The sequence below is a fragment of the Dromaius novaehollandiae genome, chromosome 9, assembly GCF_036370855.1.
Source record: "Dromaius novaehollandiae isolate bDroNov1 chromosome 9, bDroNov1.hap1, whole genome shotgun sequence".
NCBI lineage: Eukaryota > Metazoa > Chordata > Aves > Casuariiformes > Dromaiidae > Dromaius > Dromaius novaehollandiae.
The window spans coordinates 23,501,219-23,622,589 of NC_088106.1; the positions used below are offsets into that span (position 1 = coordinate 23,501,219).

General features: G+C 40.0%; 1 protein-coding gene and 1 long non-coding RNA gene across 2 annotated transcripts; one reads left to right on the top strand and one right to left on the bottom strand.

Moving 5' to 3' along the window:
• Positions 1-18,970: 18,970 nt before the first annotated feature.
• LOC135329179 (uncharacterized) lies at positions 18,971-51,677 on the bottom strand. Its single transcript, XR_010390518.1, has 4 exons — positions 51,499-51,677; positions 50,008-50,093; positions 21,415-21,456; positions 18,971-19,057 (listed from the first exon to the last, which is right to left on the bottom strand). It is a non-coding gene; the product is annotated as an uncharacterized LOC135329179 (long non-coding RNA).
• A 300-nt stretch (positions 51,678-51,977) lies between these two features.
• On the top strand, positions 51,978-89,719 carry SLC25A36 (solute carrier family 25 member 36). Its single transcript, XM_064516934.1, has 7 exons — positions 51,978-52,163; positions 62,273-62,443; positions 67,886-67,963; positions 72,021-72,121; positions 79,804-79,870; positions 83,579-83,868; positions 84,661-89,719. The coding sequence occupies exons 1-7, from the start codon at positions 52,123-52,125 to the stop codon at positions 84,852-84,854; spliced, it is 942 nt and encodes a 313-aa protein (XP_064373004.1). The 5' UTR covers positions 51,978-52,122; the 3' UTR covers positions 84,855-89,719.
• Positions 89,720-121,371: the final 31,652 nt, after the last annotated feature.

Below are 121,371 nucleotides of genomic sequence, written 5' to 3' on the forward strand. Positions count from 1 at the left end.
CTGCAGTCTGAAGATGCATGTTTCAAACCACAGTCTCCTTCACTATTAATAAACAGAAGGCATCTCCCCAGAGCTGTAGGCATAAAGAAACTGAGGTAGAGCACAGAAAGAAAATGTTACGCTACTCATTCACTAATAGTGAGAAAGGAAGTGGCAGAGTGTGGTTAAGCTGGACTTTGTTTCTATTCCCATATAGGGTGAACATTTTTAATATTAACTTCCTCCTCACTGCTTTTTTGAGGGGGCTAGCCAAATAAACAAATCCAGTAACCTTAGGGGCTGTTTGAATCCTAAGAGAACTTGCTTTCAAACAAGGAAGAGTAAAAACATTTTGGTATCCCATCCAACCTGGATGAGCCTAGTGTTAACACCAGTGATGAGCAGGCAAGAGACAGTATGCCAGGCAGTTCAAGACAAGGAAAAAGCAATTACAGCACTGCCCAATTCCTTTCGGGTCATTTCAGCCTCTCCTGTTCCCTTAGGAATCCTCACACAGTACATTCTGGGAAGAATCCTATCCATAAGGATTCTGTAGCCAGCCAATTCCTAATCCTTTCCTTTTTTCCACAAGGCTAGAGTACTGGCTTTTCCACATATGCTTTTCAGATACTGCACAGCTGAAGTCTCAGGGATCCAAGCCAGAGCTTCATCACAATTAGGTTTTGACAATTTAACTGAAATAGAACAAAGATTGTTAAATAAATAGGAAGTGAAAATAAACATGCACACATTCAGACACACAGACTTTTAGGAAATAGTTCCACAGTAAGCTTAAATTTAGAGGTGATGGATCTGATCCTAGACCTTCTATATAGCTGTTTTGCATTGCTTAAGCAGCTCAGAGCAGCTGGGACACTGTCAAGCAAGGCCTTCTCCCAGAGTAAAATTCCTAAGGCTATTCCTAACATCATTTTTCCTAGTAGAGAAAGTAGTGCACTCCTAGCTAGTAAAGCCTTAGGTAGGCCTTTTTTTGGCCAGAATATGAACCAGGTAAGTACAAGGACCATGATTTGGAAAGGTGTTTACAATTTCCATTCAGATTTTGATAAGAACTTAGTAACATATTACTAGATCCTCATGTCATAAGTGTCCTTACTTTCCTGAAATCTAAAGCCACCGCTTAAAGCTGCCCCCATATCCCTTGCTTAAGGCTCCCCTTCTTTATTCTCAGAATACCATTTAGCATCACTTCTCACATACAGGGACAATTCTACTACCTTCAGTACTACTACTGTTGATGATAGCATAACCAAGATCAGAAAGACATGTACTTACCTCAGGCTTTTGAAATCTAGTCAGACCCTCTAAAATCAGTGACTGTTTGGTGCCCACCCCATTCACCATGCTCTTACACTGCAGCTGCAGACTGCCAGGGCACAGCAGGGCCAGCTGGCCCCTAGGGAACACAGGGCAGAGAGCAACATCCCAGCCAGCAGGGCAGAGCCTTGCCAGGCAGCACCCCATCCCACTGGCCCCAAGCAGGGCAGGGCAAGTAATGGCAGCCAGGTTCAGCCAAGGGCCCAGGTCATCAGGAAAGCTCATGATGTTGAAGCAGGTCTGAGGTCAAGCCAGGAAGCTAATCCACAAGTCAGGCCTGGTACTACCACCAGGGAGGTCCACAGTAGACCAGCCTGGTACCACCAGAGCAGTCTACAGTAGACCAGCACCTCCCCCTACACAGCTGAGGTAGAGAGTGAAAGCCCTGGGCTGAGCTTAAATGGGCTTCTGGGCCCATAAGCAGGGAGGCCCCAGGAGAGGCTGGTCAGGGCCATTAGGGCCTCTGAGTGCCCTCAGGGCCCTGACACATACTTCTTTCCCATGTGAACCTCTGGCAATATTTCTTGTTTATAGCAATGTCCAATGGCTTCTTCCTCAGTGAATTGTGCTGCATATTAATCAGTTCTTTTAATATTCTCCAAAAAGCATCACTGGCTCTCAACAAGCAGCTCTTAAGAGATTTCCACCATCAGTTCAAATACGTGTGAAGAGTGCAAACAAAGCAAAAAAGGCGAAGCACCAGGATACGAAGTTGAAATGCTTCACTATGTCAGGAGAATGATGCCTTCCCACAGACGAGGAGCCAGTACATGCAAGGGGATGGCAACAAAATCTGCTTTGATGCAGCTGACAATTGCTTGAAAAAAACTGTAACTTTTGAAGTGCTCTATAAAATCATAGATGCTAAGTAGGCTACTTGGAGATTGCCTTTTATTGCATATGTCATAAGGGGAAATATAATACTTTTATTTTTAGTATGTTAAGGACAGCATAACTTTTCAGCTAAAAGAACTAATAACAGGCCAAATGATGGTGGTAGAAGTCACCAACGTCTAGCATGAATATAGAGTGTGTCAGCAGTCAATGTCCATGAAGAGTGCCTGCCAGTATAAATCATTTGTCATTGTCATTCAGAGAACTCACATTTTTTCCAGAAAAATGTGACTTCTTTGTTTTGTTAGTTTTTACATACAGCTAACTAGCATGATTCAAGGGCAGGACAAGATCAAGAAAAGATGGGAGGGTATCGAGGCAGGAATGTGAGAGAGAGAAATGAATTATGCAGTGTGTGTCGATAAAAGAAAGACTATTTAATAACAGTCACCACAGAGAATAGCTAAATAACACAAATTGTATGCATGAGCATCATATCACCCATAATGAAAAGAATCAACCAAGCAATTGCCCAAATGCTTATTAGCTCAAGTACGTGTCTGAAAACAAACATATTCATATGAATGGAGCTGTCAGTAAGAAACTGATTAATCCCACAATCTCAAATGAAGAGTGACCCAGCTGCAGCAGCCGTAATAGATTTGTTTTCAGATATAGAAGAGAGAGAGAGAGGGAGAATGTCATTGCTGCTATGCAGAAAAAATCTGCAGGCCCCTTTAAATATGAATTAGGGCTCATACCTGAGCTGTCACAACACCTGCCCAGGGATCAAGGCCTAAGGGATCCATCAAACTGCTTGTCTCGGTGTGGCAGGATAAGCAGTACACGCCATGGACCTTCCCAGCCCAACAGACAGGCAGAGCATGTGCGCTCTTCTTTCAGGCTGCCACTGCCAAGTTCAAAGGTCTACAAACATCTCCTAATTTGGAACCTCCTCCCCACATCTGCGCTACAGAAAAGCTGGAGTTTGGGTCTGTGTCCCAGCGCTACACATTTATACACACTGTGAGCTACAGCCCAGGTGCAGAGAAACTGGAGCTGCTTGCCTCTATCTCACTGACAGTCATTAAAGTGAGCTCCCAGTGCTTGCACAGCTGTGGGAAACCAGGGGGCTATTTTCCTGACAGCATTGAAGAGAATAAAGTTTTCTATTTTGAGACTTTCATTACCATTCTCCATTTCCAATAGCTTGATATTCCTCTCCAGAAGCTGGAAAATAAGATTAGCCACTGAAGTTTGCCCTTCATTTTTGTCAAAGACTGATGTTCTAAAATTAAAATTGAAATTGAAACAGCATATGAATGTATTTTTGCCTGTATGCAATGTCAGTCTTAGTAGATTCTTTGAGCTTTTAAAGTAGCATGTACTGGTTGTGCTTATTTTGTAGACTGATTTCAGATACACAGACAGGACTCTGCCATGCCGCCAGTGACCTCAGCGGGGCTATATCAGGTTTACATCAGCAAGGCTAAGAGCAGGAGAAGGAGCCCTCCTTTTAAAAGACAGCGAGCAATGAATGCCTCCCATAGCCATGTACAAATTCTGACTGAGGAAAGCGTTTGTACATTTAAATACATATTTGAGTTCCACTGAACTGCTACCATTAGGTACATGTTTAAAGGTTATTTGAAAAACAGATTTTCTCTCAATTGGCACGAACATAAAGTAAGTTGGCTCTCAAGTGCAAAGCCAAATGGGAATTATAAAGATGATCTGAGGTGTCTCAAAGGAAGTCAAAACCAGAGAGCCCAACTGTGTCAGGTATCTCAGGTAAATTCTGGTAAAGCTTTATGGCCTTCGAGGGAGGAACTATGTGCAATTGCAAAAAATAACAACTAAAATCAGAGCTACACAGGGTGTGCTATGAAACTTAAATGCTTTTTTCTGGCTGCCTATACTTAAAAAAGTAAAACCATTGTCTAGGCCTTAGCCCTGCTTGTGCATTAAACCTTCTGTGAGTAAAGTGAGATTGCATTATTTGTAGGTGTCTGTTGGATATTTTGCATGTGAGGAACAAATGCTTGTCTTTTAATAGATTATGAGACAAAATGTGTTTCTCCAAGGGTATTGCATCTAACTTTTAGAAGCCCCTATTTATAATGCATTAAAAATACTTTTTCTTCTAGATTGTTCTACTCTAATAAATTAGAAAAGCCCTAAGGGGCGGGGGATATTTAATAGCAGACTTTTAGTAAGTCTTCAAAATCCTACACTGATTAATTTGTTGATTAAATGTAGAAGCTTTCAGCCTCTTAACAGCTTCCTCATTTAAAATGGTAACTAGGCAGCAGAATCAATAAAATATATCTTCACCCCAAAAAAGCAGCACCAGCAGTCTTGGGCAGTAGTAAACAGATGTTTTCCCTTCTCTCATGTACATAATTACTTCTTCTCAGAATAAATGTGCAATTCATAATCCAGTCACTGTAGAGTTTGGTAGACTTTAGGCCCTTGTGATACTGGCTCTCATTATATGATGTTTGAAGATCTAATTTATCACAGCACTTGTCACAGCAGACAATGTTGCGTTCAGGCCTGTTTTGTTCTAAGCCAATAGGTGGATGGGGTCGTACACAACATGTAAGTGAGAAAGCTAATTTAACACTCCAATTGCTCAAATAAAGGCTAAATAAGGAATAGTCAGAGATTTTGTGTGTCTTTCCTACAGCTGATAAACGCAAAATGACAATTTTCCTCTCTGTTTTTAAAGTCAAACATTTCAGTTCTGAACAGAAGGAGGTGGGAAAGCAAGTGGCTTTGAGGACAGGAGGAAAACTTTGCTATTCTTTACAATGAATGTCCCAAAGACTGAAAGCAGAATACTTTGCATTGTATCTATGATACTGCTGTCTCGCTAATAAACAAAGGGATGGCACATGGGCTCGTACAACTCTGACTGCGGCAAAGTAGCAGGGATCCCAGTGATGTTCCCATGGAGCCTGCATTAGAAATGGAGACTCATGGTGTGTTTAATCTGATCCCCTGAAAGACTTTACTATGTGTCAGTTGACAGCAGCACATAAAGATTAGAATAGCAGTCTGGCAAAGCAGGTCTAAACTTGCACAGTCTAGATAAACCAGCACAAAAAAAAAAAAAAAAAAAAATCCTAAGAGAAATGGAAGAAGGATCAGACTTCAATCCTCTAAACATAAAAAGAGTCAGAATTACAATGCCTCTGCCTTTCCTCAGCACACACCATTGATATCACAGGACCAGCTCCTGTTGGGGATCGCAGCCTATACGGCACATGTGATTAAGCCCTGTGCTCGCCCCCAAAGTCAACAGAACACAGACACAAAGGCACTTGTAACTCAGCACCCTGCTAAAACAGGGATGAGACCTGAGGCTCAAACGAGCTAAAACTGTGGCTGTATGCTGAGGAATTTACTTGCCCAAAGGGAATGAGACAATGTCATTGCTTGCCTGCTTTAAAAAATCTCAAAATGTTCAGGTTAGACAGATTTGTCCACAAGGTGATTTTATCTTATATGATCCCAGGTAATGCCTCTGAAACATACACCCAACAAAGTTTCTTTCCAAAAATGCAGCATAACAAAAGAATGCACTTAGTATCTCAGCCTTGTCTCTAATTACTTCAGTTTCTTTTGCATGTTCCTCTCCTCTGACACAGCTTACATGTGTAGCTGAGAAATTAGTATGTCAACCCAGAATTGCTCAGGGGTTTGCAGACTCCTCACCTATGGCCTCTTGCACAGCTCTAGCTTCAGGCCATTTATGAGCAGATGAAGAACAGAAATACTAGTTAACACATGGTCCATCAGCTGTTGCTTTATTTACCCACATCTTTAAGTTAAATTATAAGGAAAGAATTTATAAGGAAAGAATTTAACTTTATCTTTATTCCTGCACATTTTAAACGCCTTTTAACACATTGCCTTGTCTCTTTCCCCTGGTGGTGCAATGAAGACTTTTAACTTGAAGGCATTTCAAATGATGGCAAACATGTTTCAGCTCTATAATTGCTTCTCTTTTTTTGCCAAACTAATGACAGAACACTAGTCCCATATCTAATCATGCTTATATTCAAATACAGTGCCAAAATAACTTTTTTTAGGCTAGTGATTCTTCTTACTCTGGCTAGCAAATATTTCAGCATCAGCGAGTTATTCTGGCTGTGAGAATAACTCTGAAAAGTTACACAAAGGTCCAGAATTATATGATATACTCTGCTTTCAGTTTTGCTTCTTGCTTTTTGTCATTTGGTTTCCTTCATGAGACAATCTTATAAAGGATCATTTAGTATCACTGATTATAAAAATATTTTGTTTTCAGCCCACTGCTGTTTTTTATTTTGATGGCCTTTCCAATTATCTGCAGATGGAGTCTTTTAAAATGCTTTTAATTGTATCCATTTTGGTTGAAAAAATATGAATATGTGGAGTATTATCATTATTGGAAAGCATTCAATATCTTTTTCTTCTTGGTATTTTTTTCACTCTTCAATATAACAGATTAACTGCCCTGTTTGTTTGTTTGTTTGCTTAATGTAACAGTTCCTGCTGAAATATCCTCTTCCTTCTATCTGTGTGGAATGGGTGAAGAGCCCTACCAAACCTGTAAGTGCAAAACTGTTCCAGGAAGTCTCTATGCAAAGGATTGCACTTACCGTAAGCAAAGAATAGAGGACAATATAATTTGGTAGTGGCTTTTTTTTCCTAACATAAAGATTTGACTGGAGCTTTAGCAACAACTAACCACTCTGCTTTGGTTTCTCTTCACCTAGTTTTGACAGTAGTCTGTAAAACTTAATGGTTAATATTTAAGGAAGCAGAGCCTTCTTACAGAGCCAATAATACCACGTTGCTTCAAACATGAAATTACATCTGCTGTGGGCTTAGCTTCACTATGCAGCACAGTGACTACTAAGTTTGTTCCAGTCCTAGCACATCTAACTGGGCAGAATATATTTCTAAGGCAGCTCATTTGCTTCTGGGACACCAGCCACCACCTCTCCATGATGCTGTAATGCTCCCCCTTCAAGGTTTTGCCAGGTTTGCTAGGTCTATGCTATTGTAATTTCTACATATCTAACAATGAAACTAGTGCCAGTTTGTTTTCATGTTCGTACCACTGCAGGTAACGCCAGCTGGGCGCTGCCACTTTTGCCGCTGAGCAATCTCTGTGGGATGTATCTCTTCAAGCATCAAAAGTTGAGTTGCATATTCACAAAAATTGGCAGGAAGCTAACTTTGGAAATGAAAAGCAGGTCAAGTCCTGTAGTGAAATACAGGGAAGAAGAGATTCTCCTGAGGGCAAAGTAGAGAAAGCCGTAATAATTTTGTTAAAAGCCAAGGCTTGACTGTCATGTAAACTGTGAGATGACATGCTACCAGGAACAGCATTAGCTTCTGCATGGACATTACCGCACAGGCTGCCTTCTGGTCATTCTGTCAAAATGGCAAAACCTTCATGGCACTGCACAGGCATATTCTTGAAGTAGGCAGAGGAGATGTAAAGAGGTGTAAGGCAATTGGGGCCAGCAAACGACACGCCAAACTTTGGATGCAGTAACAAAGAACCTAGTATTTAGATCATGATGAAAGATGCATGTTCCCCAGGAACAAGGTACCACTAGTACTGCTAGAGGTAGGGTAGTACAGGGAGTTAAGTTCTTCAGTCTTAGCCAATGTTCTGGGTTTCCAACATACTTAAACTGCATTGCATAATCTGAATGGTGTTCCCAGAAACTTTGCACCTAGACTAAGCTCCACCGTGGAAATTACTAGTAAAGTAATCAGCACTTTTTACAGACCATATCTGTCTTATCCATTGGTCATCTTGTTACAAGTCTGAATAAGATATATGAATCTCTCTCATATCTGCTGGCTTCTGGTGTGTCTGCAGAGAAATCATAAGAGCTGAGTAACATCTGAGGTAAGAAAATGAACTGCTTCATGTCATGAATAAGTGACGTGTATGACAGAATTTGTGCTCACAACTTGAAACAAGCAGATCAAAAACACAACCATGGCAAAGATCCTTTCCACACCTGGAGGTGATTGATTTTGTTTGTTTTCTGCTGATTGATTTAAGCATCTTGGACTATCAACCTTTATGCCATTATTAAAAGAAATGGGTAACTTCATCAGCAGCTGTCAAGTTTCAGTACACATTATGTTTAGGATTTTATTTCTAGGACAGGTAGAGGAAACCGATGTGTCCTACATTATTATGCATTAGACCTTCTTTGAGCATGGGGTTGGACTAGATGACCTCTGGAGGTCCCTTCCAACCCAGATTATCCTCTGATGCTATAATTCCCAGATATAGAAAAAAATGCTACAGGGAACTGTTGACAGCTAACCTGCATAGAGCTGGAGAATAAGAGAAAGAAAAGCAATCTGAGCAGCTATGAGTGAGTCAGTCTGTCTTCAACAGGCTGTAAGATTTAGAATACATAAATACAGAAGACCATGGGGTGAATGGATACTGAGATAATATCTCACATCAGTTTACCAGCAGCGCATCCTTCAGATTATCCCAGTATCTTCTGTGATTAGAAATACCAGGGAGTTGAGACCTGCTGTGTTTAAATAGCACTTTATTTTGGAAGTTCTTCAGTCTGAGGAAAATGTTTAGTATAGTAAGTATAACCCAGCTAAGGAAGTGACTTAACTAAGGAACTGATAATTTGTGCCAAAAGGTGGAGGCTGAAAAGAGGTTCTTAGCTGGTTTTTTCAAGTCTTCAATTGGGACTAGCTCTCCCATTAATATTTAATTGTGCCAGTTCCAATAAAAAGAAGAGGGAGGTAACATTTGACAATGTCAAAGACAGGAAATATCATCAATATCACAGAGGACTGAAATAACCTAATGAAATGAAATAACTTGGGGATGATAACATAGAAACTGGATGATATTTAATAGCACAGAAGGCAAAGCTATGCATTTAAGGACTTGTAGACAGCTGGAAATGACTAAAGGGAGGGATCTGGTCATGCTGGCAAGTCACAGACACTGTGTGATGTGTAGCAAAGGGGTATGATGCAGCCGCACAAGAAATATAGCTCAATAAAAGACCATAATTTTTAGTGACTCTTTTGACACTTCTATATCTCTTAGCAGAGAGAGACCCACATATTCTACAGTTTCTCAGAACCAGCTCTTGAGTTTTTACATCTATTTACGTCTTTTTCTTTCCCATACAGATAACAGCAAATAAAAAGTGTTTGTGTGTGTACAGGGAGTGAGCAATGGAAAGAGAAGAAAGACAAGGGAAACTCTGAAGCAACAATGTGAATTTTGGGGGTGTTATTTTCTATTTGGATAAACAGCCATTAATTCCAGAAATACATCCAAATTCTGCCTTTGAAAGCTTTCAGCAATGTCAGTTCCACTAAGTACAGTGCTGCTACAGTAAATGATTTAGAGGATATGAACATAGGGATGGTAGGTAATGTCTTACCAGCTTCCCTTTAAGCAGTGTTGGTATTTCTATGCTAGACCTACAGCAAAGATTCTGCATGCTTGAAATATTCAGCCAATGTTGTTCACAGGCCACGAAAGCCAGAACTAACAATTTTCTTAAATTGAATCATATTAATAAGTTCTATTACTTCTGCACTGAGAGTTTCTTATTTTATTATTATATAGGTTATTAACTATGCTAGCAGCAGGACATAACAAATGCAAAATACTTGTTCAAGAACACTACTGTTTTCAGCAGGGAATAATTAGGAATACATTTCAATAACATTTAGGATTCTAATGAATAAAAGATAACTCATGCAGGCAACTCGGAGCACTGCATAATTTTCTCCAAGGGGGTTAAAATGCATGATGAGTGCCTAATTCATAAGAAAGCACTTCTGGGTCATATATTTCAATAGCAGACAAGATGTGATCAAGGTTCAGGTAACATAGGTTTGAAATGTCACCTTTCCTGCAGGACGCCTTCAACAGGATGTCAGAATACTTCAGCATAATTCCCCTGAAAAGCAGAAAGCACCTCAGAGAGGTGGAATTTTAGAGCTCCAGCACTTTGCAAACAGAACGTGCATCAAATGCAGAAACTTTCCCTCTCATTCATGGAAGCACTGATTGCATTTTCCCAGCTGGATCTGAGTTGGTAAACAAGCCCTAAGCACAAACGTGCTCCCATTTCCACAGCAGAGACATAATGAAGGCAGTAAAGAATATGACAATCAAACTCTGGCTTTCTTTCAGACCCTGCTCCAATCCTCAAATTCTCCTAATTGCCAGATGCAGCTATTTAGTTTTGTATCCCAAAATTGCCTTGATATTATTTCTTCTAGAAAAGTAACAAAGGACAAAGCACATTTATGTGGCATAGTCCATTCAGGACTGCCTGGTCGGTTTGTTTTAAACTCTGCTATTGACAGCAAGTGCAGGCTCTAGTTTAATTGTCTTAATCACCTTGTATTCCACACCACAATATGGGAACACCTCAACTAGAAATGTCTCCTACCTCATTATTACTCCCCGTTTCCACTGGGATTCTACATGCCTTTTTTTGTGGGGGGGGGGGTGTGGAGGGGAGGAGGAGGTGGGAAGAGAAAATACAGAGAAAGCCCAGGGGCTGTGATTGTGTAGAGCAGAGGCTTTAGGTAACCTGGATTGAAGAGACAGGCATTTGTATCTGGATCCACACACAGTGCTGCTCTTAAAACTGCGGATATCAAAATTACCAGAAATTTCTAACAAAAAAAGCACAAACAAGATTTGTTTGTAAGTTTGGGGTATTTTGGATGCCTGTTTCTCAGTTGCTTTGGCTGAATAGTGAAATCCAAATACTGAAATCCAGTTACTGACTTTGTACTCTCCTGGCATAGCCTCCTCCCTGTTCCTCAAGCAACTCCAGAACAGCTGAACAGGTTTTTCTTAATTTTCCAAAATTCCTCTTGCGGCTTGAACCAAACCTAAAGAATATTGTTTGTTTGGACAGGTACAACTGCCCTTCCCTAACAGCTAAGGAGACAGCATCTAATGGTCCCTGCAAAGTGCTTTGGGCTTTTCAGGCTGACATTAGCATCTGTGAGGTGGCCGGGCACAGCTGGGCCTCCGGAGTCTCCATGCGGACTGAGGCTGTTCAGGGCCACTGCACGGCACTTGGAGGAAATGAGAGGCTTTGTGCAGCCTGTTTAATTGCCTGTAGAAACAAAAAAGGATTTTTCTACCAGTTTTTGTCAGCGTTGTACAAAATGCATTTCAACTCATAAATGTGCCTGCCTGACAACCTGCTTTGTCTGTATACATGTAGAGATTGTAACTAACCAGTTTTGTTCCTGCTCCAAGTTGGGGTAAGCTACAATGGAGCTAGACTTAAGGCAGCCTTATCTTTCTATCTCTGTGCTGTTGCCAGAACTACAAAAGACAGACTAGTATTTGGCTAGGTCTGTTCCTATGGTGGATGGCATAATGAAGGCTCCTCTGGGTACTTCCTTCCTCTTCGGTATAGCTCCCTTCCTAGAGCAAGCCCATTCCCTTAGCCCACTATCACATAAATAGCTTGTTTTCCTTAGTTTTATTCTTGCTGCCACATTTCTTTCCCTTTCAAACCAATTTTTGCTTCCTATCGGTACACTAAATTTCTGTGTCTGATCCTGTAAGTTGGATTTCCCTGAAAGACACTGACTATTTCATCCACAGGTAATGTTCTGAAATTAAGCTTCTGGTCTCCTGGTTCCTGGGGCCTCCGGTTAGGTTATGCATTTAGGTGTAATGTGATGCATTATCAATTTTTAAAGCTTTAAGATATTCAGAGGAAAATTTGGAAATGTTATCAGAGCAAATCCTATGCTTAAAAGCCAGGAAGCAAGCCAAAATGAAGCTATATGCATTCATCTCTTAAATTCTCAATTGACATGTTTATGTTTAGAGTCAGTATTATAGGTGCTGTTTGGCCAGCAGAGATGCAACTAAAATGGTGTTTGTGATATGGAAAACAAAATCATAGAAGTTGGTCTCCCTTACACATGCTCACTAACTGCTGTAATTTAGCCCAAGGAATATATGGTCGTGCTTTTACATCAGAGCTTTTAAGGGTATATTTTAAACAGTAAGCATGTGGTGGAGCCACATCAGGCAATTCTACATTGTAATATTGTCTGATCTCTACCAGGCAGCCTCCAGAACCAGCAGCAGGAAACGGGGCATCAGCTGGCAGCTCTAAATTCATATTTAAAAGACTGAGGCACATTTTTCAAGCCAGCTGTGACCCAGCTCTCAGGGGCCAGAAAGCACACAGGAGTGCTCTGAATCCTAATGCATGTATTGACTTCCCAGTGCCCTCTACACTGGCACCCATTTCCCTTCACACACTAAGTCATTTAACTCATACTTGCAAATATAGCTGAGGGTCTGTGCTAACTCATCACAGTTCAGCTGAGGCTCAGATTTTATAATATCCCAAACACGTATCAGCAGCTCCCCCTTCTCCTCTCATTCTCTGAGCAGACAGAATTTCATTCTTGGAAGAAAGAACTGGACTAATCTAACGAGGATGGTGAAAGAACCTCTTTGCTAATGATGGAGCTAGGTAGGCTCTTGATATTTCTCTAGTTTCTGAGAAATGCTGTACAAGCACAGACCTTGAAACACAGGGACCAGAGACTGAGCAACAACCTACTTGATGTATTTATCTTTTCGTTGACTAATCTAGGGAAATCGCATGAGATTTGCCACTCCTGGAGCTTTTGACCATTTATTTCCTGGAGATATTTTAATGGGAAATTGTTACCGTTCCTGATAAATGTTTTGCAAATCACAAACAGAGAGAGGATGGTGGGAGAGAGAAGGATTCCACTGAAGGCCAAGTAATTACTTTAGACTTACCTTGGTGCAAATGAAGTCAGTATTTGGCCTTAAGCCTGTGTTTTAAGAATGTAAGTACAAACATCTTTCTGAAAATAGCAGTTACAGTACTTCCCAGCAAATTAGGCAACATTCCAGGCCTGCACTTGGTTTTACTGGAAATGATCCTTTAATTCATGGTAAATGAAGGACTAAAAATTATGATCAGGTCAAGAGACAGTAGGTCTGAGGTGCACTTCAGAATGTAGATCAATAGTCAGAAAAATTCAAAATAGACTCCTATCTAAGTGTCGGTGCATATTTCCCTCATGAAATGCATAAAGTGCTGCTCTATTGGCAACCTCATTATTCACTACTTAGCAGATGCACTAATGACTTTAGGCAAATGTGAATATTGACCCTGAAAGATCCTGGTACCGTCTGCAGGAAATGAACATAAATGACAATTTTGTTTTGTCATAGCCCCTCTAAGGACCAACAGAGTAGAAAACAGGAACTCAGAATTTGAGCAAATTGTTCTTCTAAAGCAGAACTGCTCTGAGAGTAGCGGGGTGGAAAGAGAAGCAGAAGAAAACCCTATGAAGTTCCTTTCCTTGTTTACCATGTCTTTGAGAGAGAAATAGAGGCTCTGTGAAAGTTAGAGAAGATAACACTTTCATGTCTAGTAATGTGCACGGGTGGATGGACTGCACAGACTCCTATTCCCTACCACGCTGCTGTTGGGGAAAAGCAGAACCGGAGCTTCCTCCATGGGAATGCCAAGCTAAGCAAGGAGTAGAGTATGGGAAATAAGCACAGGGAGTCTGTACAAAACATGCTACTGTATATAGTGCAAATTGCATTTCATTGACTGATGAGTTCTATTTTGTTTAACAACCTAAATAGCTATCTAGGCAGAGATGGGTTATTCCAAAAGACAAAGTAGTGCCAATCTGATTCTGATAGGTCAGAGTAGGTTCAAAGATCCCCACAAAAACAGATCAAACTGAATTCTGCTATCCCAAGAACCCTTTGAGAAGCAAAAGAAGAGAGATATAGAGTAGGTTTGAGGTGGCAGGGTGACAAGGCCAATGGTACTTGGTGGAACAAAAATGGTCAGTAGGGTTTAGGAGGAAAAGACACTACTGAGAGTCAGTGGGATCTTGGGGAAAGTCTGAGGACAGCAGTGAACTACAAAGAGTCAGTCAGGGAGGTTGCAGATGGGAGCTCTCACAACAAGCAAGTTTTGGGACTTTGTAGAAGGCTTTGAAAGACTTGGAAGAGATAACTTCTTTTTCATACCTGGAGGTCTGAGTCCCCTCTATTCACTGCCAGCTCTGTGAGGAACAACTCCCACCCCTCCAGCGGCACTGCTCTGAGAGGAGCTGGGGCTTGCTCTGTAGGCTGAGGAAGAAATGGGGCTAGGAGGGAGACCTCTGCCCCATGTCCCAAAGTGCTCCCTCTCCCTCAGCAGAGGCAAGGATTATCTCCCCAGTTAGTGCTAATCCCAGTCTCCTTCAGCAAAGGTAAAGGATGCCATCTCCCACCATCCTATACTGCCCACTTCTTTGGTAGTACCTTAAACTGGCAAAGTGATAAATTAGTCTGATAACTCCTCCCTAAAAGTGTAAACTGCCCTGCTCCATTTTAAGTTTCAACTAAGAAGAAAGTTTCTCAGGAAGGTGAGAATAGTTGTTCTTTCTCACACCTAGGTGGAGGAGGGAACGAAGTCTTTGTGAAGAAGCCAGCTCTGGAAGACAGATGTAGAAATGTCTTATTACACTGTGGATATTTTAATGAGCTGTATAATATGTCTATAAAGGAGATGTCAAAATAAATTAGATGGGGAATACAGGTACTTTTCTTAAGAATGCAATGGCACAATTGTCCTTTACCTTCAAGGAAAAAGAACAGATGAAGTGATAACTTGCACTTATTCAAGGCAGGTAATGAATGTCTCACTGCAACAAGGTGCAATCTCTGTTTAAATGATTATGTAGACAGGGCTTTTTCCCTGCTCAAGAAAGCTTAGAAAAAGCTGATAAAATTATAGGATGCTATGAAGTTTAAGAATAGCAATGGCTATGGTTAAGGCTACTGCTGCTATTTAAAGTGCATCTGTATGATTAAAGACATTTTAGAGCTCTCAGATTCTCAGATGATTTCTCTGCCAGGCAAATGCCACCTTTATAGTGATGAAGTAATAGTTTGCTGTCTCAAACAATTGTCTTAAGCAGTAGGTCAGGAAACCAGTAGGTGCTAACATTTAAATCACCATGTAAAGTTTGAAAAAAATTATCCTGAAAAGTTTTCCTTAAAAGTGGTCACTGCAAAGAATTCAAAGCTTATTGGATGTGGTCCTTAGTGCAGGCTGCACTGTAATAAGCCAGCAGGCTTCAATTAATTGGTATTTCTTATGGCTCCTTGGACCCTAATAAGACTTGACATCATTCTTTTAGCAGATCATCTGGGTGTCTTTATAGTTCTAATACTATCTAGGTTTCTTAAAACCCTTGAAATGAATGTGATTAGAGTAAACTGAGATCTATGTCACTATTTGTTATGCTTAATTGTTATCTGTCTTCTGAATACTCTGCAAAAGTTTGGATGAAAGGAGAATATAACAGGTTGGTCTCCTCCTTAATGAGACTGGTTTGGATAGCTAGGAAGCCAGAAAAGGAAGTGAGAACCAGATTTCTGTCCATTTTCCATAGCATTCCCTTTCATTTCTCTGAAGTAGTAAAATCTTTAAAAGTTGGCAAATCTATCAGCACCCAACAGAGTTCACAGTCATCAGACAAGGAAGGGTGAAGAAAAAATAGTATTTTTTAGTTCCTATGAAATGCATTGTGATTTCTCTGTAGTAAAAGAAATGCCATTCACACAACAACTCTATTTTATGTTCTGTGCTATAAGCAAAACTAGCTGTGAAGAAGCATTTCTAGAATAAAATTAGTGCAGCATACAAAGTCTTGAAATGAAATGAACTGTCTTCAGAAATGTTGGATGGGTGTGCTGTTTCACAATAGATTGAGGGAGGCTGCTCTGGAAGAAGCTGTTGCTTTTATGGCACCTGATGTAATGTTGTGAGAGGAATGTGCTGCAAATCTCGGCCAGTGACCACTTTAAAACTGGAAACATAAAACTGTAATTAATTTAGCTAAGGGGAAGCCAGAGTAAACAGTATGACTTCTAAAAATAGTTGTTTTTTTCTCATATGATGCCAGGGGAACCTTGTGGTTTGCTTCGATTGCATTGAGCAGTGAGTTTTAAAAATGAAAAAACATGTATGTGGAGGAACTCCCTTCACCCTCCAACTCCCTTCGTAATTGGCCATCATTGCATGTGAATTTTAAAATGCCTATGGAAGGTCATGGCATGGAAATTACTAAATGTGATTGCCTATGTGGTCTCCTAAAAACCACTTCATGCATCACCGTTGTTTCATCTGCATCATTTCCTGTGCACACCAGCTAGTGTTCAGCTATGTTCAAAAAAATCAAGCAACTCCACGCCATCTCTCACTGTTTCAGTGAATACAGTTCTCTGATCACTTGCCTATATTCTTTTTCTGTGTCTTAATTAGTGCACAAGCAAGATATCCTGCTAATAGGAGTTAGGGGCAATGTTTTTGCATTTTTTGAATGTAGTAAGTTCAGTAACTTTTGGCATGCTGAAAATTTTGCCTAATAACTAAAGGCTGCCTGCTCTGCCTCCCTGTGGTTAGTGCCCTCCATAGCATGTTATGTTACTGGGCTGAAGAGAACAAGGTGTTGGGGAACCCAGGGCCAAAGGGAAAGAGCATCCCGCAAGCCCTCCTGCCAGGGCAGCCGCGGGCCCTGCAGGCTCTCCCGCTGCCAGCTGCACACCTCCCTCCCGCACTCCTTCCTCAGGTTGCTACTTACCAACCTTTCCTAAAAGGTCGTAGTTTTATGTGCTGTGCTCTGTGCAAACGGCCCACGATTTCTTCGTGGACTGTCTTTAGGGAGTGCTGGGTTAGTAAGATCCTGTGCCGTAAGGAGAGAACTTGCCCAAAACAAATAGCCTGTAGATTTCTTCAAAAGGCAGATGCCACGGACAACAAAAAAGCTGCCAGACCTGTGAATTGAAATTACTTAAGTGACCGCGTATGTATGGTCCCCTGTAACCACTTCCTGCATCCTTTTCTTCCCAGCCCAGCCAGTGCTCAGCCGTGCATGAAAGAAACAACCCTCTCCCCCGTGCAGGAAGCTCCCCAGCCACAGCGCCTGCCTCCAGGCTCGCGTGGCCCTGCCGAGGGGCTGAGCAGTGGTCAGCCCACCAGCAGCTCTGCAGCTCAGTTCTCTGACTCTTTGCAGCCCAAAAATATTTTTAGACTAGGCAAAAGGAAATTGTGTGTGCTGGGGAAGCCACAAGCATCATCAGAGGCAAAAACAACATGTCAGTAATCCTGGAGCTTTTCTAATCTCTGATAAGAAAAGATATTCAAAAATACCAACTAAAAAAAGTCAGTTTCTAGCATAAATCAGCAGAACTTTGTCTGAGGATTAAAACTATTCTAACTGAACAAACTAACCTCTGAGGTGAGGCTTTTTTAAAACAAGCTCTTCACTAGAATTTGGTTAAACTCGTCTTTTTCCATTCCAAGGGCTGATTATAACACTGACGTAATATGCTTGTTTGCTTTCCAGAATAGGTTAAAGGTCTTTATTGTTATTAGCCTTTTCCTTTGTTGTACAACACAGATCACCTTAACCAAATTATTATTAATATCAAAACAACTTAAATTGGACACTTCAGAACAATTTTCATTATTTGCATAAAATAATCACTTGCATTGAGGACATTTTCAAAACTCATTAATTCTGTTGGCTCACTGATCCCTGAAGCATAGCTCCCATACAGCGTGATGTTCTCTGCCCTTGATTTTCCAGTGGGTAAACACTGCAACTGGTTTTAATCTTTTTTAACAGGTCTTGCAAGGTCTGAAGCCTAGTCTTATTTTTCTTCACCAGTAGAGGGCAAGATGTGCCCACATAACTGCTTAAGAAAAGCACAATTAAAAAATGTATCCAAATTGTTTATTTTAAAAGTATATAAAGTTTCCTGAAAACAATTAGGATCACACAAATAAGAGAAGGAAAGGATAAATAAGGTCCCCAAAACTTAGACAATATTGAATAGCCTGCAAAGAATCAGAGAGAAAGGAATGGATCATGGGAGACATGTCATCTCCGCTTTAGCCTGATTCTACAATTGGCATTTTTCAATGATTTAGTTATCAAACAGGAAGAAAATTGTTCTATAACTACATCTAAACAAAAATACCCTGTGGGATGTATGTCTGTGTCTCAACTTCAGCTAAATAGCTTAGTAAACTATTCCTGTGCTTTGCTAATGAATTAATGCCCAAAATTTCAGTAGGTCACAAATATACAGACCTACAAGGCACCATCCTCTCACTGCTAAAGGCAGTGTAATGATTGAAAAGTAGATTTCACCAGATGTAAGGGTAATTTTTTTCTCCCTATGTACTTAATTAGGCTTCTTCTCAAAGGCAACACTAAATGAAGAAAGGGTTTTTCTTCCCTCCGGTGTTTGTTTTCAGAGGTTGGACAACGTGACTTTCACCATGCATCACCTTCAAGGATTCTCTCGCACTGCAATCTGAGAATGGGCGCCATCTCAACAGCACTTTAAGGTTTTAACACTTTGTGAATGTCATATTTGTTTTGATACTTGGACACATTTTGCTGGACCTGTGCTGGCATCAGCTTGCTTATTCTACAGCACAGTCTTTCCCAAGCAGCAGCTATCGGCTAGAAACTGCTGTGAGACCCAGATGTGGACAGAATGGGCTGGAAAGGCAACAGTCTGTCCCAGAGACCATTTTCCAATGGTACTGCCTTTTTAAGCTGCAATTAAAGCAGCTTAAAAACTCTTCCGCAGCCCCCCAAAGGAAAGACAAGCACTTGGATTGTGTCACCCGCCTCCCCACAGGCCCAAAGCGCAACATGGAGCAGAGGCACACTTACCATGGTGGGGTGCTTTCTGTTACGGGCATCTCCTTCTCTCTCTTGCATTGATGAGCCTTCCCAAACAGCAATGTTTTTAGGGACTTTTATCTCAGTTCTGTGAATCAATCATACATACACTTCCTGGAGAAAACTGATATATGTACTTTCACAACATTCTACGTAATTACTAGACGGCACGCAAAAATGCTGTAAAAAGCAGAAACTGGTTTAAACCTAAGAAACATTAGCTCACACAGCAATGTCTTTCTTGAACAGCTCTTCTATAATTTAATAAGAAATGAGTATGCTTGGCAAAACAGGGGATTTTTACTTACATTACCTCCAACACTGATCAGTTTTGAGTTTGTTTTGACCAAAAAATCATAAAGTGACAATATTTATCTTTTTCGGACTTCATAGTAATTTCCTAGAAACTGACTGATCACCACAGAATAACAGGGCTTTGAGCCCGTAGCAAGGAGCATACTCCTGGAGCTGCAGTAGAACAGAGAGAGACGAAACGCATAACAAATCTGACGGGTCTCAGTGGCGAATCTACCTTCTAGGGTCTGCTTTCCCTAGGAGCAAAACAGTTGGTTCCTACTATTTGTTTACATATTTCACCTACATTAAGATGTGTTAACCTGAACTGGGAAGTGGAAAATGAGAGTAAAGATTGAGAAATAATGTAAGGTATAAGGATCTCAGGGTGTATCTTCAAATAACGCAATTCAAAATAAATTAGAACAACATTTGAAGAGCCACCCTCAAACAGTTCATAATGTGAGAGAGCCTGAGACTATCTCATAATCAAGCAAAATCAAGGCACTGCTTCAGTGTTTTGTGGACCCAGCTATGGTACGAAAATATCAGTGCATACTCCCTATCCACTTTATGTAACTAGCAGAAAAACAAATCAAATAGACTTTCTGTGTAGGATCAGCTATACCATCAGTATGGATGGTGCAACTGGGAGTGGACACTTGCTTAGTGGAGTGACAGGGAAAGACATACACAGAAACAAGGAGTGGAAAGGATGTGCTTTCCTGCCTTGACATTCAACGACGTGTGACAGCATTTTGCCAAAATCAACAGCAAGCTTGGCAATGAGGGCTGGGAGATAAAAGCAAGACCTGGATGAGGAACAAAACATAAGAAATACTGCAGCCAAAACACATGTAAACTCATTTTTCTCCCTCTTCTGCCAAGGTGATAAAAGCATTCATCATTTCTAGCATTCATCCACAAGTCATCTAGGATCCTGAGAGTTTTTTAGCAGCCAGAGGTATCTACCATATTGTAGAGTAAGAAAGATTACTTTAATTGTTCAGTTATAACCCTTGAAGGCAGAATACGAAATTCTTGCCAACCTAACCTCTGTTTTTCAAACACGTTTGATTTTTGAAATTACATAACAGAAGTCTTAAATACACACCCGTACTTATAGATTCATGTAAGGCAAAGTCTTGTAAATCTATTATAACTAAAAAGTTTGGCTTTCCTAATTAAAGTCAATTGATACAGAAAAGGAGCCAAACAATTAGTTTTTGGATTTCACATGGAACTGTGAACACACAGAATACTGATTTCAGAAGTATTCTCTACAAATGTGTCTCCACAAAATCTAATTGCCTTTTTTTTAGAGCTCTCTTCTTCCTACAGTCTGTAGGCATACATCATTGGTAATGATGAATCACACTTCTTCAGCATAAGTTTAGTACCTGTGGCAAGTGAAAAGAAGTTGCTACAATTTATATCCACCCAGCAGCTATGCACACATAAGAAATGATATTGGATACTTCATAACGGACAGATGCAAAAAACAGCTTATTCTAAAAGCAAGTTTTAAATTATAATGGGCACACAAAGTGAACAGGGTTCATCCAGCATCTCATGCTGAGGCCAGAGTGTTCTCTGTCCTTCTGTGGGTAACTCAGAATAGAAAGAAAAGAGCAGGACCTCTTCTCACAGCATATCCCAAAAGGCCACAAACCTTCCCAGTCCAGTGCTTCATTTTCTAAGGGCACGCAAACCATGTGAGGAGTGGGCTGCCAGCTCTCCGTGAGGCACTGGGCCTCTGAGAAGCTCAATTCCTCCCTTGAATTCTGCTGGACTGGAGTGGATTCACCCCACCTCAAATCACTGCAGTAAATATTGTTATTGAGAAGCCTAATGGAGTAAAAAGTGTGTTATACTAATTAGCACACAGACAGATTGAGAGGCCAGATTTTTTAAATTTGTTTCTACAGTCTGAATATAACCTACTTTCTGGCCTTGGTTTATTTCTGGCTGTGGTTTATTCTGGCCTTCGTTTGCTTAACTCATCATGCTTCAGCTCACCAGTCTATAGAGCAGGTTTTTAAAATGTCTCACAGAGATGTAGCAGGCCTTTTTAGGGTTTGTTAAGCACTCAGATACTTTGAGGAAAGGCTGTTGTGTTAGTTAAAGGTATCGTTCTTGTGCACATCTTACCTGGGTACTTAAAGGGTCCATTCTTTCAAGGAGCTTCTATCACTGTAAGAGGAAGGAGGGAAACGAAACAACTAAAATAATGGTTGCTAGTGAGAGTAAAAATCAGACTTAAGAAATTTGGTGCTGATGCTGCAACTCATTTATGTTCTCAATGCAATTTTCAGGAGACAAACTGCCTCCACTGAAACTAGCACTAATGTGTGACATTTTGGCAGTGTTGAGAGGTCATCAAAAGCTTGAATGAACATGGGAATTCACCTACATTTTCACCTCAAAAAGAGTTCTTCACAGATCAAGATAGGACAGTAAATACTTAGTGAAGTGAGAAATCAGTCACACAATTTGTAACTCAATATATACTAGCTATCCCGGAAATTTTTCCTCCAGTGCTCCCTATCAAGATTTTCCATGGTCTTAAGGCTTGAGTCCTCAGCAAATAGTTTATTAGTGTTTGTTCCTTTTCTATAATCAGTGTAAAAACAGTAAGAGCATTTTAGTCAATACTCTGAAATTCCTGTGGTAAACTTTTAGTTTCTCTGTGCCCATACATGAAGTTCAACGTAGACTTTGAACATGTAAAACTAAATCCAGAGATTAAGTGCAAGTTTTCTTCATTGCTGGTATCCTTTCTCCTAAAATCTGGAAAAAGGACAGCAGGAGGAGTTCTAACATAAACAAACATGTAGTGCCTGGAAAAATGATAGAAGAATTGCAAATACATAGCAATATAATAACTGTGTATAATAGTCTTCAGAAGGACTATCTGAGGGCTAAAGATAAATAAATATCTATTAATTTTTACTCAATCAAACAAAAAGGGGTGGCATCACCAGTTTTTCAAGTAAATCTTCCAATTTCCTTTCAGAGGAAACGTTGTTGCTGCAGAAAACTCTCTCTCGGTGAATCAGCGGCCTGCAATCGTGCGGTCCTTACTGGAATCAGTGTGGACAGAATGGAGACCTAGCTCAAATGCTGAAAGATGAAGTTAGCCATGATTAATATCATCACATGGAACAAGTATCTTTGGAAAGTAAGAGGGGAAGCAATGACTGATTCTCCAGATTAGTATCAAGAATTAGAAAGTGAAGTGAGACTTTTAATAGAGATACACATTCATTTCTGCTCAAGAGAAAGTGACCTGGAATTGGTACAGATACTCAGTCAGATCTTCACTGGGCAGTCAGCTTGTGTAAAATGCGGGGCTTGCACTGGTGAGAGTTCACTAATAAGAACTAGTGTACAGAATAAAGACCACATGCACAAAGAATAGGCCTAAGAATTCAGGCACCAAGACATAACAAGAATGAACAACTACTTCGATTCAGATTAGAAAGAAAGAGATGATAAAAAATCCTTCTACACAGTGTTGAAATAAGAAATGATAATTTTTAAAAACTCCACAGCATTAATTCTCAAGCTAAGCAATAAATTCAAAAGTTTGGTAGAAAAATATATGCATCAAAGGAGAATTTTAAAGGTGTTTACTCTCAAAGGTGAAAGGGACAGATATCAGATAGCAAGGAATACAGAACAAAGCACAAAAATATAAGGAGAACCCTGAAAACTGCTTGCATACAGTGAAGAATGCTCACACATAACAATTAGATGGAAATTAAAAAGTAATAAAAAGGCTCACAATGAGCATGACCTAGGTTTTTTAGAAGGGAAAGCAGGAGGTAGTCAGTTAGTGAATATGACAGCAGCATTTTTTCAGCCATACCAAGGACGAAGGTAAATCATAAATAATAGAAAAATATAGCACCCTGATGTGAAAAACAAGTGCTTTTTACAGGAATTTAGTATACTTAGACAAAGCAATCTCCTTGAGGCTGAGCATATGGCCAGGTTTTAGATGTACCAGGAACTTTTCTGCATTGCTGCAGGGGGACAGAAGGGAAGGAGGCCTTGTGCTAGGTGTAAGGATGTGAGATGCCAGGATGCTGTGATGGATGAGCAAATGGAAGGGGGAAGAAGCCTTTCGGAAAGGCTTCAAGAATAGGCAGAAGCATGTTCGTGGTTCTGTGCCATCTTGGCCATTCTGCCCATTGGAGACTGAATATTTTAGTTATTCTAGAGCAGGGTTGGTTCTATGCCTTCTTAAATCTGGCCCTGAGTAATATTTTTAAGCATTTAGAAGGTAGAGTGGGTCTAATATAATTTATGCAGTATGGGACAAAATTTGCTCTTTCTTCTGCACAGGCAATCTCGTTTCCTAAACAGTGCTGATTGCTAGAGCAGATTCTGCACTCTTAGTGTACAAGAGGGATTTTTTTCCCCCATTTTGGTCATAAAAGATTCTTCATCATACAGTCTATCCATTGGTGTTAAAGTCCAAAGTAGGCAATGAATGTGCCTGATAGAAGGGTGTACTGATTATAAATTAATATAAGGTTTGGGGAAAACACATTTTGAAAGCATCATGTTGCCACTACATAAAACCTTGCTTTGCACACATCTTAGTACAGCATGCAGTTCTGGTCTCTGCATCTCGAGGACATAGAAGAGTCAGAAGATATAGAAAAGGGCAACTAAACAGAGGCTTTAATATCCTCAGTCTGAAAGACTGTGAAATCGAGGCAGACAGGGAATACAAAGTTGTAAAGTACAAAGAATCCAAACCTAAAGATTCTGAGCATCACATCAAGCCCTTCAGTTAAGAAGTCGTTTGAATGTCCAGGTGCATTTCTGCTCTGAAACTTGTGCTTCCTGAGCAGACAAAGCTGGGCTGCAGACAGAAGATACCACACTGGGGTCGTGAGGAAGATTAGAGCATACAGGACCAGTAAAATGTTACTTTTATGAGAGATTAAGATATGACAAGACAAACAAACAGGTCAGGGTAAGAAAGACCACAGAATTATGAATCACCAACAAAAGGGAAGATAAATTTTTCTGAATAAATGTTTGAAGGAGACATGAGAAGGATATTTGACAGGAGACTGGAATAAACAAGACTGTTTATATTCTAGCACATAATGATAAGCAAACCAAGCTCCAGAGATCCTGAAGCTCCAGAAGAAACCTAGGAAATGCTGGTGAGTTAGAAGGAAGTTTTAGGTATGGGAAATACAGGTAGAAGGGGGATTGGACCTAGATGAAGTCCTATTTAATCCTCCTTAGTGAAGTTTTCCCTTAAAATTGTTTATCTGTGGTAATAGTAAAAGAAAAATAAAATACAGCTGTGACATTAAATATATGTTACCCCCACAAAAGGGTTAAGCTGTTTTCAGAAGCTGCTAAACAGACCCTGCACTGATAAGAACAAATGGGAATTTTTTTCTCCTTATAAAGCAGTGTTCCTAAAATAATTCCCTTGCCAATGCTTTTGTGAGCGGTGCTCTGAACAAACTGGTCTTAACGGGTTCTCACTCGTTCAGATGGCCTACTCTGAGCTTGTCTGGCTGTGAGACTGAATAAATCTTTTAATTAAACACTTGTTTTTATAATTCACTGCCAGATTTCTCAGTAACTGCTGGCAATAAGCTCCTCTCTAGTATATTACTTACACCTAGAGCAGAGAGAGAATTGATCCACAGCTCCATCAAGACAGACTGTGCAAACAGAGGTGACATGCAGCTTTAATTGTCCAGGGTCCAGACCTTTACGCCGAGTCTGCTGGATGCCACTCCAGCACCACAAAACAGCCAGAAATGGAGATTTCCTGTTTATGTGGGATACTTGCACTAAAAAGCATCTAATATCTTCCAGATACCATATGAGATGGGCTGTCCCACAGGGAAATAGTGAGATAGCGAATGTGTCTCACCACTGGCACACACGAGGAACCAGTGACTTCAAGCACAGAAACAACGCAGCTGCTGCCATTTCACCTGCTCCTTCCAATCACTGATGTAAAGGGCTTAGGCTACAGGCATAGCTGCTGCCTAATTCAATCCGTGCTTCACGTGACAGAGTCAGAGGAAATGAAGCTGCGTAAAGAACTGCTTTTCTGGGACTCTGATTTCTGAATGGAATATAAGGAGGTATATAAGGGGAATATAAGGTGCAAAATACTCTGTTTCAGAAAAAAACATTCTGAAAGCATCATTTTGCCACTATATAAAACCTTGCTTTGCACACATCTTAAGTACAGTGTGCAGTTCTGGTCTCTGCATCTCAAGGACATAGAGGAGTTAGAAAAGATAAAGAAAAGGGCAACTAAACAGACCACAAGGATGTGCAGCTGCCATATAAGGACAGACTAAAAGGCTGGGACTGTTCATTTCAGAGGAGAAGGCTGAGGAAGGATATGACTGAGGTTTACAAAATCATGAAGGCTGTGGATAAGGTGAATGCAGAACTGTTATTCACCAAATCCTGCAATACTGTAACTAGGTGGCATTCATTGAATCTAGTAGGAGATTGGTTGACTGGTTTAGAACAGATGAAAAAGAAAATACTTCCTCACACTGTGGGTGAGAAACTTGTGCAGCCTGCTGTCGCAGGCGCTCCTAGAGGCAGACAGCATCAGCAGGTTCAGAAAGGAATTCAGCAGTTCAGGGACAACAGCCCCATAAACGGATGCTTAAGAGAGCAGGCAGGGATGTATCCTCCAGCAGCCCTAATGAAACAACTGTGGATGCTGGGAGCATACACAGGGATGTGTGGCAGCCAGGCTGGTGCCACTCCCCCAAAAAGCATGTCCCTTCTCCACAGTTTGCTAGAGAATAGTGGGGTAGGTGGACTGTTAGTCCGACCTAGTTGGGTATTTCTTACAGTTTTAAATCTTTGCGCTTTGTTACAGCTGAGATTAAACATCAGTGAGTGGAGTGTTGGTTTCCATTACACTTCTTAAAAATCAGGTTTTGAAACAGAATCAAAATATGCAGTAACTGAAACTATCAGAGTGACACTTCTTACTTTAGTTCTCTGCTTGCTCTTGGAATTTTTTTCTCCCTGGGTCAAACAGTTTGGAAATTCAATATATCAGAAGTAGCTTTTTTTACCTGAAGCTGTAAATTTACTTATTCAGTAAAAGAAGTAGCCTTTGGACCATACAGAAGTGGTGAGGTACTATCTTTACAGTAATTTCTTAATTCATATCTGATTATTTGTGAGTGGTACTCATGCAGCAAGCTTCAGAACTGAACTGCTTGTTTTGTGTTCCTTAAACACATGGTTCTGGATTATTTTGCCTCCAATTTCCAGCAAAGTAGAGCATATACACTAAACCACATGTCAACAGACAACTGACGGCCCGGTATTACTGGTAGTAGTAAAATGTTTGCTGATGGCCCTTTCATTCTGTGAACACAAGAATTTCAGTGCTGTTTCCCAGATGTACGTCGTTTCCTACACCTCATCTACAACCCTCATAACTGTACCAATACTACAGCCCTCTGTTCTTTAAGAGTAGGGGGGGGAGAGCGGAGGGGGTTTACTACTTTACAGGTTTATCAGATTTAAGAAATGTATTCCTGTTAGCATAAGATTTACTTCACATTTTAACTTTGCTAATTCCTTTCTTTTCTCTGTCCTATTTGTTTTTATGTGTTTTTCCAAGGTGGCCTATCTCTAAGAATGGCCGGTGAATGATCCAAACTAGTGTGGTTATTTCATGAAAATTGTATCTTCTTACTACCTTAAACCAATTTAAAAGAGCATGGTGTGTATTAAAAGTTTAGGTTCTGAATCAGTTGCCCTTGAGTCTTCCTGAGAATGTTCTCTCTTCTGGGGAAGTTGAGGGGTACTTGCCTCCAAAATTTTACTTCCTATTTCTTTGTGGAAAAATGCAAGCAAAATAAACAGAAGTTGACTATACACAATTCTTTCAAACATGCAAAGTAAATAAACTGAAAGCTTAGATTGTTTGTTCTAATTCATATCACCTACTCTACCTTCATATAGGGGTAAGGAAAATGTTAGGGAGATGTGATTCTTTTTTCCTGAAACAAGTGTCCCTTATGTTTCTATTTCCAAATGAATTATAAGTATTTAATATTAACTGACTTGGATCAAGAAAGGAGAGAGGAATACCACTGTGACTGAGAGCCAGTCACACAGAAGTGATGCTGAGTGTCACCGATTTGATTTTGAATAGACTCCCCTCACTTTGTCTACAACATGCATTTTGCATATTTCTGCACATTTGAGGAAATCTGACTGCTTTCAAGATGGATAGAAGAAATCAAAGATCTACCTGCACAGAGCTGGATACTGTCTAGTTAAGTCTGAGATCCAGTTCCACAACTTTACCAATGCCTCCCACTTGCAGCATTGCAAGTTTTTTCTACTTAGCAGTGCTGTGAGGCCAGCTGCACTGGTGCAGTAGCTGAACATCATATGCTCAGCAGGTGGGGACCTTGGAAACTATTGCAAATGAAGCCAAGTAGTGGTTAAGGGGTTGCACACACATCTTGTTTATTTCAAAGTCTAAATTTTGGTGGTTGCTTTTATTTGTATCAGTTATGCTACTGTATGTATCTATCCTGGAATGAGACCTGTTAAGTCAGAGCAAGTGAAAACAGAATCTATCCCCAAAACTAAACATATTTGCTGATTTATAGTGGACTCAATCAGGGAACTAAAATGAAAAATTTCTCTTTAAAACATAACTGAAATAATACCATTCTCCTCACACCTACTTTATTTCAGAAGTTACTGTTTTTTCCCAATCTGGTGGCCAGGTATTGCCATTGCAGTAGCACATTTTGTGCTGTTGTGATATGAATAAAACTAGGTAGAGGGGAGAGCAGGTGACACCAGGAAGCAGAAGGGCTGTTGTTGGAGCAACTTCAGTATGCCTGTTGGATCAGCCAAGAGTGGCACTTAGCTCGTTAAGGCTTCGAAAGCCAGCTACACTCTACCTTGCCTTCCCCTTTTGGTCAGTAACCAGTGCCACCACATGCACTGCTGGTGCTTTCACTGGCTGCCTATGTCAACAGCACTGCCTACCTCGTCCTCTCTGCCTATCCCTCATAGAGCAGAAGGGAAATAATGCAACTGTTAAGAATACTGATCTCTGAGCCACCAAAATGGGTCTTTTTCCTTGCCTTGCTATTTACCTGCTCTGAGGCCTGAGCAAGTCAGTCAGCTCTCAGTCTGAATGGCAAGGGAGTGTTTCTGGTAAGCAGTTGAGTCTGTCTAAGTTCATATGCCTCCAGCTAAACATCTGCAATAATACCTGTCTTGTAAATGCTGATTTTAATCCTTGTGAAGGCAAAGAAATCTTTTATGTAGTTTTTTCTTTATGTTTTCTAGATACCTTAAGACTCTTTCATGCTGTGAGGCATGTTTTGAGTCACAAGCTGGTAAATGTAATTTCTATGAATGTCTGATTTCAAACGTTTCTTTCAGACTATGCTGTTGTGCAGAAAGGGGAGCTAAGTTTTTGTACGCAGTTAAAAGTAATTCAATTTATATAGCTGCAATTCATCCTCTATGACAGGATGAATAAACAGGTCGAGCCTACTCAGTCTTACCAATTATATTTGCCCTGAAGTATTCCTGGTCTATGCAGTTCCCCCGCTGGTAATGGAGCCTCCTAACCTTCAGTCCAGCCCCCACCTCCTCAGATGCAGTGAAGAGCTACAGGAGATCATTCCTCTCTGCATTCTCCCAAGCGCTGCCCTTGCGGTTTCTGCTTGGCCCAAACTTCCCAGCCACTAGGGAGTCTTCTGCATCTCAAATCCTATTGGAAATAATTCTGTTCTCTGTGACCATTGTTGCTCTGATTTATAAGAGATTATGAACCTCCATCTCTGATGCAAATGTTTCATGTTCCATGTTGATAACCCTGACAGCACTTTAAGGTCTAGACATAAAAATGCATCTATGGGTATAATTATGGCAGCTAACTGGAAAGCTTTCATGACCAGTCGAGCACTATTGCACTGGGATCTGACTGCAAAACCCAGCCCCTCTCAGCTGTGATTCATGCTCAGACCCATTTATTCACTTGTTTTATGACTGAGGAACCTGAATCCCTTCCTGCCAGCAGAGTTCTCGCACAGGCTCTTCAAATGGGATGAGGTGATGAAGGAAGGGATCAGAATAGCCATTAAAGTTACACCCAGCATTATTGATGAACTGCTGCCTGCATTCACCATGTGAGGGGGGTACATATGAGGCAACCTTTCACTTGTAGAGGCAAAAGAACCAGGATATTTAATAGCAGCTTCAAAAAGGAAGCCTTATACATGCATGTATAGCATCTGTATTTGCCTTACGGTATTGCTGTCTTATGAACAGGTTTTTTTCCCTGCTTAATGACTAAAGTAAACTTGGTCAGTTGAATTGATATGGTCTTTTTTTCCTGTGCTGCCATCTACATTTTGAATATTTGAAGAGCATTTGAGAAACTGAGATCTTAAAGTTAAATTAAACAGAATTTGAGTGACTACAGCCGCTTGGGTGTGTGCACTGTGGAAGACAGACAGTCTTACAGACAGCTACTCCAGACATCTGTGCCAACACACCTCATTATCAGAATGCAGTAACCCTGCTGCTGTTGTCCCGACTCTGCTGCGTGAAATGAAGAGACTAGAGTAGGTGAAGCACATGCCTTCAACCCCAGGGAACATGAACCAGCCTTAGGCTTCAGAAAAGCATTCATAAAGCTGCACATCATTAATTTGTCCCCTTTTTTTTTCTTGCCAAAAAACAAGTTTTGTCTCATCCTGGCCACTATTAAATCTATCTGATGTTTGAATCTCTATGTAGCATCTGATTATTCCGATACTAAGTTCACACTGTTAGAGCAAAAATCTGCAGAATCATATGAATTGAAGCTTTCTGTATAGTCATTATTTGGGAAATGACATCTCTGATCCAGGTTTTATTATGACTCACACAACAGGAGTTATATAATTTGTTACTAATATTAGAAATGATGAACTGTGGGATTATTAAAAAAAACCTGCCTATGTCCATCTTTACATAAACAATAACCTGTTAGTGTAGACTGTAACAGAGGGAGTATTTTTTTTTCAAATTCCTTGTAAGGCTATTTCAATGTCCAATTCCTATAAAATTCCACTACATATATATTCTTAGATCAGAGTCCCACGAAGTCAACAGAAACAATTTTGTCAACTACATGAGCTCCAAATGGACTTTAGAAAACACAGTTTTCAAGTCTTCTCAAATGGAGTTTTGCTGGAGCAAAGAAGGAATATACCTGAAACTGTTTTCCCAAATTATAATGTGCATTATGTCTTGAAAAAATATGCTGTGAAATAGTTTGTGCCGATCCACATGCTCATCACTGGAAACAATTAGTGGCTTTCCAAAAGCTGCACTGTTGTTAGGTCCTCAAGATAGTATCTGCTTAGTAGTAGCAGTAGTAGCAGTAGTAGTAGTAGTTTTTAAGATTAAGTAGTAGTAAGTATTTAATTAGCTGATGCACATTTAGTAACTAGAAGGTACTGTTACAATGCTTTTGTGGATATCTGTCCATTACGTGCCTTACACACACCAGTCTCGGTGGTGGTGTTTCTGGTTGTGTTATCTGTCCCTGTGTGGACAGTTCTTGAAATGTGACAGCTTGTGCTTTTACACTGCCTTCCCCAACAATGCTGCTATAACAGAACTGGCTGTTTTTCAATAAATGATTTTTAAAGCATTTATAAAACATGTAATAGCATTACCGCTTTTAAAAGGGCTCCAGTTTTCAGCTCTGATTTGTTGGAAGGAAGAATGAAAGTGTAACACTTAATAAAGTACGTCTTTGTCTGCTTCTAGTCAAATATATCTCCACTACAACAAATTAGACAGTTTCATGCTCTTCCTACCACAGGCTGGGCCTGCTTTCACCTGAAGCTGAGTTCAAAGAGAGTTGTTAAGCACAGTTCAAAGCTTGGCAGATACTAACTTCAAAGCAAGATGGAAGACAAGGAAGTGAAACAGGTGATAGGTGGGAAATGCACAGTGATTAAATAACAGTTGGCATCAGCCAAGGAGATTATGTGGATGCCTTACGTTAGTTTAAGCATTCAGGATTAACTACCACATTCAGTACATGTTGTTGTGGATTTGCTTGCTTTGACAGGGAGCTGCAAGGACTTTGATAACTGGGTGAAAAAGAGAACATTTCCAGTACAAGTTCTGCTTGGCCTTATCATAAGTTCTCGACACAACAACTTCTCTCAGAGCCGTAGTACATCAGATAGGAGGCAGAGTGTAAAGACCAGATCTAAATCCTGTTACACATTAAAAGGAGGGAAAGCCTACATTATGGCTTTAATATTATTTCTGGCCTAAACCAGAATTTCTGGATTCCTATTTTGCAACTTTTTTGGAGAACTGATTATTCTCTTTACCATCCCCGAAGATGCTAAACCCCTACGTGCTTTTCCTAGCAAAGCTTAGAGATGTATCTCCTACTGAGAAACATGCAATCTAACTTCAGAACAAAACACCAGCTTTCCACTAAGATGCAGTCAAACTCTCGAGGGAACTGTTCACCACACTGCCAGACAATCCAAGTGCTTAATCTTAACTTCATCTCTATCGGACTCAGAACACTGCTTCCTTCATCTCTGTTATTCTACGAGGCAGATCAGACAGTAACTCTTTCTCTCTCCTCTTTTATTCACAGCAGTGATGTTTTCAGCAAAGCTTTTGCCAATGCAGATCGAAGCACTGGGGCTTGTTTTGCCCAATTACTAAGGATTTTCCTCTCCAGGATATCAGCAGGCTATTAGCATTAGCAAATCCAAAGTTCAAACAATTGTCTCCATAACATTGTATTTCTTCATAAATTCCTGTTCATTCTTAAAATCAAGTTGTCCAGAAAAAGGCCTGTAATCGCTCACTGCACTGAGGAGCTCCCCATTTTTCTCAGTTTTATGTGTTCTCAAAATTTATAGCTACGGAAAATACTTTCTTAAACTAATTAATTGTGTAACATATAATCTCTTATAGTGGCCCTGGCTCCAAAAAATAAATTCTTTTCTTTTTAAGTTCTCTCAGTGCTCTCCATAAAAAATACTTTGTATTTCAAAAAAAGCAAACAGTGCAAGAGTCATTTGCTAACAAACAATAAACAGCTGAAAGAAAATGGAACTACTCACTGCTCAGGAACAAAATCCCAAACAATAATACAAGATCTTGGACTTCAAGCTGTCTGTCTGTCCATCCACTACTTGCCATTTTTTCTCCTCCCCGTTTGTGCTATAGATGTTATAACCAGAGGCTACCTACGTCTAGCCAAGATATCCTCTTCATCATCATGTCTTCTCCTGCCACTTAGAAATAACTACGACCTGTACAGGCTCAGGGTTCCCAGCCGAGGCAGTACTTCCAGAGGAAAACTGCCTTTGAGAAAGGTGATGCAGCACAGATGCTAGATAACAAATCTGCCATGACATTGTGGCAATGACTGTGTGTGGCTAGGAAGGGGAGACAGTGGCAAGAGTAGGGAAAAAAGAACAAATTTACCAATCTTTTATCTATGCCCTGCTGCAAAACCTAGCAAGTTCAGTACCTTCTTTCTCTGAAATAATAGGGGGCTGAACTATAACTATTCTGCCTGCCCAGCAGTGACTGTTCCCACTGTGCTGCGTACTCTTCCCTGCCAAGGGCGAGGCCAGCGTCTCCCTACCCAGCCACCCGGCACGCTCCTGGCCGGCTCCTCTGCTCAGGGTGGAGAGCGGCTGGTGAGTCACGGCATGGCCACAGCCAGCAGCTGAGCAGAGGAAATAAAGCCATAAAAGGGGAGGGAGGGGAAAAGCCTTAGCTCATCTGCCTTATCTTCCTGGAAGTGAGAGCTGGGTCCTCATGTTCGGTAGGGCTTTTTTCCAAATCTGGATTTTTAAATATTTCTTGAGAAAGCAGAACCTTTTAACTGAACCTAAACTTTATGGATTCTGCTGGTAACAAAAATAGTTTTTCACATTCTTAATTCATCAAAGTATACCTCAACATAACTCCTAGCACAACATCAATCCTCCTCTCCCTTGGCATTCATACCCATCAGAGATTTATTGACCATATATTTACATTCAGCCCTGCACTACAACTTAGCCAAATTCGAAAGACCTAGTTCTTTAATATTTCTTACTATTCTGTAAGAATTATTGTAAGAAGAATGTCTGGTTTTAGATTTAAATTTCTAAGTATCCAATCAGCAGTTTCAATAGCACAATTGCTGATCACTAAGGCTTTGTTCTGCTTGGTTTATATATATCATAAATGCAGGCATACCAGACACAAATGCATGCCTGCAAAAATAGAGGTTTAACAACCTGGTTGAAAAGCTAATCTTGGATTTTTCAATGAAAGTTTGGAGATGCAACTTTAAGGCTGATCAGTGTGCATATCTCTTCCCATAATTGGTCTCATACATAATACATGTTTTATAGGACGTTATTAAGAAGTCCTGTCAGTCAGTTTACTTAAAGGACCCCTTTTAATTAAAAAAGACATCAAGCAATAAAAGGAAAATGGGGAAATGGCTGACTTTGCTCTGAACCTCCAGGAATATCTCACCAAGCCTTCCCAAAAGCATCTGCATAGCATAAAAACAGTAATGACTTTTAGGTCAGTGGTGTGTTTGAACTACCTTCTTGAAGTTTGCTAGTAGGAATGTTTATTTATTTAAAAAAAAAAAAAAAAAGGATGTGTCCTGTGCATTGAAAAATTCTTTTCCAAGACAGCCATACATTGATACCGCTTTTGCAATACCCAGGTATCTACTTCCATTACAGACAACAGCTTAAGTAAATGGATGTTACAATAAAAAAATAGCTCATGCAATCATTGAACTGTAACAGTAGAGAGCAGACACTTCACAGAATCACTGCAATTTTCTCCATGGCCTGGGCTGAGGCTAACATGGAGTGCTGGACACAGCATCAAGCACCAGAAAACCAGCCTGCACTGCTATTTCATTTGGGGACCTCTTCTCAGGAACGGTTTCCTCTTCTGCTGTGCCAGACATTAACTGTAATCTGCACGCTTGCCGTAGACAACTCCACTTGCAGGGCTCTAACAGAAATGTTATTATAATGAGACTTGATTCTATTCACTCCAAACCTTGCCTCAGTGTGACTGACTAGACACAGCAATGAGGAGCCTTCTTGCTTTGCATACTTGGCTTCGGTATGGAGGGAAGGGACAGACAGCAAGATAAGAAATAGGAGGGCTTTTATTGGCCTAGCACTTACAAAAATGCAGCCTGTCTCTCTGCTTCTGCCAGGAGGCTGGAACAAGAGCTACTGCAGCTGGGAGCTGCTGCCAACCTCTGTACAACCAGTAAGCTTCCACTCCCTAGCAGCAGCAACTTGCACTTCTGCCTCCACGAGGAGGTATGTGAGAGCATCAGGTGAATAGGCAGGGTGCAGAGTCCAAAGGGCTACAGAAGACAGTCACGATATTGACTGGGGCAACGTACCTAGGCAAGTCAATAACATCTTTGAAAGGGACAAGGATTTTGCTTATCAAGCTAAATGTGAGCAAGAGAGCTGCTGTCAAATCTAACTGCTCCAGTTTCATGCTAGGTTATGGAAGCACTCAGCACTGAACCACTTTTCAAGGCCAGCTTGTTTCATCTGAGAGCAAAAGCTGAGGAAGCAGGACAGGCAGTGCCATGCTTGGGCTTGGCTATCCCACTTCTCAATGATTTTTTTTTTTTTTTTTTGGTTAAATTTAGAACCTCTTAAAAGCTGCCATTCTTCTCCTGTACAAGATTTGATAACTTTTTTGCTCTTCTATATGGCAAAAATGGAACTTCAACTGTTTAGATGCCTTGCATAATGTCAGGTCTTTGCTGTCATGTTCTCAGGTTTTCTATGCATTACAACTTGTGATAAATTATATAAAATAGTTGTGGCAACCACTGCAATCTGTCTTGAATCAGCTATAGCTTTTTTATTTCCTACACTGTGGTTCCTATAGGAGCAAGAAGCTTTCAGCAAAACCAGACTAGCATATACAAAGTCTCATCCAGCAGAACTGGCCTTGTGATGGACAGCTCAGCCAACCTGTGCTATGGCATGGTAAGTATTTCATATACTTACACTTTATATGGACAAGATAAAATATAAGCTGAATTGGCTGGATCTGTCTGATGGGGCTGTAGCTGTGTTTGAAAATTATGAAGAATGCAGCACTGTTTCCTACTGAATTTTGGCCAATTTCACATACCAACTCTAGGAAGCACACAGAGAACTGTGGCTGTATTAGGCAAGCTGGATTCATGCCTCTTATGGTTGGTAAAATCAAGCAGAAAAAAATGCAAAATTAATTTTTGGGTGATAATTTAATTATTCCAAAGGTCATTTCCTGTATTCAAAGCTCATTTTCTTCTGGAGTTAATCTTAATAAATATTTGATAGCATAAGCGATATTATTCTAGCCTGCTAGTGAGAAGTTGCAGGAAGCTTTACCTCTATGGGCATTCCCTGATGCCCAAAATGAACTGCTACTGTGGTACTGCAGAAAGGCTGTTTTGTCCCTACTTGTTGAATCCCCCTCTTCTCCTGCCACCAGTAACAGAAAACAAATAGCTGGGCATTCTGGCGATGATTTTTAAGCCTTTCATCAGCCTTCAATACTTCGTCCCTAAGGTGCTGCTGACTTGACTGATTGAGATGAATGTCATTACATTTGACTGGTGACACTCCTGCTTTTAAGAGACCCTGGGTTTATGTTGCTGAATAAGAGACATCTTTTTGGCAATGTCAGTATCGGTTTCATGTTGGGCCCTCTAACTGAATCTAGATGGCTTAGCATCTCACCTGCATGGGTTAGGATAGGCAGCAAAGTGGCTAGGGTTCAGCTTGCTTGAGACGGAGGCACATTGTTCGGCACAGGGAACGCTCTAACAAGAATGGCACCAATGCACCCTCGCCTATTAGAGTTTATCCACAATGCCTCTTACCTTCTGTATGTAACATGACAACTGCAAGAGTTTTTTCCGTTCTGGGCCTTGCCATAGTTATCTGTGATTAAGAACTGAAGAGCTGCCTCACAATCTATGAGGAGTGATAGTGAATATATTGGAAACGGTGGGTGGTAACGAATTAAGCAGCCACTCTATTGAAAGGTGTTATGCAGGAGCATGCTACACTGGTGTTACTGGCATGCTCTGTTGGCAGCGTCTACACACTCACAAAAGGAGAGAGCATTTTCAGTAGTGAATTCCAAAGTAAAGAACTTGTTTCTCCCACTGCCTCTTTTTAATTGGCCTTAAGAGTATACTTCTGTCAAATATTTACTCATTTATACTGCAGGTGACATAACTGCTTATTGCAAACCTCCAAGGTACAGCTTGAATTCAACATCATCTTCAAGAACAATTAAAAGCTCGAAGGACATTATAGCAAATCCATTGCAACACTTTTAGATTGAAATATATTGCTGGGCATTTTGAAGATGTTTCTTACTTGGCATCTAGTACCCCTTCCCATCCTTCTGAGCAGGTTCCCAACAGGGGGAATGTTTTGACTTGCTGTTCAGCTCAAACACCAGGAAGGCTCAGTGAGAACAAACACGACAGCTCAGCTAGTTTGCACTGTCACTGCTGGACCACAGCAGCAGTATGAACAGGAGGGAGGAGCAACAGAAAGGAAGCCCAAAGCATAAAAAGCAAGAATAGAGACAGGTGCCAAAATATCAGATGTGCTGTGTCCTACTGCTTTTCTCTTACAGACTGAAGCAACGGAGGGAATCATGTCTTTTGGCTAAGCAGTCTTCTACCAGTTCCATCTGAAGCAGCAGACCTTAATGCATCTAGAGAACTTTTAGTGAAGTGTCTATTTAATGTTAGGCGATTTAAACAGTGCTTGACCAATGGATTTTGATCAGAAATCAGGTTAGCTAATCTGCCACAAGGCAATGCAGCAGCTGCCCTACCCTCTGAACCACTACATCTGGTCTCTTGCCCTCAGAAGAAGTTAACAAATCACATTACAGGATAGAGTGAAAATCTCCCATAATCTAGCCGGCTGGTTCCCTAATAGAACACAGCAATAGGAAGAAGGACTCCTACCTCCTAAATCACATTGTACACTGTGTCATCTCACGTCGTAAAACTGTATTCTTGTATTTGTTGTTGGTTTACTGTTTCTAATAGTGCATACCTAAACTGGGACATTACCTAAAATTCATCTTTCTGAATTGTCCCCCCACTTCTTAACAATAGTTCACTAATAGCATAGGTATTCTGATCTTTATTTCCCACTTCATTTCATCATTTTCAACCTCTTATATGGGCAGTAAGTTTTCCTGAAGATATCTTACAATACAAACAGAATTCCTCAGTCTGTAGGCTCCACACTTCCAAGAATTACTCTTCTTGAGAGAGCATTAACACCTATCTTGTACAGATTCATTTTAGCCAAGATAATATGGCCTGCTTTTCTGCAGTGCTAGTTATTTGTAGCTCTTCTATTTCAACTTGAATTGAAGATGTGTTTACTATATCTAAGCAAGTGGGTGTGATATATAATAGATTAAAAAAAAAACCCCACAAGTTAAAGATCGTATGCTGTGATTTGTTCTGGGACAAATTAGAAAAGATATAAAACATATGTCCTCAAATGTTACATTCTTTTTAAAAGTCACTTTGGAAATGACTGAATAGCCTAGGAATGGAAACTTAACAATTATGATTACGGACAGCATTTGGCTTCATAAACTTCACTGTCTTCTGCCTTGTCTGAAATCCTCTATGCTTGCTTTAATCTGAAAATTGATTTTATTACTAATAAAATGAAGAAATGGCAGTCGGTACCTTAGCCCAAATAGTTCTAATGGTGATGGGAAAGTTGTCAGGAGGATCCAGACTCCTACCCACAAGTTACCTCTGGTGCTTTCTGGTACACCCTTGCTACTTCCTAACTGTATGCACTCTGGGAGCTCAGTTCTCCACACCATTATTCTAGTTTTATGTTGGCATAACAGGCTGTTACTAAGGCTGAAAAGTGGGCAAATCTTTTTATTCTTTTGCCTTTTTGGAGACAACCGGACTAAAGGAAGAAGTTACAGCAGAACAGAAAAATCTTAGCACCTACTCAAAAAATCTACTTTTTTTGACCCACAATGAAGACAGTACTCCTTTTACACGTAATGCTGGGTATGAGCAGGCATATATTAAAGCTGTCCAAGGCAATATTGGCATTTTCTGGTCTGCCTGTTTATAGCTCTAATCCAAGGGTATTGCTTACTGGAAACAGTAGGCTGTTGAGAAAACTGGCTTCCCTCTACTCAAGGCTACAGCGAGGAGGCAGGAGCCTGGCTGGTGACTGTTCTCTATATTCCCACCTCTGCAACTCTTCTGTGCTCTGGTTGATTGATCTAGGGAAAAAGAGAAGGATCCAGATATCAAGAATGAATTCGTCCTCACATCCTGCCAATCCTGAAGGCTCAGCACAGCAGCAGCTCTGATCTCATTCTGCAGAACTTTTCAGTGCCACAACGAATGAAAAAAAAACAAGAAAAAATGGACTTTCTTTTCACACTACATTTTTCTAGAAGTTGGTGGCAAGATGCCATTGGTTTTTGAGGAAGAGAAGGAGGGTGGTAGAGCCTCCCCAGTTTGGGAAACAGAGACCATATACACAAGGCATACAATATTCCTGAATTCAGACTGCTGACTGGAATCATCTCCCAGTATTTCTTTAGCATTTAGTGCTGTACAGACTTCGTTGCAGAGAAAACTCATTTTTTATAATCAGAAAGATAACACAAGAACAACCGACCACCCGTACAGCTGAAGTGAATTTGTCAGACATCTATGTGAGAATAGCCTTTGGTACCATTCACTCAGCCTTATTTCTGACTGTAGCTCTGTATGCAAACCTCCCTCATGGGTGTGGAAACATATGTGGCTCCATCTGTCTCACAGCTGGCTAAGCCTTCTCGGATGCTAATTGCACCGTATCAAAAACAATATAAGGAATCACCATCAACTACCAGAGAGCACTGTACTTTGGCTTACTTTTCTGATCAGATGCCTGTAAATTTTCTGAGCCACAGCCAAATGACTGCATCTGTCGTGGAACAGAGCAGGACTCCATAAAACCCCTCATATTTCTCTCTCTGCCACAAGCCCAACACCACAGGCCTTTCCAGTCAGAACAGCCAACCACACTTTCTAGGTTAGTGGACAAACGCACTGCCAACCCACTTCCCTTCCCACCAGACGTTCTGATTCAGCACATACTTTACCGGTTAAACAACAGCCTTCATGGTGGCACTTCAGACTACTGTAGGCATCACTGTCTGGGGTCTATAAAATGAGGTCAGGCAAAACAAAACAGCCCCTCTGCCCCCAAAAACTAAACACACAGCAAAACTGCATATGAGGAAGATGAAACCACGGTATTTACTAAGTCTGCTGGAATACAGGGGAGTGGAATAAAAAGCATCTTCACAGGAAACAACCCTGCTAAAAAAAGGTCAGTGGTTAAATACTGGAGTTTTGCCCCATAGAAGAAATTATCATTGTCAAGAAAGACATTTAGGAGACAGCACCTTTCGGTTCCATTTAGAGTCCAAGGAACTGGAAGTGTCATGTTGTTTGAGGATTGCTCGGTTTTATTCAAATGAACTGAAGTGTTTCCTTCATACATACATACGCACATTACAACCAACATTAATTCTGAATGTTCAAGTCTTGCTGACAATTGGTGCAGACACTGGAAAGTGAATGAGTTTGGAAAACAAAATATTCACTCTTCTTCCTATTTTACAGGTTTGAAGGCTGAAGTTTTCACTGCCCACATCTGTGATTTATTGAATATAAACATAACCAAGAGTCTGGCAGCTTGCTCTAAAGCCAAATTCATACTCCCATTTAAGAAAGGAAAAGGCTATTGCACTGGAAGAACCCTGATGTTTACCCTGCTTTTAATTGATGTCTCCATTATCTGACCTCTCAAAAAGACTAAAAAAGCAAACATCACAGTACATGATTCTAACTTTCCTAATCTCTCCCTGTCCAGCTTGATGTATTGATTTTAGTTGAAGATTAGCCAACACTGAACTCTAAGTGATTAAATTCAGTGTGAATTTGAGAAGCCACTTGGTACAGTCTAAATCTGTGTTGGCCAAAGATCATTAAAGTCAATTAAGTCATGCCCCTGTTGGATTGCAGCCCAAATCCAAACTACTAAAGTCCTCAGAAATTACAGTCAGAATAGGAGATATGCTTATGTGATCTTGTGAGATATAAATCTGACATTTGATTTTTTTTTCTTTTTACACTGACTGCTGCCTAATTGCATATTGTCGACATCCTGATACGTGCTCCTTTGAGACACACACCAATGTTATTTAAACACACGTGAGTAATACACTGCTTAAGCAATAATTTTCTATATCTTCTAAGCAGTGACACAAATGGAGAAAAAAATGGAACTATATTTTTAAGTTATTCTGTGTCTGCTACTACTTCTTTCCAGAACCAGACTAAGACTGAAAAGTAACTTCCACAGCAACCCAAAATACACTGCAAGATAAAGCCATTCAAATGAGATCTTTACACACCATTAAAATACAGACTGCAATTTTATCATTAAACATTCATTTCAGAACAAAGTCAGAATGAGAATCCATTGTTAACATCACCACCACCACCACCACCCAAAGAATGCAAGATTTACATATAAATTCGAGAGTTACTTTAACAAAGCTGTATGCTTCCCATCCCCATCTGTCTTTACATATCAGAACAGCCTACATCCATATCCAGAATAATGACTTTCACTATTTGAGTACCTCATTACTGACACCATAAAAATCAATGAAAGACTGATAGCGCTATCTTACCGCGAAGGACAGTGTCAGGGAGCAGCAAGACCAGGGCTTCTCCCTAAGCGAAGGTGAGCAAGGAGCCGAGGCTGGCCAAAACACCGGCCGGCAGTGAGCTCACCCACAGGCACAGTCCCACAGCACCCGAGGCAGCTGAGCAGAGGAGGCTGGTGACAGCAGCAGGTCCTGTCAACAATCCAGCGCTTACAGACAAAAGCAAAGTCAAGTTAAAGGTCAAACCAGGAAATCCAAAATATAATTCAGGAACAAGACTAGGAAGAGGCACACCTATGATGTAGCTCAGGCCAGAGTTGAATGCCCAGGCCTAAGCTTAAATGAGGCTCATGGACCCATGGGCAGGGGGGTGTTGGCGGAGGCCACAGGCGAGGCTGGTCAGGACCATTAAGGACTACTGGCGCAGGCAGGGCCCTGACAGACAGTTACATGATGTGCATCTGCCTGATGCCTCACTATTCTCCTCCAGAGACTGGGGCTGTGATTTGAGGAGGAAGAATGTCATCTCCCATTCCTGGAGGTGCAGCGAGCACTGTCACGGAAAGGAGCAGAGGCATATCTCAGTCCATCTGAGCCACAGGGAGAACAGGACTGTTAACATCAGTACTGCACTGTAACACAGCAGCAATATCTGCTTTTAAAATTCTGATATCATGAGTGTTGTAGTATTTCCAAACACTGCTTCATTCTATGGGCCATTAGTCTCAGGTATGCCCTGGAACTGGATGCCGCTCTTCCAGGACCTACTGCTGATAACGCCAACAAACTCATACCGGATTCTCTAGGCCTTTAGCCTTTTCCCTCTGATATTCTTTCCCACCTCTAAAGAAAACAAAGTTGCAATAGGGAGGCTCCTTTCACCCACTCTCTCAATTAAGTCTGTAATGTTATTGCAATGAGGCTGTCCCTTCCTTCCTTCCTTTGCAATGAAATTGATGGTTACTAATTAAAGCTTGATTTATACTGACTTTTCCTTACAAAAAATAATTCAAAACATCTACTCTAACAGAAGCAGGAGATAAGCCACAAGTCGCACAGCAAACCTTCCACCATGCTCCACTTCATGTAAAAAGGTGACCAAATATCTCAGAACTTCAACCTTGTACTCTAGTCTGGATAAGGCACAGTAACAGACAAGGAACCAAACTGCTACTGACCTACAGTCAGAACTTGAGAGGAAGGACAATGGGAAACAAAATCAGTACTGTACCGCATATTTCGATTTCGAAACATTTGAATTCTACATGGCGATATCTGAAGCACATGCATATTACCTAATCATACATAGACTTGGCTTTGCGAACACATAATAGATTGCTGCTTTGCTCACATGGCAGACTAAAATTAAGATTGAAATATAACTGGAAGAACATTGTGGGAAAGAATAAAGAGTATATTCCTAGTCAGAAGTTCTAAGAATGTGGTCTAAAACACGGAAGTTCAAAAGACTTTTTAAAAAGAGAGATGGAAACTTTCATAGCATGATTAAAAATAGGGTTTTTGAAATGTAGGTCACCAATTATGCTGAGTCACACAGAATTTCTATATATTTTTAGGAGGGGAAATACAGGTTGTTATACATATGTTTTATCATGAAATCAAGAATCAGTGAAATCCCCTCATTTTTTTAAGTCAGAGGTAAAAATGTAAATATAGTTCTTCCCACCATAGTTATTAACAACCTAACTCCAACAGCCAGTCAGAGTTTAAAGATGATTTGTCAAAACCATCTCTACCACATCTCACCCTTATCACATCACGAAAACCACTGCTGTTTCCACAGGGCTGATAAGGCCAAGTTCATCCAAGCTGTAATTCCACCAAGGCTAAAGCACTTACAGCAAGATATAAATCCACCTACTTGAGCTTCACTGTGTCTGAACCTACAAAAAAAGTGCAAAAGGTTTTCCAGAGTATATTGAAAGAAGTGGGGGAAGATAACCAATTCAAGTGGACTATGTTTGATTACAGAACAGGTTAAAGAAAAGGTTTGTGCTGCACAGGAAAGGAGTTAAGAGCTTCAGGAAAGGAAGATAGATTGGAAATTTGTAACTGGGTCTTTGACATATCCCCAGCACACACATGAGTTTGCGTGTGCCATACAAACTCTGGAATAGGCGGGGATTTCTTCTGTTTGATCTGGTGCCCTGTCCCAGGGCTACCATTAATTGCCCATCATAATCTTGTTAAGCTGTCCCCAAAGGTCAAGTAAATAAGTACTCCGTAAAGTCTTGAATAAAACAGATTAACTTGCAAGTTTCCTTTTTTGCACTGTTAACCATCTTTCAAGCTAGCATTTCTATTTTCCAGAAGTGCCTTTTCTAGGCAAAGGAATCACTCCCACACGTTCTCTGGGGGGCGAAAAAGAAATCAACTGCAATCTGATAACCATCACCCTTTAAAAATATACAAACTTTGATTTTTTTTTTCCATTTCTGAAATGGACTGTCACAAGAATCTGGAACACAGCAAGCCATTTTTGTAGCCCACAGAAAATAACAAAAAACTTCATACGTTTAAAATAAAATCTCAAACAACTTGACTCATTAGGATAAATAACCTATTAACAATGCTCAACATCCTCCACTCACAGCAGCCGCTAATCTAACATGCTGTCATCAACAATTTCCATTTTAGTTACGGTTGTTACCTCTCAGAACAGAGGCTCTAAGTGAGCTTTCTGCCATATGCATAATACTGAGGGGACAATCCAGGGGACAAAAACTACCTTACAGCTAGGCACCAAAAACTTACACAATACATCTTCAAGTGCATTATCTCTTGAAACAAGCCAGGCCTCTGTTCTATACTGCCTTAATTGGTTCATTAGGAGTAATGAAGCTTATCTTCCTAATGTACACCTGAGACTGCAAATTCCTTGTCCAGGCTTAGACAAGTAGAGAAGTAACATCTTCTCCAGATGGAAATTAATTATTAAGCCACATTTATCATGTGAGAGCAGCAAGGTGGCTGGCTTCCTAGGCAACTGCTAGTGGCCTGAAAGCACTTCTATATTCTTCGTGCTCGGTAAGATGGCTGGATTTGACCAGTTGTCCAAATCAGGCTGCTTATATTAAACCCTAAAGGGCAGCACACCTCTGAGACCAACACATGCTGGTTTGATCCCTTTTCTCTATTTCTACCCAGCCTCCTCTGATAAACACAGCACTGAGGTGCAGTTACTAACTACAAGAGGGGTTACAGCAGTTTAAAGTTCCCTAGTTTTGCTCACTCTAACTGTGCAGAACTGCTCTAATCACACCCTTTCTAAATGAGCTGCTTCTTCTTCTGCCTTCAGATGAAAAACTGTAAAGGGGTTCTGTTTCAAGTTATTAAGGAGTGAAGAAATTTCTGAAATCCTTACAAATTTTTGTATCAGGAAATCCATTTCCTCCATGGGACATTTTGTTTACCCAACTCTCTCAAAGCAAGCTAAGGTCAGAAGTCCGTGCTTTTGAAATGGGCTAAACCAGAATTGCATGCTGGAGTACATATCTTTTAAGAGGGACATCCTGACAGGGTAACCTACCCATCTGTTCATACTTTGAGAAACCCATCTGAAAATGGAGTGCTCATGGTTCTTTAGTCTTCCATTCTGCACGCCAGATGCTGTTGAAAACCACATCACAGATTCTGTTATATTTATCAAGTTTCATTTTAATACTGGTGCAAGGCCTGTTCCTAAGTCTCACTTCTTATCCTCAACCTGAATTTACTCATGATCTCTGATCACCCTGCTAACATTGACCTTTAGCTTAAGTAGCATTTTACTTTTCTGATTCCTGTAGTTTCTTTTCTTTATGTATTTATAGGCAGTAATAATATCTTGTCTTAGCCTTTATTTACCAAGGCTAAACAAACCAAACCTTTTAAGTGTTCTCTGGTATGATAAGCCATTCATTCTCCAGATAAACTGTGTGGCTCTTCTATACACCTGATTCAGGCTGAATACACCCTTCTTGCAAACTGACAGCCCACATCGTGCATCGTGTTTCCCACAGCCCTCACAAGAGCCACGTACAATAAAATAAACTACTACTTTGTCTCTTTTGCAAGTATCTGGAGATCTCTAAAATCCAACTTTCAACACATGGATGGCTTACAGTCACCCTAACAAACACCCCCTAGTAATGGTGTGACCGATCCTGTCTTTGCTCTTCCTCCTGCCTGCAAATCATTCTGCCTTCTCTTCTTTCTCAGTCTTATCTATACCACTCTCCTGTCCCTCATTTTCAGATTATTGCCTATTTTCTTAAGAGATAAGCTGCTCCTCTCTTCTTCTTTCCCTACTTACTTCTCCTACTTCCCTGCCCTCTTCTGCTATACCTTCTGGATATTTCCAAAGACATTCTGTGAGCTGCAAACTTCAAGTAAACAAGCCACTGAGCAACAGACACACAAATGTGTATGTCCTCAAAGAACAAAGACTTCTCCATCCTCAGGAAAAACAAAGCCTATACAAAGTATAGAGAACCTTGTTTACCAGTGTCTCTGCTGGCTTTCTTGGACAGAAATTTATTTCTAAATCCATCAGTGATCTGTCCAATGATTCTGGTTAAACATCTGACTTGTCTCATTCTGCTTCATTAGTTGTGAAATGGAATTAAAAAACACATGTACAGTTTGATAGAAGAGCGTTAAAAAAAATCACAGTACTCGTTTCATTTCTCAGAGTTAAGTGAAAACTGAGTTAAGTGGAAAGCTTTTGTCAGGCGAAAGTAGAGGTCCTCCAGCTATTGCCTTCTGCACCCTTTCAAATGAGCAGTACAAACACATTTCTGTTTTATTCATTTCCAGAATCAGTACACTTTATGAGCTAAAAATCATTCCTTCTAACAGTCTTGCTATCATTCCAGATCTGCAACTAAAAATACAATAGTCCAACTCCTCACAACAAAAAACATCTGTGCCTAGTCATTTTTGTTGCTGGGGTTTATCACTCAAGTCTGAGTGCACATAAGTCAGAGAAAACCTCTTATTTATAGGCCACCCTAAGATTTTGGTGTTTAAATGTCAAAAGCTCTTTTCCCTTCCCTTCATTACAAAGCTCTTGGATTATATTAGCAAAGAGAAAGGGAACATTATGCATGCAATCACAACTCATCTCCCCCCAGTTTGAAGAGTCTGTGGAAACAGCAGGAAAATGATATTTTAAAAAAAAATCCTGTCTTGATCTAATATACTATGTACTACAGAAACCCATCCACTCTTTTTTCAGAGGCTTTCTTTACATCTAAATTTAACCTTTCTGTCAGGTATTGATTAGCAGTAACAAGGCAGTTCAATTTCTTGGTGTCATTAATAAATACTAGGTCAAGCCCCATTTCTCAGCCCAACATGTGGGGAAATTAATACTGGTTGTTTTACGAGCTATACTTCAGCTCTTCAAAAATGATGAATCAAATCACCTAAAAATGCTCTTTATAGAAATCAGAAAATAAAAACAGAAAGCCTTAGTCACCTGCTACTCCTTTGCCAAAGCACAAAAGTCATAATTTAAAGTCTTTCTCTCTGACTTCCTGGTGAGGAAACCATTGGGGCACCTGGCTGCTTTCCCCCCAGCAGTAACACCCCATTCACACTTAGTTGCTGCCAAGTCCTAGGGCTCTGTCTCACTTACTGCACTTGTAACAAAGCCTCATCTGAGCTGCAGCGGACCCTGAAGTGCCAGCTACCCGTTAGCCATCCCCACTTTTGTTCCTCCTACCCCTTTCCTCATTTGGCTCTTAAGTAATTCCTGCTGTTCAGTATTGTACCACACAGGACCATACTCTGCCACCCTACACAAACTTGTTAAACTGTCTCCTGCATCTCACTCTTCTTCTCCCCCCTTCTAGGTATCTAGGACTTTTGCATTCCAAGACTCCTAGATTATACTTAACTTAAGGGTAGCCCCTTCTTCCACAAAGCTGCTGTTTAATTTTTAAGTTCTGACACAAAACTCAAGAAGCCTTTGTGGAAGCTGATGAAACCAGGCCTACTACCTACTCAAAGGATTTCAGTAAGAAAATACCTGAATCCAATTGTTAGGTCTTCCATCTTCTCCTTATAATTCACCTACTCTGTGTTTTGCAATTCTTCAGCTCACAGTTAACAGTTCAAGTGGAACTGGCACTGAAGCAGGGAGGTAGCAATTCAACATGCAAGTGATAAACAGGCAGGGCCACCATCAGCTGAAGGGACCACTGGAAGCTGACTGGATAGAGAAATCAGTTCCTACCTGCACAAAGGCTGTGCAAGAGAATGAGTTCTCTGTTATTTTCACCATCAAGGCAGTGAAAATAACAAGCCCCTCCTAGTTGTCACTGATACATACTTTCACCTATCTTGATACATGCATTTTGCTTTGGCTAGCTTATTTAAAGAGTAATTGAAGGAGACAAGTAGCTAAGTAAGGTCTTGGGGAATACCCTTTGGATAAACCTGCTCTGTGCTATATATGCTATGGTGAAGGGACGGAGAAGAGTAACTCCAGGTCCAGAATGCTATACTGAAATTAAAACCTGTTGCATTCAGATGAAGAATGAATACATAAGAAATAACAGTCTTTACAAGATTACTGATGAAAGATGTGGATATTTCAGGCCTAGATCACCTCTTTCTGTAATGACATCCATGAGGGGGAATATTATGAAAGTTAAAATGCAAGGATTCCCTAATGGAGTATCTTCCTAATATTTAATCCTTTGGAAGTCCCAAACCCAACAGCTGGGGTAGTTCTCCATGCACTGAAGCCCTGTAACTCTGCACTAACTCTGCCCTGAAATGTAGTAGCTATGGATGCAAGTCCTGGATAACTCCTCCTTTCTGTAGGTATATTGCTTCTCCACTCGCATCTCACTCCCTGTGCAGAGCATTAGATACTCAGTCTCCTTATTCCTTCTGAAAGGAATAAAAGAGAACCTCACATAATCTCAGGATAGTACCCCTGAAATGATATTACATAAAGTATTGGTTTGTGAAAGCAATGGAAAATATGCTGTACTTTATCAAATGAAAAGTTATCTGGCAACTTCTCAAGTTACATGGACTGAGTTCCTAGAGATAAAAAAAAGTACTTAAAAAGGAGGATATTAATTTAGTGGCCACAATTTTCTGAACAGTCTGCATTCGTTCATTCTTATATATGCTCTTAAAGAATTAGGAAGACTAAAGAAAGTGATTAAAAACTTAACTTCTCAGGCTTAAATCTTGAGTCTTCATAATTTTTAATTCTACACATCTTACCAGTCCTGAATACATACATTTAAATAGAGTATCTTAAGACATCTCCTCCAGCCTTTCTTCATGATTGGAGAGAAACAAAACACAGAGCACAATGGGCAGGGTGGTCATTTGACAAATGTGTAAAAGACATTAGGAAACAGTAGTTCCTAAAAACAAGATGGAAGAAGAAACACAGCAACCAAAACTATGGCTTTTACTGCATTTTTAACCCCTTCTTTGGAGACTGCCTGGGTCACACAGAAGCTGGTTTCTTCCACATCTACTCAGCATCTCAGGGCTGGCAAGCTGATGGCAGACACTGGGCATCATGAGCCCTTAGCAGTGTGACTGACCTCCAGACCACAGAGGCACAGAAGGCCATATATAGCCTGCTTTATTCCCACCAAATTCCCTGGGCCAAGGTCACAGATGAGCCCTGTGTCACTGTCTTCTGTTCCTCAACCTCAGTTCTCCATTCATCAACATGAAAGTGTATTTTTTTTTCTCAGTTGTGCCAACCGGAAGGATTTGTCAGAGACCAAAAGATCAGAGTCTCCCAGAGACACAGATTTCCCTCTCTCCACATCAGCATGTAATGGATACACACAATACAATCTGTTAAGAATAAAAAATTTTACCCCACAGCAGAAGAATTTTATGGAAGCAGAAAGAAGTGGATTATTAAAGTTCAGATGGTTCAGAAGCAAAAGTCCAACTGAATATACCTTTTTCTCATATTTCTTGAGGGGAGAAAATATTATACTTCTGTGTGCTTGGTGAGGAAAGGAAATAATATATCACTTAGATAAACAGAGTGTCTAAGAATGCTAAATATTTTTAAATAGGTTATTTAGTATAAATATTATTTCAAAGGGGAACTGTTTTCTATTGTTTTATGAGAGTTAACCTTGGCACTGGCAGAAGATAGCAAATGCTTGTTTAAAGAATATTTCAGAGTAAACAAAGTCATGGCTACATCAATCTGTGTTTCACATGTGGAATTCTGTTCTCAAATGTTCTTCATTTCCTGTATATTTTAAACATGTGTAGTGTGTGGATATAAGTACTGCAAAATTAGAGGGTAAGGAGTCACTATAGCTGTAATAATATGAGCAAGAGTTCAACATTGTAGTTCGGAATAGAAAGGCAAATGTAATTTTTAGAAACCTAACTGAAAGATGGCAACAGAAATTCTGCTGTATGGAAAAATATGTTATTATCTCACCTTGAACTGCCATAGAAGAACAGAAAAAATTAGCTGTGTCTTGAAGGGTAGAAAATTTTTTCTGTTGCTCTTTTTTAGACAAAAAGCTACCAATGAAATTTAAGAAAGAAGTGTTTTCTGTTCAAAGACTGCAGGAGGAAAAGTGTAGCATACTATATGCACGTAGAATTCTGAGAATTCAGAGCTGGATAGCACAGAAACAAGAGCTTAATGTTTTCTTACACATTTTTCTCCTTACTGAAACTCTGTTGAATCTAACTACACCTCTCAGAATCAAGAGGTAAGAATAACAGAGGATTCAGTGAGAGAGTTACTCGGGTTTTGCAATAGAAGTATGGAAAAAATGAAACCTGACAAAGACTCAGATCAACGAGGTCTGTTGAAAATTGTTTGAATGCCTTTATTCATGTACTGGGCTCTCAACTGTCTCAGCATTTACTTTCCATGCTTACCTCTCTCTGCTGAAGGGAGGAATGCACTGTAAGAATCGATATCCATTGAGCATTACTGGAGATGTAGTCTAGCCAGAAAATCCAGCCTAAAAAGCAGAATAGAAGTAAAAGTCCTATTAAAGGCAGCTCCTAAGAAACGCTGCAACGTTGTTTTGAATTACAGTGTTTCAGACTCAGTAAAAATTGAAAGCATTTAAGTTTGGGTATTTTTAATGTTTCAATGGAATATCAAAAGTTTCTGTAAAAAGATACAGTTTGTTTAAATCACAAAGGGTCTATTTTTCTACATCACAAAATGTTTCAGTTGCTCTATATAGCATCCTATTCAATAAGGATTCAAAAAAATCATCAAATTACTGTTTTTCATTTGTCACAGGGTAAGCCAAGAGTACCAGGTGAGTTCAATGCTTCCAGATTAGGAGTTCACCTATACAGAGACAGAACAAAGTACCACCTTTGTCATCTCAGACTTAATCTTCTTTTGAGTTTACTGGAATATATGCTCTCTGGATGGCATCACATGGCCGGCTGAAAACCCATCTCCCGTTCCCTCTTAAGCTACTGATGGAAACGGAAAAAAAATGGACTCATGACCTCGAAGAAAGTATTTGGCATAGGACTACTTCTTCTTTCATGCAGTGTTTAATAAAATTGCTGGTACTATTTTCAAACAATCTCAATTTAATTTCACAAAGTAGCCTAAATATACTTAATTACTCTTTCTTGTGTAACACCTGGTGGGAAGCTGCACATGATCCCTTCTTACTTTCTGAACTTCAAGTTTAACGTGTTTGGAAGAACACTGCCTCCGTGAGTATTTAACTACGGGTTTCTGAAAGTCATGCCTGTCTTGTCATTCAGGAACAATTTGCTTTTAAAGAGATATTTCAATCTCCTTCAGCTGTATACCATGTTTCAGTTTCAGTTATATACCATGTAAAGTAGCAATGCAAAACAAGACCTGTAAAATCACTGTCCTACTTTTAGCCATCTTTCATCTCCCTGTAACTGCTTTTTTCCACGGCATCTCCACATCTCCAACGACGCTCCTCCAAGCCTCCTCAACTCCCACCACTCCTGCAAAATTTCACATTACTTTTCTAGCTTATTTTCATCTTCCCTCTCAGCCCACCATGCTTAGCAGGAGCCTTTGCATCCTAAGAAACGACTGCTCCAGAAGGCACGCTGTTTATTTATTAATATGCAGCTTGGAAACTGTCGTGCTCTGATGGAAATAAGCAGCTCCTTATATTTAGGCAGAATTCTGCACCCGTTACATGGGCAGTTGCGAACTTCGCGTCCACGAAGATTTTTGCGAGTCCTTCCCTTGCTTTCAAATACGTGATTCCCGAAACGCCGAAGAGCACAACAGCGCCACGTGTGATGTCAAGAACTGCCCCACGGGGCCTTATTTACTTCTCCTCGTGCCAGAACACGGGCATTTTCGAAGAAAATCGGGACACAAGCCACCCGATGACTCACGATACTCACTTGGGAAAAACCTCCAAGGAGCCCGTCTGTAAAAACGCCGCACTTTGATTCGGCAGCTGAGGAGGTAACGGGAGGGGGGCGGGGTTAGAAACGACGGGCGTTATAACGGGGCAGGCGAGAGACCACCCACGCGCGTCCCATGACGCCGCTGCCTGCGCGCGCCGAGGATGCCGGCTCCATGTTTTACCGCTCTTTTCCCCCCTCTTTCGGTGTGCCCCCCCTCCCCGGCCCGCGCAGCAGCGCGACGCGACGCGACATGACGCGACAGCAGCGGGGCGCGCGGCACACCGCCATCTCGGAGGCGCCACCGGCCTCGGGGCCGCCGCCAACAGCTGCCGCCGCGCGCGGGTCACGTGGGGAGGAGCGCGGCGACGCCACCGTCACGCCCCCACCAGCCAATGGCGCGCTCTGTTTACGCGCGGCGCCGCTGCATATTCATGAGGGCGCCCCGCTCCGGCGCGGCCCTAGCGCCCGTCGGCGACGCGGGCGGGGCGGGGCGGCGCCCGCTGCCCGCCGCAGGAAGCCGCGGTGCGTACTTATGCTCGGCGGCGGCGGCGGCAGCGGCCTGGCAGAGCGCGGGGCGGCGGCGCCCGGCAGCCCTCGCTCCGCGCCGCAGGGGCGAGGATGAGCCAGCGCGACACCCTGGTGCACCTCTTCGCCGGCGGGTAGGTAGCGCGGCCCCCGCGCGGGCGGCGGCCTCCCCTCCCCAGGGGGCCCGGAGCCCCCGCTGCGACCCGGCCCGGGGCCCCGCCGCGGCCGCGACTCCGCCCTGCGGCTCCTCCTCGCCGCCGCGAGGGGCTTCCCGCGGCCGGGCCGGGCTGGGCCCCCCGCAGCCCCCGCGCCCCGCCGGGGAGCGGAGCGGAGCCGCCGCGGCAGGGCTGCGTGGCGGCGGCGGCGGGGAGCCCGGTCCAGGGCCCGCGGTGCGGGGCCGCCGCGGACACCCAGCGCGTGAGGGGCAGCGATCAGGGCCCGGAGGCAGCGTGCGGCCTGGGCCTCGGCGCCGCGTGGGGTGGCGCGGGTGCGGGTGTCAGCGCGGCTGAGCCGTGCTCGGGCCTGGATGCGGGTGGCTGCTGAGGCTCCCCCGGGTGGACCTCGCTGTGTAGGTCGTGGTCCCTGCAGGGACGAGGTGGGACCGGGCACCCAGCCGAGGGCGGAGAGCTGGGGGCTGTCTGGCTTAACCCTAAAAGCATGTTTGGGTAGCGAGCGTGGTTATGGGGAAGTGCAGGAGGCCGCAGAGCTGCGAGCACGCTTCATGTCCCCCCGGAGGGTGCGGGGCTCCGCTTTCTGTTCGAGCACCTCCTTGGCAGGAGGAAGCTACAGCTCTGGGCTGCTGCGTTTGAGGTGGGAGAGGGATGCGGCTCACTCCGAGCAGATCCGGGTGACTGCCGCACGTGTGCCGATGCTGTGCGTCAGGCAGGATGTGCTGGTGTCGAGTGCGACGTGCTTGGGTTGGCGCTTGTGCGGGTGCTCCTGGTTTCTGCCTGTCTGCAAGAGGAGATAGATCATGCAGCAGCAGGGCCAAGATGTCTCTTCAGAACTCACATCCTTCTAAAACCTCATAAAAATAGTAGGAGTGCTGCCTTGTTGCAGCATTCTCCCTTGACAGCTCTGCAGATGGAGGTTGATGTGCTGGGGGAACCGTGCATAACTGTGGAGACAGGGTTGCAGCTTGTGAACTTCTAGAGCAGACAGAGATAGCTCAGCTGGTCGATCCCTCTTCTCTGCAGGGAGCTCTGGCCCGTGGAGCGCGGTGTGCTTGCCAGCCCCTCCGCCTGGGCCAAGGGTTACAGCGCGAGGAAGGGCCTGGAAGCCTTTCCCGCGTGACGGCCACACACTTCCTGGAATAACCGCAGCTCAGCCAAGCCGGCTGGCTTCAGTCACATCCAGCAGCATGGAAGTTACTTGGGGTCACTTAATGACTTCTCTGCTTCCACTGTGGATCACTTGAGGAGTGATCTTTAGCTTTCAGGGAAACCTTAAAAAAAGAAGGAAACTTTGTTATCCTTTACTCTGGGTTTTGCTGGAGCCTGTATGGAAACAATGCAATTGTCTCAATCTGCTAACGCTTTTATAATATCTAGGTTTAGTCTTTAATTCTTTTCTTCTATGTGGAGACAGCTATTGAAGATGTTGCTTGCTATTTCACTAATGCAGGCAAGGAACCCTTTAGGATTTTTCTGCAGCTGCCTGTAACTTCATGTCTGGTTCAACAGCAGCAGTTGGACTGCAATAATTCTGGACTGTTACCAGTTGGTGCTGGGAGCTGGAATTCCTCTCCCCCTGCCTTGCTTCCTTCCTTCCCATCCTTGCATCCTTATCCCTTTTTATCAGATTTAACCTTCATAGAAGTGCTGGACGTTGGGCCAGGTGCAGAGGATTGGGATTATTCAGTAATTTTTTTTTTAGTAACTTTAATAGTTTCATTTTTAAGAATTGTATCTCTGTTTCATAACTTCATGGTAATTAAAGTTACCACCAATATTTTGATAGCAATACTATTTCTAAGCCTAAAAAGAAATAATTCAGTACTTGTTTTGGAATGGCTTGACTGTCAGTTTTAGCACTATGATTATTCTGAAGTGTTCCAGATTTTTCTAGAAAAGAAAGCTCTACTGAGTGGTTTTGCTGGAGTAGTTGATATATTAGCCAGTGCACAAGCAGAGTATTAACTTCATTTACAGGCAACTCTCATTCCCCCACCAAAATGTTTTTTAGACCTTGCTTTTTTTCTTAAATGAGATTCTCTGTGTAGTGAGATTCTATGTATATAAACATAGTGGCAGGCACATTTAGAAGTGGAAAACATATAGCATGGGAAAGGCATCATGTTTGTAGGAAAAAAGATGATGGGGTAGCAAAATAAAAATTCCTTGATAATAAAAAACGAAGTGTGATTTGCTTTTTGGAACACATTCCTCAAATAAAAGCAGTTTTAACTAGTAGAATTTCTAAGCAATTGGAGTTCTGTACAGTAACTTTTCTGTCCCCCTCCAGAAGCATAAGCTTTGCTTTCCAGGCTGTATTTAAAGATGCCACATGCACTCCTTCATACTGAGAAGTAACTGCGTAGAGCATAACAGGAGCACCAGAACCGATAGTTACCTACCTGGAGTTCAGTTTCTCACTGTGATACCTGTGTAATTGCTTAGGTCCTGTTTGGTCATAAGGTACCTCATGTGTCAGGATCTCTTTTCACAGACCATGCAGCTACTGCAGAGCACCGTTTGCTTCTAGTATCGTGCCCTTGTTGGGACAGAAACCACCCGAACGTCTGATCTTGGATCCTGATAGAAGATCATACTGGGGGTGAAACTTGATTTTTCTGAAATGCTTGGAACTCTCTTTCCCCCCAAGAATGAAACTCTTGGAGAGTTGGGTTTTTTTGCATGTCTTCTGTTTTTCCATCTGCTAGTCAAATAGCAACTGTTGTAGGCAGCATGTTGGTAGTATAAACTCAGGTGCTGTTATTCTAAACCAAGAGGAGGAATCTGTGGAACACTTTGCATCCTTAAAGTAAAAAGTCTCATTATTGAAATGTAACTTTAGGTGAACACTTTAGTTTAAGTACATAAGTTGTATATCCTTTTTTAGCTGTTAGACTCTTCAAGGTGTTTTTACTGCTTTTTTTTCCTTTTAATGTTTTGCTATTCATCTTCGCTATACAGCATGTGACTTAGTTGCTTGCAATCGTAATTGGAACATCTCATGAAAAGTAGGGTGTTGGCTACCAAAATCACTTCCAAGTTTATGATTTACTCTTCATCTCTAGAAATCTTTGTCATAAAGTCTGTATGACACGCTTTTCTTTCCAAGCATGGAAACTTGGCTGGACTTTGTCTCCTCAGCAAAAAGATTAGAAGGATTATTTTGGGTCCTTCTCAAGAAGGACTCCTTTGGGTCCCTTTTGAAGGTGGACAATTTCTTGACTCCAGGGTTGGATGGTTTCAGCTTCACTTAATTCTTTCTTTGCTTCTCATGTCTCTTGCAGAAAGTTGACTGTTCTCTATTTTAATGTGAGTGAGTATAGGGAGGAGTCGTCACTGCTCTGTTGTGACTGTAGAACGCAGTTATCTGCACCCTGACTAGCTCTTTGCCTGATGGGCATTCTTAGCGAATTTGTTGTTGTGGCTGAGATAGTTAATATTCAGAAAATGTATTTTAGGTGTTTTCTTTCTCTACAAAGATAGACAGTGTTAGTGTGTGCAAAATGGCTGTGAAAGGCCCTTGAAGGTTTTTTAAGAAGATATTAGTTGATAGCTTAGGAGGTAGTTTGGTTGCTTTTTTTTTTTTAACTGCCTTTCAGAAAATAGCCAGTCAAACTGTAACTGAGTTATGCAGACACTTGGACTCCCTTCTTCCCTGAACTACACTTCTGGCATAACCCGTGGATGCCTTTCAGAACCAGTTCTTCCTCTCCTTAACCATGGGAGAAGGTCACTATGTTCCTGCACCAACTCCAGGTTATTTACCTGTTCAGATATTCCTCCAGGAAAAATGTGGTGTTTAAAGCACTGAGAGGCTTTGGTTTGGCTCCATGAAGTGACTGAATCACAAGTTGTGCAGAAATAGCTGCTGGTATTTTAAGAATCATGAAACTGGTGCATTTTTCATATTTCTTTCTAGATGAATGATGTTTTCAGCTGCCTTTACTTAATACAAATGTCATACTGTAAACATTTTTTTTTTTTTTTGCCCCTGTTTCTCAGAGAAAGTACAATTTACATGTTAGTATTTGCTGGTGTTTGCTTTGGATGATGGAAACTAGTGATACTTGTTCCCCTTGTGGTGTTTTTCTCTTGTAGGTTTTTATGTCAGCAAATCAAGGCAATTTTATTTTTTACACTGTTAACTAAAAATATCAAGTTTGATTAGTATTTTTAGTTCAAGAATGTTAACACAAAACTTACATTTTTTTTAGCTTTGCCAAAAAAAGCCTAATCAGTTAATCATAAGGGGATTATGCTTTTCTAGCTGCCAGTGCTCATAGCCATCATGTTAAAACTAAAAATAGAGAGGTGTATAATAGACAAGTTTAGCAGTATAATAACAGGAAAAACCTAGAAGTTCTGCATTAATGAGATGCAATTCTTTCTTATTTCTGAGTGTTGTACTTGTTTAAGGCCTTAAATTCCCTCCAAAGAGGGATACTATCAATTTAAAATATCCAAACCTGTGACTTGCTTGTTGACATGAAAATTACTCTTGTGTTGTAAGGCAGGTCTATGAAACTGATGGATTTGGGGCCTGAATTTGCAGTAAGTGGTGAAGAGATCAGGAGTTTCATTCGCAAGTGGCTTGTTCTTGTTTCCCTTTTGAGAGAGTTGTGAGCTCGATTTTGTTACCATTTCTCTTGCAAGCCGGTGTTTGCACGGAACTTTCATTTTTCGTACAGAGAAGACAAACAGTTGGGGAAAAGACCCAAGATAACAGGGCCAAAGGTTATCTTTGACGAGGCTTTGAGGCTGTGGTTGCAGATATTGTGAAAGGTGAATCTCAGGCTAGCACTAGCAACCTCATCTTTTTGTCTTTGTATAAAAATTGGTGATTCTTGCACCGGTGTAGTTACCGTTCTAGATCAGCTGGCACCGTCAGCATTGGGAATACTAATTTGCTTTAGGAGTATATGTGGACAGTCCACTGGCTGAAATGGTGAAACCCTCATCCACACTGGAGCTGTCTCTGCTGTTGCTGCCGGGGTCTAGTGTAACAGTGAAGGACATCTAACAAGCCTAGACAAGGCCAGTGATTCTGTAGCTGGTATCCTCAATTTGCTATTATAAAAGGCTTTCTTGTGCAGCTACCTCTGGAAATAGAACCTGAGACTTGATTGCCAGACAGGATTGAGTTTTGAAGCATATTTGTCTTTCTTTCCTTGTGTAGCCTCATGAATAATACAGGTTCATCTGGGGAAAACAGCTCTCTACACAGAGTATCTGTATTGAAGTGCTAGCAGAGTTCAAACACAAATGCATCCAGGCTTGTCTTCGTTAATCAGGTGAAGTGATGGACTTGCAGTGCGCGCTAGCGGTCAAGTTGTGTGCCCTTTTGGCATTGGTGCCCTTTGGAATAAGCTGCTGTTTAGAAGGGGCTTGCATCACTGCCTTCCCAGATTCCTCTGTTCAAGAGGTCTTGTGTCAAGTAGGGACGATTGTTCTTACTTCTACTACTGGCTTGTTGTAAGTTTGCCTCAGTCCTGCAGGTTAGAGGAAGTATATGTGTCTCCATCTGTTTCACTGAGTACATACTTGTCTCTTGTGTCTACTTATATGGTTTAATTTGCAGGTTTAATGCTTTGATATGTCTGAGTGGTTAGTGGTGGTCCTTAATCTCCCTCATCCATTGCTTTGTTTTTGTGGATTTGCTTGCAAATGTCTGTTTTCCAGCCTGTTGTATGATCAGGTGTTTCTAATCTAAGATTTGAAGTTAAGGGCTTTTTTCTTAAAAGCACTTGGCAAAGCTGAAAAGGCTTGTGGTAGACATCAATAAAGGCATATATCAAACTTAGGACATGCTGCCATGAGGCAACATGCTCTTGGGTTGAGATAGGTAAGATGAAAGTGGTGTTTTTAATAGTCAGGTGTTTCTACCACATACAGTTAAATGCTTTTGGGAGGGGACGGGGTAAGTCTGGAATAGAGAGCTGGGTTTGTGCCCTGTGTTAGGACGATGCCTTGCCTTGCTTCAGAAGTTAGCACTGTGGCCTGTCTTGTGGTGCTATCTGTAACTTCCAGAGAACTCACCTGCTGTTTATCTGTTGGCAGGAGTGCTCCGAGTTCTACCCTTCTTAGCTTCCAGTTTATGCTCTGTCAGCATGAGTGTATTTGCTTACTTCCTATACCAGGTGAAACACATCTAATCCTGGAGGAAAAATTACATATTAGTGTTTTCACAAGTCACAGTCAATGTGGCCTAGCACATGACTGGAGATGCTGAAGCCCAAAGGATTTTTAGGTAGAAATTGCTCAGTTAATTTACAAAATCTCACCTGTTATTTGGGAGAAAGCAAATCCAATTATTTAACATTCGAAAATATCACAGCTTAGAAAAACATTTTCTAATTTGTGTTAAGCCACAGACTGAAGAAGAGCCCCCAAACCTAAGCCTCTGAGGAGGGAAGCAGGAATGGTAGTGGTGGTCTGCTACAATTTATAGAACACACTTCTGCTAAACCTGCAACTAGTGGCTGTCTATTAGTGGCATGCCAGGACTTCTGATACAAAGAAGTAACTGTTTCTTTCACAATATTTGTAGCAGTAGTCATCTATTAAATAAGCAAGGCAGCAAATGTACATGTATTTCTAGGTACGCTACACTCTTGTCATTGATACTGATGGCAGAACAGCTGGCATGCTCCTTAAATAAAAGTTGTGTTATTTGTACAGATTGCAGAGTTATTGTCTCTTTACCTGCAAACTATGTTTACTGACAGTCTGTTATATCATGAACTGACTTCTTTTCCAAGTATTGCAGTATATAACTGAAGTTCAAGTGAATTATATAATCAATGCTGTTTCTGGGTTATGCTTTCACTTAGTGCCTCAGTTCAAACTTGAATCTTGTCGCTACCTAAGTGAGGTCTGGTTCTTCAACATCTGGGGACTTACCACTCACTCTTTGAATCTGAAATGCTTTCTCTGTTGTGTGGGACTTCTGAGGCCTGGGTGAGTAAGGTATTCCATTTTCGTAGAAGAAAAGACTTGGAGTTTTGCAAAGACTCCTTTGAGTGACAAAGAACCACACAGCACTTGTAAAAAGAGCTGAGGAGCTCCTAATGAGTGGCAATTTGAGATCTTTAAAATTCTGTTCCTTCCACATTCTCATTTAAACTGCCAGTAGCTAGTGGAAAATATGCAGGATATTCTCAAGTTAGGTTGTGACTTCTTAAACTGTTTGGGGGGGGGGGGGAGGGGGAACCACATCAATAAGAAGTTGTGCCAAGTATGTTGTTTATTTCAAATCGTGAGTTGAGCAGAATATGGCATGGGTAGAGTGAAGTGGTTGGTCTGCTGCTTCTCTTGATGCTAATAGAAATGATGTAGGCCAAGCTGCTGTTATGTCAGTAGGTTATTGTGGAGCAACATTGGCTGTAGGCAGAGTTACAAAAGAAGCAATGTTGGATGGTTGTATGTCTGTCCTCTTCCCTAGTAATCTAGGAAACCCCTAGCTGAGTGCAGTATTTCTTGTCTAGCCGTAATGAATGTCTGACAGAAGTGCCATTGCAGCCAGATGTCCCTTGCAGTGATTTGGGTGTGGAGCAGAGTAGAGCACAGAATACAAGCTGCAGCTCTGTGTTAGTTTTCAGCTCTGGGAAAGTTCTCCAGTGCAGTGTAGCTGTGGAGTCTGGGACAATAAATGCACCAAATTGCAAACCCTGTTACCAGAATAGGGACTGAGTTTTCTCCTCCTGCTTTCTTGCCATATCCATAATATTTATCTTCTCATGAATATGAATCATAGCTTGAATAACCTGTGTTCTCTTGCTGTTTCTGCTATTTGAAAGCAATTTGCTCAGATAACCTGCCCCAAATCAAATACTGGAAGATACTAGAGGGAGCATAATATGGGTTACAAGAAGGAAAATAAATGCCAAGGCCAACTTTTTGCAGTATTTCCTGCACATGCACATTACTGTGCAGCCTTGGCTGCTGTTGAACTGCACATCACATATATGAAAATACAGTACTTGCTGTCTGTCTGGAGTATTTCAGTGTCTAAAGATGCACGTCAAACAGTCTTGAGGCCTACCCTCTCCATGGCTCTTACGGTATTTGATGTCATCTACTTTGACATGTTACAGGTTCTTGTTGCTTCTAACACTGGCTGAACAAAGTGTTAGTACATATTTTACTGCAGCTCCTATCTTTAAAACTTTCTGTAGCTTAATATTAAAAGAATGGGCAATTGAATTGCTTATTGAGAGATCTCTTTAACATGCTACTCCAAAAGCTGTCCACTGAATCAGTGTGTATCACTGCATACACTGGAAGACTTTGTCTTCCATCTTCCAGTGAATTTTCTTCCCTAGACTGAAAAACTTATTTTCTTTCCTTGCCTAAAACTTGGAAGAGAATAAACTTCAGTCTAATGTTGGAGTTAGGGGTGGGACAGGATGTCTCCAGGCACAGGTAATAGTATACCTGTAGGTCACTAGTTCAAGTGGAGCCTAAGTGATCGTGATCAAGTATCATCATTCTCTGCGGCTGTTTGGTACTGTAAGCTCAGTTCAATCAAACACAGATTAGCTGCTTCTAGGATACGGTGCTGTGCTAACAACTGCTGTGTTTTCAGTATTCTCTGTGGTAGAAAAGAACTAAACTTGGACTCTAAAAGCTTTTATATGAAAGTCTGTAGGACAGTTATTGAGTCCTAGCTGTTATTTCCCATATGTACGCTGAACTCTCCTTTGCATTCTGGAAGACACTGCTTAAGAAAAGTGTTATTCAACAAGCCTAACTTTTTTTCCCAAGTTCCTGGAGCTTGAGTCTCTTCTGTTCTAACAAAATAGCTGCTAATTATTTTTCAGTGATTGTCAGTGTCAAATAGTAGCTCTCCTCCGTTAGAGAAGTGAACACAGGCCCTTTGAATTTAGTAGGAATTGTATTTGTGTGGTTGTTAGTGGATTTCAGACTGTGGTGTTAGTAGCATGAATGGCCAAATTTAAATTTTGGTGGGGGAAGGAAGGAGCAAGGAGCAATTGTTGCATATAGTATTCTGGACTTAGTTTTGAGAAAGATTTGGCCAAGTGACGAGACAGAATACTGATCTTGGAAAAGGCTCAAGGAAAGCTTTCTGGGGCTGGGGGAGGTAATGGTAATATTGAAGGAAATTTGGGGTTGTCTTTAGAATTAAAACTAGTGGATTTGGTATTTTTCCCTCAGGCCTTTTGTGATCCTAGTTAAGCAGATAGGAGTGTAGATTATTAGTAAATAGGTTATGGACAAGCACCTGAACAACCCTCTGAGCAAAACTGCTAAAAGGCAGTGTGTTCTTGGCTGTACTCTACTCCAGCAGAATGAGAACAACTCTACTGTCAGCACAAATCATGCACTGCTTTCTTACAGAAATGAGTGGCAGAGTGTAGCAAAATGTGCACGTCTTCACCTGGTTAGCCACTCAAAAAGGTCTTTTGTCTCCCCAGATCCAACTCCAGTGTTGTGTACTCACAACTAGGTCTCTTTCCATAATGGGCAGAATGCAGGAAATACTCAGAATCAATGCTGTCATGGCACTGTGCCCAAGATAGAAAGGGGATTTTGAAAATAGCTGAAGATGTCTTCATGAGAGTGTTTTATTAAATCATTTTGCCTCGCTGTGGTCTTTACTAGCTCTCCAAGGACTGATGTGTGTAGCCTTGTGTGCATAGTGCATAAATCTGTTCTACCATTAAGGATTTTTTTGGCATCTCCCTTGTAGTCAGGAGCACATTAAACATTCAAAAAAAAGTTAAATTTTACCATAAGGAGTTAAACATTTGCGATACTAAGCTGCCTTTCAGAACTGATTTGAACAGTATGTACTGAAGATTGTGCATCTTCACTACTTTGGGGAACTTTATCTGTTTAAATTTTCACTCTGTTATGGGACTAACAAAGACAAACTGACTTAACAAATGGCTTTCATTTGAGGACAGTAACTACAGCATTGTCATGCCTGCTTCAGTTGCTGCTTCACCTCTTGACATTTGACTATGTTGAATAATAACACTAATTGTATGCTAATAATATTCTTCAATTTCTTTGCGATTTAGAATGTGGTGGTTTTTTCCTCTTTGCAGATGTGGAGGTACTGTTGGTGCAATTCTGACATGTCCACTAGAAGTCGTGAAAACAAGGTTGCAGTCTTCCTCTGTGACTCTCTACATCTCTGAAGTCCATCTCAACACTGTGAATGGTGCTACTGTCAATCGAGTAACTAGAGTTTCTCCTGGACCTCTCCATTGTTTGAAGTAAGTGCAAACATTACTAGGCTGGGGGAGGAGGGGGAAGGTTTAAGCAAAATTCATGTAGGAGTTTCAAATTCTTTTGTTTCCATGATGTTACAATGACATGACTTTCCATGTTTTCCCTCTAAAACTGTAATTAAATTGTGCATTCTGGTTTTTCCAAATGTCCTTCACGCTTGAATTTGTACCTGGAATTAGCCAGAGCATACATAGCCTGTAGGCTTCATCCCTCCAAAGTATGTTCCTAAAAACTTGCTGGAAGGTATATAACACAAGTGTCAGGCTGTTTATTTTCCTCCTGAAGAAGCAGTGGTGTTAAGACTTCTACCACTGGTTTGTGTCCAGATCCTAGTTGTAGCTGAATTTGGAGGTAAGAAGCCCTGTGAAAACTAACTCAGCTTCTTAGTTCCTTTCTTCTCTATCACTATCCCGCACCCTTCTTGCTTTTTGGTATTTTCTGGTGGACATGAGTAGTCACACTTTCCTGAGCCAGTAAGAGGCAAGCAAGACCAGATTCTGCCATGGCCTGGGGCATTCTGTACATGTGGCACCTCACCGAACAGGGACTGGCTTTCCTCCCCTTCCTACCACTGCTCATCTCCAATAGCCATCTGGAGAGATGTGTGGCCACAGTTGCACTGCTAGTACGTACCACAGGCAGATTTCACTTTTTTCTCTTGGTGATCTCAAGCTAGCCAGTTATGGGAAGGTACCCTCAGTATTTGAGGTCGGGAAGAGTTTTCCTCTAGGAAGGGCCTCCTGCTGCTCCTTGGAGTACAGGGACTTTGGTAAGACCCAGACCAGGCTCAGCTGTCCCTCGTTCTTCAGCAAGAAGAGGAAGTTTGTAGAGAGACAGAAGTTTGTACCCAAATAGCTGCTTAGATGGAAGGGGTAGGTTTTATTCTGGAAGCTTTGTTTCAGAGCCCTCATACAGGTAAGAGTCTGGGTGAATGTGTTGGGAAGATGTGTGGGACAGAAAGGGCTCAGATTGTGAGAGGGAAGGAGAGCTTCATCCAAAATACTGGCTGTTGTCTTATTAGATTCTCACTGAGGCTAAACCATTCAGCTTCTTCCCTGAGTTTTGGGTTTTTAATCCACTATGGAGAAATGCATCTGAATGAATAGCAGGGTGGACAGATGTTTCATGTGCCCCGGAAGTCTTTTTTTACTTGAAAACCACATTATCTTAGGTTTAGGGATGGGTTTATATCTGCCTTCCCAGGAAGCAAATGCAGACTGAGGTGGAGGTCTGGTGAACCTTATTTGTAGGCCTGTTTCTCCGCCCCCCACCCCCCATCCCTGCTGCTGGTTTTATAATTTTTGCTGAGATGTTTTATGCTGTTTCAGAAGCAAACAACTGAGATGCCAAGTAACTTTTGAGGTCTTGTCAAGTCATTTAAATACAGTAAATATGAAAAAAAATCCTGAATGACATGGCAATGAATTGTATTAATAAAAATATTTAGGTATGGGATATATTTTGCTCTCTGGTTAAAAGGATAGGGTTGCTATTGTTGGTGGGTTTAATGGAGAAATCAAACTGGATCTCCCTGTCACTCTGTCATGCCTGTGCTGTCACTTGCTACTTTCTGGATTGCAGGTGTCACAGTTCAATTGTTTTCTTTTCTCGTACCAAATTAATTGCAGGGTACAGTGCTGCTCCAGAGCTCAGGAGTGAGCTTGCAATACTGAAAGCAGGGACACTCAGGCAAATGATGTCAGAACTTGATTTAACTGCTGCAGAATCACTCTTGGCCTGACTCCTCAGTGTCAACAGAGGTGACCTCAAAGACATCTGTGTCAGGAAGCAATCTCAGAAGAGCTAGTTCAGGTGACTGCAGCCTCTGGCAATAAAAGTGAAATCTCTTCTTCCTAAATGATCTGTTGGGTGTTTCATATTGCTGCTGCCTGCCATATCTGACCTTGCTAAACTTAAATCAGAGGTCTTAGATAATGGAAATCTGACTGGCCTTGCAATAGACTCCCCCATGTGACATAGGCAGGTCAGCTGGGGCCACATGGAACATTTGTGCTGCTCTTCCAACCATGGACTTGCCATTTACCTCTTTTGATAAACTGTGCAGACACTTAGGCTTTGCTTTCCAATGCAAAGGGTTATTTTATTTTCAGTATAGACTGATGCTCTTCTACCTCGTGTCTGTGAATACAGAAGAGTGTAGCTGTGGCAGTTACTGATAATCGTGTCTGCCTGCTGTTAAGGAAAATTCAGCTGTGATTTGTCTTAACTTTTGCTCTTCTAAGTCAGTATGTAATCTTAGGGGTGGGGGGGAAAACAGGCCCGATGCACTTTGCTCCTAAATCTAAAGCACTGATGCTGCTTTTGCTTTGTATGCACGCACATACTATATGTGCATCTATACATCAGTGTAATGTTTAATTGTAGTGATGTTAAAGCAGTCCTCTCTTTTTGTGTGGACATGTTAATTTCTATAGCAGAAATTTTGCTGATGAGTTTTTAGAAGAAAAATCGCACCTTGCTGAAGTAGTTAAGTTAGTAGAACAACTGCATTCATGGATGACTTTGTCCATAATCTAGATTTCTTATAACGGTGTCTGGAGAAGCTTTCCTGCTTTATGGAGGAAACTCAGGTTTTCTTGAAATGCCTTTTGAAATGAAGGGGGAAGAAAAAACATGACTGTCCAGAGAAACTACTACATATTTGTGTGGGTCCATTTCAACTCTTTCGATTTTTGTCTTTATATTGTAACTAATGAAAGGCTTGCAGAGCAGATTATATGCAGTAGAAATCACTTCCTCTGTGTGGTCCAGAACTTTACTTGCCATTCTCTGGCAGGACTGCCTTATGGTAAAAATAGCCCTTTCTTTCACAAGTAGGGAGTGGAGCTTTCAGCAGCACTGTTACTGATAATAGTTGCAGAATAAAGACATAGAGTTCTGCCAGATCTTTTGCTAAAACTTCTCTTGTAGGTCTTCTGGTATTTGCTGATGAGATTGCTTAAAGTGGTAAATGAGTTTCTACACAGATGCAGCACGGTCATCTCTTCATTGCTTTTGCCAAATCACTTAGTTTACAAATGCTGAATTTTCTTGTGTATTGTTAAGTGGCTTGTAAGACCGATCTGTTCTCTGAATTAATCCTAAACTGAGCTTAAGATATATTTTTCCACTAAGGCCTGGCCTGAGTGACATCATGAATATTGACTCCAAATATAATATAAAAGTATGTTCACTCTTAAACCCAGTTGCCTGAGAGGTGTTTCAGAACTCACTGGGGTGCCTCATGTCCCAGTTCTAAAGCCTGTTAAACAGCCAGAAAGACGCTTCCAAGACAGGTCTGACAATCTGTTTCCGTGTTCTGCCAGCACACTTTCTGTGTATGTGGCCTCATTCTTATAACCATGGGAAAAACTGGTATAACTCAACCTACTGATGCTACTTCCCTGGGAACTGGTTGCTGTGGGTTGTCAAATGCCCATTATATTGAACACTGTTGTAAGTATCACCCTCCATACTGTATGGGAGAAGGCTTGTAATGTTTCAGTTGATCAAAATCTGCTACAGTTTGAGTATAATAACTACTGAAACTCTGCTTCTGCTTGTTTGCTCTTAATAATTCTGCTTTAAAACAGAATTATTCACTTAATTGTTGAAACTTCAGCTGGCTTTAAAAAAAGAAAGAGCAAGCTCTGAATTCACTGTTAAATGACAAGTTTTTTTTTTTTTTTTTGCTTCTGACCCTGAGTCCCAAGCCAATTCTCCCTTTTCACTTTAAAAGGAGAAAACCCCTTTTCTCTTCATAGTTGTGTGAAAAGCATATTAAAAAAAAAAAAAGGTCCTGAAGGACTGGATATAGGAGCTCTGTTCCTGATTGGAAAACATCCACACTGGGGGAAGCTGCTGGATTGGTTATGCCAACAAACTATTTCAAGTTACACAACTCCCTGCTGATGTCAGTTGGGTTCAAATTTGCTATAATCTGATGGTGGGCTCATGCAGAGCCCTATGGAATCGATGATTTTTGGAATAGCTCCTTCAGTAAGTTTTAAAAAGGTTTTCAGGATGATAAGCATGTTAAACTAAGTAATTGGGATTTCCAAATGGCTTTTTCAACATATGTGTTCAGTCTTCTAGTTATTGCTGGGGAGCAACTCTACCCACAAAGTGAAGTCATATCTAATTGTTATCGACATGAAGCCAAGGTGTTGCTGGACATGTTATATGCCAGCATTCCTAACCAGTGATGGTGATTATTTCATATCAATATAACTGTAAAATACCAGCATTTTATTTGGCTTACAAATAAACATCTTTAACACTTCATTTGGCAGCAGAACTGTGGTGGAATAGATACTTTGTCATTGGAAATCAGAATAGGTTTGAAATTTCCTTCACTGCTATAAATAGTTTTCAGCTGTTCTGAGAGTATACTCAGTCAACAAAGCCATTTATACATCATTAAAGTTTGTTATTGGGTAATTGAGTTGTGATTAACCTGCATGTCTCTTAGAAAGATACCTGAAAAATATTTGTGTGTATTGGACAGTGTTTCAAAATGATGAGTTTTGTATTGCAACATCCAGTGGAATAGTTAAGGATTAGCTTAAATTCTGAATCTATTTAGCAATTTGTAGTGGTAGAGATACAGACAGTCACTTTTTATCCTCCCATGTCCCACTTATTTTATACCATACCTGATTAGCATCTAGGCTGTTGGACAGATAGAACTAAACATTAATGGATATCCTCTAATGAAACCTTATTATGCCAAGATATGTTTCTATATACTGGTGTACACCTTCATCTTTTTTCTAAAAATCATAGTTAATAGGACACTATTTCAAACACATTAGTAATGCCTCACTTAAATCCCACTTCACTGCTTGCATCTGTCTCTGTTTAAAAACAAGTGACAACCTCCCCTGCCAGAAGGATTCTTTCCATAGTTATGTTTATAGTGGACTTGGTCCCACAAGATGTTAGAGCTCTAATCTGACAAAGTGATTTTTTTTTTGTGTGTGTGTGTGTGTGTGTGTGTGTGTGTGTGTGTGTGTGTGTGTGTGTGGGTAGAGTCCCTTTTCAGTCAGGCCCAAACCCCTTTGCAATGGGCTCCCTTGCATGAGGAGGCGAGAGGCCTTTCCAATAGAAGGATACTCTCTGTAACTTTCTGAGGACAGATAACCTGGTGTTTGATCCTTGAGGAAAGTCCATATTAACAGCATAAGGTTTTACTTCTGCCTTTAGTTCCTGAATTTTTGTTGCTTGTTAAGCAATAATGTAATTAGATTTTTATTCTATGCAGCTTCTAGGAAGTCGTTAGTCTTTTGTAGTCAGCACTACGTTGTCGGAGTTAACCTGTATGTACACAAAGAATAAAACTTAAAATGATGAAGTTGTAATGGTGGTTAGTGCTTTCCTTAATTTTGATATGAATGTTAAAGTACTGTCACTTTTTTGTTTTCTAGGATGATCTTGCAAAAGGAAGGTCCTCGTTCCCTCTTTAGAGGGCTGGGTCCTAATTTGGTAGGCGTTGCTCCTTCCAGGTAAATACAAACAGATGTTCAGTAAGTGAAATAACTCAGAAATGTTGGTTGCTCTGTTATTCAAGAGACTGAGGGTTTATTTCAATGAGTCATTGCATCCACAGTGTAAATACTTAGTAGTGGGTAGCCTGTGTTTTCAGGGTAATCCTGGTGTCCGGGAAACAAATGGAGCTGCTTGTGTACTCTGCAGATCCAGTCTGCATCTCTGTGCCTGCTGGCTCAGAAATTACTAATACCAGGGCTTTTGTATACTGTAAGTTATGCAGACTTGTCTGGTTAGGGAAGAAGATGATTGAGTTGCACATGTAAATAACAAGTTTGTGCCTATGAAAATACAAGGGCAGATTAAGCCTTGGTGTGATCCTCATCTTCAGGAAGCAATTGTGTGAATGTAGCCTCAAAACACTGGGCCTTTCTCCTTTCCTGAATTCTGGTGAAGCACAGGCTGGTGGCCTCCTGCAGCCGGAAGGCTGGTTTGAAACTCGAAAGAGGGAAGGAACAGGTTGGATGAGACATCTACAGCTGTCACACATGAAGCAAATGTGGCACTGGACTGGACTCCAAAGGGTAGTGGGGCAGCATCAGAGTATGCAGCAGCGCAGAACATAAATCTGGTGTTACTGGCAGTGGCACTGCTGCTCTCAGTATAGAAACAAAACTGTATAAAACTAGTGTAACTACTTAATCATGGATGAGTCTATGACATCTTTTGGCCTACTCTTGTAGCAACTCCCTGCTATTCTGCTTTCAAGAGAAGTGTTTTTATGCAGAGGGAATATATCCCACACTAACTTTATTCTTCCTTTGATTTCAGTGCCTTGCTTTCACTTGTTTTTTTGATCTGAACCCTTCACTGTTCATAACAGAATGATTATTCCTACTTCCTGCACACAGTTGGGGAAAACTGTAAACTTTCTAGTTTAAGGCCATAATCTTTTGGAAAAAACTGATCAGACTAGACTTTCTATTCAGTATTGATATGTCTTGTACAAAAGTCTGACAGAGGAGGAAATAATCTGTAGATCTTCAGCATGATTCAGCACAAAAGCATTGTTCAGAAATTAGAATATTTTAGTGTTTAGCGTAGACATTCTAAGGAATTAGTGTTTGAGGTAATTTCTGGTCGCTAATTTAGCATTACTGTTTGGAAGAGCTGAAGAAAATTCTAGCAGCTTTCTGTATTCTTGATCGCTGTGGGATACTAGCACATAAAATTGCATCATTCTAGATACACTCATTTCATTTCTGAAGAGATTCTATGCAAAATCCAGAGTCAGGGTCTCTTAATCTGTTATATGGAAACTAGCACTTGAAGGCTTCCCTGAATATGATACTACTCGTATGTGTAGCTTAAATTAGGAATAGCCAACAAAAAAACATGCAGGTATTATATGAGGAAAGTGAAAAGAGGTAAGGACAGAAGGTTACTGTACCAGTTTTTAATCTAGATAATCCCTAAATTGAAGAATGTGCTTAATAGTGCAGTATAGGTCTGAATGTTCAGTGTTGGTACCCTCCAGTTCTAACAGCTGCTAGGAAACTTCTCTCTTCCTATCCCTTTCTTTTCTTCCTGTCACTCTCTGTATGTTGTCTTTCCATAATAAAGCTATGTGTAATTGTAGCTTACAGCTTTAATCAGTTTGACAAAAATCTGGCATATTTGGCATTAAAAAAACAACTTAACAGTGGTGAGCACATCTCAAACTAAACTTTAATCTTTTCTTATTGGCATTCCTTCACAGATAAAAGCTTGCATTTTAGGATTGTGTGACTGAATTGGGTATATGTCAGACTTGATCACAGACCAAGGTAACTCTTAAAGCCTACTAAATTTCAAAGCTATCACTTCTAATGGCACAACTGAGTTGTACTTAATTGCTAAAGTCCTAGTCACTTAGGCTGAAGAATTCCTCACGAAAGAGCTATGGAAACTCTTGTATTGAAGGCCTGGTTATATAGGAAAGCTTCTGTCATCTTTGTAACAGAACCTTTCTTCTGGGATTCATCTATTGCTGCTTACTTTTCCCTTGACCTATACTCTGAAATTCTGACTAGCTTCACTGACTGTTTCTCAGTAACAAATATACTCACAGTGAGAAATCGGATTCTGTTATAAAGCAGCTGTCTTGAGATAAAATGCTGTGGCTTAAAGTGAAATATAATAGAGGAGGGCTTCTTCTGAGTACTCTCCATCAGTGTTCTAAAAACTCTTTTGAGTCTTTAAATGGAGGAAAGATTTGTTATTGTAAAAGACTGTTTTGGGTGCATCTGTTTAACACTTTTTAAAAAATAGATTACACCTCCATTTCAAAAATGCTGTGTGCATCTCCTGATAGGAACCTTACAGAATGGACTGCCAAACTTGTGCTGCTCACTGTCTGCAGGTAGTGTCAGCAATTGGTACCCCCTGGCTCAGTGCTGACTCTGTGCTAACATCTGCTTGCATGCAGTAAGAGAAGTGCTGTCATCTCTTCTTGCTTATCTTTATTGTGCTCTTATCCTTCCACTTTCTACTACTCTGCACTATTGCAAGCACATGCATGCATGTGGACCTAGTCGCATTCTGCTAGTTCTCACTTTCTTCTTTTGTGGGAGGAAAGTAAAGGTACCTTTTTCCCCTGAACTTATCAGCCCTTAAAGGCGAGATCGATCTCTGCACCATTACTCTGTAGGAAGCAAGTTCTTGGACCTTAGCACTTAGTTGCCTTTTTTCCCCTTTCCTCTTTAGCAGTACTGCTTTTTTGTTTTTTGGTTTTTTTCTTCTAATGGCAAGAGATTAAAGTACATTGTTACAATCATTCTCAATGCATGAGACTTTTTATACAGCAAGGGAAGTTCACTTTGTCCGTGACTATCCTCAATGCTGGTGTAAAAGTAGTTGTAGTTCATTTTGGAAAGTTACATGTTTAGCTGACTCTTCCAGTTCACTTCCTTTCTTCCCCCAGGTAAAGTATTTAGCTTGTGGGGTTTGGAGTTTTTGTTGTTGTCCAGTGTTCATACTAAAAGTGTATACTCACTGTAACATGTGAAATCTTAAAATCAACACATTGCTCCTTCCCTTCTTGCGCACTCGGTCTCCATTCAGTACTTCGTTTCAATTAAGCATTAGCTAAGTGGATTTAACAGCAGCTCTTTGTTTAAATAAGCTGTAGAGAAGCTTATTTCATAAGACATTCAGTGTACTCAACTGAGTTCAGATCCCATTTTAGAAATTATGCCCATGAAGCAAGCACTTTATCATTTTTTTTATTATAAAGAAACATGTTTGCTCAGCTAATGAGGTTAATGTTCTGTTCATGAAAACTCATGTTCATTTTTGTCTCTGTAGACTGTTATTTAAACAGAAATCTGAGTTACCAGCCTCAAATGTCAGTTCTATATACTTAGAAAATCAGTTTCATAGTTTTACTGAGCTTTTTCATAATGTTGCATTGGCATGCTAACTTTTGTATCTAACTTTGATATCAGCTTACATAATGTGGTACAAGTTTATAAATATTTTTCTCATGTATTCAGGAAAAATCTAAGCATCTATTCTCAATACAGAAGTAAGGAAACAAACAGTAGATCTCATTTGTACAGCTTTTCTACCTTTTTAAATATGATTGTGTGCTGTTTTAATAAAATGAAATATATTAGCATGCTTGCTGATGTTCTAACAGCATAAGATCATTTCAATAGCATTACAATTTCAAGAAAAAAGCTAATGTTTTATTGAAGAGATATACAACTGTAACTTCAATTGTCAGTTCAGTGTTTTACTTCCCAGGCCAAATTTCCTAATATCACAGAAAACACTGCCATATTTACAGCCATCTATCCCTTACCTCACCAAGTGTTAACTAGCTCTGAGGAAGAAATAAAGCTGTAAAATGTACTCACTCTTTCATTCCTAAAATGTTCACATTGCTTTGTATGAATTATTCCTTGAATAGCTTTTTACTTAAGAGACAAAACTTCAAGCAAGATCATTTTGAGTTAGTGAAGCCAGTGGCACTGCTTGTAAGTGCATCAAAGCATAAAATGTAACATAACTTGGTTCTTGTTCTAATTTTAGAGCGATATATTTTGCTGCTTACTCAAACTGCAAGGAAAAGTTGAACAATATTTTCAATCCAGATTCTACCCAAGTACACATGATTTCAGCTGGCGTGGCAGGTAAGGATCTGTAACTTTTTAGCTTCTTCATTCTAGAGTCCTACTGATAGATGAGGTGGCAATAAATGTGGAAAAATAGAATACTCAGTTATTGAATGACTTCTGGTTGTAGCAATTTTATTTTTTGGCATCCTGGTAGACACAAAAGCCATCTGGAGAATATGTGCATGAAAGCTTGCACTTAATGAAGATGTTTAATTGTGTACATGTGAATAGTCTTTTCCAGGAAAACTGCATGCCTGCATTCTTGATGCATTTTGTGAAATGTAAAATGAACACTTTAAACACAGTAATTATCTTTGCTCTGCAAGCTAAAAATGACATTGTCTGCACTGAACTCAGGCTTAATGCTTTTTAATGTTATTTTCACCTTTGTTTTATCTGTTACAGCTTTGTGTATCTGACTTATTTTTTGTCTTTCTGAAATGTGCCTGCAGGTACTTGTTTTAAAAATGCACATACCCTTTGCTTGGGTAGTGGTTCACTTATTTTGTTCTACTACCAATACAGCATAAAAGAGCAGATTTCTGTAGTATTCATCTTTTATCTCTGGAAACTAGTTTCCACTTTATTCTGCAATGTAACTTTGGTATATTTTAGCCATTACCAATCTTTGCTTGCTTTGTGTTTCATTGTGTTGGGATTGTGAACAAGGAGTTAAAGCCAAACTTGAGTTCCAATAATGGACTTGTGCTGTGGAAATCAGAGCTTCAGCTGGCAATACTTTGCCTGTTTCCTACATAAATACATCTTTTTCCTCTCAATTTTTCTTCTGTCTAAGCTATAGACACTACAGGTGGATTCTGACCATATTACAATAGCCTGTTGAACTTCCTAATTGATGTCAAATTTTACAACCAGTGTATATAACTAGAGCACTGGCAATATTAGAAGGACTGTCAATTGTGACATGAGAATGAACAGCATAACTCTTAGAACTTGCTGATTCTGATACAAAGAAATTGATATCTAGTATAGTAAATTGGAGTGATACTGGCTTTTTGCTTATGTATCACGTGCTCATCTCTAGTGCTTGAGAAATATGGTTGCAATATTTACTTGTCATGACTTAAACATAAGGACAGTCATTTTGCCTTAAACAGGCAAGGTAGGATGCTCACTTCATCAAAAGACTGAGTACATCACTTGCCAAGTATTTTCTTTTTGTTTGTTTGTAGGTGAACAGCATTGATTGGGGAAAGGATTGGGAGGGGTTTCATGAAAAGTTCATCCCAATCAGTTAATTGTTCCAGAAACCCTACTTGTGCAATTGTTTTCTTCCTATTTATTACCCATGTGTTCCCCCCCTCAGAATTTAGACATGTTTTATCTTCTTGACAAAGAGCTGAAGATAAGAAAAATGGATTAACACTTTTTGACTGGAGACTACGTGTATAAATTATGTGGTATGGTATTGCAGATGACTAAAGGTTCAGAGCATTGTAGAAGCTGCTGTCCTCTTTCCATAATGGAAAGAATTGCTGTAGAGATGCACCACAGTAGCTTTTCCCAAGTGTTTGAAGTAACAGATTTCTAGTTTATCGGGGAGTTCTGTATCTGCATGTTGACTTGTTTCCCTTCCAAAAGGCTGGTATTATGTATTTGCATTTATGACTACTGGAGACTGGGGTACATGTCTTTGACTCTTAATTGCTGTTTACTTTAACACATGTCTACCAGCTTTAATACTGAACACTTTTGTGGCTGTATCTTTCTGACACCTATTTAGTTTTGCAGTTGTATTCATAAACCATATGGCTGGTGAAACTGAACGCAAGTTCCCACTACAGGTCACAGTTTTTTGTTTGTTTTTTCTTTTTCCTCTTGAAATAGCTTAGCACTGTATAGTCCAGGCATTCTCTGGAAACCCTGTAAAAGAAGGCTCTTTGACAAACAATATACTGAGTACTGGCACTATTCTGATTCATATGTGAAGGGTTGTAGTTAAATTAACAGTGCTTTTGGGAAAGTGCTAACCTTCTTGTTTTTGTAATTGTTATGTAATTGTATGTATTTCAGAAAACACATTCAAAGTTTTGCCTGCAAGGTTTATATTGCTATATGGTGTAAATCAACTTAAGGAAATGGCAAAATACAGGGACAAGATCTAATACGAGCTCTTAATTAGCTGAGTTAAACAGGTTAACACAGAAGCTCGTGATGATGTGTTTTGGAACTTAAAATTTTATATTGGCAAGGTGAATAAAGGCTTCTAACAACTAGTGAAAATAATCAGTATTGGTTTTTTATCTCTTGCAGCTGCCATTGGTTTCAGTAAGGAACTTGGTCTCAAATGACAGGGTTTTTGTTTTGAATATGACCTCTCTTACATGACTGCTGTTACCTAATGATCATGAGGTGGTAGTTGTACTATGAAATTTTTGCCTGTGAGTTCCAAAATACAATAATGATGCAAAAATAGTTTAAAAACTTAACTTTCTGTAACCTATCCATAGTTTTGGCTCATGCATATGTTGTATGAAAGCACTGTGAGTAGTCAACCTGAGAAAGTGTTTACCTATGGTATATGTAATGCATAGGAGTGTCTAAGGCTAGACTAACCTTATTGTTAATAAGGACTATTTTACGCACATAGTATTTGTGGAGCAAGAAGCTGAGGTACTGTATCTTATTCTGTTAATGAAGTATTGTGTTGATAGTTAAAATCTTGAGTATAATTTAAGCCTTTTTTGTTTGCTCTTATGCCTGATTTTTCCTTCTCAAGATAAAGCATACTTTTTGGTTTTATTCCAGTTTTTAGGGTTTTTTATCCTGAGGAGGATCAATTATGCTACGTATTGGTAACTGATGCCTTATGCAATTAGAAATTAATGTAATTCCCTTTGCTATGTGCTAGCTTCCAGCATATAATTCACACCACCTTCATTCTGTAAAATACCCATGTATCAGCATGAAGATATACTCAGCAACACTTTTCACTTACCATCTAGCATGTCACGTGATTCTTTTTTTTGAAGACTTGGGCAGGGAATATATCTGAAGTGTCTTGCAACAAGGAGAATGAGAATGTTTACCTGTGTGAAGGTGGTTTATCTCTGCACACTCCAAAGTTATGCTGAATTCTCAGATTTGCTATGAACTCTGCCTTCTTGTTACACTTACTCAACTGCTTTTGCCTCAACAAAGGGTAAAAACTCACATGGAGACCTAAATGAGGTGCTTGATTCCTGTATGGCTTTCAAGTTTGCCTCTTTTTTTTTTTTTTTTTTTATGGTTCATAGCCTAATTTGGACAACATAGTTGCAAATCTATTGCTATAAAGGTACTTTGCCTAGTATAGTATTACCAGTCTTTCTGGAATTCCAACTGGCAAACCAACCCAAGTGTAGACTCTACTTAATTTGGGATCACTCTATTTACAGAGACACCAGGCTTTTCAAACTTGTCAGTAGTATATACACATTTAACTTGACAACTAAGAAACAGAGTACTTAGTTCACTTACTACTGATACTAGAAAGCTTGATTTCATAAGGCATCTTACTACACTTTCAGTCCTTTGACAAGGTTATCATTCTTTTTTAATTATATTTTGGGGGAGGTGGGGAAGGAGGAGAGTTTACTTGTAAATCTGATTTATAGGTAAGTATTGAGCTGTAAAATTGAACTGCTGCAAACGGGCAGAAATTTCAGTACTCAGTGCATTTTACACAACTATTTTAATATCTGTGGCCTGTTCTGATTATTTTTTCTTTCTTTTTTTCCTAAACTTTTACCTGAAAAAAGTTAGATCTCACAATAATTAATTCACAAATCCTTCCAATGGGATTCAATTTGTACACATGTGTCTGATGAGGTCACTGCTTGTTGTTATGATACAGAAAAGCCTGTGTCTATTTTAGGCATTTACTGTACATTTCTCCCGTGAAAAGAGTGAGATCGTGTCATCTCATGCTCCCCATCCGCAGGTCACTTCCTGCAGAAATATGGACTAACTTAAACCTCGTGAGTACTGAACTGAGCGTCTCTTGCAGCCTTTAGTGTAAGAACCACACGTTGGGTTTGTAATATCTATTAAACAAAGTATGGGGAATTCACTTTCATTACCTTGAACTCAAATGATGTGCATTGTGCAAAGACATCACTGCTCCTTAACTCTGTTCAAGAGTTAGTTTTTTCAGTGCAGTTCAGGGAAAGGTGGAAAATACCTTTCACTGATGGCTGCTACTTTTATTTAGCTCTGTTGGCTAATCAAAGGTCCCTTACTGGGTTAAACCAGGCCTCTTTATTTTTATTTTTTTTTCCAGTGTCCCAGAGCTACCTTTAAAATGCTGCAGCTGATATTCTGTGGTGTCACATTGTTTCAAAAAACTTTTTTTCTTTTTCAAATGTATACAGTCTCCTTTCTGTCTCCTTCTGTTTTCTTTTAGTTTGTTTTAATTTACTACTTTTGATTTCTAATTCAACATTCCATATTCATATGTGTCTGTATCAATTACATTGGCTTATAGGTTAAAAAACTAACCTTTGAAATGTGATGCACAATAGGAATACCTGGGATCTTACCTGTCCCTAGCTGGTATAGTTCAACAGTTTGAGAATTCTTTCTATCTGAAAATAAAATACAATTTTGTAGAGGGAACTAGAATATAGAGAGAAGTAGAAGGACTTCTGGTATTGTCAGATCAGTCTGCATTCCTAATGAATCTGTAGTCTTAAACCTTTCCTGAGGATACAAAACTTTCATAAACGTGAGTTATAAGGATCAGGGTTGAGATGAGCGTGGGGGGATGGTGGGGAATAGGACATTGGGATAGAGAAGCATAGACCTTCATAGTATTAGTTCAAAGCCCCTCACCCTTCTTTTCTTTTAACCAGTAATTTTGCTACAGGTTTTCTCTCTTTAAAAAGAAAGCTTATCTTATCAAAGAGATCCCAAAATTCTGGATGTTTTCTGTTTGAGTGCCTTCCTTGAGGTCAGCATCACTCAACTCTTAATGTATTTTGCTTGTTCCACTAACTATATTACCTGTAAAATTTGAGCTACAGTGATCTCATCTTGGACACCTGAATTATTGAAGGCTCTTTGATTTGAAAGCTTTGGTCCAAACTGTTGTACTACTTAGGTTTCAAACAGCCTTAAGGAAAAAAATCTAGCTACATTGTGAAGTCTTGATCCTACTGTTAGGAGTGCTGCGCTTAAATAGCGGTTGGAGCAGCCCAGGGAGTGCCGGTTTAGATGGATGGGGCACTGCTGTGTCCAGTGCCCACCAGCATTTGCTGGCAAATTTCAATATACCCCTTTCTGCCTAGAAATATCCTGCTTTTGCTGGGAAAATGTAGTCACTGCTGCCACTTGGATGTTGCCTCTGGTCTCAGCTGTGTATTTTCTGTTATGGGTTTAGGGTCTACAGAGACCAAATCTTTGCACCGATTAGGAGGGAGAAAGGGCTGAGCAGAGAAATAGCGCTATAAAATGTAGTTTAGCAATAACAAAATTCCTGAGGCATGTAACTTAGAGTTAAATAGGAATGCAAATGACTTTGGTCTTGCAGTCTGACTCATTAAAACACTTGTAGACAAGTGATTAAAAGTAGGAGGGACTTTAGAACTATTTTTGTGTCTTGAGGGAGAGGTCTTCTCTGGACAGTGCCTGGTGGGAGGAAGTTAGTTTTTCCCCACTTTATTTCAATGTATTTGTTGCAGTCATGCACATATTGCATTTTACTGCAACATACATCTGAAAAGGTACTGTTTTGAAGCATAGAAAGAAACTTGAAGCTTTGTTAGTGCTAGCAAAAGAAATGTTAAAATGCAAGAAAGTGTCCTTTCACTTAGCGCAATGCAGGGTTGAGTGCTGCTGGAACTGGAGTTTCTACGGCATAAACTGCCATGTGAGAAGGGCTCCAGCCAGCTGAACTGCAGAACCTTTTCTGCAGATGTGATGTTTTAAAGATGTCCTGTGCCATGTTAAGGCAAAGTAGTTCCCTGTTGCTTTGAGCTTTTGCATAGTCATTCACCTATGTGCGGTGTGGATATAAAACACTACTGCTTTTGGCTTAAGATTTCACTCTTAATATGTGCTGAGACATAGAGAAACAGTGTCTTTTTCAAAAAAAAAAATTGTTTATGATCTACCCAGTGAGTAACTTTGCATGAAGTTATTCAGTTGAGAGTTGGAGTCAGTTTAAAAACCAATTTGTTTAGTCAAAGACTGATGAAATTAGTAAGGGTAATTTTTGCTATTTTGACACATACAGTCAAATCCTAATAGCCTCTTAACCTTACAGGTAGTCATAACTTGTCTTTAGAACTGTGACTGGAAGTCCTAATGACCTATTTCTAAGACTTTGAGGGGGATACCTAAACCTTTGGGTGGGGGGAAGGGGTGCCTAAACCTTGAAACAGTTAAGATCCTCTGGCATTTCTCTCTGAGTATTGCAGTCATTTGTGTACAATGTAAACATAGATTGTGATTGAACAGAAGTAACGAGTATGCAAGCAGTTCTGCTAAATATATATATATTTATGTAAGCTGTTAACGACCTCCATAAACAAGCTTATCAATAGCCTCTTCTTTGTGTAAGTATTGTGCACCAGATAATGCACTGAACAAGACAGTCTTTGTTGCTTTCCCTCAACCCAAGTCCATTCCCTTGCAGGAGGGCAGCATGTCTTCATAGTGATATACAAGTCGTGTGTCACTTAGGAAGCACAGAGTGTCTAAATTTACCATCTCTTGCCTGGCCATGTTCCAGTTTTCCCTCTCCCTCTTCCCTCCTGCAGACATGTCACCTCATTAACGGTGCACGTGTAGTATTACAACTCTAGATGTTTTTTTATTTTTTTTTTTTTTCAGAGCTGCCTTTCACTCTGCTCTTTTTCTCTCCACAGTTGTACAGAAGTAAGAGTGATTCTTACTTCTTTTTCTTTTTTCTTTTTGAATTCATTTTCTTTTTTCTTTTTCTTCCTTTTTTTCTTTAGTGGACTGAAAATCATAGCTCTAACACTTAGCCCTGATGCAAGCCCAAATAGTTGCTGTCTGTCTGGATAGTTAGAAGCCATACTATTTATTTTGACAATTTAAACACTCATATGCTTGTATAAGTATTCCTGGGCCAACCAACAATCTTTGCTTTGAATACTAAATATTAGCTCTCAAATTTAACTGTTCTTTATACTTAAGTATTAAAAAAATCTCTTAACTTACAGTAATATATGCCTTTTAACTACACCAAAAGTAGTATTCAGTTTGCATGCTTTTAAACTAGGATTGTATTTCAGGTAGAAAATTAAATTGACACAACATTTTCTGTCTTGAATTGCTATAGCTGTATTTGTAACATGCTCTTTTTGAAATGTTTCTGAACTAATTGGCTAACATTAGTCTAGATAGCTTTGCTGTTCTTTGGTGTCGAAACAGGGTTGGTATGAGCGGACAGGCAGGGAAATGCACACAATTGGGCTTATTTTTATATGGGGAATTTCTTGCTAAGAATCAAACTTTCAAAATATTAATGTAAATTTTTTAAAAAAAGCTAAATGTTTATTAGCTGTATGGATTCTTGAAATACCATTAAAGGGCTACAACGGGTACTTTCTAAAAATCAGTATAGTCCGAGTTTTTGCATCAACTGTACCTTACTGTGTGCGTTTCAACTTAGGTACAGTTGCTTTTATGGTGCTATCACATCTAACTTTTATTTTTAAATGTTTGTTTAGGTTTTACTGCAATCACAACAACCAATCCCATTTGGCTAGTAAAGACACGATTACAGCTTGATGCAAGGTAAGAATGTTAAGAACTTACTAGTGGCAACTAGAAATCTTACTGCCATAGTGAAACTTTGCTTAGAGTAGTGTTGTGAATTTGCTCTGCATCTCAAGATGGAACATTTCTTTTAATAGCCAGCATCACAAGTTACAAAGTTGGTACTGATCTCTGAGTTACACTATTGTTCTGTGTTTTAATCTTTCCATGTTATTAAGTCATGCCTGAGGCATTGCAGTAGTCTCTGGCCAACAAAGTCTGAATGAATGACAAAGTCTCATTTATTTTTATACATTAATACATGATTGACAAAACACTAACTTCTATTGTTTTGAGCTGTTATCCTAAGAATCCCTGAAATAAGGATGTTAGCATTTTCAGGTATTTTTCTGAACCTTTGCTAAAATATACTGTTTTCCATTTCTTTCACTTATGCGCTCTGTTCTATAAAAACATGACTCTCATTGATCCGGACATAGAAATCATCCTAATGTAGGATAGTCAATTCATTTTGTAATGAATCCAAACAACTTCTATTATGAAAAGTGTTTATTCTTACAGACCTTGTAATAGAGTATAATTATTTTATGCAAATAGTCAGGGAAGAAGAGCTTTATTTAAAACTGTAGGGAGACTCAGATATGATGCAGATATGTGAAGGAACCTGTCTTGTTCATTTTTGTAGACCTTCTTTCTGAACACTTGGTGTACACCATCAGACTACTTCATCCATCCTTCATCCACTAATGAACCAGAACTGCTTTATAGCTCACCTGTTCCTCTTTCTAGTAGTGGAATGTGAAAACATCAGCCCAGAAAAATCAAACTTTTCTGTGTGATACATATCTTTGTGATAATGGTTTTTTGTTCTTTTTTTCTTCCCCTTCACAAAATCATCTTAGTGACTTTATTCTGTCAAATAGGATTCATCTTTTGGAAAAAATCCTAGTTTATAATCCTCTGTTTTAAGAGTTCAGTAGAATAAGAGTCTAAAAACTAAGTACAAAATTTTCAAAGAATTCACCTTAATTCCTCCCTTTTACGAGTCCCTGAAGGTTGCTAGGGCAGAATGTACTAACTGATGATGTACAGAGGATTGAAATGTACCGAATGTGAGCCCCAATATACACTTAATTTCTGTAATCTTGACAGTTGAAGTGCTCCTTCTGCTAGTGTGTGCCACAATAGTTTGTGACGTCTTGTTTGTGTGGTAGTATTTGTTTTGGGAATAGGTAACTGTTTTAAGTGGTTCTGATCTATAGTATAACAATCGTAGATGTGTAGAGTTAGCTAACTTATCGTCTTGGTTCTCTCATAAATCTAAATCATTAACGTATATCCCGAGGAATAACTGGGCATCAAAATGTCATTAAAACAAAAAAGTCAGTTTGTCATTGCAAGCTGCTTTTAGTTGTAGAACTTGCAATTGAAACTTTAGTTAAAAGCAATATGGAAATATATTAAACTAGCTCAAAATATTGGAGTTCCTAATTATACATGATGTAAAAGGAAAGACCATCTGAGTGGAACAGTTAATCAGTATGCTTTTTAACTCCAGGTAAATACTGTCTAAATATGGGGTGGATTGTAAGACAAAACTGCTCTGCTGGACGCTATTGTCTTGATACAAACTGCCAAATATTCTGAAATAGTAACCCCCCAGCATTCCTATTTTGGGAGTCTATTGGACTTTCTCTGTTAATGCACATAGTAGCATTCTTCCTCTTAGCAGGCATATTCAGCTGCAAGATGATAGTAAATACATCCCAGAACTAGCTTTATCATAAAACTTCTTGTGATGCCAGCATGTGGTTGGGGTGATGGCAACAGTGTTTGGTGTATTCAACCTGATAGTATTATGCTGCTTCATTTTTTTGCATTCATCAGTTTGCTTAAACCATGTGGCTGAGGGAAAGCTATGGAATTCATGTGCATGTTACTCCTATACACAGCATCAAGCACATTGTCCCTGTGGGAGACTTGCAAAAGGAACTGTTTTCTGTCTTTGAGTGCAAGACAACGCAGTTATATGGGCTAACCCAGCACTACTTCTACATACCGCATTTATAGCTTTTCTAATCTAGTTGTCATTAGAGGCAGAAAACACTCAGTGTAGGGGATTATCCTGGCCTGATCCCATTTCTGCTGAAGTTCTTAAAACTCCCACTGATCCCAGTAAGACCTGGAAGAAGGTGAGTTTTGTTCCCAAAGTGAAATTGCTTTGGGCTCTAAGGCAACACAGTGCATCTTGGACATCAGAAGAGCAACTTCTTAAAGCAGTCTGTTTGGGTGCCCCCTCAAGTGGGATTTGTGGACTGGAGGTGTCCTCAGGAGCTGCAGCCAGAGGTCCCACTGCTGCTCTTTGCAGTTGTGCTTCTGCTCTGTTCTCTTGTCTCGTCAGCAGTGTTGTCTGCTCCTCTGCAGCAGCATCAGCAACTTAGCTCAGTCCAGATCTGATCTGATTTGTGGCTATGTGTACATGTTTGTCTGTTCTTTTTTCTTTTCTCTAAAACAAGCTCTTAATTGTGCTCTCTACCTTGTTTCACTGCTGTCTGACATGGCAGATCAAAACCATCAGGCTTTAAATTCTGCCATCTAGTGATGCCTCACTACTTGCACAATGGTACTGTTGCTGTCTGTTTTGCTTTGACGTATCTGTATGACCTATGATCCTTTTTCATAAGGGTAGTTACTGTTTTATTCCATGCTCAGCTTCCTTGCTCAGGCAGGAGACCTCTGCCAGCAGAATCCAGGTGCTTCAAGTGGCTGCGCTCACTGCTGCATTGAAGCATGCTTTATGCAGTGTCATAATAGTTGTATGCAGCTGTTAGTGTGTTAAGTATTTCAAGATGTACAATGCCCACATTTATATTGGTTGATAGTGTCTAGCATAATTTGAAATCTGTTTTTGATGTTTGTTTCATTGACATCAGAAGGTAAAAAGCAAGAGGCTGTGGATGAAGATTTTAATATTCTTCACACATGTGAAATGAACGGGGGTGGGGCAGGGAGAAAATCTAGTGAACATATTCCTTGATATTAGCTGTAGCTTAGTGGAATCAAATAAAAGCTACTTTCATTACATTGGTTGGTCCTCTTCACACCAGACCTACCAGTTCTTCACTAAGAGCTGTTGTGATGGTGCGTGGGGATTGATGCTTGAACTCATAGCTACCCCTTTGTTCATGTGCCTCATAGCCATGTAATCCTAAATCCATATTGCAAGACCTGTGCTTCTAGAGTAGAATGGGTAATTGTCATGCTATAGGAGCTGTTTATTTAAGATAAAATTGGGGGGAGGGGGGAGACACACCTGGTCTCCATATGCAAAAGAAAGTACCTTCCCACCCCCTGGTGTCACAAACTTACGATTTTCCTGTGAGTTAGTTTTCAGGCAATTTGGTCCACAGTTCTGTAATACCTGAACAGACCTGGAGGTGTTTGACAACTGTTTATGGTGTTGATTTCTTTAGTTGCCATATAACCTTTGGCTTGGATAAGACTATCCAAGACTTAGTAGTCTTGGACTTACTGATATCTAGTGCTGAAGGCCTTTGGGACCTTCACTTCAAGTTCTGTATTCCTAAGTATATCTGAATTGGAGCCCCTGGGCATCAGTGTGAGATGTTTCTGAAGTCCTTGTGTCACTCAAGGAACACTCCGCTTAATTATCTTTCAGTTTCTAGTTGTACCAGCTTCATGTCTATCTTGTTTTTCTCTTTTCAGGAATCGTGGAGAAAGGCGAATGAGTGCTTTTGAATGTGTCCAGAAAGTTTATCGATCAGATGGTATTAAAGGCTTTTACAGAGGAATGTCAGCATCATATGCAGGCATATCTGAGACTGTTATTCATTTTGTTATTTATGAGAGTATTAAGCGGAAACTACTAGAATATAAAACTGCTTCTGCCATGGACAATGAGGATGAATCATCGAAGGAAGCTTCAGACTTTGTTGGGATGATGATGGCTGCTGCCACTTCCAAAACTTGTGCAACATCAATAGCATATCCCCATGGTAAGTGGGATGTCTGAGGGCCTGAATCAAAGCGGTCAACAGGAATCTTTTCAGTGATTTCTGGCAGGCTCTTGGTTTACTGGCTCAAGAGCTCATAAGGAGCTGTTTCTTTGTCTGATGCTCCTTACTTTTGAGTTGGCAAGTCAACAGGAGTTCATAGTATTCAGATATAAAAGTGGAAAATACTTTTAAATGGATATTTAGCATAGCCTCTTTTAGGTGTTTGCTTTCCTGGCACCCACAGAGAACTTACCAGAATCTGGCCAAAAGTACTTAGGGGTACAATAGTCTTTCACTTGGAATTTCTCTCTACACTCAGCAGTTTCACATAACTCATCACTTAGTTTGTATCCTCCTTCTAAGAAAATAAGCAAGGCAGTACTTGCTAACATGCTGTCTTGTTTGGTTTTCAGTTGCACTTAATTTTCCAGTAAAGTAGTTGTGTATATTGAGTTTGTTAGTGAATTGAATACTTCACTGGTGGCAATTTCCAAGCTAAAACATTAGACATTGGTAGTCTTCTGGATGTTAACTAAGCAAATGAACTTCACTTGCTTGGCTAGATATCTGGTGCTAGCTAAACATTTAACTTGCTTGGTTTGCTCTTCTGTCTTCCTCCTCTTTGTTTTGATTTTTTTTTTTTTGAGGTTTTCTGAAGCTTTCTGATATTGAGAATTTGAGGAGGGGGAGTGGTTGCTTTCTAATTTTTAAATTCACCAACTGGCTTCTGGGAAAGAAAGTAGTGGTGAACATAACCACATGTGATTTTTCTTTTCTTTTTTTTTTAAACAGAGGTTGTACGAACAAGGCTAAGAGAAGAGGGAACAAAATACAGATCTTTCTTCCAGACACTATCTTTGCTTGTGCGAGAAGAAGGGTATGGAGCCCTCTACCGAGGCTTAACTACACATCTGATCAGACAGATTCCAAACACAGCTATCATGATGTCAACCTATGAAGTGGTAGTCTACATGCTGGATGGATAGCAGTGTCACAAGACCTTCTAGAGCAAGGTGGAAGACTGAAAGACTGGAGTGGACCACCAAATGTCTATGCCAGTGTTGTGGGCAAAAGGAAAATGATATCAGGAACATGCAGCTATGGACAAAATAGAAGATTGAGGGCAACTATGAATAATTGTGCTGCCTTATTGTATGGTCTCTTGGCAATGTGATAAATGGGGGCTGCCCCTTAGGGGGGGAATACCTTTATACACCTCTTAATTCAAAATTGCATTTTCTTTACATCTCTTAATTTAGACAAGGCCACTCAGTCAGCTTCAGAGACCTGATGGATGAGCAAGGGGCCATAAAATATATCCTGGGGCAGCCTTATTCCCTTCTTGAAGTGATTGCTCTTCAGTACACTTTTCTGTTCTGTTTTACTGCACAGTAACCTGTTGGAAGAATGGGGAAGATCAGATTTCATATGTATGGCAACGTACGAATATGTAACTTCTGTTCACTTGCTCTGAAGATGCATATAGATAGAGACTGAGGTAGTAGTCGGTGTGTGTAGCTCTTTCATGTTGCTACCTCAAGGTAAAATATGGCGCAGGGACCCAAAAAAACCTTTCACTCATTTTTAGAAGCAAGAGACCTGTAGAACATTCTCTGGTATCATCAGTTTTCCTTACCAACTTGTCAGATCACTCATGCAACTAAGGAAGAACTTGCTGAATGGTGTTTAATAGTATCTTTAGGGATTCTCAGTGTAATGATAAATCCAAACTAGTGCAACCTATCATTTGCGAAGACAGGATTCCCTTAAATACAGTTTCATGCTACCTAAGAATAAGCTGTGTATTATCCTGAAACTACTTCTTGCAGAGCCTGACCTAGCTTACAGATACCTGCCTTGGAGTACAGGGAAAGAATGTATATCACTGTGGCTAAGACAACCAGAAAGCAGAAAACAGTTGGAGTTGAGAGCTCTTCAGTGCAGCTAGCCTCTGTTAAGAGTGATGGAAAAAACTTTAATAGAGAATTCTTTCATAAGTATTCCCCTTTAAAATTGCTGTATCACTTCTTCCAACTTGAGGCTGTGTGCAGAACTGCAGCTGACAGTATAACCTTGTCCTCTAAATTGTCTGAATATTCAGGCATTGTTCTTCATAGTTCTATAAACTACTGGCAAAACAGTGTGTTGTGTTCAGCAGCAAGACTTAGCTAGTTTCAGTCATAATGTACAGGGTTTTCCAAAACTATACAGTTGGAATGTCAGAATCATAGGTTTAATGTTGCAGGAACTTATATAGCTTTGTAGACAAACATTTCATTTGTACCTTGACTACTTCTAGAACCGCATCTGTGGTCCTTAAGAGGAAGGTGACCATTATAAATCAGGGGCAATAGCTTTCTACACATAAATGCTGCTACACTGGTATGACAGAACTGTGCAGTCAACTCTTCCAGTGTGGTACTTCAGTATATTGAACTGTGCATTGTGTGCAATGGCTTTATCTTCTGAATGACTCCTTATGCACTTTGTGGCCTTCTGGCTTGTGACTTTTCTTCCTGTAGCCCAAACCTGCATTCAGTACATGCAGTTCTGTTTTAAACAAAGCATGCAGTTTGGTTTCCATGTAAGCTGTGCAGCATAAATCATTATGTGCTGTAGGTAGATAGGATCTCAGTTGCAAGAGTTCTGTAGGTCATGTGTAAAGGTTCAAAGCTTACAGAATGATCTGTCTGCCTTTTCATTTGTATTGTCTTATTTTGACCCCATCTTGTCCTCCACACTAGGTCAAAATGTTTCAGTACTCCATGTAATTCTCTGTACTAATTGCTCATGCCTCTAGGAGCCACTTACAGAGTGCACAGTGCCCACTGTAGTGCCCTTGCAGTGGAGACTTGGTTGGATTGACTTGTCTTTGGAAAATGTCATCTTACCCCTTTAAAGAAAAAGGAATACGCGGTCTGATTTGCCCAGAGGTGAACATGATCATTATTTTAAACAAGCAGGGGGAGTACTTAGATGTGTCTTCTAAAATGGGCTTTTTTTCTAACAATATTGCCAGGAAAATATCTGCGGTATTTTGTATTATTCATGACTCTGGCTTTTTAGGTCTTGCTGTGGTACCATTTTTCAGATAACTAAGTACAGGAATAGCTACCTACTGGAATCTTTGTTTTGCGGAAGGTGGGTTCCTCTTTGGGTATCCAGCTGGTTCAGTGATAACTCAATTTCTAGTTGGCAAGAAAATGCAGAAGACCATATTCAGTGTTGGAGTTCATGAATACAGTTGATACTTGGATTAGCCTTCGTTTCATGAGAGTTACTCTCCTTTGTTTCATGGGTCTACTCCCCTGTGGTTGCATGTACATCTCCTCCATTAACTTGCTGGGTGCCATGTGTTTGCCTTGTCTGGGTGAGGATAGGCTCCCTGCAATTGCTTTCAAAATGAAGTTTTTAAAGAAGAAAATGTTAACTCCCATACCCAGCTGTCCTTGTTAACAGCCAAGAAGAGACAATCAGCTTTTTGTTCCACTTTTAATGGGGGTTTAGGCAATGTTTTACATTTCAGGGGTGACTATTCTTTTTGGTTTGTTTGCTTTATGTAACAAAATACAAACCCAAAACTTCCTGGGATTTTTGTCTTACTTTTAAACTACCAGTACAAAGTTACCTCTGAAATACTTCCCAAAGATCTTTAAGTTATTTGTAGAATTTTCCTGATATTTATTATAAAGTCTTAAAGGGAATAAGAAGATGCTACATTCAGTGATATCCTTAACTGTAAAACTGAAAGAGTACATCTAAGCTTCCTTGTAACTTAGATGGTCATCTCATTTTGTATTTTCATGTAGTTCTTATATCACTTTTTCTCAGTTACAGTAAAGGCCTCAGATGTCTGAAGCTGTTCTCAGCAATGAGTTTCTTTCCACATACATGCTTTGCTTAGATAAAACTTAAATATCATTGCAAGCTGCTAATTTTAACTTGGCAACCAGTTAGGCTGTGCAAGACTGCTGTTCTCTGCATCCGTCAAAAGATGGCACTGGAGCATGCCCAGATCAGAGGTTGCTGCATGTGTGCCACCATGGGCTGCCCCTGAAGTACCTGTAGTGTCTTGGGGTGACAAGGCAGGGGAGGATGCCGGGGTGTGAAAAGCTGCTGTGGGGGCACAGTCAGGTGCTGCAGCACCTGTAGTGCTGCAGGGAAGCAGGTGAGTCCTGGGCATTGCAGCATGCTGGGCCTAGCCTTTCAGCTGGCTGCAAGGTCTGCTCCTGCTCTCTGCATTTCTCCTCTGCTAGCCAATGTTGTTTTAAGCAGGTTTACACTAAGGGTTAATAGAGATTTTTGTTGTTTTAATTGCAAACAACTGAAAGATCAGCCACTCCACTTGTATATTGACATTGCACCTATATAGTTCCCTGTTTACGTAATGCACTCCATACATTTCCTTTCTAATCAAGGTGTTTGGTAATGACAGTTTCTGCTATACTGTTTTTGTTCTTTATAATTACCTTTTTAACATTCCTCAGAGTGTAGCATTTTAAAGGAATGCTTCTAGAGAAAAAGATTGGAGATCCTTTCTAAATGTTGCTTCCTATTTAAGCTGTGTTTAAATTCAGAAAACAAGCTCAACACTGAAGCGTGCCTCGGTAAATGTAACTTTTCTTAATTTTTTGTCTGTAAAGACTTGATCATGTAAGCTTTCATTTCTTCTGTTTGAGAGTCTGCCTACCCTGCATATGTGAACATAATTATGCCCTAGGAGTCATAGCTAAACACTCACAAATGACAGTCTGAGAATATTTTAATGCATATGTGAGGTTTGCTATTATTCTTACATACATGTAGTTGGCTGTAAACTATGTGCATTTACTCTGTATTTATATAGCAACTTTTGGAGTGTTTTAAATTTAAAAGCAAATTAAAATTATGTGCTTCTATTCAAATGTTGCATTCTGTGCTAAACTGTACATTATTTTTTAAACCTTTTAATTATTATTGATATACCAGTGCCTGGACAGTTGTGATTAAAAACAAGCAACTCATTAGGAGATCCCTGTGAATGTTTTTATCATGTGACATTTTAAAGTAGCTGAAAACAATGTTTTCTGTATTTTTTTGTACGATATGTTCTTGTTTGGGTTTCATGGATGACTTAAGTCAGATATGTTTCTTGCAGTTGTATTTGAATACTGTAAACAGTCACTTCTGCACAGCTGAGTGTTATTGACCTTCAACTGAGATTCAATAATTGATCAGAACACCTTTTGCCCCTTTAAAATGCCAGCTGGTACAAACCACTGCTGAAAAACAAAGGGCTGTAATTCCTTAAAATGCTCAGACTTGATTACAGGAGCAGGTATAACTGTCCTTGAATCTGAAACATTCTTAAATATCCTTTCTTTTTAAGCAGTAGCTATTTGACCCAGAATCTCTGCTCAGAACTTCTCACAAATCTGAAACATGAGTCAACATTCTGCAAATATACCTGGATTTTGTTTGGAGCATCTGTCATTTTTTTCACCTGGAGTATATTCTGAAACTGAATCCTTTAATATGGAGCTGGGCCTGATGTCTGATTGGAGTCTTTGAGCCATTCAGATGTCCCCAAAGCTTGTATTAAAGCAGCACATCTGTGACTTTTTTCAGTCACTGTTAGTGGTGATTGACCTAGCCTGCTCTCAATGTTGTGTGTTCTAGCTTCCATGTATGTCAATGAAGGCAAACTAGTCTAAAGTGAGGGATAGGTTGTTATTAATGCAGCTGTGTAGACTGACAAACCTAAAAGCTTGTGAGGTTTATTCAATGATCTTTTTTACAAAAGAAAGCTGTTGAATTGGATAATGCACTCTTGAGCAAGATAAATTAAAAATTATATATATATTTCCAAAGACATATTTCTCCAGTCCTTTATGCACAGTTGCTGGCACACATGCTTTGTGCTGACTCAGAGCATCATTATCTCCTCGCACAGCTTCTGTCAAAAGCAAGAAATGCCAGGACAGGAATCTGTAATTCACATGAACAAATTGATATAAGCAAAACACTGCATTAACAGTGGAAAACATACTGAAGAGGAGGAGCTTCTGTTTTGTAGATGGAATATTGCAAGGGATGTGCTAAGACTGGTTTCACTTAAGTAGAGATACCTGGTCCTTATAGAATTGAGTGAAGTGACTAAGAGCTTTTGAAGAGCTCCAGGTGGTAAAATTTATTGCTAATTTTAGGTAGATTTCTGTGTAAGGGAGTGTTTCCTCCCTTAGCTAGGGTTGTTAGAAGTCAGTGGCTCTTCCTAATCTTGTTCTGACAGCAGACATCTGGGAAGGGGCTGAGGGTGTAAATGTTGGAGTTACTGCATCTGGAGTGTAAACAAAGCTTGAAGTAATCCATTTTGACAGAGTTTAATGCATCAAAGATTGAAAAAACAGGTATGTGAAGTGCAGCTCTGGCAGAAAATATTTTAAGGCTTCTGATAATTTAGGAATGTAACTGCATAATTAGAGACTCAATGTGGTATCAGTATTTTAGAGAGAACACAGTTAAATGAGGCAACTGTAGGCTTATGCACCTGTAGTAAGCAGAGCTCTATTCTCCTCTCCTGCAAAGCATGTTACAGAGAAGCTAGATGGACAGTAAGCTGAAATTGTTAAGCAAGAGTTGATTGTGCCAAAATAAGCTGATGATTATCTGATCATCTGTATTTTAGATGAAGGAAATGCGGGAGACCCAATCTGTATGGATTTTGTGGAAGTATCTGATGTGGAGCCACAACGAATCTCTAGATTGTTACAACATGGGTAAGACTTGGCTTAAGAGAGGAGTTTAAAGAGAATTGTTGAACTGGGGGTGAGTACTGTAAGTGCTTGATGACCTCTAAAAGACTTTGTCAAGAGCTGATCTTAATGTTGTATTTAGAATTTGTCAGTGGTGTTGGCAGAAAAAGTTAGACTACTCATGTGATTTGTGGATAATTAATTTGCAAGAGTTGGCAGTACACTCTGGGTCTGGAATGTGATAAAGGAGAAAAAGTGGATGATTGCTGTGCCTGGCCAAGTGAGGTAAAATTTAACAGTGAAAAATGCACAGTTGATCATTTACAGATTACTGATGAGAACTGTTGCTATAAACTAGGAATGTCCTTTCCTCAGATGGAAAGGACAAGAGATTCAGGATATACGCAATCCAACGACGATAACTGATTCACCTATAGGGGTTTTTTGTGGTTTTTTTTTTTTTTTTTTTAAGGTACAATCCCAGGATGCTAAGGAAGACATTACCAGTGCTTAGAAAGCATCAATGGCACTGTACAAATCTTGGGCTGAGCTGGTCTGCAATACTAGGCACAGTTAAGGCATTCAGAGAAGAGTAACAAAAATGATCAGGGAAAGGGGTGTGTGTGTATCCTCCCAGGGAACATAAAGCTCTGGCTTAACATGTGATAACCCCTTGGGAAAGAGTCTTCCATAAAAGTCCCAGAGGGATAAATACCAGGGGAGGAAAACATTAAGTTACAAAATTCCTGCTGCTACAAAATAAAGAACTATTTGCTAGCTGTTGCTATAGCTAGCTTGAAAATAAGACAGCTTTTAATGGTTGCTGAACGGTCTTCAATAGTAGTGAGAGCAGAAGGGAAAGAAGTCTCTTTTGAAAGAGTACCTGAACAACATGGGAAAGGGATACATGATCTGGTTGCTCTGATAGCAGAGGCTGCATTTACTAACCAAATGGTGGTCTCTGCATGTTTCATAATGATTTGGCTCACTGTCTATTACTTATCTCCCCCTACTTGTGGAGTGGGAGTGCCTTCTTTCAGGAGGATTTCAGAAAAGATGACCTAGGGCTGATCTTGCTTTTTTTCCTTTGTCAATCTCCCTTAAAACCAGCCAAACCCCCAAATCCATCTTTTTAACATCCCCTTCACACATTTACCTTTAAGCTGTTCGTTGCTTTTTTCTTTTAACTGAGCAATGTGGATATGTCCTTGCTGATCTGATTTTTTCCAGATCTCTTATCATATATTGCTTTTCTGCAAGTGCTGCAGTTTCACTGTCTGCAAGGAACAATGCTATGTTGTACACTGCAGCATTAGGAAAGATGATGTTGCTTGCTCACTGAGAATGCAAGGAGCCAGGGAAATCCCTGTGTTAAGTCCACCTCAGTTAACTTAGGCTGGGACTGAAATTTGCTGATATTATGTTGATGTGAACAGCTTTTGCGTCCTCAGTTTCTCTAGCTTATCCTTGGGGACAGAAAGAGGAAGTGAATGCTGAGAATACAACTATGCTAGCAGTAAGCATGAATCCCTCTTTGCAGAGGCGGGATGCCTCTGCAGGGAACTGTCGGACACTGTGCCATGGATTTCCCTGGGCACTCCCTGTTTCTAACCGTATCCAGGCACAAAGTGCGCTGGGGAAGAAATAGGTGTTTCCTTTCTTATCTTCTGGAACTAGCAAAAGATATATATCCTGTTGTTACTCCTTTTACAGAGCCAGAAATGTTGTCTCCTGCAGGGAATAGTCCTGTGATTATTCCCTGTGATGTGCAAACACTTTTATTTTTCTGTTGTCCTCTCTGGCTGCTAAGGGCAGGCAAGCATAAGTTGTTCTGAGACTGGTAAACTTTCATTAAAATTATTTTCAGGTGCTTTTGTTCCCTCATTCCTTGAGGTATTTGTTTCCCTTCAGTCTCTTCTGAAGTTTAGCTATCAGCAAAAGTTTATAGAGTTTGTGGGTTGTTTTTTTTTTTTTTTACTTCAGCCACTGCAAGTGTTTCCCAGTCTTCACAGTGATTGAATGACTTGCAAGTTGCTTTGGGAGCTCCAGCTGGATTCATACTGGATATGTTTAAAGACTGGGGAATGTGGTTTGAATTACTTGTAACAAAAACGATCTGTTATCATTCACACACTTCCCTAGGAGACTAGCTGAGGGGAAAATGCTGGAAAATGACAAGCAGCCAGCTACGCTTGTAGGGTGGTCTGACATTATTCCCTAATTCATTCAGGCAATGGACAAAGACTTAAAGTGCTTTCTTTGCAATAGTAAAAATTGCAAAACCAGTACAAAAATATTGATCTTTCCCCATTAAAGAGAGGAATAGTCCCTAACTGCCCTAGTCCCTAGCTGTTATAACTGAGGATTCTTGCCAAATCTTTATAGCTTAGATGTAAATGGAATATTACCTCTCTAGCAACAGCAGCTGAGGAATTGTTGAAACCACAGACACTGAAATGCCAAAGCTGCACAAGGGTGACATTTTAGCTTGTAGTTCCCCATAGCTCAGTTTAGCCAGAACTGTGCTTCCTTCCCATCACCTTCTTTCGTGGGGTAAAATATTGTTCCATTATGGTAGAGAGGGACACTGGAGGACCCCTCAGATCTTACAGGATATTTCTCAGTGGGACACTGTTCTGGTAATTCTCAGGGTTTGGAAATGTCACTTGGGCTATCACTGACCTCCCCCTGCACCCTAGTCCCCCAAAAAGGGGTGTGGAATGATTTTTGGGAGGGATGGGTTTATTAGAAATGACAAACATGAAGTGACACTGAAGGAAAAGAAGAAAGCATGAGGTTTTGGCTTACTGGAAAAGACCAAAAGGCATGAGCAAACCCACAAATATCTCAAGAAAGACAAACTTTGGAAAAACATAGAGCTCCATTCCTCCCTAACTGTTAAAAGATGCCTCTCCTAATCCAGAGGGAGAATTGACTGTGTGTGATGGCAGTACTGCCAAGCTTGCTCTTCCTTCCTGAAGGTGAAATAAGAGGGACTCAGCAGTGTAAGTTTGCTCCTAAAGAAAGTTGTGGGCAAAGAGTATCCGGGAAAAACAGGGAGCTGCTGTGGTTTCTAACTACTTGTCCGAGTCCCTAGGATGAGTGAGGCTTTGAGAACCGAGATCTATATTCAGTTACTTATTCACTATATGTATCTTACTCAATTGTATTCAATGTTTCTAGTTTGCATGTTCTGGGGAATCTGAAGATAAACTTTCCCAGGATCCAGTTTCTCTTCAGCCTTATGCCAGATTGTAACTTTGAGGGGAAACAAAATAAAGCTGTAGTAATTCTCAGGCCTGCTTGCATAGTTGATGTAGCTTTTTTCTCTTTGCTGAAGCCAGATTAAAAAAAGTAAGGGGATGGGGTGTTAAACATTTACAAAACTAAGGAAACTTTTCTGCCTTGTTTTACTCCTGGTTTGGGTTTGCATCCAGTTGCTAGATTTGTTTTCTACCATACAACTATACAGTTCTTTCTTGTTTGAGTTGCAGGCTCTTGGTGTTAAAAAAGGGTAACGGATAGAGAAAATAATATTGTCTCATTATTTGAGAAATATGTTGGTTTTTCTACAAGAAAACTTAAGTCAGCATTGCAAAAAACTTCTAACAGTAACATTTACAAATATCCTGAGCTGACAGACTAAACAGAGCATTCTTGTGACTGAGTAATAAGTCTGGAGGTCTCCACTCAAGGTGGGCTCTGAGTGGGGTATCAGCAGCGTCACCATTAAAGAATGAGGTATGTAATGCATAAGAGGACTGAATGACTTTTTTTTTTTTTTTTCTTTTTTTTTTTTTTTTTTTTTTTTTTTTTTACACTGAACCTGGCTTATTGTCTTGTGAAATTAAGGTTAAGACAAAAGGGGAAAATTGAGGAATTAGTCACAGTGAAGCTTTGAATAAGGAAGAAACGAGAACTATCCTAGCTCACTCCAGGTCAGAGAGCATTTTAGTAATAGTGTACTTGAAATGGCTTGTTCTGACTAAGTATGTTTAGGCACAAAGCTGGTTTTTTTTTTCTTGGAAGCCAAAGAGCAAATTCCTACTAAAATGGTAATATTGCTATATGCAGCACTCACTCAGACAAGAGCTTCCGCATATACAGCATGTGTATATTAGCTGTCTGCTGTGGTGTTTGGATGAAAGCATCACTGAACAGACTGGTACATGCTGCAGTTTTGCTCAGGCTATGACTGATAATTTCATTCAGGCTTCAGCATGGACCAAACTTGCAGTGTGGTGCTATGGACTTGGTGATACTGCAGCATGACATGATACAGCATCAAGTGATCAGGATATAGCATCTCTCTCCTGGAAGACTAACAAATGAGAAACTTCACTAGCATGCTAACACTTCTTCTCCCTGTGTCTGAAGTTACTTGCATTAAAACCAGTCAAAATGATGAAGTGCAGCTGCTAATGGTTGATTTGAGAAGAATCTTGTCCTCTCATTTCAAATCAAAATAGAGAGTTCAGTTAAATCAGCTGCATCTAACTTGTGCCACGTTCCCTCCTAGCTGAAGAAGGAAGAAGATGCAGAAGGTGGAGGAGTCTCACTCTGATGTTCTGCCACTCTTAAAAAGAGCTCATTTCTTGAAGGTCTCAGCCCTGAGTAACTGGGACTCTGGTGTACCTGGGTTCCCAGGAGTCAGGCCTGAGTAACTGGGAAGAGGGCAATGCTGGAAAGCTTTCTTTGTAGCACAAGCATTGATGTGAGGGTGTTCCTGAGCATTACAGGTTGGAGAGAAGAGTTATGAAAAAGCATGTTTGATTTCAGATGGCTAGATGCCCAGTGCTGTAACCAAAGCTGAAATTGTACTGACAAAGATGACTGGAAAGTCTTGTGTACTCTACAAGGTGTTGCTATGAGCACCTCATTCAACACAAATAGAAACCACAACAACAGCATAGTTATGGAAAACCAGAGATGCCTCCTAATATTGCAGCAGTATGACCTTCAGTTCTACAGGTAATTCCTCTTCTGTCTGAACAGAAGATCTACGAATTGAAGGGACCTTTTTGGACATTCAGTGCTACCTGCTAAAAGTGATTTGGGTGCATAAAGTGAGACTGATGCACTTGAATTCTACCAAAATCCCTAGTATACCATGCTGTTTAATCTTGAAGGGAGGTCAGCTGCAGAAATGCCAAAGTCTTTTATTTTGCCAAGGACACTGGAAATCCACTAATGCCTCAGTGGGATAGGAATGTGCAGCTCAGCCTTGAAGCTCAGTTGAGATCCTGAATTTGGGCATTCCTTTTTCCATTTCCATGTTTAAGGAGCTTGGCCTGGAAATAGATGTTAAATAGGATGCAAGGAATGATGGCTGCTTTCATTAACAACATAGTCGGTGTCACTGTTCTTTGTCTTGAAACAAAACAAACAAAAAACCCTAGGGTGGAAAGAGCACTCAGAATCAAATTACTTTGGCCAAGAGGCTTCTCACAAGAGGCAGATAGGTATTGTAGTGGCTGGTTCTTGCCTCTCTTCTCTGAAATTCATTAGCCATAAAGTTTATTTTCCTTCCTATGCATGCTTTGATTTCCCTTCTCCAAAAAAATTTTGTATTTGTTCTCTGCACAACAGTGCTACTTTAGCACTGGAAGTTAAGCCTGTCCCTCCCAAGAGAAAAGAGTCTATATGCATTTGAATCTCTTCAAGCTAAGGAGAGTCTTTGATTTGCTATGCAGTTTCCTTTGGGTCAGAATGTGGTCTGCCTTATTTGGACTACTTTGAAAGAAAATGTGCCCAGTCTCCTGGGAGAGTCCTTGGCTGTCATCTTGACTGAAGAGAGTCCCTCTCTGCACCAGGGGTTCTCCGAAGACTTAGAGTTAAGGTCTTGCCTCAGTTTTTTCTGTCCTGTTGCTCTAGACTGGTGTGTGATGAACATTCTGAATTTTGGTGGCTCTTTTAGGAGACTAAAGGGGTCTCCACAGAAAGAAAATACTATATTGCGATGGGGAAACATCAGTGCATAGTTCAGCTCTATTCTGCCAGGGCTGTCTGCAAACGTGCTAAAAAGAGTGTTCTAAGGAGCTTAGAAACCTGGTATATGATGGAGGGAAACAAGTAGGGGCAAGGAGGATATGGTAAGAGTATTGCAAGTGTTTTACCTTATGTAGTTCAGCCTTATGCATATCTTCATTTGTAGTTTTCCTGGCATTACTGATTGATTTTGTAGGTAGAAATTGCTGCAGCACACAGGGGTGCAATTGCATCTCTCTCTGCCTCTATAACAAAATAATTATTTGCCTTACCCAAACAAAGCCTGAAATTGCCACTGGACAGGAAACATTAGGATAGTACTATGGTTCAAGGACACAACATCCATCGTAATAGTTACTATTTTCAGAGAAGCACGAAATCAAATTAAAAAGAAAAAAACCCTGAAACTAAGGTAGTTTGTAAGCCATGAGACCCTTACTGAGGGTTTGCTGAAGTTCATGTCAGTTGTTGTTTGACCTCACATTGTTTTTTTTCCTAATTCTTTTCTACGAAAGAACTGATGAGGTCACTACAACATAAGGTGATTAAAAACTCAGTAAGTCAACTAGAGTCTTTTAGTTGTATTGAGAGGATTTGGATTATGATGAATATTGCTTTTAACATTGAGGAGTCCTAGCTGTGCATCAAGATCTCTTTGTGCAAGCCACAAAAGCACTCCTTTTGAGAGGAATGTATCAGTTCCCTTATAAGCAGGACACAATTAATTGAGAATATTTTAGGTTACTAGTAATAGATGCAAATTAGTTTGCTGCAAACTCTAAGTCAGGTAAATGGGGTAGTCAAACTAATTCTTGATTTAGCTTCCTGTTGGTTTAGTTTTCAAAGATTTAGACTTAGAAGGAGGAAAGGCATTTCCACCTGCAGTATCTGATTTTATTTAACAGAGCTGTTATTTGGTCTCTTAATCTGAAGTGTTACAAAGTGGTTCATTGTGGAAAAAGCAGTGTAATTCCAGGGGACCTGGAGAGACTAGTGAAAGGTGACTATTTTTATAAAAGGTCATTCTGAACTTTTGACTCTGAAACCTAGGCTTGCTCTTGACCTTGGGATTTCTAGTCCCTGAACTGATGGTGATTGAGAATATTGAAAACAGAGCTATGTAAAACTACTAATTTTCACTTAATAAGAAAACTGATAGATTTGCAAGTATGCGAAAATTTGATCCAGTGTACAGTTTGCTCTTTCTGCCAGCTAACACTCCTATTCATGGTATAAATGACTGAAGTTTTCCAACTGGGAAAATGGTGAATTTGTTCAGGCTTACATATGTCTTTTCACGGAGAAATTCTATCCTTCTTACATCAAAAGCAGCTTTTTATACAGAAACATGGTTTTCCCACTGTTTTTCTAGTCATAAGAATTTCTGTGCAGAAACAGTGGTATGGTCTTGTGGGAATAGTATACTAGCTAAAGCAATTCAAATCATATTGTTCTCTAAACAGTATTTACACCCTGTGTATGCCGCGCCCCCCCCCCCCCCCCCCCACACACACACAGACACTTCAAATCTGCTAGGTTAGCAGGACCCAACTGAGGCAAAATTACATGAAAAGAATGCCTAAATGAATAACTTACTCTTTCATTGTTTCCTTGATAACAGGCAATTAGAAACCTCCTCCCAACATGGATAAAAGGTATGTAACAGGAACAGGTATGTAACAGGTATGAAAAGCCCAAGATGCTTTATAAGGAAGTTTTGAATGCAAGATGTTGCCATTGTCTTTCACATTCAGAGTGCTTTCTGCAGCACAGATAGGGTCACCAAACAATAAATAATGAATGTGTCGTAACATTCACAGACTGAGTCCCAGTTACATTTTCTTTCATAAATAATGTCCTTCCTGTCCCACAGAATTGAAAGAAGGTTAAATTTTCAGCTTTCTCATCTCTTTGCTCAATATGTGAAACATTAGTTACAGAAATTGTTTCTTTCTTAGGGTGACTGAGTGTAAATGGATTTACATATGAAACAGTAAATCTAACTACTTAAGACTGGATTTTGACTTCTTATGGAGCATTTTATAGTAGAAGGTTCATTGTATATTCATAGATTCTGATTGCCAATTAGCTTGACTGACAGTCATGAAAGCTTGACCCACACTACTCCACTCAAAAACAAAACAAAACAGCTCTGCAGGTATTTGGCACTCAGCAGTGAGTTTTAGAATTGACAAGTCGGGTGAATTAACTGTTGCACTTGCTGCAGAATCAATGTGCAGAGCTGTCAGTCTGCACCATCCCTGCTCTTCAGAGATGAGGCCATAAGACTCTAAAAAGAGATAAAGTCATTTAACTTGACTATTCAATATGGAAGTATGATTCAGACTGGGAATTTTAACTAAAGGCAACAAATCTAAGACTCGGATCTCTGTGGAGCTGAAATATCAAAATGCTATTATATTATATTTTGCCTTGAATAGGCTGGTTGGAGCTTGAATCCATAAGACAGTGTATGAAGATGTATGACATCCTGTTAGTGCTTACATGTATTTTCACAGCATTACAGCTTATCAGTCAGAAGTGAGCATATGAGTTAGAAGACAAAACCTCTAGTAGAAACATTCATATAGGTGCAGAAGAGTAGAACTGCATTTTTATCATATTTAATAGTAAAGTGTCATCACTGATATTTTACTGCAGATGAATATAAATGAGGATTTCTATAGTTAGTAAACCTACCAGATTCCAGTGAGTCAGTAGGTTGCTTACAATGTAAAACCAACTGATACCTTGTCATACTGCCATATTGTAATGTGGCACTACTATTTATGTGATTCATAATACATCTCCTAAGCATTTATTAAACTTTCAGAAATTGGACCTTCATGTGTAGGCATAGTATTGCTACCAGGAAGCAGTGTGGTTTGCAGGCCTTTTACAGTTTAAAACTGGCCTGGGAATAGTGACTGCAGACTACTTAGTAAAAGTTTGAAAAGAATATTGAAAAAGTAATTAATTTGTTCAGTCCAGAAATATCCTCACCCAGGTATCTAAAATGGGCCTACTACTCTTTTAGTTAGCCTAGTGTAAACCAGCATTATTATCACTTCCAGTGACTTTTGCGGAAGTGCTGAGCAGCCACCATGGCACCCTACAAACACGTGGCAAGAAGTTAGTCCCCTACATAGGGGCACAGGACTGAAACAGGATTCTTGTGTGATTAAATCCAGCTCTTTATTATTGTGGGAAGTTGTGGCCTCTAATCTCATTCATAAATTTATCAGACTTCATCTTCAAACTAATTAGGTTACTTGCTCTACTGGGAAATTGCCTCAAAACCTCACTTTCTTGTGTAGAAGCAGTGCTCTAATTTACAGTCCTAACCAGGTGAACAAACTGATACAACCAGTAAGAATAAGTGCTGACAGCCCTCCAACAAGTCACTTTTGTTGTATGCTGTTTTTATCTGAGAAAAGCAATTTCCTTAATTTACTTTTTTCTGTCTTTTTTTCTAAATGCATGTATTTTGCTTTTGAGTAGTCTGGGGAAGTATCTTACAAAAGGAAAAATGGCTTAGCTTGTTTTGTCCTCTACGATTTGTATAATAATGCTGTCTTTTTTGTTATTATTTGTTTGTAGAAATATGAATTATTTCAGAACAATCTGAATAATCAGTCAGCTATTGCATCCTGTAGTTAACAAATAGGACAGCTGGCTCAGTTTTTATGCATCTACAACAATTAACTCAAACTGACTATCTTGGATTGCTCTTGCTATATCTTCCATCAAAATTGCTTGTTGGCAGCAGTGACTTACACATTTGTAGCAACTTTTTTTTTTTTTGTCGACTGTAGGGACACTAAATTTCCTATTGGTTGATAATACAATTCAAATACAACCTTGTAATAATTTTCTTTGCATCCTTCTGTAGGCCTGATTCTGCTGTCCTAACTTGCCTAAATCTTACTCATTTGAACACTCCTTTGCTTCAGAAAGACTGCTGGATGAGGTGCTGATATTAACCTACTGTAGCAAGGCATTACCCTTTTCCTTCTTTTGGCAATACAGTGTAAGGGTATCCTGAAATGAGTGTCAAACTCTCAGGTGGTGTTTCAGCTCTCCTTTCTGGCTATTTTATGCTTACAACTGGTTCTACAATATTGGGGAAAAATATTGTCTTAATCTTATTGTATAATGTCTGTCTAACCTTCAAGACTACGAAATAATTCAGTGGTTCAGTTGTCTAGCAACTATGTGAGAGCAAGTGCTTCCCTTCCTATTTTAAGGTTGTGCTACATATAGCAGTGTCTGACTGGTAAATAGAGCCATCTTTTTAGAAATTAGCCACATACCCACAGACAACAGAAATGAAAAGCAATGTATGTGTAAAATGAGGTGGAGTCGACTGATCTCAGTTTGATAATAAAAGAAATTAATGACAGCCAGTCTGCATTACAAATTCCATCACTGGTGCCGGCAAGATGTAGTTTTCTTTCTCCTTTTCTTTTCTGAGAAGGCATTCATCTTCCCATTGTTTGCCACTGAACTATGTCATTTATAAAACAGTTGAAGCAGTATGATTGCTTTTTCACTGTATTGATTGAAGAAGTTAATGCTAACAGGAAAAGACTTTTGGGGTGGAAAACCAACTTCTTTTCATCTGAAGGCTGTGGGGAGTTAACTTACCAATTCTCACTTCTAAAAAAAAAAAAAAAAAAAAGAGAGAGAGAGAGATTCACGGTTTGTCTTTATATGCATTACTCTTCTGAAGAGAAATAGATTTACAGATATTTCACTGGGTTACTTAAACAGCTGTATTTTTACTTTTCCCTTTGAGAGGAATAGCTTTCTATTACTTTTAGAAGGGCCTTCTGTACAGATGTGATCCTCTTGGTTCTAAACTGAGGCTGGTTTCCCAGACAAAAATTTGGTAGACTCAAAAGGGAATAAACAGAATGGATTACACATATTGGGCTCAAGAAGCCTTTAAGTTAGAGCTACCGAAGCATAACTTAATTTATGCCAGCTCTCTCCATCTCTGAGGCTATTGTCTGGTGACCTGATGGAGTATACTTGTGTTCAGCCATAAATCCAAACCCTGCCAAGAGGAGGAAAGCAAATGTGAAGGCATTGCAGTTAACTGTTGAGCACATTACTGAGGCTGCACCTTCCTACCAATGCTTTTGGTGGTTGCTTGTTTTGCTGAGATTTCTCCTCATTTCACCACAGAAAATGGTTAGGAGCACTCTACGCCCCACCTGCTGCGTCTCTTATGAAGGAGATGAAGACCTAAGCAGTATATATCCCTCAACATGGCCAAGAGAAAGCCAATGTGCTCCATCTTTTATGGAAATAAAGTGCAGTGATTGCTGCTGCTGTCAGCTCCAGAGGGGGAATAGTACAGGAGTTGCGTTGGAGGTGTCTGCCATCGGGCTCAGTGGGAGCAGCTCTGGGATCTACTGTGGGAGGTTTGAGCTTATTTGCCTTCTTAATATAAAGCTTTTTTTTCCCCTTCTTTTCCATGCTAGTTTTTAATAAATTCTGTAGCAAGGAGGATACAATGCCTTTGACAAAGTAGTAGTAGGAGAAGAGACATAAAGGATGCAAAAACCTAGCTATGGTCTCTGAAATCTCCAAGTGGCGTGCTCAGAATAACTTGCATCTGTTCTATTTTGTGTAACCAAAATCATTAAACTAACATGACTCAGTGGGAAAAATTATTACAGATGCATGGCAGTCAAATTATAGAATTAAATGAGCCAATTCATGGGTAATTATGAGAACTTTGTTTGGTTTATCATCTTTGGGATTTGGGAAATCCTATGAAACTGAACCAAATCATTTGATGTTTAATAGTTCTATGAACTTTTTCACTATGAAACCTAATTGCCATACTCGCACTTTGAGTTTATTTTCATGTTCATGGTATAAAATTAGTATATCACTGAAAAAATACAAAAAATAAATCTATAACAAGTTCCCCGATTCTAGTGGTGGGTTGCTTTTAACAAGTATTTTCTTTTATATATATATATTTCAGTTAAGTATTTTGCAGATGAAAACATTTTGCATTTTTGCCTCTATTGAGTGCTAAAGACAGATATATTTTGATACAACCAAGAACTGTGTTTCAGGGTGTGTGGTAATGATGGAGTACAATGGAAATATATCATAGTCTTTGTGTCCATTTGCTCAATCTAAGAGGAAAGCTCTAATACATTTGTGATTGGGGCTGGCTTTTGGCTTGTGCAGTCCATGTAGCTGGGTCTGAATGCTTCCCCTGTCGTATTTTTCTAGGCCAGACATTCTGTTTTGAGGAGGTGTTGCTGTGCAGGGAGATGGATGGGTACACAGCTGAGTTATTTGTTTGGGAGGGAGGAGCAATCAGAAGTATTGGAAAGGCATCATGCCTGGTCTTGAGATTGGGCAGTTTAACAACTTTATCGAATGGCCTTCCAGGGACAGGGAAACACTTGAATTTGCTGTTACTTAGACCGTTTACAGACTTGCTTCCAAATCTTAGTTCAGACCAGGCTAAGGCTGGCTTTGTTTCTGAATCTTAGGGAAGTTATATGATCAACTGTATTAGTTGTGAAGATTTTTATTAATGGAACTTTTCAGAAATTTTTTGTTTCTTTTGTATTATAACATGAAGAATCATGTCACCACAATGTAAAATGCATAGCAGGCTTTTTAAAATCACCATATGGCTCTGAAGTGGAAAATATATGTAGATGCAGGTAATAAGTACAAACAAAGCATAAATTTTATTGCAGCAAGCATGCTGGCAAGGTGTTCTGAAGGAGAACTGTGAATCCCCCTTTAGTGTCTTGTCATGGAGGTTGTTGTGCCCTTCACAGTACTGAAGGAGCAGGAGCTGTAGATGAAGGAGGCAGGGAATTTGGCAGAGGGGAGAAGTGTGATGATCTTCAGCTTTTACCTTGGAGGCTGTGTCTGGCCGCTTTGCACAGAGCTCTGACAATGGCCTGGTCTGGAGGAACTCCTGGAACAGATCATGCCCCTGGTTGGTGGCAGCTGTGCAGAAATAAAGCTGTGTTTGTATGTGCTGCATCCTGAGCCAGCTGAAGAGAGTATTTTCCAGTAGGTCCATCTCCTTGTTACCATTTCCTATTGAAGGCACCTTTCCTCTCAGGTATGCTGGCATGTGCATATATCTGAAGCTGCCTTCTAATGCAAATCTTCCAGAATAATTGGATAGCCCTAAATGTGTTTAATGTTTGTGGGTTTTTAGCTTGGTCACTGTGGCAGGAGAGAACTAGGGTGTGATTACATGTGATGTTCTGGTGGTGCAAAAGCGAGCAACAGAGCAGGCAGCTGAGAAGAAGTCTTGAATAGCAATGTGTCTTGCTGGTCCTGCTCAGCCACGGTGATATGTCTGCCTGCCTCTGGAGGCATGCAGCAAGAGCTACCACGCTGCAGGAGAGTATCTTCTAGCCATGCTCTACTGCACACCTTACATTTTCTTTCTCCTGAAAAGAGAGATGATGGATTTTTTTCTTTAATACTGTTGCTGTTAAAGAAACAAAAGCTTTGGAGAAGCATCTGAAAAGCATAAATAGTAGTTAAATATTTGGCTCCCATTGAAAGTCATCCTGAAAGTCAGGAGCTGGATGTCGAACTTCCATTTGTCTTTGAAAAACTCCGCTTTTATTTTGCCAGTGTGCAATAGCATTAGAGCAAAGTCCAGTGGGTCCAGCTCATTTTGAGGTACTTAACATAACAAGAACATATTTAATGGTGTGAAAACAGTGTTAAATTTTACAAGCCTGCTTTGCAATGCAAAACTCATTCATAGGGAAGAAGTTAAATCAAAGTATCACCATCGTCAGCTGATTTTTTAATGTGCTCTAGCTAATACTGTTATGCTGCCAAAAATGTGCATTTCCATCTCTTCTCTTCTTTCCTTGTAAGCTGATAAATTACGTTTCTGCTTGAGTTTTGTTTGATTTTCACTAAACTTTCTTCTGTGAAACAATCTTCGTTGCTTCTCTTCAACGATTTTGGAAAATGGCATTATATCATCTCTCTTCTGCTGAATCTAGAAGTTAATACAATTTTTTAATCAATTTTTATCACACTTCAAATACAAGTTATCAAAACATTTTTATTAATATTTGAGAGTCCAGCAACCAGAAAGAATGTGAGACTCCATATCTGTGAAAGGCTTTGAATATGGTGATACAAAACAAGATGGTTGTTAGGTTCCTTGCACAGGATTTGAGATGTGCCTTCAATTCCTTGCTGTCAGAGACTATTACAGATCCTGTAGGATTGCTGGCAAGTCGCTTCATCTTTCTGACCCTCATCTGTAAAAGGACTATTTTCTTAACTCAAACAAGTGTGAAAAGGACAAACACACTGGAACTCTGATGCGATTTGGAGGTATTCAGATATCAGGGAAAAACAGGTAGTTAAAAACCTAAAACAGAGACTTAGCTTAGGGGGTCCAACTAAGTGTGATCTTTCTGTATACCTTTTCTACATAAAGATTGATATGCTGCCCATTTAAGTTGGTGGGAAATTTGCTATTGATGTCAGTATAGCTAGGAATTCCCCTGGGGGATTTTTTTAGTTTGATCATAATTTAAATTCACACAGAACTAAACATTTTTGTCTCCTTGTTAGAGTATCCAAAAGAAAGCTTTTTCTTTTTTTCTTTTTTCTTTTTTTTTTTAGTACAAGTTTCTCAGACAGCTGCGTAAAGTTTTGGATTTTTTTTTATGATACAGCAACTGGTAGCTACTGCATCTGGAGCTATGATTTCATCAACTTTTGCAAGCAAAACATTTCAATCTGGTTCAGAGACTGAGGAGGAAAACCTAGGATGTTACAGTCAGTGTTTTGATTTAGTAAGTAGTGCTATCCCTTTTGTTTTTAGCTGTTCAGTGCTAAATTGTGCTTTCCTCAAAATGAATGGAGTGTTTATTAGATTAAATACCATTAGAGACCTAGATAGTTTCCTGACTGATAGGTACCCAGCCAGGTGATATGGTGAAGATTGCAGGCCATTCTGGGGGAGAATGAAAGAAATGCCTTACTGACTGAATCCCCAGCTTTAATTATCACTGCAGACGGGATTTGCCCTGCGAGTCTCACATCCAGACATCGACTAGGCCCTGTGATAAGCTTATAAGATCTCTGGAGATCACAGATGAGGATAGCATGCCTGTAAGGCATCCTATACTATATCTCAGTGACAATGGGGAAGCGTGCTTGTAAACACGGCAGATCGCCCAGTGGGAATGTTTGAGAAATTTCAGTTCTCATTAAAATGGGTAGTGATGTCTTATTGACGCTTAGTGCAGAGAGATTGCAATTACCCTTTGAAAGTAATATGATAGTTCAGCTATCACAAACCTGCATTTATTGAAATAGTGATGTGTCCACAAATATGAAGCATTTGTATTTGTTTTGTGGAGAAGCAAAGGCAGCAGGAGGTCCCTTTGGGCCTCAGTCAAGATTTGAGATCTTCATCCTGAGGCCCCATGACAAACATGTTTCTAAAAATGTGTAAACAATCAATCTGTCAGATTTTTGGCAGAGCTTTTGCTTGTGTCTCTACAGTGATCCTGACAATCTTAGTACATGGAATTGGTCAGTCAGAGAGGTAACTGAGGCATTTAACTATCATATCCCAAGATATCACAGATCTCTTGTAGTCACATTCTTATTGGCTAAATTTAATGAAGCAGAAAAAGGCTATGGGCATGTCTTTAAAGCTATCTCAGGAAATGGAACTAACAGCAGGAGAGCTGAAGGGGAAGGAAATAAAGAATTTGAAAATAGAAGCTGACAAAGTAATACTAGAAGCCTGGATTTAGCTGATATTTCAGCAAAGGGATGCTTGCGACCTTTAAATGCTAAAAACTTCATTAGGGACAGGGGAGAAAGGAGACTTCTGAATGCTGAATTTCTGTAGAGGGGGAGATACCTTAAGAAATCAGCTGACTTCACACCTTAGTAATCTGGTGGCAGTCTAAAGTGTGACAGGGGTGATACATTGTGAGCCAAATGCCAGTGGATGAAGGCAAGAGGAGTTCTTCCATTGGCTTCATTAAGTCTTCAATTTACCCCTGTCTTATGGCTTCTGAACAACCTATTTACACAGTATGTTTGGGCTCATGTAATGAAGAATTTGTAGATTATGTTCCTAAGAGTGCTTGGCCTCTAATGTGGAGGCTACACCGGGGTTTGTTATGGTGAGAAAGGAATAAAAGTTTCATACGGAGCTTGCACCATTTATCATAGACAACCTTAAAGGCCATATACACACAGCCTCCTTTATGCCTTACTCTGGCCTCAAAACTATGCTGTCACGGTGGTGCTTCAGATGGCTGTTGACCAAACCCATTAAATTCTGGCTCCTTAGAGGCATTGCAGAAGTAATCTTGGTACCCAGGAGAGGCATTTGTGTTTTGCAGCCTGAGTACAGAGCTAACTCATCCTCCTGGCAGTGTGACGCAGACTCAGGGTCTGGTTCTCAAGTCTCTGTCTAACACCCTGAGCCACTTTCCCAGATGGAACCACAGTTGTTCTTTTTAATAGAGGAAAAACAGTAAAAATATTCAGATTGGAAGCGTCTAGCTGCTCTCAGAGGGAACTGAGCTTCCTTCCCCATGCATAGTTCTCATCTGCCAGCTTTTGCTGTGGTTCTCCAGGCATTTGAGTATGGGTGTCTTGTCAGGAGGGATCGATGAGTGCCTGCGTAGACATGCTTTCCGTTGGGTTCCTGGTGCTACAAGGCTCTGTGCAACCTTAGATTTTAATGAAACTTGTAGAAGTTGAGGTGACTTGTAGGATTAGGCAGTGGGGAAACTTGGCTCAGCAAAACAGCTGTGTTGCTATACCTGCAATGATTTGAACATGGGTGTGCCAGTGTACTCACTAAAAGGAAATGAGAAGAGAGGACAGCAATCTAGTATATGAAAGAGATGAGACAAATTCACTTTGGTTTCTTTCAGGTCACTTCTCAGAGTTTAACTGTCATCTTCTTCCTCTGCATCTCCATGACAACCTTTCCATCACAGTGGTCATGTCAGTACCTAGCAGAAGCTGGTGAATGAATCAGGAAATCTCTGTACAGTGGATATTGCGTAGTCTATGCACCATGCAGTAAGTGCCTCTTTAGTGCTCTTTAGAAGGTGTAAGAAAGACAGACAAAAAATGATTCATGGAGGAGCTGCAATAAAATCAGTCTCATTTCAGAACTGTCATATTTGCTGTCCTAAGATTCTCCTGCTGCATCTCAGATATTCTGCTTGCCCTGGGTATGTGAAGTGGCTAGGAAGAAATAAGAGTGAGGGTAGATATAGATACAGAAATGCTGTTGTGACATAGTATCACCTCTGGTGATCTGCACAGTGCCTAGCATTGTATTCTTACCACAATGCCAGCTTGAAGCATCTGCTTCCCTGAGCTAGTTCTCCTTCCTGGATCGTGACTAACGAAATAATATTCTGAGCAGTACCACCATATGGCTCAGTGATGCTGTCTTTGTGCTGGAGCCCATCATCTGGGTCAGTCAGTGTTCAAAAGTAGGTGCGAATCTAACAAGGCATTTCCTATCAGCGTGAGTAGGAATCACACAACTGTATCTCCGATAAGCTGTTGTTAACATACTTTCTATACAGAGTTGTGATTTAAGCTGACAGGAGCATCTAAATTTGTAATGAAGAATGACAGTCTATCTTCCATTCATTTTACTGCATAATTGTGTCCCATCTGTCTGCCTGCCACCTAACTGCAAGGCCAACACAATACCTAGATTATCTCCATGCATACTAATTCTTAAGGGCAAAAATTCACACCCTTAAAGAAAGTTAACACAAAACTTAACACAAAGCAGTCTTCCAGGTCAGGCTCAGACACTGACAACGCTTTGAAATCTTCTGTTTCGTTCCAAAGAAAAACTGAGTAAGTGGGTGAAAATATTGAGTCACCTTATCAATTCAGTTCTTGCATTTGTTTGCTCTAGCTCAGAAATGAGCTTGTGGAGGTTTTTGCTATCCTTATTTTTGATTTGCAAATGCCATCTGGATGGAAAAGGCAGCTTCAAGATACAGAAAATAAAAGAAAACATGCTTTAAAAAAATCAGAAAACATTGTGTAGATCACTACAAGAATTTTGTTTCATAAGTTGCTTATTTTATTGCAAAATGCAACCAAATATTGTTTATAGTGTCTTAAAAATCTGAAGGACAGTAGACCTCAGTCAGGAATAGGATCTTTACAGAGATGTTATCAGGTAAATGTAATGACTAATTTGTGGAGAGGGAGGACATTTTCCTGTTCATTTACAAAAGGCCCTATAAGCAATTCATCTCTTTTCCTTTTCATGTTTTGTTTTGCCAAGAGTTTTTTATGGAAGTGCTTAATGCTGCCTTGAGAGCCAATGTAATGCAGAAGTAGCTGTAGGCTTTACACCCAAAACCCTTTGTACCTTTGACAACTTTTGTCTGAAATGTCAGTACCATAGTATCTGCCAGATTTGACTGACCACACCTGGACTACATAGTAATGCATGCTGCACCTAAAACTTAATTTATCTGCTCTCCATGTCTTTTATAATGAATTACCAGGAAAGTCTCAGATTGCTGATATAGGCATTTTCAAATTGTTTAATAGTTTGGTTTGCATTGTAAGGAATTGTCCTGTTGAGAGTTTATCCCAGTCAATCTGCTCCACTTCAGTTGCTTACATGGAAAAGCATTTAGCCTGTTTTTCAGATCTCTTTAATGTGAAATAACAGCTGGAAACTAAGAAAAGATCTGGTATCACAGACTCTCCACTCTCTGTAGACACTAAGTCGCTCCAGGTCACAAGATGGGAGCCTCTGTGTTAAAATTGCTGTAGTAACATTACAGGTTATTGCAGGTACAGATCTTCCTATTTCAGTCTTCCTAGTGTGTGAGCAGACATACGGTCTTCTGAGGATGTACTTATTTCTCTTGTGCAAAGTTTTGTAAGGAAGCAGTGGTCCTTGGAAAGAGAGGGAAGTGGACAGGTTATTCTTTGGTCTTTAATTTGTGCTTTCTTCGGCAGTATTGCTTCCTGGAAATTGTTTGCTTGTGCTAAGCAGAGATTTATGAAAGAGGTCTTCCCATGTACTTTTGGGGTGAGATATTTATGTGAGACAGTGGACTTTACTTTTCTATGCTTGGTGAGTTGCATATATTAAAGAAGTCACACTTAAAGCATACCTAGGCTTTGCACTGCTGTGTTTCAGGTGCTGGCAAGCCAAGCTGAAAGGCACCATACATCCATTACTGTTTTTGCAAAGGGGCACACTGCTGTCAGAAGGAATTACGTATGTTGAGAGAAGGATCAACAATATGTTGCATGAACATTGGAAATCCAGGATCAGTCTTTCAGTGAATTCTCTACTTCTGGGACACCATAACAGGCTATATGAAGGATGACTTATTCTAGTGCAGTGGCCCTGCTCCCTGGGCCAGGGACAGTTGGGTGAGGAGAACCAGAAGATTTTTCCTAATATTTGCATCATGAAGCAGAAATTCCAACCAAGACTGGTTGTAGGTAATTACACAGACAAGTAAGAGAGAATCCAAAGCATTTACGCTCTGAAGCATGAGACCTGTAAATGAGGCTGCCTTAATAAGGCTTTTATGGGTATAAAAAATAGATGTAAGAGAATGAGGGACCTGGAGCACTTTATCTATGCTTTAAAACAAGGAAATGAGTCATACCAAATCAGTGATTTTACTCTTGTCATGCAAGTCCATGGTAGAACTGGAATCTTATTTAGGTCTACCAAGTCCAAGACTAATACCTCAAAATTCTCTACTTTCTCTAGGCAACCCTAGTCACACAACATCTAAAGTAGCTAACGAATAGGTTAGTCCTAAAAATTTCCTCTTTTACATCACTTCTGAGGTAGCTTCTCTCAGATAAGATGCTATTTCACTTTACTTCAGGGAATGCATCTGTGTTACTTGCAGGAATATATTTTCTGTATTTATTTTTTATTATGTACTTATTTATTATGCTGAATGCAAGTACTTCAACTCCAGGTGAAGGCCATAGAAATATCATGACTTGTTCAAAGTCCCATGGAATCCAAGCTTACAGGTGGAGTAGGAGCTATGATTAAAAAAAAAGTGGATGCCATTACTATAGAAGCAAAGCATGTTGGTAAGGACAGAGCTATTCTTAGTATGACTGTGATCCTGACGTCCTAATAGTACGTGATATTTTTCCAATTTTATATTACTTTTTCTAAATAGGTACAGTATATAAAAGCTACCACTATCATTTAAGCAATATGAAAGAACAGGGATGCAGGTTCCCACAATAAATAGGAGCTGGAATAAGTAGTTGAAAATAGTTTGGGGTATAAAGTTACGTGCTTGTTAACTTTAGAAATTAACATGTGGAGGCATTAAGAGTTTCCTCAAACCTTTGTGCTGGCAGTCTGACTAGCTAGCATTGAGTGGATGCCAATGAAACATGAGCTCCACCCTTCTGGGAAGAGTCTTAACACTTGCCAGTGGAGAACCTTTCCCATGCCACTTCTAGCATAGCACCTGTTGGGCCGAGAGAGGATTTCATGTTAAAGCTATCCTTTGCCTTTTCATGACATTCTGTCAGGTAAAAACAAACTTGAACAAAAATGCATAAGGAAGGAAGTTGTAACAATGTAGGTTAAAAATCTCAGAGACTGATCTGGCATTTTTCTTTAAATGACTTCTAAATAGCTGCACCTGCTCTGTGCCCTATGGATCCCAATAGCAGAGTAGGGGACCTGTTTGACTGCACTGCAGCTCCTCCCTTTCCAAAGAAAGCCAACGTCCAGGCAGGAATAGCACGTACCAGGTCTCTTCCGCATGCTTCCCGCTTGAGTACCCACACTCAGGAGCAAAGACACCACCATGGTCCTAGGTTTGGCTGAAGAAAAAATGTGTGGCATATGACACTTAAAACTGGAATGTATTAGAGGTAGCACTATCTTCACCTGATACTTTATCATGCTTCATTCCAGTTCTCCAGCTGTGGCAGTCTTCTGCCAAAGCTAGTGGAAGTTTGGAAGGAGAAGTTAGAAAGGAAAATGGAAGTTTGGAATGCTATGGGTTTATGCTTTCTTGTTCTCTTTTGGATAGGCCTCAAGATAGGACTGGCTTTTTTGTTTTATGATATTGAGTATTGTTCACAACAGAAGCAACAATCTGATAAAGTTTTTGGTTCTAACATGGGCAGATAATTCAGCAGTAGAACTAAAAGTACATAATTATTGAGAGATGATTTATAGATTTTTAGTTTAGGTGGTTTATCAACTTACGGTTTTGGCAGCATTTCTGAAATGCTGTAATTCCCTTCATGCAAGCATCAAACTGACATGGTCTGATACAACTTGATGCACAATCACTTAAAATGGAAAGATAACACACTTGAGCTTTTACATAACTGCATGCAATTTGAAACATAATCAAAAATTTATGTGAGCCAAGTTTAGGATGGTGGCATAGACTGAAGTGTCAAGGTCAAGAGCAGAGTAGGTCCATTAAGGGGCTGTGAAAACTTGCAAATGTCTTTTTCCCTGCTGATAACACAGATGGTGCTACTTTTAAAATTATTTCATTTGACAATACTGCAACGCATGGTGCTGAAAGAGGATTAGGCTAAAACTGAGGGCATATGTTATCAAATTAATGAAATAAAAGAATATAACTTTATTCTCTGGGTTTCCAATGATTGGCAAGTTTGGCACGATCTTCAAGTTACTTTTATGTTTAATTAACTGTAGCTATCCTACTCTTTAGAATTATCCACATTCTTTTTCATTTACAAGGCTTGTGCATTGTTTTAGCCAAGAAAAATACGTTTGTACAGATGGAAAACTCCTGAACTGAATGGAAGTTATGTCTTTGGAATGACAATGGATCATGCTGAGAGCATTTTTGCAGGGAAGATGTCAGAATGTTTCATTTGTGTCTACATTCTTTCATAAAATTTTCTACTGTGTAATGTCTTTGCTTAGCTTTGGAGTTGGAGCTAAGCATTCTAAGTTGGAGCTTGGAATGGGGGTTCAGAAAAGGAGGGTTAAAAACTGTAGCCTTTTTTGCATTCTTTGTGTCTCAGACTTCTGACTAAGCTGTGTAAGCATGCATCTGCAATTTATGCTTAGCTTTACTGCTGATATTAGCTGACTTTTTATTGTTATGGTTAGAGTTAGAGTTTCACAACATAAAGATAGGTGGCACAGAATTCTGGCTAGATCATGCACCGCATTCTGTGCTGGATGAGTAGATGGTGTCAACATGGACCCCACCTTTGGGTTTGCTACAGCTGTTGGCCCTCTTCGGTGTTTCATGTCTGGAGTTTGCACTAGGGCTATATATTTAGTGAAAGTGGGGTTAAGAAATCTAGTTCTACTGGATTATGCTCTCTCCTAAATTTAGGGATGGTGCCAGTGCGATCTAGGTCTACACCCAATTTAGTGGAGGTATTGATTGTATGACTAGTTGTTGTTATGGGTATGGGTACTGTTAGAGTTAAGATTCAGGGAAGAAAAAAAAAAAAGATAAACTTTCCTGGGTTGCAAGTGAATCTTATGCATTCTTGTAGCCCAGAATAAACCAGGGTATGAGCCTATGCATTATGTCGCAATTTTACCGTAGCAACTGGTCACCTGGAAATGTGGTGCTCGGGTTTGTGTTGGGGTTTGGCTTTCTGAAATGAAGGAACAAGTAGCGCAATCCTAGGTGGGCTCAGAGACCCGGCATGAGGGCTGGTGTCAGCACAGTTCCAGAGCTTGCATTTATTTTTGAGGAAAGGGGTTACTATGTGTTTTTATTTTGAACTAAGTTCAATTGAAAGTTAAAGTTTCAGAAGAGAAAGATTGAAGACTTTTGCTATTTTTTCCTCATTTCTGTTTGGTTGAGAGACTACGATTGACAGCTCGAGTTAGCCAGGTCCCTATCTTTGTTTTCCTCCAATACTGGTGACACAGCTTTGCCAAAGGCTAGCATTAGGGTGGAGTAAGGATTAGGAATTCAAAGCAGAAGGGATTGTAAGGATGAAGATTTTGCTACATCTCATATGATCATTTCAGACTAGGATGGGAGCTTTGATCTCCATTGGTTGATGACTTGAATTTAAGTGTAGGTGCCGGTTACCTGGATCATAGCTATATGAAGTAAGGTTTACAGTTTTGTCAAACAAGCTGAAGAACCCAAGTCTTTGCTGTGTTTGCTGATGCCCAGAAACCCAGGATAAGAACTGTTACCTGGATGGGTCCTCAGCTTAGATCTAGTGAAAGCTGGTCACTTGGCTGCGCTTCTGAGTACATACACGAGAGGAAGAAGTCTGTCTAGGTCTGCTTGGCTGCTTCAAAGATGTTCGTAGGTGAGCTGTATGTGAATATAGGAACTTCAAACTGCAATAATCTCAGTTATAATGAGCAAGTTTTTCTGGTCACGTTATGCTTGATGAGGGGTTCTGACTTCATTTTATGGATGCTAGATGTTGAAGATGAATGTTCTTTAATGTGATATAGGAACTGTGAAGAGGGGATGTGGTGTAGAGTTGCTTTGTCTCCTGGCTTGGTACCAAATGTTATTACTGAAAGGAGCCTCTCTTACTTCAGGCCCTTGTAGCCAAAGCACATTGGAGTCAGACTTGGAAGGTATTAACTAGGTACCTAAATCCATACTGGAACTCTAAAAATTGGCCACTGTTTCTAGACCCAGTTTCCAAGACGTGTGGGGAGCAATACTTCTTTGCAGCACATGGGCTGTATGCTCCCTGCACAGGATGTTTTTACTTCTCCATTTTTTTCATTACAGCTGACAAATGACAAGCACATCTTCTCCTCAGAAAGGAGAAAAAACAAACCCTTAAAGGGCTTATGGTCATCTTGCTTCCAAAAACTGCCAGCTGATAAGTAGACAGCTAGAGTCATCCTGCCTGGAACCCTCTTCCAGAAGACTTCCCCAAAGTCTTCCTCATTTGATAGGACACAGTCAAGTGCCTATGGAGCTGATGCAAAAGGCTCACTTGAGCAGCTGGATTTAAAAAAAGAACTTTAAGCATTTAAAAGATCTTTAAGCAGTATCAGTAACTAAATCCATATATTTAGGTACACCCTGGCACTGGTTTCAGCAACATAAGTCATAAGGACTGCATAAATGTACATTTTATGGACCTTGATTAATAATTATGTCAGGGAAGTGATTCTAAAACAACCAATTTTCCTGTTTAAACAAAGACAGGCTATGTTTTAATGACAGATATGGGAAAAGTGTGTATGTTAACAGTAATTAATATTTCAAATGGTATCTTAGAAAGCACCGGATTTTTTTGTGTATAGCCACTGATGTATGTCTGTATGTTGCTGCTCACTTTGTTGTGGAATTGACTTACAAAGTCAAGCTCACAGTATTTTGCTGAGTGAAAATCAAGATAAAATGAAATAGTGCATGTTGGATATTGCTGTCCATTATGCTGGGGGATTGTCCTGCATTCTGTAGTTTTCAGCCTGGCTTCTGAAGGAAACAAGACCAATGAGTCCCCATTATCTGTGAGCATGTCTATCTGTGTCTTTGAAATTACCAATCTGTTTTTCTCCCTGTTGGCTAATTTCAGTCAGATTTGTCAGAGGGAACTGTCAAAAAAAAAAAAAAAAAAGTCAAATTTCCTGAAAATAGATGGTGTTCAGGGATAGTATCCTTATGAAGTACCGCTACTGGGCAAATGTTACAGCTTGAGTTTGCACATTAAGTAAGCATCAGAGAATCTACCTGGGAGCAAGATCTCAGCAAGAGTGTTAGAGCTATCAGTCTACCATGAGAGATGAGCATGTAGGATAGAAAGCTTCATTAGCTCTGCTGCTTACAAAGGAAACTCACCATCACCCTGAATTGTGACAGGGTAACACTATTTTTAGCCATGTCTATAGGTTACTCAGGTCCATGAGACCTATTTCTCAAGCAGCTACCCCTTTTGAGTTGAATGTTACAGTACTTAAATGTGTAGGTAAGATGGTGCCATTAGCATGGTAACAACAAATGTCTTTCACTAGGAGAAACTTTGTTTTCCAGGTTTCTAGTGTAGAATCAACACAGACAAACTCAGGTAACCTGAATTCCTTAATCATTTTTTTGAGCGTTTAGTTAGAAACGCTTTATTTTGAGATCATTGAGGAGCTGCTTTGTTCTCTCTTCTGAATTTCTGCTCATATCTTCATTGCTTAGACTAGGGAAAAATATCTTGAAGTCTTCTGGTTTAACAATGATTAATTTTGAGTAACAGCTGAAATAATGCAGTGAGCACATGCTATGCAAAAACCTGCAAACAACTGACAAGAAGTACACCTCCTTGCTTCAGTTGCCATAGTTGAGAAGGATAAAGCTTTTGCAAAGTCAGGGAAATAAAATAGCTATGCTGTTCTGAAAACAGCAGCCATGCAAATGCTTTCAAATAGCAAAGGAGAAAAGAGGAAACCTGAGGTCTGTGATTGGCTGAGTCTGTTGTGTATCAGTCTTAGACTGTAAAGTTAGCACTTTTGCACTTCTTGCGCTTCATAAGACTCACAGTTGAGCTCATATTCCATCAAAAACACTGTCTCACTGTCTGAAAGGCTGCTGTGCATTCATGATATCATTTCAGAGGGAGGAGTTCAAGCACTCTTGGTTTGCATGTTTTTATACATTTGAGAGAAGGAGATTCCAGAATCAGACTTGCTATTGAGAAAATCATACTGTACAATAACAGTAGAACAGTGATCCTTAGAAAAACACAATACTTTTAGTTCTTTTTGATCTGCTTTAACATAAGAGTTAAGCTAAGTTTAACTCCAAGAACTTTACTCAGGCAATCCCCTTCTCCACCAGATGGGCAAGAGACAAATTTGCCCTGCGTTTTGCTCAGCAGTAGCACATTATGGATGGCTAAATGGCAATTAAGATTTTTCCACTGGATTCATCAAAGCATTTGGGGAGCTTTCTATATACATGCTCTCTTGTTAGTCTTTTCACACAACAGAAAGGTACATATGAATAGAAGACCATAGCACACAATGAGCACACAGATAGTGTGATAAAAACAAATTCACCATGATTATCATAAAAGGGATTCAGATTTCTATTTTTCCCCATGTAACTTGCACATAAATTCTCATAACCTCACTGGATTTATGCTAAAATGCAGGGGAGAATGTAGTTCCTCCGTCTACAAATCTTAGTCAGTAAGTTTATATACATACCAGTCATACTAGCTATAGGTTCAGTGCTCCAATTTCATATAAAGATAAAAGGGAAAAAAGTAAACATTTAGCCTTCCCTGATGAGAGGCATTTCTAACAATGTATTAAAGATACAACTCAAACCAGGGAATAAGCACTTTTATCATTCTGCAGTAAAATATTATATTTTGTACTGTGATAATGTTTGAGGTTCCATTGAGTTGGTCACTGAAGAAATATACAGAAAGCCTGCCTGCTTGCCTGAAGAGCCTGAGCTGCCAGATTTTGATTACTGTCTTCCCACATCCTCCTTAAATGATTTTTTTAAATGTGTCAAATGGTGATGAGAGATCCTGTCTCATAAATAAAATGTTTTTAGTGTGGCAAATATTCATTTTGATTAATATTTTTCCTTCTTTGTGACATAAAGAGAAATTTAAAATGGTGGAATATTTAATATTTTTTTAACTTTGACTCTTTTTTAACCTTTACAGCCCTGTAAAGTGTCCCTACTGCAATACAGTACAATTTAAAGTGTGCAGTGAGAAAGAAATGCTTGCTCCTTTGAAAGTTCTATCAGTAATAGAATAAATTTGGAGGTGAAGTCTGGGCTTGAATGCGTGTAATGCAGATATTGGAGAAAGTTGCTTTGTCACCCAATATAATATTTGCAGACTGGCTAGTCAGCACCTCAGAATTACTGTGTTAAATTTTCTAGAACTCTGCTTTGCTCAAATTCTGCTAGAGAACTTGTGTTGTCAAATAATATCACAGAAAAGCAGACCAAAAATAGGACATTACATAGCAATAGGTTTTTCTTTCTCACTTGTCTTGTAAGTGACTTTGCCTTTGCATCTGACTGAAGTGTTCTCATCTCCTGTCCTCCCCCCCTTAACAAATAAATAGGTCAATTCCTTGCATCAGGCTGGAAAGAACCAGCTACGCTTATGGTATTGCCACCAGCATGTGATTACTTTGAAAATGTGGTTATTTTCCAAATAATTCTGTGTTCCTCTACTGTAATTTTTCTATCACTCTGTGGTCATCTTGCTCAATAGTCTGTTGACAATGTCCTTGGTACAGTGTAAGGAAATGGAATGATAACAAGGTTCCCTGCATAGCGATTCAATCCTTTCCAGCTTTTCCTAAAGTCACTTTCAGCATCCTCCCTGTTCGTGCTTCAGTTCTTTCCTGCTCCACTTCAATGCCTTGTGCAATAACAAGTTGCAGAATTCAGTTTCTTAAATTGGCTTCTTTAAAAAGCCCAACTTTGGAAGAACTAAACATTTTAATGATCATGTGTATCCAGTCTACAGACTTCTATATAATTTGGTTTTCCTTTTGTTGGCATTCAAGAACTAAAACAGCATGCTGCACTCTGTAAGAATCAAAAAAACAGAAGCAGCAGCTTTTTCTTGTTTGGAAAACTGTATGACAACAGCTACTTCACTCCAAGAGTTTTTCTTTTATGATACCCTCACAGCACTGCCCAATTGTTTGAAATGGTACTTAAAATTTTATGATTAAAAACATTTATGTATGTCCCTCATCTCTAGAGAAGTGAGATAATATGCGATATAACTAGCCAAGTAAGCCCTCTGAGTTGCCTGGGAGGCAGGAGGGACTATGCAAAAGTCTTGTCAAGTTAGCTGTTTTCATGATTACACTTTCTTTTCAAATTATGCTTATTTTTGTAAATATCTCACCTATACTACTTTTCCTAAATGTTTTATGGCATATAGTGAAGGGAGGAAAGGAACAGGGAAATAAGCATCAAGAATTTTGGTATTCATGAAAACTGCAAGCTTTACATATGTTTGAATTTGGACAGTTGAGTAACTTTGATATACTGTAAGAGCTGCTCACATCTAAGCAGCTTTTTGAAAGTGAGCCTGTGAGACTATGCCTATACCCCAACATGTTTAACATCCATATGGTGTAGACATTCTGGTGCATGGATATAGGCTGTGGCTTAAATCTGGAACTCTGCTTGCAAAATGTTAAGTATGTGTTATCCTTTTCCATTATCACCTATGTAAATGGACTGGGCAAATCACAGCTGTGCTTGCCATGAAAGTCCTTCATCATGTAACTTGTAGTGTCTTCTAGTGGTATCACATTGCTGACTGACCAGTAAGACAGCACCGGGCCCCTCCTATGACAAGCTTGTTTCTAGGTAATGCCAGCATATATAGATAGCCAAACTAGAGATTTGTAGTGAAGTGATTTCACCAGACTTTTGATCAGAAGCACTTCAGGCTGTTGCCTGGTGTCTGACCTGGTGGTCAGACGGACACTATGGAGATATAGCCTTAGTTTTCGGTGCTCCTTAACTAATTTCTTCAGATAAACATGCTTCTATCACTTCTCCGCAGAATTTTGTTTCATGACACACAGCAAAATTGTAACTATAGCAGCAACAGTTAAAGATTTCTTTACAATAGTTAAAGACACTTCAACTGTTAATATTCACTGTAGGAATCACTGAATATGACATGTTCAAAATATTTAGTCAATCTGAATCTGCAACCTCATATACGTTTGTGTACTTTATATGTATAAAATATACAGAGAGCTCCAGGTGCTGAATGTGGTGTCTTTTATTAAAACATAAATGCCTTAAGTAAATGGTGTTACAAGCTTTGTGATTTGTTTCATGTTGTTTGCAAATATGACAATCAATTTGGAGTTATTTTGAAAAGCTTCCTTAATAGTAACAATAGTTACTATTTCAGATATTTACAGTAAGCCTACCTAAGTTGTTTTCTGCTTGCTTATACAGCTACTGTGTTTCAAACGTTTGTAGTCTTGGGATTAATTATTATTCCCCTCTGTGGATGGCTTTGATATCATCACTATATGTATCTCAACATCAGGTTTTTTTTCTTTAAAGAGCTACAATATTTCAGCTGGCTGACACCAGGTTAAAGAAACTTTAGGAAAAAAGTACTGTATTTGGGTAACCACATTGTTATTTGCTTAACTTTTTTTTTTTTTTTTTTTTTTTTTTTTTTTTTTTTTTTTTTTTTTGCCAGAATAAGGTAGGAAACCAGCAAGATTATAGGTACAGGCTCATGGCAATAGTCATACCAGAGACATCAAAATAAGAGAGGGACAGAGTTATAGGGGGAGCACCTAGGCAGTGTCCATATCGGAAGCATAATTTGAGTAGCAAACATTATCTGTTCCAGAAAATGGAAACACCAGCATCTTCTGAGTCATGAGTTAAACAATAAAAAAAACATGTTTGAAGTGAAAATTAGGTCCAGGTGCTGGTGTGGCACTATATGACCATTTCATATGGTCACAACATATAGAAATGGTTTGAGGCAATGGTAGAGACTGAATGGCAAGCTTTTAAGTGTCCCAAGACTCACAGAAGTGACAATAATCAGTAGCCTGTCACAAGCAATGCAATAATCCACTAGTGCTTCAGGCCTGATGAGATATATTACCTCCAACAAGGAATGTTATTATTGGAGAGACAGTAAGATTGTAGAATGCTTTTGCTCACCCCTACCCCCTTTTTAACAGTCACAGAGGAATTTCTCATCTGTCTCCGGTACTGTCTCCAAGTCTGCTAAGTAGAGGTTTCTAGAGAAGCCGTAAAGAGGAGTGTTCTGGTTAACCTGTGGCACCCTTTGGATTTGCTTCAGGACCTGATGTTTGGGAGAAACAGCACATCAGGCCTATTGGACATCAAGATTATACAGGCAGTCTCAGCTGAAAGATGAGAATTGGTGTCATAGTTTGTCCATGCTGACTCTAAAACTATCTTCTGTGACTGACTGAACTGTCTTTCCTCTGTTCTGATGTGTATTAATTTGTTTTTGTCTACTTGAAAAAAACAGAAACAGGAATTTGGAGAGCTTGCCACAGATGTTTAGATTTACACACTTAAAATGCTTAAAAGGACCCAAAGCTGCATATATATATAGCTTGTTTAAAGTTAGCTCAGATTTCTCTGCACTACACTGTTACTTGCAGTGTAAATATAACCAGTGTTGCATGCTGTAAGCTTTGCTGTGCTTAGCAACCTCTAAGAATTTGCATTATGATTGCTTGTCCAAATCATAAGATATTTTTTCTTTTCTATGTAATGGGTATGTTCTGACTTTTGGCAGACACTCTAGCAAGATGTAGATGAGGTATGAAGTGAGAAATGCCTGCCAGGAGCATACAAAGAATAGCGCACAGCAGTGGCTGGGCCGTGTTGCATGCTCACACTGTGTTCACAGGCTGTGTTAAAGGCTCAAAAAGAGGCTCAGAAATCTCTCAAGACAACAGCTCAGCTGAGTTACCTTTAAGCTGTTCCTAAAAAGGCCTAAGAAAGGTATGTTGTGTTTAAACTAAATGTGTTTTTAAGTACCTCGCTAAACATGAACGATGTTACTGACAAATATTTGCGAAATAGTAAATATTAGGCAATATTCTGGTAAATTGCCTTTTTAATGTATGAATGTTTGCATCCTAAAGTTGTTTAGCTATTTACAGGGGAAGGGTGTCCAGAAGGGTCCTGCTGAAGCATAGCTTAGGTGTAGGAAATTCACAGTGAATTGCTTATTAAAGATCTGTAGTCTTTGAAGCTCCAGATTCCTCCTGCAC

Coding starts and splice junctions, on each gene's coding strand:
- SLC25A36 (XM_064516934.1), top strand. CDS start 52,123: ATGAGCCAGCGCGACACCCTGGTGCACCTCTTCGCCGGCGG. Junction 52,164..62,272: donor GTGCACCTCTTCGCCGGCGG/GTAGGTAGCGCG, acceptor TCCTCTTTGCAG/ATGTGGAGGTACTGTTGGTG. Junction 67,964..72,020: donor GTAGGCGTTGCTCCTTCCAG/GTAAATACAAAC, acceptor TTCTAATTTTAG/AGCGATATATTTTGCTGCTT.